Below are 143,846 nucleotides of genomic sequence, written 5' to 3'. Positions count from 1 at the left end.
TATCAAGATGATGAATGTCTTAATTCATGCAATTACTCGGTTGAAGAGAGTTTGGTCCAAGGGTCCTTGTTACCTCTGCAAATGTCAAGCTAAACAAGCATGTCCTCTGTTACTGTCTAAAACTAAACAGCTTCAGAGTCAGCCAGGCTTCCCAAGAGATAAAAAAAATGCCTTTTACTCATACGATGGGATGGATGAAGAACAAAGCAGTTCTTTTCGTAGTCACCGGCCCATCTCCCTTCTTCCACCGTCTCCTTCACACACTCACGTTAAATTCCTGATCACCAGGACAATTAGTTAAATTGCTAAATGTTACATTAGCCCAGTGTCTGCATGCAGCTTGCTTTTAACTCCATCCCTCTCCGCCACTTTGAGATTATAAACCACGGAAAGCAATTCCATTTCACAAGCAATTTTTTAAAAAGGACTCAACAAGGATTGCAAATGTGAACCAAACCGAGGCCAAAACCAGTCCAGAAAGTTCAGTGAGGGATAAGAGAACCCTTTGGAGCAACTATTTAACTGGCTGAGGTCACCACCCCAGAAGCAGCAAGGAAACTCAAGAAGAGCCTCTTATAGCTTTTATACCCAGATAGAAGCCAAGCGTTAGATATATCTGTATTCCTTAGATCAGGGGTCTTCAGACTTGGCCCTTTTATGTCTTGTGGACTTCAACTCCCAGAATTCCTCAGCCACCCTGGGAGTTGAAGTCCACAAGTCATAAAAGGGCCAAGTTTGAAGACCCCTGCCTTATATACTGTCTAGCGGTGGTCTGGTGCTGGAGAAGGCTCTTGAGAGTCTCTTGGACAGCAAGAAGATCCAGTCAATCCTAAAGGAAACCAACCCTGACTTTTCTTTGGAAGGTCAGATAGGAAGTTGAAGCTCAAATCCTTTGGCCAACGAGAAAAGAGGACTATGTGAGAAAAGGCCTTGATGTTGGGAAAGACAGAAGACAAAAGGAGAAGGAGACGGCAGATGATGGGACGATTAGATAGTGTCATTGACACAAGGAAGATGAATCTGGGCAAACTCTGGGAGACATTGGCATGCTAGAGTCCACAGGGTCACACGGAGTCATGAAGAGTCAGACATGACTTAGCAACTGAACAACAGCAACAAATGGCAGTCAGGATTTCTGCAATTTAGATGTAAGAGCCCTTATGAAGCATCTCGGGAGCTACCAATGAAGAGCATTAGCAGAACTTTGGAAAGAATCTGAGCGCTTCTTTGGGCCAAAGCAAACGTCTCGTCTCCTTCTCGTCTCTTTGCAACCTTCACAACTTTGGGGGACGTTATGGAAACAGGCTCTTGGGGCAGAGATAGGGGAGACTGAAATAATACTAGTGAGCACCCAGGATGAGATATAAGAAGCAAACCTTCCAGCTGCCCTTTTAACTTTTGCAACATGATGCCAAACTGGAAATAGCAACACAACCTTCAGCAGGCAGCAAGTCAAATTGTGTTCGGTTCATGTCAAACCACAGCTGAGGCTGGGTAGTAGCTTTTCTAGGACCATTGCTACAGAACGAGCGGCGATAGATGGGAAGTAGATAGCAGAGCGATTCTGAGACTCCCATCACAGCACTCGCAAGTGTTCCCTGCCTCCTTATAATGCAAGGGTCTTCAAACTTGGCAACTTTAAGACTTGTGGACTTCCACTCCCAGAATTCCTCAGCCAGCCAGGGTTGGCTGAGGAATTCTGAGAGTTGAAGTCCACAAGTCTTTAAAGTTGTCAGGTTTGAAGACCCCTGTTATAATGTATCGTCCAGTCTTCTCCAAATTCAACCCTCTCAAGATGGGTGGTCTTCAACCTGAGTTCTTGGCAATAAGCTGTTCTAGAGAATTCTGGGAATTGAAGTCCACATACCTTGAGAGCACTGAACTGAGGAAGGTTGTTCTGATATCGTTTTTATGGCCAACAATGCCTCTGGCCACACATACAGCCTATAGCACCTCTTGAAAAATAAAAAGAGGGGATGGATGAAGAAGGAAGGAAGGAAGGGATTGAATAATAGTGAGAGTAGGGAGGATAAAAAACAAGCTTTCCACTGTGCCTTGTCATAAACAAGTTTACTAATTGGCCATGTCCATCATGACAAACATTTTAAGGACAGACATGGCAACTACTAGGTGAGAACTCCCATGCCAGATGTACTTGCTGGCTCTCATGGTCTACCAATGGTGTACAACTCTCATAAGGGTGGACAATGGTCATTCTGTTAAGCTGGTTTATACAAGCCCTGCGTTGCAGCAAAATGCTTCCCACAGAAGGTACTACAGAAACATTGTCTGAGAAGGCAGACATAAGTTATCAAGGTTCAAGGAGCCTAAGTACATATCTGAGAAGAGAGAGATCTGATGGTCTGCCCGTGTAAAGGTCACCTGTAAGTGATATACTCCTTCGCGAAGGGCAGGGCTCAGCTGTACTTTGGTGCCTTGGCCTTACAGCAACTCTCTTAGCAAGCCTGGTTGGTCTGGCTAGGCTATCAAAATTACATATTAGGCAAGCGAGTGCCGAGACCTAACCTGTATGACCCCATATGGCAGGGGTCTTCAAACTTGGCCCTTTTATGACTTGTGGACTTCAACTCCCAGAATTCCTAAACCAGGTGCCTGGGTGAGGAATTCTGGGAGTTGAAGTCCACAAGTCATAAAAGGGCCAAGTTTGAAGACCCCTGCCATATGGGGCCTATGGGTCTGAGCCCCTTTTTTTCTCTCTTTGTCTTCTTGGTAACTCCCTGGTTCAGTTCAGATCCAGAAGAGCCGGGGAAATATTCACCTTCTCATATCCTGCCAAGTCACACTTTGCTTAACAAAGCAAACCATTAGCTGGATCTGCACGCACATTAAACCACAAAACAAACCAGTCACATAGCAGTGACTTGGTTGATCTGGAGGCCTTAGCAAAAAGAGCTTGAGGAGGTGAGACCAAAAGGTGCTTTTTCCTAATCCTGCTTCAAATAAAAAAAGAATGAATGGAATTGGCTTGATGGCTGCTCCTTCTCCTCCCCCATCCAGACAAAGGCATTGTGTGAGGCAAGAGGAATGGGAAAATATATGGGTATTATGATTATGCACGAGGCTGGGGGATGCTTGGTGGTCCTTACCTTCCAAGTGCTTGACTATCCCCCGGAGGCTGTTGCCATGGGCAGCAATGAGTACCCGGTTACCCTGTTTGATCTTGGGTGCAATCTCATCATTCCAGAAGGGCAAAGCCCGGGCAATGGTATCTTTCAAGCTCTCACAGGCTGGAAGTTCCCCAGCCTTCAGTCCTGCATACCTTCGTTCCTGTGTGGTTTGAAAGACAGAAGACAACGGTTAGAACTGAGAAGGGAGGATGAAAAAGCTTTGGGTCAACCTCAGAGGTTGAGAATGACTTCTCAGAAGAAGAGAGGGAGGATGAGTAAAGAAGAAATAAGGTGAAGGTAAAGGTTCCCCCGCACATGCATGCTATTTGTTTCCAACTCTAGGGGCCGGTGCTCATCTCCGTTTCAAAGCCGAAGAGCCAACGTTTGTCCGAGGACGTCTTCCATGGTCATGTGGCCGGCATGACTAGATGCCAAAGGCGCACGGAAAACTGTTACCTTCCCACCGGAGTGATCCCTATTTTTCTACTTGCATTTTTACGTGCTTTCGAACTGCTAGGTTGGCAGAAGCTGGGATGAGTAACAGGCACTCACTCTGTTACGCGGCACTTGGGATTCGACCCGCCAAACTACCGACTTTCTGATCGACAAGCTCAGCGTCCTAACCCACTGATTCTATTCTTTATTCTTGATCCTTCACTTCGTCATAGCTTGATGTTTTCTTTTTATTAATATTGGATCAAAGAAAGTGAAAGGAAGTATTCTTGTTTCTGCTGTTCTTACTTTTTTCATTCCTTTTTCTTTTTGCATCTTTTTGCTTTTCTTGATCTTTTCTTTTGGTTCTTGCTCATTTATCTTTTAGTTTGGTTTTGGGGTATGTTTTTGTTTTTTGAATATATATATATATATATATATATATATATATATATATGTATATGTATATGTATATATATATGTATATGTATATGTATATATATACCTAGCAAGGTAATCTAAATAGTTAACAAAGTATTTAACATATATATATATATATATATATATATATATACAACCCAAACACAAATTAAAAGGTAAATGAGCAAGAACAAAAGGAATATATATATATATATATATATGGAAAGGTTTCCCTGTCAGTCCTGTCTCTATATATGATATTTATCAATATATATTGGGGAGAGGGGGGGCGCGATGGCTCAGTGGTTAAGAAGCTGAGCTTGCTGACAGCCTGGATTTGAGACCTGAGCACTGTGCGATGGGGTGAGCTCCTGCCCACCTAGCAGTTCGAGAGCATGAAAATGTGAGTAGCTAAATAGGTCCCACTTCGATGGGATGGTAGCAGCGTTCCATGTTTCGTGATGCCCTGCCAGCTAAATGACCACGGAGGTTTCTTCAGACAACGCTGGCTCCCTTGGCTAAGAAACGGAAATGAGTACCACACCCTGTTCTCTCGGTGGACGAAATATGGATTACAGCCTTCCTTAACTAGATCATCCCAGCCAGCCATGTGTCAGGTTGGGGAACTCCAATGTACTTCGAGTCCTGGACTGTCCATCTTAGTCTGGTACTTGAAACTATGGGACACAGTAGGCATTTTTTAAGATATTGCTGAAAAATAGCACAATGAAATAGCAGCATAGGAGACAGCTGTACTTTCTGATTCTTAATGAGTTGGGAGTATGGTTAAACCCCCCCCCCCCCCGAATATGTGGAATGCATCTTTGGAAGGTGGGGAAAATACGTTTGCACTTGTGTGGGTGTTTTGATGAACTCAGGGGAACTAAATGCTCATGAATACCAAAAAAAAAAGCAAACTATTCATGACATTTTAGAATAATGTACTCCGGAGCATCCAAGAAACCGCTTGATAGCCTCCCCCTTTTTTATTATGACTAATAGCATTTGAATAATTTCCAGACAGTTCCTTCGTTAGTCTTCTGTGGCAAAAATAATAAATATTCTTAAAGGACTAATTGGCTAATCTTTAAAATGTAACAACTTAAAAATTAACAAATGCCTTGGCATAAGCGTTCACGTGCTAGGAAGAGAAAGCTGTATCTTCCATACTGAATTATTAAATAAAGTAAAACTAATTAAATTTAAATGACATGTACAAGATCCTCGATGTTTAATGCTACCTATTTTAAAAATAAGATTTTCATCTTCTATCTGCATTTTCCATTTTGTTTGCAATTACCTCTCAAGCTGGGGGCAAGAGCTATCAGGCTTTGCAAAGTAGCCTCTAAAGAGCTAATTAAGTAGCATCCTTAAATGCCTGTAGACTAACTTTACATGTTTCATTAAATTACACCATGGTTTAATTGTGTTATGGTTTAGAAAACATGGTTGATGGCTTAGAGTGATGAGTGAACTCAGAGCAATATGGCTCATTCAACTAACCACTGCAAATTATGCTAAAGTGTAGGGAAATTATGTCTTAATGCAACGAGGGAAACATTTCGTGTTGGCCAATAGCTTCCCACCTCCTTGTAGCTGGTCAAAATTCTGAACAAAGACCGGATTGGAAATCATTTCTGGGTCAACATTATAATTTAGGACTCTTTGTCAAAATTATTGCAGGTGTTGTTGTTGTTTTTTCCAATGGAGTGCCATACAATTCCCGGTAGCCTAGCCTAAGTTCATTTTTAAAAAAGTGGCTGTAGAGCTGTGGAGTATAAGAATCCTTGCCTTTACATCGATAGCTAAGAGTTCATTAAGATACTGTATTAAGAAAGTACTGCTGCGAAAGAGACTGGAGGAGGAGGAGGAGGAGGAGGAGGAGGAGGAGGAGGAGGAGGAGGAGAAGAAGAAGAAGAAGAAGAAGAAGAAGAAGAAGAAGAAGAAGAAGAAGAAGAAGAAGAAGAAGAAGAGGAGGAGGAGGAGGAGGAAGAGGAGGAGGAGGAGGAGGAGGAATCCCATGTTCAAGTTTCCTACTTCTTCATTCCTAATTTTAAAATATCAGGAAATGCTGACTTCTTTGCTAGAAGTATTGAAGGCAATCACCTCTTCCTACACTGGTGAGGAATCTGAATTAGATTACTCTGAATAGTGTCTTCTCCAGGTTTATTGACTACACCTCACCCAGCGTAACATCTTCTACAGCCTGCCAAGCCAAAACCAATCCAAGCATGTTAAAGGACACAGGACTACGCAAAACCTTAGACTTTAAAAAGGGACTTTCCTTCCCAGAGGCCCCTGTGTTTCTTGCACAGCCTTCTGCCCAGGTGGAAGACCTTTGCTGCAGGAACATAAGAAGGTTTTCCTCTCAATATGTTGTAACAGCCAATTGATGAGCTTTTTGCTACCTATAGTTCGGACATTCCTCCAAAAAACCCAAACCACAAGACAGCAAAACCAACTCTTCCACCCTTTCTATATATTTTATTTTTACATCTCACAGTATTAGAGTTCTGTGAGAATTAGACTATGGAAGAAAGAGAGCCAAGGTCACCCTCCCCTCAGGCTTCCTACAAATGAGGTACAGGTAGCCCTTGACTTACAATGGTTCATTTAGCGACGGCTGCAACAGCACTGGGAAAAGTGACTTTATCACTGTTTTTTCAGTTACAACCTTTGTACGTAGCAGCCCCAGGGTCACGTGATCACAATTCAGGTGCTTGGCCACGGGTTCATACTTATGACCGTTGTTGTGTCCCAAGGTCACGGGATCCCCTTTTGCGACCTTCTGACAAGCAAAGGCAATGGGGAAGCCAGATTCTCATAACAACCACGGTACTAATTTATCAACTGCAGTGATTCACCGTAGCCAGAAGGGTGGTAAAACGGGGCAAAATTCACCCTTACAAATGTCTTATTGAATAAGAGACATTTGGGGCTCAATTGTGACTGTAAGCTGAGGACTACCGGTATTTGAATACACATCTCCACAGTCCTAATTGGCCAATGTCCACCACCCATCGGTCCTCTGATCGGACGTTCTGCTGCCACTGACCTTGCTGATGACTTTATAAAAAGGGTGGCCTTCATCCATGGGGGGCGGTGGAATGTCATAAGATCTTCTCCAGATTTTGACCTGCTCCTCCCCATGCTTGGCTGCGGTCTCTGCCTTGTTGAGGCCCGTCAGACCCCCGTAGTGGCGTTCGTTCAGGCGCCAGGTACGAATCACGGGCACCCACATCTGGTCACAGCCGTCCATGATGTACCAGAGGGTGCGGATGGCTCTCTTCAGCACCGAGGTGTAGAAATAATCGAACTCATAGCCTGCTTCCTTGATGGCCTGGGCTCCGCGCTTGGCCTCCTCCTTCCCCTTTTCACTCAGTTCGGCGTCAAACCAGCCGCAGAAGCGGTTCTCCTGGTTCCAGGTGCTCTCGCCGTGGCGCACAATCACGAGCCGGTGGGTTGGCATCGTTCTGGAGGAAACAAACACTGTCGGCCTCAACAAGGAGCTAGCACCGAACGCCGAGTTTGGCTGCTGCCCCAAGCTACCCACAGCGAGGATGACAGTTTTGAGGCTATTTATACAGGTCTTCTGCTCTGCCCTGCCCATCTTGCCCCTCCTGATCAAGCAGCTCCATCTTCGGAGCCATTCACGCTGACGGAAGAGCAGCTCTCCCATTCTGGTTAAAAATAGCAAGAAGATAACTTCTTCTGGCTAGGCCAGAAATAGCAGAAGACTTGGCAGAGCTGAGAAGTTTCTGATCAGAGGCCTCTGGCTACAAACGAAAGGGAAGAACGGGATGGTGAGAACTTCTCAACCAACACCAACTCTGTGAGCAATTGGGAAGTCCCTTTTCTTAACTGCCATTTATCACCCAGGCTTAAGAGGACAGCAGAAAGGCCTCTCCTGGATCAACGGGGAGTTTGTGTCTTGTCTTTGTCTTCTTCCCTGTTCAGAAATCAGCAATCTCTGGATCAGAAGCACAATGGAACATTCAGTAAGCCCTCTTCTTGTCTATGGAGATTCTCAGTTACCCAGGCCATGGTTTTCCCAAAGGCAACTGGACTTTCTGAGCTTTTTTCCTTAAAAATGTTTCACTTCTCATCCAAAAAGTTTCTTCAGTTCTGAAAAAAAACACCTTCTTGGATGAGAAGCGAAATGTTTTCAAAGGAAAAAAAAATGAAGCAAAAAAGTCCAGTTGCCTTTTGAAAAAGCATTTTGGGGAAACCCTTTCCTTTTCTTGCAGCGAATCCATAATTCTTTCATGATCTTCCACATTAGAGAAGAATCCAAAGCCCAAATAGTTTTACGCAGAGTATCGAACGCAGGAACTTATTAGAAATCTTAACTGCTCTTCCTTTTCCTTACTGCTCTTTCCTTCGCTCTCTAAAATATTCTGGGAACAAGCTGGCATAGAAAAGACAATGAAATGGGTTCCCCAAACCCCTTCAGCTCACAACTAGGGCTGGTATAATTAGAACAGCTAAATTCACACAATACAGGAAACCTTGATCTGATCTAGGGATATTGCTTGTGCACATTTAAGGTTGGCTCTTATTAAAAATGCATCTAGGGCTGAGCTAAATACTAAAGACACAAGAGCCGGCCAAGGTTTTAATTCCCCCCCTTCTGTATAAATTGGCAGTCCTGCTCTATGGCTAATATGACACAGGAAGGCCACTGAGCCATTGAGCACTGCCACGGGGAGGAGAAATGGCCGGTGTAACTTGGCTTCTCTAGCCGCGAGTTAAATCACCATTACACTGTAGGAAGAAAGACCAAACCTGCAGTATCCATAAGCATCTGAAATTCCCCCATCTGGACCAGCAGGTGGCACTGTGGTTCAACGATCAGAAGTTTTTATTGAATTTGTCCCCAATCTAAAGGTAAAGGTAAAGGTTCCCCCACACATGCGTGCTAGTCGTTTCCAACTCTAGGGGCCGGTGCTCTTCAAAGCTGAAGAGCCAGCGCTTGTCTGAGGACGTCTCCGTGGTCATGTGGCTGGCATGACTAGACACCAAAGGTGCACGGAGCAGTTACATTCCCACCGTACTGGTCCCTATTTTTCTACTTGCATTTTTTATGTGCTTTCGAACTGCTAGGTTGGCAGAAGCTGGGACGAGTAACAGGTGCTCACTCTGTTACACGGCACTCGGGATTCGACCCGCCAAACTGCCGACCATTTGATCAACAAGCTCAGTGTCCTAACCCACTGAGCCACCACGTCCCCAATCTAGTGCCCTCTAAATGTGCTGGACTTCCGTTTTCTTTGCAAAAAAAATATATAATTGTCTAAGAATTATGGGAAACTGAGATCTAACCCATGGGAAAAAAGCATTCAGGTTTGAAGAAAGCTGCTTTCTTGGTGGCCACAAGGGGGTATGGACAATACTATGATCTTGACAGGAGAAATATCTTGTCAGGGGAAGTTAAGTAATGTTAGAATTTGGACTAAACTCCTTTTTCTGCAGGCTACCTTGCTGTCTGTCAAATGGGCTTGTCTTGTTCCCATGCCCTTCCCAGATGGTTACTATACATGTATATATACTATATATGTACAAACATGCGTCCCTCTCTTCAGTCTGTTTGCAAAAAGGAACTCCTACCTCCATTCCTAATTTCCTTTCTTTAGATTAAAGATAGGAGATTTAATGTGAAGAACAGAATGGGTAATTTTGGCTGACTCAGAGTGGAGGCGTCTTTCAGCCCAATCAATGCTTTTTAGGATAATTATCAGCGAAGGAAAGCAGTCTATAGTTTTACTTGACTGTAACCATTTTTCCCCATAGATGTATATAACTCTAGGTAGTCCTCAATTTACAACCATATGCTTCATACTAAAGTTACAATGGCACAGCAGGTGACTTATGGCTGATCCTCACACTTATGACCATCTCAGCATCCCCATGGTCATGTGATCAAAATCCAATGCTCAGCAACTGGCATGTATTTATGACAATTGCAGTGATCACCATCTGCAATCTCTTCAGCTGGCTTCCCATAAGGAAACTAGAGGCAAAAAAAAGTTCTAAAATCACTTAACCACCTTGCTTAGCAACAGAAATTCTTGTCTCAATTGTGGTCATAAGCTGGGGGCTCTTTGTAGCACAGTATTAATTTTTTCCACTCTTTCAAGTGCCTTCACACATCACTGCTAAATTAAAACATGCTTTGTTTCCCTTCTCCTAGCTGAGATTTAAATATAACTGATGGGCAAATGCTGTTGGCGGCACAGGAAACGCTGAGAAACTCGATTGGAGCCTGGAATGCTGACTTTTTTCAAAAGAATAATAGCCCCTTTGTGTGACATTTGGGCAAAATCACAGGCAGTGGGGATATTTAAACCTTGCTTGGATCATGGCTTGCTTTCAACCCTTCCCTGTGTCAAAACAATTGCAATGTGGCTTTGCAGGATGCATAAACAAGACTATAGCTTGGCCTCAAGTCTTTAAAGAACCAGAATATTCTTCTTATATTTGCTAAGGAAGGACAGATATAATCCCCAGAAAAACACTAACCTCTGTTAATTAATAACCAAGTAAAAACAAAAATTACATAGTTTGTAACAGACAACTATGGACCAAAAACTATTCATCTGATACAGGAGGAAGGAACTGAGAGAAATAAAAAACCAAGTTGGCAATATCCAGCTTAAATAACACTATAACATGTAAGCCGAAATTAAGTATTAATTCAGTATTAAGGCATTTTTTTCTTGTCCACAAAATATTTTCATGTAAGAAACTACTCCTTACCGGCTAAGCTCCAGAGACTATGACTGACTTTTCTTGAACCAATCACATCACAACATGCAAATGCCAACTAAACCAGGTCATAAACATTGCCAAGGGAGGGGGGGACTCCTTCATTATGGACCAAAGCCAAGGGCTACAAGCACCCACTTTTTCTGTGGCTGCAGAAGTCAGAAGCCCTTTGACGGTAGGTCAGACCAAGAAAAAGACGCCAGAAGAACTGCTGGAACTCTATTGTAACCATAGTCTGATCAAGGTAATTAAATCTTGATAGCTTGTCTAATTTTCTTCCCATTCTTACACCCAAGACGATCAAGGCAAAGCAATCTTGAGTTACTTTCTCACCTGCTCCTCTCTTTCAGGGCTAAGCTGATGTACATGTAAACCTTGCACTTTTCAAGGTTTCTCTACAACATGGGTGTCAAACTCTATCATGTCATGTGACATATCGCGATGTTTTTTTGCCTTTGCGGGGCCACAGTGGGTTTGGCCTGTGCATGACGTATGCAGCCCGCAGGCCACCACCCCTGCTCTACAATAACAGAACAGCAAGAGGAGGTAATGGAGCATGCCCCCATTGGCATGAGTCCTCAGTGGCTAGGGCCCATTTTCTCCAAACATATAAGGTTAGCCTTAGGGATCCTGCTCCATTTTACCTAAACCACTGAAGAGAAAGGTGGACAAGATCTCTTTCAAATCAATGGGATTTGAGGCTTTTCCATTCAACGGTTTCCTAGGATGTCAGTTGTAGCATTATCCATCATCAGCATCCACTTCCTGGTGGGAATATTTTTTTTTCTTTGTACCTTCTAATATTATTTGCACTGGATTTCAAAGCATACGTGTTTCTGTTGCAATTCTATGTTTATTGTTAGCATTTCATTGTTTGTACTGGTTTAAGTAGTAGACCATGTTGGAAACTTTTGGGGTTTAAGAGCAGGTAAAATCATGCATTTCAAAAAGAATCCTGCCTGCCAGGTAGCCTTCCAGCCAGCCCCCCTCTCAACCTTCGACAAACGCCCCTATGCTAATATCCTTAGAATGCAGTGTGGGAAGAATCCAGAGAAATAAATATTTTGGGAAATATTAAAAAGGAAGAAAATATTTTCCCAAAGGACTTTAAAGGCAGAAACCAACACACACACACCACAAGTCTCTCTGCCCCAAACAGAAAACAGGTTTGCAGAAATGCAGATGTGATAATCTTGGCAGAAACATTGGAGCCAGGAAGTTGGGATTAGAAAGAACGAACCCTAGAATCAACAATCCCTCACACCAAAAATCCAACAGTCATCAGCCACAACCCCAGGGAAGGAGGATATGACCTTTGGGACATAATAGGATTAACCCATCACCATGAGAATACAGAAAGTCACACTCAGACTCAGGTCAAAGTTCATGCCACAGGAACAACTCCAAACAAAAGCTCAAGAAGGTATAAAAGCCTGGCACTTGTTCCATGTGGTCAGTTGTTGTTGTTTTTTGCAGAGCCATCTTTCTGTCTGGATTTCCTCTTCAATAAAGTCCAAGCTTCTTTCTAAAGCAGCCTCCATGTTGTTTATTCCCAGCTTGGACTGGAGCCTGATGAAGATTTGTCTTTCGACAGCAGTGAGGAGTTGAATCAGGTGCTCTGCCTGGCCAGTGGTTAATACTGAGTAGGGATGGAAGCTAAAATCATGTTTCCTCAAAGGAATCTTGCAAAGTGCCAAAACATGCCTACGGATTTAATAAGACAACATTTGCATGAGTCTTCAAGGCCAGAAGTCCCCTACTTTTTGGGCACCAGGGACCGGTTCCGTGGAGAGGTTTTGTGTGTTGCCTGCATCACGCAGATGAGGCTTTGCTTGTTTATGTGGACTGGTTGCTGGCATGCCACGGCCCGGTACTGGTCCACAGACCGGGGGTTGGGGACCCCTGTTCAAGGCCATTTCTTGAAACAAGCAAATATATGCCAGGTGAGATAGATACATAGAATGCTAATCTAGTGTATTTGAATGGTTTTGCACATGGTGAATTCAGCCTGCATTAAACAAACCATGGCTTACATCACACAAACTAGGTCCATTTGTCCATCTAGTTCAACTTTCCTCAACCCGATACTCTCTGATTGTATTGTAACTCCAGCTCCCAGAATTCCCAGCCAGTCAGTGTGGGAAGCAAGAAACACATCTCATACCGTCTTGCAAAGTCGACAAGTCCATTTTGTGTTGAATTTTCACCACTAGCACCCAGCTTTCCTTCTCAGCGGGACGTTTTCTTACAGGAGTAAACTTCAAACCTTGTAATTCACGGCCCATTAAGATTGGGAGATTTGAGTTTAGACAGCCATCTTCCTGGAATCTTTCCAGAGGAAAACCCCGAGAATTACCTTGTTCTTCCCTAGCAGAACCCAGGAAAAAAATCGCATCGGTACCTTACCAGGGAGGAACCGATTTTACATCCAACGTCCGCTGGCCGGTGGCAAGTTCTCCAACGCTCCCCAAATAAGCGGGAAAGGGGGAGAATATAGATTAGATAGATAGATAGGTAGATAGGTAGATAGATAGATCAGCGTTTCCCAACCTTAGGAACTTGAAGATGCGTGGACTTCAACTCCCAGAATTCCCCAGCCAGCATAGCTGGCTGGGGAATTCTGGTAGTTGAAGTCCACGCATCTTCAAGTTCCTAAGGTTGGGAAACGCTGAGATAGATAGATAGATAGATAGATAGATAGATAGATAGATAGATAGATAGATAGATAGATAGATAGATAGATAGATAGATAGATGATAGATAGATAGAGATAGAGATAGAGAGATAGACACCCCTCCACAAACGGCGAGTCGAACGGTAGGTATCTCCTTGTCCACAAGCGCAAGGAAAGAGGTCGTTTTTGGGTACCAAACTGGCCAGCGCCGTCCTTGGCTTCCCGAGGCCGCTAGGGGGCGCGCCGGGAGCGATCGCACTGCAGGCGGGCGCTGCGGCGGGAAGCGAGCCTGGCTGGGGAAGGGCGCTGTAGCTTTCCACTGCCCCGCTTGGGCTGGCTTCTTCCCCCGGGGCGAGCTCGGCCTTCCCCGCCCACAGGGTGGAGTGAGTCAGCAGGGAGCCGGCTGCGGCTCCCCTGCCTACGGGGCTGGCTTTGCTCGCTGGCTGCAAGAAAGGGCGTGGGCCGCGGCCGCAAGAAGGAAAGAAGGGAGCGAGCGGGAAGGGCTTTTGGCCGCGCTTTGCAGAGCTCGCGCCGCTTTTGCAAACCGGGTTTCGGCTCGTCCGGCACGGACTCCCCAGGCAGGGCCGCCCCGAAAAGCCGCCCTCGGTTTGGGGGGATGGGTGGGGGCTCCGAGCAGAGCCGCGGAGAGGCGGGCGACGGACACCCCTGCCCTCCCCCCCCCTCTTTCCCTGGCTCTCGGCTGGTGTTGCATTGCGGCGCTTCCAGCTTTCGCGCGGGCGCGAACCTGCGGGGCTGCTGCCGAGCCAGGCGGGGCGAAACGGGGCCAAGCGCTTTGTTGGCGCAAGAGCATTCGAGGGATCCGGCCAGGAGAAACGGGGTGGTGGTGGGAAAGTCTACGGGGACCCGACCGGCCTGCGGGAATTCTTAAGAAATGCCTTAGCTGCGGATCCTTTCCCTTTGCAACAGGGGGAAAAAATCTGCTCTTCCCGGGAAGGGAAGGGCAGGAGAGTGTTTAGGGCCATGTATGGTCTGCTTCCATTTCCATTGCATCCCATTGAGGCTGGTATGATAGGACTCCAGTTCCTCTCGGCGTGGCCCCGCTTTGAATTTTTTTTTGAATGAACCTTTATTGTCAAAAGTACAACCGTGTATACGTTGAGATTGGCTGAGCCTCCCTTCGTGCCCCCCACCCCCAGCTCACAGTGCTGGCTGAGGATGATTGTTCCCTTCTTGTTTAGTTAATCGAATAAGCGGTTTGAAAAGTGGGGTGATGTGACTGGCACGCTGACCCACGTCTGGTGGACAAACTAGGGGGGAAGCCATGCCATCCTGCTTGGCTGGGTAGATTTGCTTCCCGCCTACGGTAATAGTTGTTCTCTTCTGGGATGCACGATAGCCCTCCTTGCTGTGTTCTTCCACTCCAGCAGTAGCCAAGATAAGCATAGAATTGCACTAGGGTCTTACTGGAAAACTCTTAGCTGCTGTCAATGTAGCTGTGATGATGCCGTAATGTGGAGCCTTCAGCCTTCCCTAGTTTTTTTTTTTCAAATTACAGTCTGATCCCTAAGAAGGGACATAAGGGTAGATTTCTCTCTCCTGGAGACCTTTATAAATGCTTTAAATGCAAAGTCCTTCCAAAGGTTGCAAGGCTGGATTGCCACATTTTGAGAATTCTGTGCTACCTTCATCACCCCAAAAGCCCTGTTATTTTTGTTACATTTATCGCCTGTCTCACCTGGAGCTACTACAGGCTGCTTACAACAATAAAAAGAAGAGTGTAAACAAAGTAAAATAGAACAATAAAAGAATGGAGTAGAACATGAAGATACATCAACGTAACAAAAAGATTAATTACTAGCCTGGAAGGACCCAGTGGCTGCATTGTTTTGGATTTTGGATTGACAGGTTTAAGCCTGCAAGAGCTGACCTGCCAGAGGATCGAATGAAGAAGTCTCAGATCTAAAGAGGGTCTACAACAACTTGTTGCAGCCAACTAATGCACTAATATTTGCACTAATATCAAACAAATAATCCAACAGTACCACTAAAGAAAGGATGCTAAAGGAGGAACAAAATTAAATGTGAATGACAAAAATTAAAATGTTTAAATTAGTTTAAATTGTTAAATTGTCCCTCAGTGAGTTGTCCCATGGAAGTTGGCCATGGCAAACTGGTTGCAGTAAGTTGTCCCATTCCACCAGAGGAATGCCAATTTTTTTTTCTTTTGCCTGCATCTGTATGAGAACTCAAGAATTGAAGGGCTGTATGTTCAAGAATTTCTGAACTGTGGGCTAAGGGTCTGTTACTTGGCTTTACCATTAGTTGATTAATCATCACTGCTGTTCAAATTTACTTGATTATTTAATGGATGATTGTTTTGTTTTATACTTTTAGAATTGTAAACTGCCCAGCCACTTGGTCGAGTTGGATGGCTATAGAAATTGAATAAAATTCTGAATTGGCATTTGAGACTGAAATACAGGATTTTTTTTGTCACTTACAGTATTAGAGTTGAGGGTTCATATGCAGCTAGTTCTCTAAAATAGCCTAGATAGTACCTTTAGGCAACTGCATTTTAATTTGTTTTAAAGGGTGATTTTTTTTCCAAACAGCGAATGGAATAGTAGGGATCTCCTCATAAACAAATGCAGAGAAAGATGTCACTTTTGGTACTAAATTTGCAAGTGTTGCCCTTAGCTTTGAAAGTCCTATAAGCCCCTATGAGCAACTAAAGAACAAAGTTTTGTGAATGTAATGTCACATTCCTAGAGTTAACATTTCTTGATCTTGCTTATAAAACTCAGTAAGCTACAGATCTTATCTAATGGCATTTGTTAATGGAAACAGTTTAAACAAATCTCACGGTATTCCTCTTGGTATGGGAAGATCTCAAATCTTCTGAACTTCCAGTCATGGACAGGAAAGAAATATTGAGCACCTTATCACAATGCAAGACAAAAAAAAATGAACTTCAACCTTCCATTTTTCAATGAAACTCTACATTGGCACATCTAAACAATCCATTAAGACCACTAGCAAAACCTCTGCCTATTAAGGGCATTACCATGTCTTATAAGATTACAATGGAAAATGTGAAATGTACTTATTTGCCAATTAGAGTGAGGAGCTTTTTTGAACTGAAAAAAATGCTGTTTAAGATCCTTTGGACATTTAACTGGGAACGCATCTGAACTTTGCACTATTCTTAGGACTGCATTGCTGGACATGCTGCCCTATCAGAGTTTATCCTGGCGTAGCAAAATTGGATGCCATCCAATAAATTTAACAAGGCACTGACAGGGCCAAGAGCACCTCAATGGAGCACAGCTAATTAACCAGTCCTATTAAGCTGACAGCCACTGTTATGAAACCAGCTTTTGGAAGTTACATGCCAAAGTTATCCAGATTTTATTCCATGGTGTACTTTATGACCACTCATCAGTTGTTGTTACTGCCAATGCCACACAGTCCTTAGAAAGACAAGATCTGATAACAATGTCAAGCAGGCAAAAAACTGCAGACTGGATGAGTCCCCAACATGGCAAATATGCAAGTGCTGGGTTAGTGACCCCTACTGTAGGGAGGTAGCCTGATAAGTTATTGCAGAATGACAAAATGGGGCAACCAGGGAAAGAAGTCAGCAGTATTTGCACCTACAGTCTCAGCACACACACAACAAATATCAGTATCATTTGAAGCCAATCACTTGCCAAGCTACTGATCTGAGATCCAGCAAATCCATTGATGGATACTTTGAGGAAGAGTTTGAACACATTTGCACTAGTAAAGTTTTTCATCTGCTTGCTGAATACATTAAACTTTTTGGGGACAGCACGGTTGCAACCTTAATTCTTTATTCTTCCTAAGCTATGCAGCTTAGCCAGCCTAATTACAGGAGTGAAGCCCATTTCATGAAGCCTTTCCCAACTCTTGAACCAGAATCTCGCACAGCCAATGTTTTAAATCAGTTCAAATCAATTTCACTTGCACTTTATCTCTTACTGCCCAGCTTGTAGTTCATCCCAAGCACCTGTATTTTTGTTATGCCCTCGGCATACAGCGAGCTTTGCCTGCAGGAAGAAAACACAAAACCAGCACCTGGTTTAACTTGTTTTATTTCATTTTGAAAACAAATTTGTCTTCAGTCCAGCTGGACTTGTGAGGGACAAGAAATCGAAACCCAATAGAAACGCAGCAGTAAGTCAGGAGCATAAAGATTCAGAGGGGACTAACCCCAACTACAGAAGGAATGGTCGATTTGTTAAGACAACAAGAATGTTATTACATATCTCCGCAATCAGAGATGATGATCTTCTTGCTCGGTTTGCCATTCTTTGAGCCAAAACTCTCTATTTTCCTCACAATGTCCATTCCCTCTCTGACTTGGCCAAAGACCACGTGTTTCCCATCCAACCTAGAGAAGTAGAGATGAATACTATGGTGAATACAACCTGCAATTCCACAAACAAATGTCCCGTCTCCATTCAGGGCATAGCAATAGCTATTTTGGCAGGAATTACACAGATTGGTTACTTGTGCAACTACAGACAAGGCTTTCTATTCCAAGACTGTTGCTTAAAGGTCAAGTGAACCAATTCAATCTCAAGCCAAGGATTACTTACCATTCAGTTTTCTCAGTGCAGATGAAGAACTGAGACCCATTTGTATTGGGACCAGCATTCGCCATAGATAAAATGCCAGGGCCTGTGTGCTTGAGAATGAAGTTCTCATCGGCAAACTTCTCGCCATAAATAGATTTACCGCCTGTTCCATTATGGCGGGTAAAGTCACCACCCTGCAGAAACACAACCCAAGTGCAGCTGAAACATCAATTTAGCCAGGCTTTCCCCCACATTTTTCATCACCTCCAGCCAAGATGACTAGGTGAAAAACCATTTCAGAGACTTTAAAACACAGTAGACTGCTTGCTACCACATTAATATACAATGGTTCTTTTAGTAATTGCAATAATTCTTAAGGCTTGTCAAGCAACTAAGAATATATACAATTACAACATGTGCTAAATTGATGGGAGCTATATACCTGACACATGAATCCAGGAATGACTCTGTGAAAGCATGATCCCTTGTAACCGAAACCTTTCTCTCCAGTGCTCAACACACGGAAATTTTCTAAAAAGAGATTGCAGCATTTGTTTAGACCTTTGACAACGTATAAAATTGAACATGTCAATAAATGTTTCTAACTTTACCAACCTGCTGTCTTTGGAACTGTGTCTGCAAACAGCTGTGGAATAAGTGAGACAATAGTTAATGCAATACATTGTTACACTAATGTGCATATATTTCTCCAACTAATCATGTAAAGTATTCTCTCCATTAAGTAATCTTAAATACTTTGCACTAAGGAACTGTGATCAATAGTACCAAAGCATATAATATTGGCACAATTCACTTAGTCAGATTGAGAAATACCTGCAAATGGTTTACTGGCCTACCACCAGAAAATAGGCCAGTGAGAAGAACATAATTAGTCTGCACATTCAAAAGTGCAAATCCAAATTGTATCCAACTATTTCTTTGATCTACCAGGCTTCAAGCAGGTACCAAGAAGAAACGATATGGTACTTGTGAAATTCTAATCAGATTATTAACCATAGAAATACAAACTTTTGCTCAGATAGGCAATTTTCCAAAGCACTGCAATTTAGCAATAGGTATTGCAAAACCTAAATGTCCTTCCCACTCTAAATCTTTGGAGGTGTTAAGTTTTCAGCATACAAAGATTTTATTCTGATTTTATTCGCTGGAAAGGAGCTTTCTTAACAGAGGGCAAATGTTGCATTCACAAGGGTTTTTCCTTTACAAGTTATCTAGAATTTGTCTCTTCATATATGGCTTTCTAATCATACAAATGTAAAGGGAACCCAACTAGAATTGCTCCAGCAACCGACTGAAGACTCTCCCCTTAATAAGGAAGCAAACCTTCCAAGCCATAGCACTCAACTCAAGCTCACCCATCTCTATTCATCCAGATATATGGAATTCTATATAGAGCTGGGTGAGTCTATGAATTACCTTCCGCCAGCTTTTATTTTTGTAGCTTGCTCTTGGGCTTTCCCCGTACAAAAATCTAGACACGAGATGGCTCCCGTGTCTCTCTCTCTCTCTCTCTCTCTCTCTCCCTGCCAATATCTAGATCTGCACCTACAGCGCTTCGGCGACGGCCTCCTGGCTCGTTTTGGACGGGGAGAGCGAAGGGAGAGCAAGCTTTACTCTTTTATAAAGGATCCCATGGGGAAAGAAGTGCCTTTTTTTCCCTTCTGCAACGGGAGGGGGGAGAAAAGCGATTAAGAGGCGAAAGGAGCCGCCCTCCCCTCCCGCATCGTGGGCGCCCCCTTCCCTCGCAGCGGGGAGGGTGGGGCGCGGGCAGGCGCAGCTGGGGCCGTGCAGGAGCAGGGAAGGAAATCCCAAACGGAAGAGGGGAAGCAGGATCGCCCTCCCCGCCCCCTCCCCACCCGGAAAGTCCCGCCGAGCTTCTTTTCCGGAGCGGGAGGGAAGGAAGGAAGGAAGAGGAAGGCGGCTGCAGCAAGAAGCGGGCGGACAGCTTCGTGCTTCCCTCGGGCCACGTGGAGGCGGCGGCGGCGGCGGCAGCGACGTGCGCGCTCCCGCTGGCTGGCGCGCGCGCCCTGCTTCCCTCCCCGCCACCACTCAGGTGCGCGCGCAGCCCCTCCGGCGCGCGGCAGCGAGGCGGTTGCCTGTCTTTCTCTCTCTCTCTCTCTCCCCCCCCCCGCCCCGCGCGCCCGTTCCTGCTTCCTCCCCTCCCGCTGCATTCAGCGAAATCCCAAAATGGCCCCCGCGCTCCCACCCAGACAGGAAATGGCGGCGCGTCCGCCTCAGACCGGGCTTTTCCCACCGAGACGGTCCTTTTTCTTTTTTCTCTCCCCCCCCCCCCCACGCCTCTGTACCTCGAAGGTGATGCGCCCGAGGGCCTGTCCGTCGGCGGCGACATCGAAAAACACGAGAGGGTTAGGCATAGCTGGGGGAGGGAACGCACCGCGTGAGCGAAATGTAAAAGTTTTAAATTACACACACACACAAAAAAAAAAGCGGCACCAGCCACAGATCGGGACCAGCGACCACGACTCCACACCAGCGAGCGCGGCGCAGCGGGAAGGAAAGCGCCTCTTCGCAGCCCTTATATAGGCGACGCCCCGCCCTCCGTTCGGACTTTCCCTCACGCGACCTTCCGCCAATCACAGTAAGGGCAGGTTGGCGAAGTGAAAGGAGCGCCGGCTAATCCGGAGCGCTCCTCGGCGGGCAAAGGCGGGCTCGGCGCGTCCCGCGCCTCGGTGTAGGGGCGTGGCCTTAACGAGAGGCGGGAACCGAAGAAAGGTAGGCATGTGGCGCATGCGCAGTATTAGGCTGCGTTGAGTAAAGGGAAAGGATGGCTGGAAGAGGGAGGGGCCGCAGGCGTTGAAGGGGGGGGCCTCTCCTTAAAATTATTTCATGAAGGAATTGCTTATTTGCCATTAATTTCATTATTATTTTTTTAAATTGAGCGTGCACCATTGGCTGTGAAACAGAAATCTGGCTTGGGCTGGGCCGGGAACACGAGTTGCAACCCAAATGGGGAGATGCCCTGCAGGAGAGGAGGCAGGCATGAAAAGCAAATTTTTAATTAGGAGAAGAGGGCGAGGAACCCACGAGGATTTGGGATCTGCAGTCAGGCCTTGGAAAGCAGCCTCTCTGGCCGAATCCAGGCCAAGGGAGCTGATTTGCTGCTGATTTTATTTGATACCACCCCTTTTTTGTTTTAGGGGTTTAAAGGAGTCTTTTTTAAAAAAAAATCCCATTAACGGCCTTGTGGAGTAGGGTTCAGTCGAGGAACTAGCCCCAATTGCAAAATTAATGATTAGTGCAAATTAATGGAGTCAGGATTTGATTCAGCTTGACTGCTAGGGCACACTGATACTGGCTGGCTTGGAGTCCATTGTTTGAGGTCGGGTGATATGCCTCCTTAATAAAATAATAAGTTCCCTAGAAAGGGGAAAATATTTTACCTGTTGCCCCAGGATACCTTGCAATGCTCCTGGAGTGAAGCAAACTTACAACTAACCCCCCCCACACACACCACCAATTATTTTCTTTAAAATGACAATAGGGCTGTAATATTAGCAAAATTCTTTTGTCACTGACCAAGTAATCTTACATTCATGTGCACTTGACAAAAGGATCAAGATGCTAAGGGAAAGTGTATTGCAGCCCCAAGGCATCGCTACCTTAGCTAATTATGTTCTATTATCACGGTGATCTTATGTGTGCCCAGTCCTCTTAATGTCCAAGAGGAAAAGTCAAGATAAATGAGTCCGGTTGCTAATATACCAGCTCCTATATTTAGTAGGCTTGTGTATAAGCAATCATCACAAAGAGAGTGAGATGGATCAAAGTCAGTGACACTAAACATCAACTTCCCTTCTAAAAGTTGGGCCTTCACAGATGCCCAATAATACTGATCCTAGACCTTGGCCCTGGAAGCTGCCTTGACAGATTTGCTAAAGTGCTTCACATTTTGTTCTTCCAGTGCAACCATTTATCCCGTTGACTGTTAATTTATTCAAGTTGCAGGAAAACAAGATACTGGAACAAAGTCTTGTGTATTTTTTTTTAACATGCGTGTATGGTCTTGCCAACTCAATGATAACTCTTTTTATTTAGCAACGACATAATAAAAAATTGTACCTGCTTTTGCTGCTGAATGGGTATGCCTTGCCTCCTTTTCATTGTGTGAATGTCTAGTGATCACTTACTTGGGTTTTTACATCGTGTGTCCCTTTCTATCTTAAGTCGAGGGCAGTCATGGCATGTGGTAAAAGCAGATCTGAGTAAGATCTGTGCCTATATTTTACTTCCTGGATTGTTCGTTGATTTCTATTTCTATATTGTTGCTGGGGTTATGGCTATTTGCTTTAGAATAAGACCTTTTCAACCAGAGTTTAAGAACAGTTTGCTTGTTGGGCTGCTTTCAAGTCAAGGCTGCAGAGTTTTATGGATCCTCTCTATTAAGGTCTGTCTAGTTGCAGGGGTAAGGCAACCTCTGCTCTTTTATGACTCATGGACTTCAACTCCCAGAATTCCTAAGTCAGCTAGAAAATAGTGACCGCGGTGGATGGGGTCAGTTGCAGCACTTCCCTTACCAGAAGGCAAATGGGTGAGCTTGCTTCCCATCACGATCTGCGCTGTGCTAGATTCAGAAGGCCAAAATTATCTGCTAAGCTTGTAAGCCGCCCTAAGTCTTCGGAGAAGGGCGGGATATAAATGGAATTAAAAATAAATAAAAAATTAAAAAAAATCTGGAGCACACACGAGTGTTCACAAAGCACCGATCAGGAATGCCACTCAAAGTAGCCGGGTTGTGAGGCTTCTTTTAGGAGAGGAGATGTATCCTTGCAGAACACAACCATTTGAGAGCACTTAGGGCACAGTACAAGGGTCATCAGACTTAAGTCGTGCTCTGTTCTGTGACTCCTGGCTTGACCTGTTAAGTCCACGCTGCTTGGGTTTGTGTTCCCCTCAAGATTTGAAGAAAATATAATCGCAATGGCCAGGGAAGCCTCTGTCTGCCCACAAAGCATTTTCCATCTCTAGCACAAACAGCATCAGCATTAATCTTCTCCATGTGCAGGCCCACGGTTACAAAACAAGGCCATTCATTGGTTGGCCCTGCTCCGGGCAGGTCTGTATTTAATTAGCTAAAGTGGTAAGATGTGTGAGAAATGCTAAAAGCTTTGTCAGCAGCCCCAAGACCCACCCTGGGACGCCTGGTAGAAGCTAAGTGGCGGGGGGTGCTTCCTGTGTATATCTTTATGGCTTTCCTTGAATAACACAAAATGGGGGTTTCAGTCTGGCATTTCATATAGAAAGGCTTCTTACAAGCATAAGATGATTGGAATCTGCTGGAGGGACTCAGTGTGCCGTTTAAATTCATTTGCTCCTTAAACTGTACGAGAAGAGGAACTTTTAAGAGTGTGAGGGGAAAAAACATAATACAGGGCATTTTGAATCTCCATCAATTGGACCATGGTTATCGGAAGCCTACAACAGTTTGTTTAGTGATCGTTCAAAGTTACAATGGCACTGGAAAAAGTGACTTGTGACCATTTTTCACTTACAACCCGTTGCAGCGTCCTCATGATCATGTGATCAAAAATTCAGATGCTGGGCAACTGGCTCCTATTTATGATGGTTGCCGTGTCCCAGGTCATGTGATCATCTTTTGTGACCTGACAAGCAAAGTCAATGGGGAATCTGGATTCACTTAACAACCATGTTACTAACTGAACAACGGGAGTGATTCACTTAACAACTGTGGCAAGAAGGGTTGTAAAATGGGGCAAAACTCACATAACAACTGTCTCCGCAACAAAAATTTGGGGGTCAGTTGTCTTAATTTGAGGACTACTGTGTTTCTCTGAAAATAAGACTGGGTCTTATATTAATTTTTGCTCCAAAAGACGCATTAGGGCATATTTGGTGGAGCAGTGGGCTAATGCCTCCTTAAGTAACACCAGCTGCCTGCAATTAGTGCAGGTTCGCCTCCCACCAGGCTCAAGGTTGACTCAGCCTTCCATCCTTCCGAGGTAGGTAAAATGAGGACCCAGATTGTTGGGGGCAATAAGCTGACTTTGTAATAATGCCGCTTGGGGGGGGGGGAACTGAAAGCCCTAATAAGCAGGCATATACATAGAATGAAGGCTACTGCTAAGCTTGTAAGCCGCCCTGAGTCTTCGGAGAAGGGCGGGATATAAATGGAATTATAATAAAAAATAAATAAATTTTCCAGTTAGATCTTATTTTCAGGAAAATACATTACTAAATGCATCCGTCTGGCTGACCATCTTAACTGGGACTAGTTTTGGGGTAGGGCTTATATTACGAGCATCCTGAAAAATCATGCTAGGGCTTATTTTCCAGTAGGGTCTTATTTTCAGGGAAACACGGAAACTGTACACAACATTCGTCTTCAGTAGCTTTTTATTGCTCATTCTCCCCTAACTAAATACATCTATTTCCCTTGCAGCCTGAGAAACTGTGTTTCATTAGTACAAACACTTGCTCTAGGTACAAAAGCCATCACATTCAGTTCTCTGCAGTTAAAAAGAATGATTTCCCATTGAGTGCGATCAACATTTGCTCAACAGACCCCCTTCTCAGCTACAGCAAGTACCAAATGATGGAGAACAAAATGATAACTGGTAGCGATGCATCCTCTCATCATCAGTTGACATGACAAAAAGCAATTTTCCCTGCAAGTTTGTACTGTCCTTAAAACCGGAAGGTATAATACAGAGTATTTATTTATATAACTCATTTGTCAGCCTGAAAATGGTTGCAGAAATAATCTTCATATCTGTCTGTCTGTCTGTCTGTCTGTCTGTCTGTCTGTCTATCTATCTATCTATCTATCTATCTATCTATCTATCTATCTATCTATCTATCTATCTATCTATCTATCTATCTCCACTTAGCCCATAGGAAATTACCACCCCCACCCCCCAAAAAAACCCCAGGCAAGAGCAGCAGGGGTTTCAGGCTGAGGAAATAAACTGGGAAAGTAAGCCAATTAAAAAAACTAAACTCAGAAAAATTATTGGTGCCCCCACCCCCGGAGTGAAAAATATTTTTAGTTTTTGCTCTGGAAGCCAACACCAAAGTTGAGCACCTTAAACCCCTCATTGGAGCAACTTCTCTCCTGCCTCCCTCCCCACCCCATGATTCCCACCGTTCCCAGGTAGGATTACAATTCTGACTGGCAGGAAACACAGCCTGGCTGGGTTTGTAGAGATGCCCTGAATAGATGCCGCCAAGGAAGTGGCCCCACTGCGATCACACCAATCACGTAGTCAAGCAAACACAGTGCCAGCGTGCTGGTTATGCTCATGTCCGACAGTGAAATTGCGAGTTCTTCCGGCAAGATGGATTTCTTGGAGGGATTCTAGAATAATCCTTGGGGATTAGACCTTGAGGCCCCACCTGTTCCCTCATCTTCCCTCCCCCCACCCCTTCCTTTTCTGTCCTGTACCTGCCACTGGAATCTGTGCAAGAGCCATCTGTTCCCGGGGCAGCCTTTGCCGCAGCCGTCAGACATGCTCAGCCGCCCTGCTATGCAAAGCACGAGCTCCTGATTTAATTCACCCAACAGATGCCAAGATTGTATTATGCTTCTTAGTTGCAGACCCAGGAAGTACTTCAACTTAATCGCTAGGGAGTACTTTTCAAGTGGGGCTATGTGAAAATTTCAGGAGCGTTCAACCTTCTGGAGCTAAAGTGGATTCCTTAAAGCTTTTGGAATGAATTTGAGCTCAGCTCCACCTTCGGAACACCTCAGAACACAGGGTGACTATCCAGAAGAAAACACCCACACCCTAATCCGAGTCTTGAAACGTCTAACCCCAGTTTCCACACTGGGCTAACTTTTAATGTGATTTGATTTAGCATGCAGCGTGAAAAATGACCGTTTGGGTTTCTAAATCACGCTTCAGCACTTAGTATGAGGTGCAAATCCTGTCAGCTACTGTTTTATACACAAGGGTTTACGTAAACAGTAGTTAGCTGAAATGTCTGAACTCAGCCATTGTGTGGACAATTAATCGCTTTAGACCAGACTGTCGTTCACTTGAATCTGCAGCACCTCAGGTTTTCAGGGCTAAGAAGGTCAGAAAACTGAATTAGTTGCATACTTGCAGGACACCGTTGCTCAAATAGCTCTGTCAGGGGATAACCTGCACCATGTCCAGTGGCAGCTACCAGGATGGCAAATTTGAAGACAAAATAAGAGGCTTGTGGGACAGCACACCTGGGTTGAAGAAATTGAACCTAATTTTCCACCTGAAGGCAGGACAAGCAATGAGATGGACGCTAATCAAGGAGAAAAGGCAGGGGAAATTTCCTGACAGAACAATTAATCAGTAGAACAGCTTCCCTTCGGAAGTTGTGGGTGCTCCGTCACTGGAGAGTTTCAAGGATAGCCATTTGTCTGAAATGGTCTAAATGTCTCTTGCTTGAACAGGGGGTTGGACTAGAAGACCTCCCTCCCAACTCTTGTTATTCTATTATTCATTCTTGTGCCTGCTGCTCCAGGAAGGTAGCATGAATAATTTATTCTATATTAATCATTTTGTATTAAGTAACAAGCTAAGACACCAAAGACTTTAGAAGGAAGTTGCAGTGTTGACAAGCATATAATGGACTGTGGTTTTGTCTGTTTCATTGTCTTCTCCAGGAACCTAATTGCTATGCAGTTATCATCCAGATGTGTTGGCCATAAATGGAGATTCTGAGAATTGCTGCCCAGCACATCCAGAGTGGGAATGAAGAATTGAGGGAGGCTGTTTTATGCTTTTATTTCTGCCAGTGAAATGTCACTGGAGTGAATAGCAGGAAGAGAGTGTTGTTTAGCCATTCATTAACCTATGTATTCCTTGTCAGAAGTTTGTGGATGCAGAGAATATGAGAAAATAATTCCTTATCATGCAGATTTGTTCACATGCCCTATGGGCATGCCTGTGTCTGTATTCTTGCATGCCTGTGTCATACAGGTAATAAATGAGCCCCAATCATCTCTTTCAAGAGAAAGAATGTCTTAGCATTAAAATCAATGGTAATAAGTGAAAATGGATTATTCTATGGGTAAAAATAGGCGAGTTTCTTTCAGTTTCACTCCTCCCCCCATCTTCATTACATTATGGCCGGATTCAAAATCAACAGTCTGTTGTGTTCTTCACCTGGAATAACCTTAGTGAGCTCTTATTTATTGTATCCCAGAGAAAAGGAATGCAATGTGCAGCAACATTTATGCAGATGTTTTTCTGACAGTTCAGAGCTGCAAAAGAAAAGAAAAATCTCTGGAGCTCTTAGGATAAAATTGAGCTCGGGACTTGCTTGTGCGCTGATAAAAGCAAGCAGTCCTTCATTAGAAACCCATGTTTATTGGGAGCTTCCCTGAGGTGGTAGAGGTGGTCAGCAGAATAAATACCTGGCAATGCAGAAAGAAGGGGGGGAAAAGAGCCTTATTCTGAATAATGTATTATAATCTAGTACATTATTAATGGGTGAAAACCAGTAGGCCTCCATAATTGAAGGCATGCGATTCCTAGCAATGATCTTACCTGGATATTGAACTCATGAGCTATGAGTTATCAGTCAAAATGATCTCTTCCTGCTTTCACTCACGGACTGTATGTCAAAGAAAGGAGAAATGCTGAACGGGGTATTTCTCTGGGCATGCGTTGGTGATAAGGGACGTCTGAAGGGCCCAGAGAGGACATTCAGAATCTGCAAGGCTACCTAATGTCAATTCTCCTCCACTCACTGATGAACCGCCTGGAAATTGGTAGAGGAAATTCTTATCATCCTCAGCAGTAATTTTCTACATGCCACGAGGGGGAGGCTCAGTCTAGATACCAATTTATTTCCAAGGCTTGCTCCTTTTTTTTTTAAGCTGGCATCTTGGCTGTCTCCCTTTCCCAGTAATCTGCAGAAGTTCAGCATACAGGACCTGACATCATTAACATCCCCAGACAAAATAATCTGGAGGAATGTATGGCCTTGCTGACAGTGATACGTTCTACTGTGCTTCCTACATTTTGTTAATACTATGTTGTGCAGTTTCTGTTCTGTCTCACATTTCCCTTTGGAGGACTAAGATTTAATTCTAAGCAATCAAGATCTCTTTAGTCCTTAACGATTTCTCCTCCTTGTTCTAAAAGCTTCCTTGAGCTTTGCAGTAAGGTGCTTTGTAAGCAAGAACTGCCTTTAGCTCATTTTCATTTCTTCCCAAAATTTGTCTTGGGGGGGGGGGTACAAAACAAGCATCTTTCAAATCTCACTTGCTGCTTAACGCTCCAGCAAAAATCTAGTCCTGCGTTCCCTTGCCAAAATTTTGGTTTTTGAAATTTCCTCAGTTTCCTGCGGACCATCTGGGATTCAGGAATTCAGGTCATCCGTTGCCTGCTTTCCCTATCTCCCTTTTACTTAGAAATAGCCTCGAGTACATTTAATTGTGGACTTTCTCCTGGATTACTGGGAACCTGCAGTCTACTGGACCAGTTGTAATTCCATCTATCCCAACTACTGCCTATAAAAAGTGGCAGAGACATTCCAAAATGTCAGACAAATATATTCCGCAACCTAATCTGCTGAACTGGAGCTGGGGGCGGGGATCAAACCTTGATACGGTGCTCTTCCAATGACCCTTCTCCCATTATGCAGGGCATTTTCAGACTCTTCCACACTGGCACCAGGGCAACTTCAAAATGTCTGACAGCTGATCTGTTTCGGTCTTGGAATGAGATTCAGCTTGCTAAAAGCTCTTCTCACCAGGGTGGCTATTTGGAATTGTTGTTGTTTTAACCAGTCACGTCCGACTCTTTATAGGCAGGTGTTCTCCATGCTACCCTGTCAAGCACAGATCCTTTCAGTTCTTGGATGTTCAACTTTGTGTCAGATTTGATGTTATCAAGCCAGTGTGCCCTTTGCTTGCCCCTTCTTCTTGATCCGCTAACCATTCCTAGCATCACTGCCTTCTCCAATGAACTCGCACACATGACAAGGCCAAAGTAAATCAGACATGCCCTTATGATTTTAACTCCTAGCGATGCATCTGGTTTATACAATTTAACACCTCTGTTAGTTACTCTGGCTGTCCATGGTATACACAATCATTTACACCAGCATCACAGTTGAAAGGCGTCGATTCTTTGATCAGCCATTCTTAAGCTTTTTGGACTACTCCAAAGGAAACCCGTAAGGTAGATTTCCTAGACTTGAAACGGACAGGTACATCCATTGAAACACGCCTGCCTGCAGGAAGGCTAGATCCAGATTCAGTCACACCTGTAATTAATGGCACTGTAGTTAGACATGACCAAATTCTCAGTAATTTTAATAGTTGTCTGTAGCTACATCAAGATGCAGGTCACTGGGCACTGCCATTACAATCGCTGGCCCAGTGCCATCAAGACACTTCTGATATTGCAAAAAATCTCTAATTGCAGCAAACGTTAGAAATTATTTTGAGGCCATCAAAATTTGGGCAATGCTACGTTTCCTTCTTTCTCTCTTTTTGAAAAATATTCTAACCTTCCATTTTTCTTGGCATACCAGGACAACTAACACTGCATTCATTTACTTTGATGGGCACAAAGACCTACAACTCAACTTAGGATAGAGATGCTTAACCTGAACATGCATGGCTCTGCCATTTTTGCACCTCCAATATGGTAGGCTAGCAGCTGATTTGAGGTGCTTCATATGGGCTGGTTCTAATGATGGTAAAAGAAGCATGTAGCCAAGTTTCCTTTCCTTCAAACACCCAGATTTGAATGAAAGTGGGCCAAGATTCACTGAATTCCAGCACAAAGACCTAGAAGAGATTAGATTTATGTTTTTACTGGAGGGCACGTACAAATGCCAGGTTCACTGCAAAGAGGAGAAACATCCCTCAATTTTAGAAAGGGAGAGATTTTTTTAATAGCTATTTATAGATTTTTTTCTTCTCTGCGGCCTTTCAGCCTCCACCATCTTTTTAACCTTCTAGCATGGCCCCAAAATGTTTCTCCCCTTCCAAAGCTGTATTCTCTGCAATGCCTTCAGTATTATTTTGCCTCTTGTGACAACAGACCATCTCCAATCAAACAAATGATTACAGTTATGCCTTAATTAAAATTGCGCTCCCAGTCATTCCTTGGTTTCTGTGACACTGCTGCCAATTTCAGTATGTTTTGGCCTTGGGGTGGTCATTCGACTTGTCTCTTCAAGAAACGAGTTCCTACATTCTTCAGGAGAGGAGGAGAAAATAAGTCACCATGTTATGTGACCTGCCCTGTCCCCCACATTTACCCTTTGAGGCCACAAGCAATCAAACTTGAAAAGTCAACAGCCCACAAAAGATATTTGGTGAGCCCCACCAAAAAGAATCCTTTAATATATAGCAATAATGAAACAAGATACACAAAAGTCAACAGAGCTGTCAGCACTTGGACACAGGGACTCCCTGGCTCAGGAAACCTGGCCACAAACAATGGCTTGATTCTTCACAGACAAGACCACATTTGGGACCTCTTCACCACTGTCCCAAATGCAACCGTAACCAAAGTAGGTTCCTGGGCAGGGTGGAAGGGGACGGAAGGCCAACACACACACATATTTTAAAACTTAAGTTTTTGGATTTGTCTCGTTGCCACTTAACTTTCGGGGGCTCGGGACCAAAATGAATAAAACCTCGGCATCCAGACCCTCCTTTGGTGGGATCCCCAGAGGTCAAATGCAAGGGACAGGCCCCAGCTATGGCTAAAAGCATCACGTCTCTGGATGGTGCCCTCTGTCCCACGTGGAATGGTCTATATTACAATCTAGGAAGCTTATGCACATTTATACAGAGGACCTTCGCCCCACGCCTGGGGAGCCTCACGAGACTATACAACAAGTGTGATGAGTTTTTAAAACATTCTCTTTCCCATCCTTCCCACCTTCGTTTCCTCCCACCCTCACTTCTATTTTTATTTTTGTTTGTTTGCTTTAGTGTTTCTACATTATGTACATTGTTGTGCTTGTAGATGGATCCCTCAACTGACGGAGGCAATCTGTCAGGCTGTGTCTGAGGAGCTTTTGGTTCTTTCAGTCAGAGATGCATCTCTTCACTTTTGCAGTCAACGGGAAGTCACAGGGGACTATTTGCTAGCTTGAATTCACCTGGGCGCCTTCTGCGGAGAACAGCCGCCTCTTTTTTTGAAGAGACAATGGGCGGGTTGCTGATCTGGATCTGGCGTTGCTCTCGCCATGATGCGGGAAGCCGCTGGATGAACTGCTGCTCTGTCCATCTCAGGGTTGTAGAGGACAGGAAGAACTACTGTAGCTCATGGGGAGGAGGGCTCCAGATGCAGGGACAGATAAGAGCAGGCAAGCTTTATCTGCTTTCTCTCGATGTGCTGGAGCTCTGCTGTTCCTTGGAGTTTGTTCTTTAAAATCCACGAGGAAAGTGGCTTTCCATGGCTTCATATGATCAGGCAAACTTGCTCATCTCAAGGTATCAAGAATGGCGCCCGTGAGGGGAGCTGTCAGTTCTACTAACATTTCCGAAGGGTATCCAGATGCATTTCCCTCTCGCCCGGCTGCAGGTTTGTGAGAGATATCTTGGGAATATTATTAGAAACAAGACAGTGCCTGGTACCTGATCTGGCCTGAGCAACATGATAAAAACCCATTTTTCAGGAATGGTCCCCATCAGCAGCAGCAGCACCATCTCTCCTGAGCTGAGAGGATTTCTCAAAACAAGTAAGCCAAGCATTCCTAGTCTTCCAGGGCAGCCCTTTTGTAGACAAGAGGCAATCCTAGCAAAAGGAGATGGCTGCCTGACCAAAGTCCCTCGAGCTGATTCAAAGCAGGGCTTCATGGCCACCACCAGGATACAAGGCGATGTCTCTCTCTTGATGACAGCCTGGTAAGCTACGGGATGAATTGTAAAAGTGAAAGTGTGTATATGACTGTGTCTGTGTGTGTGTGTGTGTGTGTGAGAGAGAGAGAGAGAGAGAGAGAGAATAAGAGAAGAGAGAGAGAGTGAGAGAAAGAGAGAGAGAGATTGCATACATGGTGGGTGGAGCATGATGCCCAGGTTCCATCTGGGGTGACTTCAATTGTTCTCAAACAATGAGAGCAGATCATCGTTGCTATTATTGGGAAGGTCGGGGGGCCCCAAGTAGGACAGCAGCTCATCTGGGTTTGTCAGCTCAGGAAGAAGCTGAAGACAAGATGGAGAGAATCAGGGTTATCTGCTAGCTCTGTTGTGGCAGAACATCACAAACGTGACCAGGCTGCAGGATCAAAAACAACATACAATCCAGAAAAATCATATGGGGCGGGGTGGGGGGGAGGACATGGGCATCCATGCAAGAGGCCTGGAGAAAGATGGGAGACCATCCACAAGAGCAGAAATCTGAGAGTGTCACCTTCTAACTTGCCAGGTTGAGATCGCTCGCCTTCGTGCTTCACCTTTTCTTAATGGAGACCTTTTTATGCAATTCTGGGGCTGAAGCCTTCAATGCCAATATAATCAATGTTTAAATCAAACTGCTGTTTTTCTGCCTTGATTGTCTGATATGGGTCTGTCTGCCAGTGAAGAGTGACAAAGGCAACACACTGCACTAGCAAACACATGGGATGGGACCTCTCTGTGCTGGAGTTACGCTAAATAATAAGGCAGCCAGTAACTACTCTGTATTAGCCTTGTAGCCTCCTGGCTAACAGACCATTGCCATGTGCTAAATAACAATAATCCGCTGGAACTCCCCGCTTCCAAAGGTTACTTGACATCTCCCTTTTCTGGCAAAAAGTAGACTATTAGTAGTATTACAACACCCCTGTGTTTCTCATCTGGTGACCTTATCACAAGGCTTGTGTGAAATATTTTCTTTTCGATTCTCGTATGTCTGATTTTAGTATTTGGCTTGCATTTTAAATTATATGCAATTGTGTTAAAAGCCTATGACAGAAAGACATAAATATTAGCTGTCTGTTTCAAATAGGCCATGCCCTAACCATGTCAACGTTGCCCTGAGCCTGCAGGGAAAGCTCTTTGCACCACCTGGAAGATAAGGTGGGCAAAGGAGCCCTTTCTGCTTCCCAAAGTACATCCTGAAAGGAGGGGAACTGAATTTTTCAAAGCTTCATTTTCTACGTGGGTGTGGCTTTAGGTGCTAAACAGATCTTGTAGAGACTTAAGTGCAGTGGTGGGATTCATCTGGTTTCCACTGGTTCGGCAGAAGGGTAGCTAATTTTTTGTTGGGTTCAGCAAATCAGCTGAAGCCCTAGCCCTTTTTTGCAAGGCCCAGAACAGACCACCGGAAGTACATGGATGCCACTTCTGGAAGTTCATTCTGAGCCTTGGAGGCCTGAGGGAGGCCTCCCAGGCCCAGAACAGACCATCGGAAGTGTGCGGACGCCACTTCTGGAAGTCTGTTCTGAGCCTTGGAGGCCTGAGGGAGGTCTCCCAGGTCCAGAACAGCCCACTGGAAGTGTGTGGACACCACTTCAGGAAGTCCGTTCTGGGCCTCGGAGGCCCAGGCCCAGAAAACACTTCCAAAAGCAATGTCCACGCAGAGAACTGGTTGTTCAGGTATTTGAATCCCACCACTGCTTAAGTGTGTATCTCATTCCTTACTCTGTTCACCCAGGTGGGTCCCAAAGGTGCTTTTTCAAGAGGCAGTTGGTTTTTTCTTTCTTTCTTTGAAGATGTTTCACTTCTCATGCAAGAAGTTTCTTCAGCTTTCGTCCAAGAAGCTTCTTGGATGAGAAGTGAAACGTCTTCAAAGAAAAACAAGAAAGTCCACTTGCCTCTTGAAAAAGCACCTTTGGGACAACCATGACCTGGATAGACTGAGAATCTCCACAGACACATCCCCCAGGTGGCCCAATTTTTGAGAAAGCTTCTGAAGATACCTATTTTGACTCCTGACCTTCCTGACAAGCCCCTAGGCCAGGGGTAGGCAACCTTGGCTCTTTTATGACTCGTGGACTTCAACTCCCAGAATTCCTGAGCCAGCATGGCTCAGCTTGGAAACCTCTCTCTTTCCCCTCAGCGTGGCTGGCTCAGGAATTCTGGGAGTTGAAGTCCACGAGTCATAAAAGAGCCAAGGTTGCCTACCCCTGCCCTAGGGTTTGCATAGTCTCCATTCAGCAATGAGGGAGCAGAGCAAATATGCTGGCAAGGCAGACACTAGTTTGGGCCCCTTCCCTCTACTTTATGTGCCACCGGGAGACCTTCTGATGTCCAGCTGCCTTGGGGTCCACCACATCACTTTGCTTCCTGTACATGGGCAGAGATCTGTGTGTATGTGTGTGGAAAGGGAGTTTGGGGCTTCCAGCACATCCAGAAAGAGAGAGGGGAAGGTGAGCTTGGGAAGGAGGGCTCCATGCTACTTACGTCAAGGGAAGGTTCAGGCCCATCCACGGGCCCAGGTGGCGCTCCCATGCCAGGACCAGGGTTAAAAGGGAGCTCCCCTCCATGTGTTGGGCCTCCAGTGCCTGGCTGTCCCGGTGCCTGGCGTGATGGTGGGGGAGGAGGAGGAGGGGGGTTCCGGTGATGGAGCTGCTGTTGCTGCTGTTGCTGCTGCTGCTGCTGCTGTGGCGGCTGCTGCTGCTGCTGTCCTGGCTGGTTGCTGAGGTTGGGGTTGTTTAGGCCCTGTTGCCCAGAATTGTGTGAAGAAGGATCCATCCTGCTTGATGGAGGCATCTGCAGTCGCAAAAGAAGAAAACAAAACCGCTGAGGGCGGGCAGAGCTGCAATCCCAGGAGAGCTTCACCATCCCACAGTGCAGACCCTTTCTCTGGTGTGGGTAACTTCATCTCCCAATATTCTCCCATCTCACCCTGCAGGCCGCCCAAGACGACCACGTTGTTGTGATTCAGGGTCAGCCTGTGGGTTCGGCAGTTGGGTCGGACGATTCAGAGGAGGAGGAGGGGGGGTGTTGGAGAGCTTGCTGAGAATAATATTGAGGCTCCACAGAGCCCTCAGCCAGGCCCCTCCCATCTGGTCACGACGCAGACCCAGCTGTGTGAGCCTGACAGCGTGGATGAAGATGACCCACAGCTGGCCCTGTTCAAGGACGCCCGACGCAGGAGGCAGTCAATCAGGAGTAAACAGAGGAAGGCAATGGGGCACCTCGGAAGGAGGCAGAGAGAAGCCACGCCTTGAACTGTTTAAAAGGGGAATGTGTGGGAGGGCTGGTTTGCTGAAGGCAACCGTTTGAATAGCTCCTGTTTCATGGTTCGTGTTTGCTCTCTTTGCTCTGTTTTATCTTTTTATGTTAATAAATTTGGCAGGCTTAGTTCCAGCCTCTTGCCTTCTTGTAAAAGGGGTTGTCCCTGCCTTTTCTGCAGGGCCGGTAGCAGGCTGGTACAGAACACGCATTCCCATGAACTACTAAGCTATATCTTTTGCCGAGTTGGCTTGGTATGTAAGCCAGGCTCAACAATCAACAACAGTGGATTTGGCTCCCTCATCACACAAGCCAAACACACATTCTCGGTTAGACCAAATAAGAATCCAGGGGCTGCCACAAAGGAGAGGAAGTCAACTTATTCTCCAAGTTGAAGGCAGGACAAGAAGAAAAGGATGGAAACTAATCAAGGAGAGAAGCAACCTAGAACTAAGGAGAAATTTCCTGACAGTTAGAACAATTAACCAGTGGAACGACTTGCCTCCAGAAGTTGTGAATGCTATAATGCTGAAAGTTTTTAAGAGATTGGACAACCATTTGTCTGAAATAGTATAGGCTTTTCTGAGCAGGGGGTTGAACGAGAAGACCTCCAAGGTCCCTTCTGTTATTTTGTATTCTGTAGACATGATGTTAGCAACAAGGATGGAGGCTGGTCATCCAGACAGAAAACAAGACTAAACGAACTAATTCTACTTTATTGTAAGACTACAGCAACAGAATCTAGCAAATATGAAGGTACAAATTTTCCACCCTTCACTTTTAACTGCTTGATCCACTTGGGTGGATCTCACCTAAGTTTCTTCCCCTGACCATTAATCCACTGAGGGATCCCTCCTCTCTTATCTGTTCCCTAGGCAGCATCTTTTCCCATTGTTCCTCAAGGTCATCCTCACATTCCATGCCATCCTGCAAGCCATCTAAACCTCCAACTGACTGACTTCAGGCTGTTCGGCATCCCTCCTGCACTCCAGAGATTTGTTTCTGCTTCCATTGCAGTGCCTTATTCTGACTGGGATATGCTTTCATCCATTACCTTAACAAGGTGCACACACAGACACACAGACACACACACACACACACACAGAAGGGGGGGTGTCGTCTAGGAAATGTTTGCCTAGCACTCCTTCCAGCATGAAACAGCGTCAATATTTCTTGTCACCTGAAAGAGGAACTGTCTGATTCCTCACGATATCTTGCAGAGGCGCGACATTTTTTGGCAGAAAGCACCTTCCCCTGGAGATATGCTGATGAGGACCCCCTGCTGATGAAACAAACAGCCCCCTCCTTTTCCTCCCTTCCTGCTCAGTGGGCTGCCTGAAATTAAATTCCTCTCAAAATTACACCGAGTAGGCGGAGGATTGCCAGTCGCTCAAACCTGCTATTCTTAAGGGAAGATTCAACACATTTTTTTTAGCACGAGGCTTCTTTTAGGCACTGAGTCACTTGGATCTCTGGGTGATCTTTTTTGGGGGGTGGGTGGGTTTCTTGGCTTGTCTCATTATTCATTTCTCCACCCTAGAATCCCACGCAGAGGAAATCCGGCGGTGACACAATTAGCAGAACTGGCCAAGAAAGACAGTTTGCGCCATGCAATATGTGCCTCTCCCACAGTTCTGCCTGATGGCATCGGGAATTAGCTCTGCTTAGCAAGAGCGGAAGTCACGCATCATGGCTGCCGACGCACCAGTGCTTCAAAGCTCACCCAGCGGTGCTGGGATGCAGTCATGCCCAGCCCCCCTGCAGAGTCCTGAGTCTGGACCAGCTCTCAGCCTTGGCATCTGCCAACATTTTGTTACCCAGCTGATAACTCAATTGGCACACCCTGCAGGGAGTAAAACCTAAACCCAATAAATCTTGCAAGTTCTTGGTTAAATCCTGGGCTGAGGTGGGCAGAAGAGACAAGGCTGCAGCTTAACGGGCAAGGCTCACTTTGCAGGCCAATGTTCACGGACTGGGGGTGGGGGGTGGTCCAGCTTACAGAATAACAGTGACGGAAGGGACTTTGGAGGTGGTCTAGTCCAACCCCCTGCTCCAACAGGAGACCCTCTACCATTCCGGATAAATGGTTGTCCAATCTCTTCTTAAAAACCTCCAGCGTTGGCAAGCTGTTCCCCTTGGTTAACTGTTCTCCCTGTCAGGAAGAGTAAGTTCTAGATTTCTCTTTGATACATTTCCATCCGTTATTTCTTGCCTTGCCCTCAGGTGCTCTGGAGAATAGGTTGTCCCACAGAATAGGCTGAAACTCCACTGACTGGCTGTCACTCATTGGGGACGATAAGTGAGAAGAGGAAGCAGCTTCAGGTTGCTTGTAAGGCACCTTTTTAGGCTTCTGTCAATCCTGGTGCCACCTACTGGCAGCTGGCTGGATTTTGGCTGCATTTTTCTTCCAAAATTGATGCAGGGCAGGGACTTCGTCATAAGGACGCCCGAGAGAGGAAAACCCTTAGTGCAGAGAAAAGGAAGACTTCGTGGTGATGTTCGAGCTGGGGCTCAGCCAACCAAAACCGTCTGGCACTTGATTCAGAGCAGACAAAGAAGGTGTGACAGGCTTCTATAGCACTCGTTGCTTTACACCAGGGCTCTTCAAACTTGGCCATTTTATGACTTGTGGACTTCAGCTCCCAGAATTCCTCAGCTAGTGTGCCTGGCGGAGGAAATTAATAACAACAACAACAACAACAACAATAATATTGTTGTTGTTTGAAGGGACCTTGGAGGTCATCTAGTCCAACCACTGGTGAATTGTTCTAACTGTCAGGAACCATTCTGGGAGTTGAAGTCCACGAGTCATAAAAGGGCCATGTTTGAAGAGCCCTGCTTTACACGCTAAAAGGAGAGACGATCAGCTCAGAAAGAAGGGATGCGCCCCGTGCTCAGGCCTCGAAGGTGACTCTTTTGTAAGGCATTGAAGAACAAACGTACAGGTAGTCCACAACGTAGTTCATTTAGTGACTATTCAAAGTTACATTAGCGCTGAAAAATGGGACTTAGGACCAGTTTTCTCAGTTACCACCTTTGCAGCATCCCCACGATCACGTGGATCAAAATTCAGACACTTGGCAACTGGCTCATATTTACGGCGGCTCCAGAGTCCCAAGGTCACGGGATCCCCTTTTGCGGCCTTCTGGCCAGCCAAGTCGATGGGGAGGCCAGATTCACTGAACTGCAGCGATTCACCTCACAACCGTTGGCGAGAAAGGTTGCAAAACGGGGCAAAACTCACTTAACAAAAGGTCTCAGTGAGCCAACAGAAATTCTGGACTACAACTCCCATGAGCAGCCATACTTGTAGATATGATGGGTGGCGCATATGACGGGACCCGCTTTTCAAGGGCCTGAGGTTGAGGGTGGATGCTCTGCAGAGTGAAGACTGTGGGAGAAGCTTAGAACTAAAATCAGATGCTCTTCCTTTCTGCAAAAATGGATCAGGGACGCGGTGGCCCAGTGGGTTAGGACGCTGAGCTTGTCGATCAGAAAGTCAGCAGTTTGGCGGGTCGACTCCTGAGTGCCGCGTAGCAGAGTGAGCGCCTGTTACTCGTCCCAGCTCCTGCAAACCTAGCAGTTCAAAAGCACGTAAAAATGCAAGTAGAAAAATAGGGACCACTACGGTGGGAAGGTAACAGCGTTCCGTGCATCTTTGGCGTTTAGTCATGCCGGCCACATGACCATGGAGACGTCCTCGGACAAACGCTGGCTCTTCGGCTTTGAAACAGAGATGAGCACCGGCCCCTAGAGTTGGAAACGACTAGCACGCATGTGCGGGGGAACCTTTACCTTAGGTAAGGCATTGCATTTCCCCCCACCCCCAACTTCTCTTTGTTCTTAAGTGTCTCGCATAGATAGCAGAGCAAGCTGTCTGATCATCCGTGCCTGGCTGACTCCCGAGAGAACTCTTTCTGTTGATGTTCTCCTGAGGATTCCACTCGTAAGGCTGGGGGGGGGGAACTGTTGTCATCACAAGGGAGAAATGTGCATTTGTTCAGCTGCCTTTACAATGCCTCCTGGGGTGGCTGGGGTGGGAAATCACCCAAAGAATCCTGTCCCGTTCTTGTGTTCACACGGCCTGCCAATAAACACATGACGGGAGTTTTATGGAAAAAGCGCCACTTCGTAGTCAGGAGCTATAGAAACGAGAGGGCTTGCCAAACTCATCGTGATGTTGCTTGTGAGGTTTTTATGAACGGTTTTAAAATGGGCCGGGAGAAAGCCTCCACACAGCCATCGTTTGGCTGCCAAACTTCCCCAGATTTAAGCAACTGCCCACAAAACCTTTCAAGGAAGCACAGGGCAAATTCAGTGGAATCCATCGAAATCTAACACCGGGATTCTTACCTATCATGACAAGGAATGGGAGAGGAATCGATGTACCTACCTGTTCAAGAAGACTAAGAGGAACTGACCGTTACAGAGCGAAGATCCCAAGAGGAACAACGGTTGTGGACCACCCCTCATCGCCCATCTATAAACACCACTTCCCAATTTTTTCCCCCCCAAGAAGAACTTCTGGCTGACCTGTCCAGGGATGGAAGGAACAGTTGCCTTTTCGGGGGTCAGCAGGCTGCCTGGAATGTCAGACTGGTAGGAGATGGGAGGAGGCCCGGGGTTGAATTCATTTAACGTCGGGGTGCCGGGGTTCACAGTGGGGAATGAATCTGGGTAAGTTCCAGAAAAGGTTGAATCTGAAACAAGAAGTAGTAGTCAGGCGGGGAAAAAATAATCTTTCAGAAAAGGCTTGTGGGATACTTATACCAATATTTTGAATGAAGGTTAGTTCTAACTCTCCGCAAGTCATCATATCATTATGGTATCCGAAGCACAACATCCAGATTCAGTCACAGCTTTGTGCCATACAGTATTAACTTTGTGAACTCTAAAGCTTCCTCCTTCCGTTACATATTCAAGATGGGCAGTGATTAATATTTATATGTTACGTATATGCAAGGGTGTAGGTCTATACGTATGTTGTAGTATATATACTATGTTTTAAATGTGTGTTATGTATGTGTACACTTTGAGAGCAAGCAATTAAATTTCATTTTTAATGTGTGCCATTGTGCCCACAGTAAAACATGGCAATAAAGGTTATCTGTCTGTGTGTCTGTCTGTCTGTCTACCTACCTATCTTCTCTGTGGATTATGTTTCAATTTTGAATGGAGGGCTAGAAATTGACCTTCAAAGGTGGCTGGACAAAATGAAATCAAATTAATTGACATTTTGTTAACGTTTTATTATACTTTATGAAAATTAGAAATGAATTTATCTAAGCTAAATTCTCTACATACATTAAAAAATGACAATAAAGGTTATCTATCTATCTATCTATCTATCTATCTATCTATCTATCTATCTATCTATCTACTATTGATGTCTCTCAAGATCTGGGCCTTCCCCCCCCCCCAGGACTCAGAGCTGACTCACTTTGGCTGGTGTAGTCGCTGGCACCACCCCCAGCAGAAGAGGACTGCAAAGATCCAAAAGGCGAGGGCCCCGGTCCCAGGGCCGCAATCATCTCCATAACGCTGGGCATCACCATGTGGGTAGGGCTCATGGTGCGGCAACGCTTCAGCACGGGCCCATCCTGTTCCTCCTTGATGTGGATGTCAGGCTTGATCGGGACCGGCTTCCAGCTGCACGTCGGGTCGATGGTGATCTCTTCATATTCGGAGCTGGGTAAATGGGATGTTTGCACATGACACTCAACCCTCGTCCACATACACTGTGGATTTATGCAACCACACAGATATTGACACGTCATAAAGCATGCTGGGTTGAGCAGGGGGCTGGGCTCAATGGCTTACATGGCCTCTTCCAACCCTAGAATTTTAGGCCCCTACACAGGACCTCTTGATCATGAGCTGGTAACCTTGAAGATGAAGATGAACCAGGTGTCAACCTTCATTATTTCCAGCCTTTTTCGGCTAGGAGGTCATTGTCTAGCCCACAAGGAGGAAAAGCAAAAATTAAAAAAGGAAAAACAAATGAACGATCCCAAAAGGTTCTAAAAAAAAATCTAAATGGTTTTAAGGTGATGGTTAACTGCTGCAAACTAGTGGTAAAAATACCTCACAAAAATTTGGGGGTTGATGTTGAGGGGCTTCCAGCTTATGTTTCTGGGGCTACGTGGATGGTCGCCCCTGTTCTTAGCAATGTTGTTTCGCTCGACATTATTTCGTTGGGAGAAACATATGACAGAACATAGTACACTGCTTGTTCTATTCTTCACTGAAAAAGAATGCTTGTAAGCTGATTACTGACTGCATTATTAGGCAAACAACAGCTCACAGGAGTGCTATTGTTACTCCACCCATGGAACAAGCTCTAGTGTGTTCCGTGGGGCTGTCATCAGATGGACTTCCTTGGAAAAGCGTTTCTTCTACGAACGCTGTGATCAGAAATGTAAGCCTGACAATGTTATGGGAATTCAAATGAGGGACTGTGACTCTAGAGGAAATAAAACAAGAGAGCCAGCAGCAACGAGTAATATTGTGTTGCATTTTGCTTTAATGGAAAGAGCTTGGTTTCTCTTCAAGCTGAGCCTCCCTCCTTGAGGCCACAGTAGTCCAGATATGATGGCACCCGTTGGGTGGATAAGTACAGGTAGTCCTCAATTCAAAACTGCTTAATATTACGACACTAGGAAAAACTCACAGCATCCTCATGGTCACATGATTAAAATTCAGACAGTTCCAACTAGCATGTATTTAAGATGGTTGCCATGTCCCGGGATCATGTAATCACCATTTTTATCATCTTCCCAGACGGCTTCCATGACAAGCAAAGTCGATGGGGGATGCCTTGTTTAGCAATGGAAATTCTAGTTCCCAACTGTGGTTGTTAAAAGTCAAAGTTGGGGAGGTTTGGGGAGAGGGGAGGGGGAGGGGAGGGGTTTTGTATTCAAAAATGTACTGTAAAACTTTTCAATTAAAAAAAAGGCACAAAGGGCAACTACATAGTCACCCCTTCCCCTCCAGAAATCCATAACAACCTCAAAACCACCTGGTGAAGGTGGCATCCCAGGCAGAGATTTGAACCCTGGCTGGCCTCTGTTATGGGTTGAGAGTGGCACTTGGTCTTCTTCTCAAAAGCCTGCTAAGATCTGCAGGTCTACCTCGTACCCCTCCGTCAGAACAACCAAGTACCCTTCACGGATACCATTTCTATTTCTCTTCTAATATCTTAAGATTCCGTCTAATCTCAAACGTCAGAGTGGAAGAAGCATCTGTAAACTCGGGTGGGTGGGTGATAGCCCTTGTTTGCCACTTGGTGGCATTAAAACAGCATCCCCACGGCTGATCCCCAGTTGCTTTGTGTAAAGGAATGAAAAAACAGCAAATCCCAAGAGACTCACTTTTGAATGTAAATCAGGATTCCCAACATGTACTGGTCCACTTCAAGCCCTTCCAACAAGGCTGTTTTACTGAGAGAAAGAAGAAGATATAAGGTGAGGGTTGGGGAGTGAACATACGCAATGCTCCGATGGGCTGTAGAAGGTTTTAAAAGTGAAGTAAAAGCAAAAGCTATAGCCAGCCAGACACCTGATTATAATTTTAAGAAGGGAAAGGATGTTGGGACAAACTCTGTCCCGTCTGGCCCTTGTTGGGAAGCAGAGCCCTGCCCAAGAATGAATGCTGGGCCTTGGTCCTGCTGTTGATTCACTGCCAGCCTTTAAGGGCTCCGTTTTGTGAACAGCTCTTGACTTTAGCTCAGTAACCAGTTGACAGTGAAGAGGAATGGAAGGAGAACTATTGCTTTTAGATCTTATTAGGAACTATCCAGCGCAGGAGTACCTGGCTGGCCACAATAAAAAGCTACAGAAAATTATCCACAGCCCTTTTTTTCCCTCAACCATGGGAACTTTAAGATGTGTGGACTTCAACTCCCAGAATTCCTCAGCCAGCAACCCCACACATCTTAAAAGTTCAACGCATCTTAAAGTTCCCAAGGATGGGGAACACTGGTCCAGAGGTTTTCTCTACTACACTGCTTTCCTAATGAAGGTCCTTTCTTAGATTTAATATCCCAAATGTCTTTGACGAATGCCACACCCCCCCCTCAAATATAAATACTCACTTGCAAACAGGACATCTCCACGTCCCCCTTTCACAGTTTAGCTGCAAATAGGATTCCAAGTCGAAGCACTGCACAGAAAAACAAACACACACACACACAAAAACAGGACTCAGTTGGGCAAAAGGCTTTAGAAACCAACTCCAAAGGCTTTGGGGAGAAGGGCAACTGTCTAATCTCAGGAAAGGATGATAACTCTACTATAGGGGTCTTTAAACTTGGCCCTTTTATGACTTGTGGACTTCAACTCCCAGAATTCCTCAGCCAGAATGCCTAGCTGAGGAATTCTGGGAGTTGAAATCCACAAGTCATAAAAGGGCCAAGTTTGAAGAGCCCTGCTCTACTGGACCCCATGCAAGCTTCCGCTGCTGCAAGAACCACTGATTGGGGGTTTCTTGTTCTCTTCCCTTCAACAGCTCTCGTCCCTTTGTCGGCAGCTGCAGGGCTGTGTTCCCACCTTCTCCGTTAGCCAGAGAGTAGGAAGATATGGAAGGTGAACAGACACTCACCTGTATGTGCCTGCAGTCGTGACCCCTGGCGGGAAGCTGGATTCTTCGAAAAGTAATGGGGCACTTCAGAGACACCTTAATGGCTGTCTGCTCCACACCATCTTCACCATTTGGACCCGGAGTCCCAGGGATTGTGCCGCTACTGAAGTTGCGTTTGACTAAGGATGGAGAGGGAAAATAGCAATAGCCCTTATATACAGCCCCACAGTGCTTTACAGCACTCTCTGAGCAGTTTACAGTGTCAGCTTAATTGCCCCCAACAATCTGGGCCCTCATTTTACCAACCTCGGAAGGATGGAAGGCTGAGTCAACCTTGAGCCGGTCAGGATTGAACTCCTGGCAGTGAGCAGAGTCAGCCTGCAATACTAACATTTTAACCACTGCACAATGCAGACCCGATGGACCAAAAGGCAGACTTGATAGACCAGCAGTTCTTTTTTTGCTGCCAGTATTTCTGTTTCTATATTTCTAAGCAACTCAATAGGCTGGGAAGGGTGATGGCCAGCAGAGTTGGAAAAGTTGAGATGGGGACACAGGAGGCCTTTTCTTATTCCTTTATCATTTTGACTTTTCCTGCCTCTATCAATTTGCCCATAGTCTCGCCCAATACATAGGATTCCAACCTCACCTAACAAAGACAAGAGCTTTTTACATCAGACGTTCTGTGAATCAGGGGATCTCCATAGTTAATTCCACCTCCCTGGCCCTTCTGACAATGCAATCCTCCTTAGAATCATTTGCTTAATGAGTGTTTTGAAGTTACAACAGCGCTTGGGACTGGTCCTCACACTTACAATCTTCACGGTGTCCTTGTGCCATGCTGTCAAAATTCAGACACTCAGCCGACAGTAGGTACCGAGGAGGCTTGCAGCGTCCCAGGGCCAGGATCACCATTTGCGACTTTCCCAGACCCAGTAAAGTCAAAGGGAGAAGTCAGATCTGCTTAGCAGCCATGCTGGTGGGCGAATCCTGGGAGCTGAAGTCCACAAGTTTTAAAGTTGCCAGTTTGGACATCCCTGCTCTACGCTCTTCTGTTCTGTTTTCAGAACAGCCTTTTCTAACCTGAGTGTTCAGAGTAGTTGGATTCCCATCGGGCCTCCTCCAATGACTTACAGGCAGCATGGAAACCTCTGCATTTCCCCCCTCCTCTCCTCCTCAGCTATGTGCTTGCGAAGCAGCTGCTCCCTTGCTATGGATCTCTGATCCCAGCAGAGTGGAACTCTAGGAGCAGAGGCCCCCAACCTTTTGGGGCACCAGGGACCAGTTCCGTGGAGAGAGGTTTTTCCTCAGACCGGAGGGTGCGCGGTTTTGTGTGTTGCCTGCATCCCGCGGATGGGGCTTGGCTTCTTTGTGCGGACCGGTTGCTGGCATGCCGCGGCCCGGTACTGGTCCACGGACCGGGGGTTGGGGACCCCTGCTCTAGAGGAATCCGGCTGATGGCTTTTACTCCCAAGAAGAACCAGGCCAGGCAGTTCTGTCTCTTGAGCCAGACTTTGCAGAGATGGGGAAAGATGATGCGGAAGAGCAGAGATGCTACTCACTTTTGGTGATGCAATGCTCGGCCGGCAGCAGCCGCTTCTTGATCAAGCCTTGCAAAACGGACCGCACCGAAGGCCTGTGCACCAATTGCAGGACAAAAAGGTGGGACTAAAATGAAGAAAGAAGAGAAGTCACCACAGGCAGGGCTAAACACACACTCGCAATTTGTATTACACGAGAAAGCAGCTCAGGGCTGCCCTCCCTCTTCAGCATGTCTTGCTTCCTGCCCTAAAACGGAGGGAGGGAGGGAGGGGGGGAGGAGGATGGGGTAATAGGGAAGTGAGTAGGTAGGAGGAGGGGGAAAAGACAAGGTGACAGGAAACAGGAGGTGTCAATCCGGAGCAAACCAGCTGATCAAGGATGGAGCTGTGAGAACGGAATGCGAAACTCAACCTAAGAGGCGCCAAACCCCAAAGCCGTTTCCAAAACATTGGAGGAATATGATTGGACACTGATGGGCTGGTGAAGGGAGGAAGGCCAGGGAGTTGGGAAAACTGTGGGCTTGGCATGGGAATATTGAGATCCAGCTTTGCTCACGCTATAGCTCAGGGGTCTTCAAACTTGGCCCTTTTATGACTTAGGGACTTCAACTCCCAGAATTCCTCAGCCAGGCACGCTGGCTGAGGAATTCTGGGATTTGAAGTCCACAAATCATAAAAGGGCCAAGTTTGAAGATCCCTGCTGTAGCTGCTTGACTATGCTGAACCTTTCACTTCAACAAAATGGAGTTCAAGAGCCTTTCTTTCCTAAATGTCCAAGTTGGGACAAGCCTGACACCCAGAGAAAAAAGCTCTTCTGAACCCAGAGAAATGGGTACTTTAACCCAGGAACCAATCAATGAAAATAGTATGAAAAAGGGAGGGAAATGGTACTGCATATAGCACACAACCGACTTATGAATTTCGCTGCTGCTGCAAGGAATGACAAAGGCAACTCAGTTGGCTTAAAATGGAGGAAACGTCCCCTTTATCCTGGACTTCCCGCACCTGTGTGGATTTAGAGGCAGAATTCATCCAATTATGGGTAGGCCAAGACCATCTCCCCCAATCTGGTGCCCTCTGAGTATGCTGGGACTGCAGTCTGTAGAATTCGGTATCCTAAAGCAGAGGTCCCCAACCTTTTGGGTACCAGGTACCAGTTCTGTGGAGAAAGGTTTTTCCACGGAGAGTGTGTGGGGCTTTGCTTGTTTGTGCAGACCAATTGCTGGCCTGTCTTAAAGGAATTTGGGAGTAGCCGTCTCCATCTAACCAATATATCTCAAGTTGGAAAAAGGTTATACAGGAATTTGGGGAATTAGAACAACTGGCACTGGGGGACTAGATGTCGATCTGTTATGAAGTAGCCAGGAGTATCAATACCCTTCACAGCCAAACAGAGGCTCAGAGAAGCTGCTAACGTCAGCCGAAAGACCACTCCCCAAACAAACAGAAGTTGAACTTACACAGCAGCAAGCGGTGACTGTGATCTGGATGGTGTTCCTGCCCGGCTGGCAGACCTGCTTTAGGTAGAGGGGCTTGTGTGAAGTCTTGTTGTCTCCCCGCTCGATGGTCAGGGGAGTGGCATTCACGCTGACCTGGACTGAGGCTGGCCAGTTGGTGTTCATTTGTCGGTCCTCGTGATGGTAGCATTTAAACTGCAGTTCTAAGTCAGGCCTGAGAAGCAGAGAAGAACCATGAAATGCCTTTTTAAAGAAAACACTCATGGTGCCTTGGAAAAGGCAGAGGATAAGAACTTTGCAATGGGAGAAAACTCTGGTACGGTCTCTTGTCCCAATCTCTTTTAACCATAAATCTGTGGACCTCAATTCCTGCTGAGAATTGTGTTGCTGGAGCACAATTCCCAGCAGCCCCAGAGAACACTCCAAAAGCAATGGGGCTGAGAGCTGTAGCGGATCAACAGCTGGAGGACCACAATTCCTCATCCCTATTGTAGATTCTTCATAGAGCAGGGTTTCCCAGGTATATGAACTTCAACTCCCAGAATTCCACAGCCAATATGGCCATTGCTTAGAATTCTGGGAGTTTGAAGTCCTCTCACCTTTCATTCACCAGGAGTGGGAAACATTATCCTACAGAGACAGGGAAAAAGTTTTCTTCCCAGCTGAGGGAAGTTCCTTCTTCATCGGTTAAGATTTATGAAATTGTTTGTTCGTACGGAGAAATAACACCTACAAACGCCTAGGGGAGAAAAGCTAGAGTGTTTTTCAGTGAAATTTTTTGGAAAGTCTCTCTCAAATAAACCTGTCAACTGTTTATCTGAACTAACTAAAATCAAGGGTCTTCAAACTTGGCCCTTTTGTGACTTGTGGACTTCAACTCCCAGAATTCCTCAGCCAGGCATGTTGGCTGAGGAATTCTGGGAGTTGAAGTCCACAAGTCATAAAAGGGCCAAGTCTGAAGAACCCTGAACTAAATTATCAGGATAATACCCAAACACCCCTATCAACTAATAACAGAAATGGAAGCAGTTAACAATTAGTTGATAGCTGCTTTTTTCCCCCTTTTAACTCTCTACTGCCTTTCCTCCCATTTCTCAACTGACAAAGCAAATCCTTGAATAACCTCACTGGCATTTTTTTCCCCTGCAGAATACTTTCATCTTTTCCCAGAACTTTATCTGCGAAAGAGCGTCTCACAGAGTTCAAGTGATTGCCAGATGCGGCCCGGAGAGTCAGAACAAAGCAAAACCCGTTGTTGCTTTTCACAAAAACAGCCAATTAAAATATTCCACCTGAAGATGGACTGGATGATTCTGCGAGCTCTCCTGTGCCAGTTCAGAAAGGATATTTGGACCAAGGCTGTAGAAACAACAGGGGGCAAATGTGCTATTATACAGGAAGGTGGAACTGAGATCATAAGTAAGTCCCAATCAAAGAATCCTTTCTGATCCTCAGGACTTTGGGGAGTTAGCATGCCAATAACCCAGTTTAGTTTCGCTGTTTTGCTTTGTTCCAATGTGGACTCAAGAGTAATGATGAGCAAGCTGCAGCTTATCCTTGTTCCCAGCTCACCACTACAAAAAGGGCCAACGCCGTATTGCCATTTCAGCTTTCGACCATCTTTCAAAAAGCTGCCTGGGCTTAATGATCAGGGCTTCGGAAACCAATTCTAAGTTAAGAGAAGGAACAAGGTGGTTTCATTTGCTTCGTAGCGTGAACTTGGAAAAAATCATCATCGGGACTCACCTGAGCATCAGAGTCTTGTAAACAGAGTCCCTGAGCTGGAAGACATGGTTGCTGACCGCCAAGTTGTGCTGGAGGCGGAAAGGCTCCAACACCACACCATCCCGTACAGGGAAGGTCAAACGCAACTCATCACAAGGGTTCCCTGCTGGGACAAGACAAGAGAAGGGGCTGATCACGAGAGGGAAGTGCATGGTTACAGGTGCAGGGATGATATGGGGCAGAGGAGCCAAGGCAGGTGTGGATGGGGCTAGGCTGAGCCAGCAACAGGGCAAATAGTAAGGGATGGTCTGGGTTGGGGGGCATGGCAGGGGCCAGCCAGGTGGGAAAGTGCTGCAGGTGGTGTGAAGAACAGGCCTGGTTTCTGCCTTGACTCCACCAGGGCTCTCCTTTCCATTCCTCCCCCTAAGTCTGTTGAATTCTGCAAGCATTTGGGGAACGGATTTTGGCACTCCAAAATCTTCTTTCCCTTCTTTCCCTATTCCCACTGCAAGTTAAGGAAGTCTCTCAAGATTCCCCCCCCCCCTCGGCACCAAACTGCCACTCCTTAACTGCCACGGAACTCCCCGACCCCCAAAATTCCATGGCTCTGCAAATGTTCCCAAATTCAAACCAAAGTCCAGAGCCCAGTCAATATGTAGAATCCAGAGGGGACGTTCCTCCAGGACTCAACCATTTTGAGCTGCAGGGGTGTGTGTGTGTGTGTGTGTGTGTGTGTGTGTGTGTGTGTGTGTGTGCATGCATTGAGGTGTACAGGCACACCTGTGTGAACTGCTGTGTCTCATTTTGGGGAAAGGTGCCTTGCTCATTAAAAAATAATGAGGGAGAAGTCCAGGGTGGATTTTTCTTGCTAAAGAAAATGAGTTTTGCAAAAATGGAGTGATACAGTCAAGAAAAGCTTTACCACTCGGATGCTATGTTGGTTTTTCCTACCTGATTGTGTGCTACCCGGAGTCTCACAACTGGGATGGTCTACAAATATTGTAAATGAATAAATCAACTAACCAGTGAGTTGTCATTACTAATTGATGTGCCATCCACTCTTTAGCTAAGAGAAGTCATAAATCAGTCGGAATGGAATGACTTTCTCAGTGTCTAAGACTTACCAGAGGGAGAAGGATGCAAAGAACCCATGTTGGGAGATGGAGAAGGATGCAAAGAATTAATATTGGGTTTGATGTCTGGAAGGAATGGTGACTTCACATCCTGTCCTGGGGACATGTAGGGAGGGATATTACTTCCAGGGGTCATCGGAGGTGTGGGGTTACCAGGTAAAGGAGAACTTGGGTAGCCAGGCATGGACCTTGCCGGCTGAAAAGAGAACAAAATCATAACTCAGCTGTTATTAAATCTTATGAAGCTTCAGCCCACCTTCTGTTAAAAGCAATCCCAAACTTTACACAATGGAGTACAAGTTGAAAGTCTTCTGAATATTGAACCAGGGGAAAAACGGCTGCATTTACATCCTACTGAATGCATATTTTCCAAACTAACATCCCTGAGATGTTTGAACTTGGGCACAAAGGAGTGGGGGGGGGGGAAATTGTCTGCTCCATGTGCTGAGGCTTTGCAGCTGTTAAGTTAGTAAACGTGGTAAGTGAATCAGGCTTCACCATTGAGTTTGCTTGTCAGAAGATCACAAAAGGTGGATCACATGATCCTGGGCACTGCAACGGTCATAAGTCTGAACCAGTTGCCAAGCATCTGAATTTTGATCATGTGACTGTAGGGATGCTGCAACTGTCATAAGTCGCTTTTTTCTGTCTCACTGTAACTCTGAACAGCCACTCAATGAACTTCTGTAGGTCAAAACCTCCCTGTACTAAGAATTATGCAATGAACAGTCACTCAATAAACTTTTGTAGGTCGAAAACTCCCTGTACGAAGAATTATGCAATAGGAAGAATTATAGGAAGACTATTCAAAGTAGGGTGTCCAATTTTGGCAACTTTGAGACTTGTGGACTACAACTCCCAGAATTCCCCAGCCAGAAGTTGAAGTCCACAGGCCTTAAAGCTGCCAAGGCTGGACACCCCTGCTTTAAAAGTATCAAACCCTCACATTCGTGCATGAGAGGACTCGTCGAATAATGTAACTCTCAATGCAAGATCAAGAAAGTATTTCTTCCTTGTGGGGACATTGGCATGATTTTCATAACAGCAAGCAGAATCCCATTTGTTTTTACATGGCTGTTCCCATTTTTTGCTAGTCCTCTGCCCCCTATGAATGGGCCAAGTGTTTTACAGAAGCAGCCATTTCCTTTTATATTTCTAGACCACTTTTGAAAAAATATTGCATGTCAACCTTCTCCAGCTGAACAGGCAGTGGGTAAACAAGGACATAAAGATGCGAGGCTTCCTGATTTACTGTAGATCACATTGTGATCTCTGTGTACCAAATACGAGTTCTATTTATGCTTCAATCGATGTCAAACTTCATGCCTTTTCTCCCACCTACTTTATAAAGAAGACCTAGAAATTATTCTCTTGTAGATGAGAAAGACAGCTTACACCTGTATCTTCTTTTGGAGACTGCAAGATCTGGTATCAGGCTGTGTGCTTTTGATCATGTGAAAACTATCTCATGCTGCATATATTTCAATTCACCACCACCACCACCAAATGTCCATTTTTTTTCCTAATTAAAAACAGTTGGAAAAAATACACCCAACTTCAGCCGCACAAATGGGAGGCTCTTGGAAATTAGAATACAGCATTATTTTCTTTGGAGTAAAAAGGGCAACTCTGACTCACAATAGGGAATAAGAGCTAACCCCTTGGGATGATACAAGGGCAAAGGAATTAAAAATGGACAAAAAATAACTTGCAAAAGATGCAGGAGAGAGCGACTCTTGTTAGCACATTACACCCTTTCTTTAAGTTGGCAGAAATTTTTCTCCGTTTCCCCCCCCCCCCTGCCCAATGGAATAAGAATGGAAAAGATGCCAGTCAAGAAAAGAACCTGGCAAGAGGTTGGTGGTAATTCTAAGCGAATATCAAAAAACACACAAAGTCAAAGCCTTGCTTACATGATGTACCATTTGCTTCAATTCTGTTTAAGAAACAAGAAAAATGACACAGTGAAGACCAGTATGTTGTGCTGTGTGTGTAAAAGGAAAGAGAAGTGGATGAATGAGGGAATGTGTGAAAGGTGTGTTCTGTGGATAACAACCAGGAAGAATTTTATTTTATTTATTTTTTATTTTATTTTTATTACATTTATATCCCGCCCTTCTCTGAAGACTCAAGGCGGCTTACAAGCTTAGCAGTAGCCTTCATTCTATGTATATGCCTGCTTGTTAGGGCTTTCACACACACCCCAAGCGGCATTTTGTGAATCTATGTAAAACACATGTATAAATCATCCTGGAATGAAGAGAAGAGCGACAAAGATGATCTGCAGCCCCCTCAAAGATGGGGATCTGGAGCTAATACATACAAGGAACGGTTGCTGGAATTGGGTATGTCTAGTTTAATGAAGAGAAGGATGGGGGGAGACATGATTGCAGTGTTCCAATATCTCAGGGGCTGCCACAAAGAAGAGGGAGTCAAGCTATTCTCCAAAGCGCCTGAGGGTAGGACAAGAAGCAACGGATGGAAACTGATCAAAAAGAGAAGCAACCTAGAACTAAGGAGAAATTTCCTGACAGTGAGAACAATTAATCAATGGTACCGCTTGCCTTCCGAAGTTGTGGAGATAACACCTAGCATCTGCAACATTACCAAATATCTTAGCAGCTTCATCAGAAGCAAACAGCAGAACTCACCCCATTCATAGTAGCTTGTCCATAGTTGCTGAAGTTGCTACCGTTGAAATTGGCATTCTGACCATTGAACTGATCAGTAGGCTGGAAAGAGAAAAGCCAAAAACATTTGCTGTTAAGAGTAATCGGGGCCCTGATGCTCAAGGCAGGAGTCATCCATCAATCCAGTTCGCATCCCACCTTGATTCTTCAGCAGCGCTTCTCAAATTTTTAAGATGTGTGGACTTCAACTCCCAGGATTCTCCAGCCAGCACGGGAGGTGAAGCCCAACACATCTTAAAGGTGCCAACGCTGCTCCAAAAAGATCCTGAGTAAGTCCCATATTCCTATGCCTCGTTTTACCCCAAGAACAAGTAATGACAAACCAAAGTGAGCTGAATTCTTGTGTTAATATATTAAGGTCTGGCCCCTCTAGTCATTTTTTGATCTATTTTCTTCAGCCCAGAAGAGAGCTTAACTTCATAGAGCTGCTGACTTAAAATCTCTCTCCAAGGAGTTTGCTATGCATGAGTTATTGTTAGGAGCCAACTCTACAAGTTGTGTATTCCTTAAATGTTAAGTGCTGGACACTGAACACCAAAACAAGTCCCTAACAATGTGAAGAGATTGGCGCATGCAACCAGCTAAACATCTCAGCACCTTGGAATTGCCTAATAATCATTACGGAACTTTCTCCCAGGCCTGATTTAATGCCCTTCCACCCCTATTATGTTTATGTAACTCTTAACTACAGCTAGTCCTCCATTTACAAACCACAACTGGGGCCAGAATTTCTATTGCTAAGCAAGACTATTAAGTGAGTTGTGCCCAATTTTAAAACCTTTTTGTCATGTTTTTTAAGCGAGTCACTGGAGTATTAAGTGAATCAAACTGTCGTTTAGGAAACCTGGCTTCCCCCATTGACTTTGTTTGCCAGAAGCCCGACTGGGAAGGTTGCAAACAGTGATCGCACAACAATGCAAATACACACGGATCGAATTTTGATCAGTGTCTGTGATGGCTTTTAACTGCGAAGAGCTGTTTTAAGTAACTTTTTTCAGTGCCAATTGTAACTTCAGTCGCTAAACGAATAGTTGCAAGTCAAGAACTACTATAGTATACACTATACTATAGTATTATTGTTCTTGTAGGGTATTTTATATTGCTGGCCTGAGACTGTAGTAAGGAAACATCCGTTCATCTACATTTATACCATACACCAATGGGTGTCTTAGTTGGGGTCACACAGTATGGAAAAGTAGGCTTGCCAACAGGCTGTTCTGCAGATGGACAGAACTTTTCTATGAGATGACTATGCCGACTATGGATTTGGGGAAGGGAAATTAAATCTATCTGAAAGAGAACCAGACTGAGGATGGTGGAACTAAATTGCAAGCCAAGGTTTACAAATGACAAAGATTAGATTCATTACAGTGCAATATATCAGACCCCCCCAAACCCCCCCCTGTGACATGGGGTTAAGTGAACTAACAGAAAAAGGATCTGGATCCAGTTTCTCAAGGCATAATTAGCTGCACTGGATTAAGTCTCAAGAAACAATGTTTCTCCCCCCCCCCTTTATTTGCTGGCTTACTCTATAACATTGAGAGAACATTTTCTTCTGGCCTATGAAAATTATTCAAACAACCTCCATTAACTCGGGTTGGGAAGAGTTGTTCTTATGACCGCTGGCTGAAGATGAGAATGGACAGAATATTTTAAAACCTTAAAACCGCTCTTTCCCCAACTGATTATTTTCGGGCTGGTGGGTTTTCCCGCTTTAGGATCCTCCACGATCATTGCCCAGAATTTTGGTAGCTGAAGTCCCCACATCTGAATAGCAGCCACTCTGGAGAAGGCTTTCCTTACAAAATCACAAGAATAATAGCGAAAAATCAGTGGAGATCCAGATCTCTCTCTCCCTCCCTTAGGGGGAGGCTCTCCTGAGGCATTCATCATTCCATTAGGAATCTGCTTTCTCTCCTTACAGGATGAGTGTCTGTAGGTCTCTTTCACCTTCACTGAGAATCTGGTGCAGCTGTTACCATAGCAACGGAGTACCTTATAGTATGGGCCGCTAGTACTGGAGGCAGAGAGATAATGGCTCATTCCCTGTTGCAGTGGCAAACGGTGACCGGGATAGGAGGGCGATGGAGCAGAAGGTTGAGGCACATTCGTGGCGTACTGTCCGGCTTGAGAGGGATACTGGCCACCTTGCATATATTGTTGTCCTGGATAACCCTGGAAGAGATCCGGGAAAAAAAGGCAGGTGAGTGATGGCCACATACAATGATGTTGCCTAAATCCGTCAGCTGCTTTTGAAGAAGTAAGTTGAGGAAGGGATTAACAAGAAGTACATCAAGACTTCCAGTGAGATTAGGCGTCTCCTGGGAAAATCAACTGGGGATGGTTTAAGGGTGTCTTACGCCCCTGCTACCCACAATCCATCAAACCCTGGAAAAATGTCCACCCCCCCCCAATCTTCCCAGGCCCTGGGAGCCTCAGAAAGATGCTGGGAGGGGGCAGGGGTGGTGGGGGCTGTAGGTGGCTTGCAAATGGCTCGCCTCTGTGCTGAAAGGTTATGGGGGACTCTGCTGGATGCCCCCCCCACACACACATCTTACTTGGGACCGTCTCCTGGCGTTAATTTCTTTTCTAGATTTGACTGACGGCGTGGTCCCTGACATCTTGTTTCAGCTATAATCAGTGTGATTAAACGACTTGGCAAGGGCACCGTTTCAGCCAGTTAAGAGACAAAGCAAGTTCCCTAATTGCAGGCATACAGATCACACTGAGAACGCTAATTGCTAGGCTCCATTTCATTCATTTTGAGCCTGGATGAAATCTGCAGGTCCAGGAAACTGGCAGTTATCAATATTTCAAGAGGGAGCCCAGAATGCCCAACATCCTTAATAATTCTAATACGGAGGTTTGCCCCCCCCCCCCAATGGGTGCTGTCTCTGAGGCTCCCGGGGCCTGTTTCTGCTCCTCTTTTCCTTAGACCAGGGGTGGGGAACCTTGGCTCTTTTATGACTTGTGGACTCCAACTCCCAGAATTCCTGAGCCAGCTATCCTGGGAGTTGAAGTCCACAAGTCATAAAAGAGCCAAGGTTCCCCACCCCTGCCTCAGACCGAGCCCTTGTTGTTGGATATAGGATGTAGACTAGTTTCTGCCAAGTCTGCATCTGTGACCTGGTCTCTAGGCAACACACCTACTACAAGTACTCAAAGGCTAGTACTCCCTGTTTACTACACCACTCTTCCTTAATTCTACTATAACACCTATTCCTTCACTACTTCTTTTTGTGAGTAACTCTTCTTGCCTTAGGCTGCTTCAGCTATTTTACTGCCTCAAACTAACTCTCTCTCTCTCTCTCTCTCTCTCTCTCTCTCTCTCTCTCTCTCTCTCTCTCTCTCTCTCTCTCTCTCTCACACACACACACACACACACACACACACACACACACACACACCCCTGTCCTCTCACACTCAGCATACTGGAATTATATGCCCAGACACCAAAAGTCATATTGGCTGGAAATTCTAGAATTACAGTTCCAGCACAATAGAACGACATTCAGATGGGGAAGGCTGACAATCCTTGGCCAAGGACTCAGGTTGTAACCTAAGGCTGCTCCAAAGCTTGATCTTCCAAAACCCTTCTGCCTTTGATACACACCTCGCTGGAATAAGTTCTCTTGACACTTTGCCGGGGCATCTGCTGGCCTTGTGGTGCAGTAGGGTAGCCGTGCTGAGGCATTCTCTGCCCGGCATACAAAGCGCTCATTGCAGGGGTCCTTGCCGTGTTCATGTTCATGGGTGACATCCCAGAGGCATTCAACATGTTGGCTGGATTCATCCCGGGTGGTACTGTTGGTCCCCGAGGCCCCGAATGAGGGAGGAACTGATTGTTGAAAGGCTGCCCGGCACCCATCTCCAGAAAAAGAAAAGGCAGAGGAACAAGTTAAATAGGGTTCCATACAAAGCCAGACCTTAGGGAAAATGGGTTTGTAGGATCAACTACTAGGCCATGCTTGATGTTATAGCGGTCACAATTCTAATGTTTCTATTCAATTCAGCTGGCATTTCAGCACGAGACAGTTAGACGAAATGTTCACTCCGAAGCACATGACTAAATGTCCATGGAGGTTCTCAGTCATCCATGTCACGGTGGTCTCAAGAGGTGCTTTTTTTTTCAGGAGGCAACTGGGCTTTCTTGTTTTTGCTTTGAAGACATTTCGCTTCTCATCCAAGAAGCTTCTTCAGCTGTAGCTAGATGGTGGGGAACGGAAGGAAGAAGCTGAAGAAGCTTCCTGGATGAGAAGCGAAACCTCTTCAAAGCAAAAACAAGGAAGTCCAGTTGCCTCCTGAAAAAAAAAGCACCTTTGGGAAGATATGAAAATGCACATCAACTGGAAGCCATAGCAATCTCATTTGCTGGTTCCTCACCTTGGCTTACAATTATTTCAACTTGTAAGCCCTTGTAAATTTGACGGTGCTCATTTCTCAGTAAACAGTTATCAGACCCCTCGCTCTGATGTGTAGATCTGGGACCAAAAAAGTTAATGACCCCTCCCTTCTTTGTGTATTCTGACTATCGGGATTTATTCATTTTTTTTTCTCCACGGGTTGTGCTAGCCTTGATGGGCCACTGTTTTGCCTTCCTGTTATGTGCACAGTCCGTGCCCTACAAGTCCAAAGAATGACACTGTGTCTGCTTGTACACAGAAGATCTCTGGCACTTTAGTAAAGGGAGAGAAAGGCCAAAGAAAAGCCAAGGAGAAATATTTTGAGACGTAGGGTAGTTGGCGGTCAAGACAAGCAATGAACTGGATGAGTTGATACTTGAACGATGCAGCCAGTTTCAGAGGTTCGCGGGGGACCATAAAGGAAGTTTGAAGGTCATCCTGGTCAACCGCTGTAGAATGCTGTGATCCCAGCTTCCTTTCAGATGGGCCAGGAAGACCCTGATTTCTAAGCATGAGAGGGATTATCATCTCTCGATTGAACACCTCCATAGGGATATGTCAAATGAAATTTCCTTCTAAATAATTCCAGTCTCCATGGCTTCTGCCCTGTGTCTATCTCTGCAGCAAAAGAGAAGAAATCTACCTCATAATTTGGCTTCTGAAGTTGTGAGTGCTCCATCATTGGAAGCTTTTAAGAAGAGCCTGGACAGCCACTGCTTGAGCAGCGGGTTGGACTAGAAGACCTCCAAGGTCCCTTCCAACTCTGTTATTTTGTTCATTGTTCATGGGGATAGGAATTCCTTTAGTTACTCCCAAAAACACACCGTCCGGCTGCCTTGTATTATTCACCACAATTTCATTCTTTGACTTCAGCCCATATTCTGGCCAGAGTCCAGGAAGAAGAGGAGAGGGTTTACCTTCTCCTGGTGTTCCAAGAGTGGACAACCTGTAACTTGTGGACTGCCTGCCTGTGATTCACCGACTTTCTGAGGTGAAACCATCTTTGGGTAGGTGCCACTGAACGCCTCACAACCCTAACCCCTCCGGCTCGTATCACCAAGTATAAACAGAGGGCACATTTCTCCCGTCGTGCATCTCTTCCACCATCTGGTTTAGTATTTTCCATCACTCTTGTACCACATTAAACAAAGATGCTAAGCTTACCGCTCCGTACTGACTCAACTCCTGGCTCTGCTTTTCTTGCAAGGCAGCAACTGTGGCTGTGGCCGTGGCCGTGGCTGTTGCAGCTGCAGCTGCTACAGCGGCTGCAGCGGCTGCTTGGGTGAAGTCTGCCGGGGCTCTCGCAGTATGAGAAGGAATGCCCATTCCCCCTGGGCCGTTTGGGCTGCCTGCATAACTAGAGAGAAGACAGGGTTATAGCCTGGTTGCATATGTTTTCTGTACGCTCTAATGATGGCCACTATCTACTGTTGGAAGTCTTTGGGATCTCATTTGCCCAAGACAGTGGTGTCGAATAGCTGGAACTCCAGGATGAATTAAGGCAGGGGTCCTCAACCTTGGCAACTTTAAGACTTGTGGACTTCAACTCCCAGAATTCTGGGAGTTGAAGTCCACAAGGCTTAAAGTTGCCAAGGTTGAGGGCCCCTGAATTAAGGGATCTCAGAACTGCTGCTAACTGGAGGAAAAACAAGTACAGAAATCATGACACTTAGGAAACATGAATGGAGCAGAGAGAAGGGCTGTGTCCTGTTTTTTTTTAAAGGCACTGGCTGGGAATATTTTAATCCCAAATATTGTTGGTCGTAAACTGCACCGCTCTCAGCTTCTGAGACTCCTGTCCAAATTACAATGGCAAACATCGGGAATAACTTCTTTCGTTGTTTCGTAATGCTGTTGGACAGGTATGCATGCACAGGCAGGTAAAAGATAACAGGAGATCAATGGAATATAATTAAGATGTGGGATGCTCAACATTAAAAAGGGAGACACAGAGAAAACAGGCATCTTTCTAGGCCACCGAATGCTGATTGCCAAACCCAATTCCTCAGACACTAATGGCAGCCTGGATTTCTACTCGATAAAATGTTTTGAAGGTATGGTAAGAACTTCCCCTGCACCTTGAACTTCCATGAAGTGCAAGGAGCTGAGATGCCCATTGAGGCAAGGAAGGAGGATGATGTACAAGTAAAACATCTGAGAGATTAGGCAACCAGACCTGTGACTATGAGGTGGCCATCACGCTTACCACAACCTTTCCCCCACTGGCTTGGCACCAAGCAGCAGAAAGGGGCTGACTCTTGGTGCAATTACTAACAAGCTCATCGCTTCCTATCTCTCTGGTGACTCTACTCCTCTCACGGCACATGGGGTTGATTCACTAATTATATGGAAATGTTAAAGAATGTTCTAACTATTTTAGGATTCCAGGGAAATAAGAAAATGAACTTTTTCCCAAGAGGAAGAGAATGGACAGAGGTGGGTGTCTGGGGAGATTCTCAAAATCGGTTCCCACTAACCCAAGGGTCTTCAAACTTGGCCCTTTTATGACTTGTGGACTTCAACTCCCAGAATTCCTCAGCCAGTGTGCCATGGTTGGCTTAGCCACACAAACTCTGGTTTACAAGTCGTAAGGGCAGAATTCACTCAGCACACTAAAATGTATGTTATGGCTTAGTTCAAAGTGTGGATTCATGAATTAATGAAGACAAGGATGAGGGGTGACATGATAGCAGTGTTCCAATATCTCAGGGGCTGCCACAAAGAAGAGGCAGTCAAGCTATTCTCCAAAGCACCTGAAGGCAGGACAAGAAGCAACGGATGGAAACTAATCAAGGAGAGAAGCAACCTAGAACTAAGGAGAAACTTCCTGACAGTTAGAACAATTAACCAGTGGAACAACCTGCCTCCAGAAGCGGTGAATGCTCCAACACTGGAAGTTTTTAAGAAGAGACTGGACAGCCATTTGTCTGAAATGGTATAGGGTTTCCTGCCTGAGCAGGGGGTTGGACTAGATGACCTCCAAGGTACCTTCCAACTATTATTATTATTATATAACTTTTATTCATTAAACATGAAACTCAGTCAACTGAACACTGAAATTGACTGGCACTAATGGTTGACACGGGTTGCTGCCAGCATCCTAGGTATAAACCAGGTATCTCCTTAAAATGTAAGATGTTCCGAGTAGCACAGTTTTTTGTAGCTTTGCTGGAGTTATTGCAGGAAGCTGCAATTTCTTGATGTATTATTATTGTTGTTGTTGTTGTTGTTGTTGTTGTTATTACTAAAATTCCCACTGGCATAAAGAAAGGGGATAGATTAAATAGTGTGCTACAATTAGAAGAAATATTTCTGCAACTCCTCCAAAGGGGTGTCAATTTGCTTAACCTTAGTACTGCCCTATGCTCTGCCTCTAAGCATTGTGAATTCATGATCTGTCAGAAATCATGCCAACAAGCCAGAGGAAAACAAATACAGTGCTACTTCATTACTCAACTCCTCTGAAAGTTGTCAAATTTGGTACTCGATGCATTTTGGTGCGAAAAGTGTGTCCCAGGACTCATCGTTTGTTTGGTATTTGGTGCACAAGCTAGAAGCTGCCGGTGTCAGCTACCTTGCTACCCTTCCCAGCCGAAACAAGGGGTCACAGGTTAGTCGCGTGGTTCATTTGGCACTCATCATTTTTAGTACTCATTGCACCTCCTGGAACTATTAATGGCAAGTACTGTCGGTTCCACTGTATGAGCAACTGCCTGGAATGGCCTGCGATCCAGGCATCCATGAGTCAAGTCTATGCTGTAACCAGGGTGTATTGAAAGTAATTTTTGAAGGCTGCACTACAGGTATGCTTGTCAAATTATGAAGGCTGGAACTTATTTCAAGAACACCACAAGACCTCTGTCTTCAGGGTAGGGCAGCTTTAATAGACAGGGTTAAGCAGCCATTGAGCATGTGTAGCGCAGAATGTTAAATTCCCAAAAGCAATCAGGAATTTCATTCTCTGGCTTTATTTTAAGCCAGGCAGCTTAGAAATGTAAAATGGGAAAACTCAAATAAGGAGCGGGTGGCTCCCATGGGCTGACCTCTTAAAGATATGAATGAGAGAAGCAGGGAGGAATTCCTTCCAAGCCCCAGACATGACAATCATTAAATGGGTGCATGGGTCAATGTTTAATCAGTTAGCTATATCAGCAATGGACTGCTGTATAATTTTGTTCAAAAATCAGCTGTGTTGTTGAGGAGGATTAATTCGTAGGGCAGGGGTAGGCAACCTCGGCTCTTTTATGACTCATGGACTTCAACTCCCAGAATTCCTGAGCCAGCATAGCTGGCTCAGGAATTCTGGGAGTTAAAGTCCATGAGTCATAAAAGAGCCGAGGTTGCCTACCCCTGTCCTAGGGCAGGCATAGCGCTGGCCCCTGATTTAACTAAACTGCTGATGTTGAAAAATGCTGATTGGAGCTAAGGTCTCCAGGCAGGAAGGAGGATGAGATATGAGAAACTTCTCAAAGTGATCCCTCTCATTTGTAGACATGCACAGAGGGCCTTCACTTTATTTGCTAGAGACTTTATCTTTTCAGATTACATTCACATTTTTTGCTTTCAAGCAGACCATCGCTTTTGAAGTGAGCGCCAAACAAAACACAAATGGGTAATCAACAGTTCGGCAAAAGCCACCATGGGCAGAGAGAAATGCAACCCATGAACCACTTTTCCTGGTTCAGTGCACAATCACTTGATTAGCTGATTGCACACTAGTAGTTCCAAGAACAACCAACCAGGTGAAATCCTAGCAGGACATCATGATATGGAAGCCATAGATATACTTGTGAGCAATTCACAGTTGTGTAACTCATCCAGGACAGGCTTGGGGGCTTGGTGTATTGGATGGCTTCTGCTCACCGTGGTTGTTTCAACAAATTAACAATTTGTTAATGATTTCTCGTTGAAAGGCACCACGTCTGCTGATCCAACTTGCTGGGACCTACCTTGTGGTGAAGCCTGGCCCTCCTGGGTATGAAGTACGACTGTACATCCCAGGTTGCACATAACCTTTGCCCGTTGAACCCTCAGGGAAAGGCTGCTGTCCCATAAATTGTGGTGAGTTCATGCCAGAGCCACTGCTGGACACGCTGGGCATCATGGGATTGCCAGCGGTGTTTCCTCCAGGACCCATGGGGTTTCCAAAAACCTGCAAAGGATCAAGGGGGGGGAGAGATTTGAACTAGATCAGCAATGCCAGGCTCTACTCTGTGGTCCAGCAAGATGTGAACAGGGATGAAGTAGGAGAACAAAATCTAGACAGTTAAAAGAATCAGGTATTTCCATGCATGCTCAAGTCCAGACATTTATTTTAGATCAGTTTAGTCCAGCCCTCTGCATAATGCATCGATCAACACCCAGATATATGAGGATGACCGACAATCCTTTTTCTTAAGAGAATGTCAGCAACTTGCTGTAAAAAGCATTAGAGATCAACTGGATTTCTCTTTCGCTTCTTTATAGATTAAGTAACTTTCAGGCTTGCAAGCCCTAAAAGTATGGTGTGTATGGAGGAAAGGGGAAACGGGAACTTTCTCTGAGCTTTTAAAAACCACATAAAATTTATAGGGCAGAAAATACTTAGGGATGGCCCATTCTAGCCAAATATCTGCTTCCAGTGTATCTTCCAAACACCCAGCTTTGTCATCTGCTCAGACTACTTAGTCCGGAGTAAATAAAACTGTCTGCTATTGTTAAGTTAAATATCAATGAATAAAGGAACCCAGAAAACAGCTAGGAAGATAATTAGGAAGGTTGTGCTTCCTGGCTTTTTTAGGAAGGGAAGGGGCAATTTTTACAAATGTTATTTCTCTGACTTCCTTCCATCTGCAATCAGATGAGACTCAGGTAATTCTGAGGTCCAATTCCACTGAAAGAGACCAAATGAAAGCAAACACGTTGTGAAGACTTTGTCTTCCCTGCAAGGCCTCAAAGCTGAAAGAGGTCTGTTGTGCTGCTTGTGAAAAGTCCAATATCGCCTCCTCATCAAATGAGACTTCGGTTAAGAACGTTTGGTAATTCCTGGTCAATCTAATATCTCACCAGCAGATGTCAGAAAAAGAGCCAGAGTAACATAAGTTAAGGTGCTGGGTTAAGCCCAATGAAGTCCATCCTCAACTCAGTAGCTGGATTTTAGCCCAGACGTTATCTCACGACTAGCCAACTTCACAGCTTTGTTGTAGGAAAAATGGAAGGAAGAGCTACTAAAATGCAGCTTTATGTTCCTGGAGGAAGAGTAGAATATACATTTAATGAATGAGGTTGAACCAACGTTCCACGCAGGGCTGCTCAGACACAAATCCCAAATGAATTGGAAGAAACCCATCTCCCAGCAAAGCAAGCTCACCCTGGCAATTGTAACTGCTTTTTAAGTGTCGAGGAGACCTACTGAACTTGGAATGCTTAAAAGGTAAAGGTAAAGGTTCCCCCGCACATGCGTGCTAGTCGTTTCCGACTCTAGGGGCCGGTGCTCATCTCCGTTTCAAAGCCGAAGAGCCAGCGCTTGTCCGAGGACGTCTCCGTGGTCATGTGGCCGGCATGACTGGACGCCAAAGGCGCACGGAACGCTGTTACCTTCCCACCGGAGAGGTCCCTATTTTTCTACTTGCATTTTTACGTGCTTTCGAACTGCTAGGTTGGCAGAAGCTGGGACGAGTAACAGGCGCTCACTCTGCTACGCAGCACTTGGGATTTGACCCGCCAAACTGCCGACCTTCTGATCGACAAGCTCAGCGTCCTAACCCACTGAGCCACTGCGTCCCTTTGGAATGCTTAGAATTTTGTTAATTTGAATTATAAAATTTGCAGGGTACATGGCCGAATTACACAAGGCTGGCTCATTTCACACATTGCCTGCTCCTTTAAGCTCCCTTCCATGAACAAATAATTTTTATCTCCTCATGTGCCACAAATGTTTTTGTGTTTATTTTGTGGACTGAGCATCTGCCTTCACCGAAATGAAACCCGTGTGAAAACTAATTAGCCTAAAATGCTAAATGCCTTTCTGTGTCGTCTTCCTTTACTGTAACAAATTAACATAGCTACTTCCTTTGGAAACTTTCACTTTGCATCGTAGGGCCTCCTTCCTTGCAAAACAGTTGAAGATTGAAATGTACCAGAAGAGATGAGTTTTAGAGAAACAAAAATAAGACATCTATCTATGTGGAAAGACTGGAACTAGACCTTTTTTTAAAAAAATTTTAACTGATTGTAATTGGGTTTTTAATCAGAGTTATAGGGGTTTTAGATTTTAATTAAAGATAATTTAATCTATTTTAATTGTTATTAATTTTTGTATTGTGATGTTGTTTTAATTGCCTTGTGAACTTGCGGGAGAAGGGCGGTATATACCGTAAGTTTAAATAATAATAATAATAATAATAATAATAATAATAATAATAATAATAATAATAATAATAATAAGGTAAAGGTAAAGGTTCCCCCGCACATGCGTGCTAGTCGTTTCCGACTCTAGGGGCCGGTGCTCATCTCCGTTTCAAAGCCAAAGAGCCAGCGCTTGTCCGAGGACGTCTCCGTGGTCATGTGGCCGGCATGACTGGACGCCAAAGGCGCACGGAACGCTGTTACCTTCCCACCGGAGTGGTCCCTATTTTTCTACTTGCATTTTTATGTGCTTTCGAACTGCTAGGTTGGCAGGAGAATAATAATAATAATAGAAGTATAAAAAATTAATAAATATAAATATAATATAATATAAGTAAAAAAAAAATCTGTTTTGTATCAGCAATTGGGATGGGGGTGGGGCTTGGCAGGGAAAGTCCCTGGTGTGATTCTTGGTAGATTTATCTGACACCTCTCTCTCTCTGCTGACCTGAAACCTCATGGATGCAACTGGAATAGGGGTGGCAGAAGAGTCCATTGGGAACTTCGTCATGTAATAAATCAGAGGTCCCCAACCTTTGGGGCACCAGGGACCAGTTCCGTGGAGAGAGGTTCTTCCGCGGACTGGAGGGGGCGTGGCTTTGTGTGCAGCCTGCATCCCGCGGATGGGGCTTTGCTTGTTTGTGCGGACCGGTACTGGTCCATGTAAATGACTCGTTTTGGGGTCACCTTTCAGCAGAGATGGGGAAGTCCTGCCCTCCTCTTTACCTGCCTGCCTGAAGGTCCCTTTTGAGAAAAAGGATGCAGGATGTTTATGGGGGGGGGGGGAAACCCTACACTGAAAAGAAAAAAGACTCAGTGAAGTTTTTCCTGCATTGTATTTCTGGGCAGCTGGCCTTAGTGATAATTGCTAGCTTGTTGTTGTATGGCTGCACAGAGTTGCATGAATAAAAGCTTGAATGGGGACTTTTAAGGGCAACTCAAATATAATTTTAAATGAAAATTGATTCTCTGGTCCACCCCCTGTAGAAAAGAATGGCTGGGGACATCTGCTCCGGGATCTTACCTTAGCAAAATTTGAAAGGAGGTTGACCGTGGGTGCCCTGTGTCCACTCCCCACCCACCCACCCACCCTCCTCTCTCTCTACCCCCTTACCCCCTTTTGAAGGCTGCAAAAGGTACCTGGCTTTGGGATGTGTTGCTGACGCCCCAAACAGTGGTTACCACCGAGAGAGATCCTGCAGGCTGATTGGTATTCTGTTGCCAAGGAACTGATTCGTAGGCATATGAACCATCACTAGATATGAAAACAAAACAACACACAGCCGGCCGATGTGCCATGTCAGTAATTAGGAACCTCTGGGGAAAAGAAGGGGCGCGGGGGAGGGGGGGAGAGAAAGGGGAGGCGTTCGCAACTGGATACGAGGAAACAGCAAGTGAACCATCCCGAGGAAATTTTTTTTAAAAAAAAAAAATGGGATTGCTAGCTAGTTATGGGTCACGAACAGAAGACGAAGCCTCCATTTTCAGCAAATTCTAGGCATAAGAAAGACAGCAAAACTGCAGGGGAAAGCAGGTGGGTTTTCCAGAAGCTCTGGGTACACTTACAGGCTTACTACACTGCAGCTTCTAAACCCCACAAGAGCAGAGGGACCTTAGGATTCATAAGTAAGGGTGGGGCAGATCCTAGGAGGTAAGGAGCCTCCCCCCCCCCCAACCTTATTTTGCCATTTGCCCATTTCATGGTCACCTTCTTTCAGTGGCTTTAGGTGTGCAGCTCAAACGAGCCATTCCCTCACCCCAAACTCCAAGGAACCACAACAGATTCTGGTTTATCCCTACTCTAGGACAGAGGTCCCCAACCCCCGGTCCATGGACCGGTACCAGACCATGGCATGCCAGCAACCGGTCCGCACAAACAAGCAAAGCCCATCCGCGGGATGCAGGTAGCACAGAAAACCAGGCACTCTCTGGTCCGTGGAAAAACGTTTCTCCACAGAACCGGTCCCTGGTGCCCAAATGGTTGGAGACTTCTGCTCTAGGACACTGCTAATCTCCTCAGAGGCCAACTCAAAGTGCACCTTGCAGGTAATCCTCAGCCTACAACTCTTCATTTAGCGGCGGTGTGATATTACAATGGCACTGAAAAAGTGACTTCAACCAGTCCTCATCTTTACAACCAACTGCAGCACTCTCGGAGTCATGGAATCAAAACTTAGGGAATTGCTTGGCAACCAACATGTATTAACAATAGTTGCAGCACCTCCATTTGCGAATTTCCCAGCTGGCTTCCAACAAGCAAGTCAAGGGGTGTGGGGGGGGGGGAGAGGAGTCAGATTTGACTTAACAACTGCACGGTTCGTGTGGCAAAAGGAGCTGTAAGATTGGGCCTGACTGCTTAGCAACAGCAATTCCAGTCTCAGTTATGGCTGATAAACTTGAGGACTACATATCTTGGACTTGGCTGCAAAAAGAGAGGGGCCTCCCCCCGCAATAACCCCTTCCTGATGTTAGGTGGTGACTTCCAAATGTGAAACAGGAACTGCTGCTAACTCAGGGGTGGGAAGCTCTGTACTGCAGCCAAGGGCTGAGTTGTATTGCTCTGTGCCCACCTTGCAAAGTTTGCCAAACGGCAAGCCTGCAGGATCAGGGGAAGAGAGGCATGTGCAAAGCCAAAAGAGGAGGCGAGCTGCATCATACTCACCCATGCGGGGTGGGAGGGAGCGATGGTTTCATTGGGTTCATGGGGGTCATTGGCTATAGGGAGGCGAAGGGGCTGGGTGCAGGATCCAAGGCCACACACGGAGACCGGTGGCTGCCTCTCAGATGTCACAGCGGCAGAGAGACTGGAGGGAAACAGGCAGAGAGCAAGACATTAGCAGCTGCACAGAAACACAGGAAGTTTCTTATTCGAAGCCAGACTGTCTGTCCCAGAATTATGCACAGAATTTCCCAACCTAGGGAAGCTTTCAGAGAGGGGGTGGGGGGGCTCCGGCTCCTGCAATTCCCACGCTGGTGGGAAATTCTGAAAGTTGAGGTCCATATCCATATTCCTGGAAGCTGTCCAGGTTGGAAAACACTGCTGTGTACCAGTGGGCACCATCTACCCAGGCTTCCAGGCAAGCAGTTGGGTCCATGTGGTAGCCAAACCCTGTCTTTCGATGTAGTCCAGAAGGTGAGCCTTCACCACCCCATCCAATTTATTTCCTCAACATGCTTTCAAAGAAGGCGGGACCGAGAAAGGTGGAGACCAGGCCAAAGTCCCCAAATGAAGATACTTGAGCTCCAAGGTCAACATCCTTGCTTATGATTCATGACTGACCCCTCCAGTGGCAACTTGTTCAAACCAAGGTGACTGGGTGGAGCTGACGGCCCAAGACCTATGCCGATATACAGAGCTCCTCTCTCAAAACATCTGCTCTCTTGGCCCTGGCGGTAGGGCCTCCCTCTCTGCTTCCCCTTGTGTCCTCAGATACCCTCTTCTCCTCCAACAGAGTCAAGGCCAGGAGTGGGTGGCAGAGCTGGCACCCGGTCAACCCAACGACTTTGAGCTCTTTTGTTCTGGGGCAGCAAAAGTCTCCCCACCCCTTTCCGAGATGCCATGTTTAATTTCTAGGCCGCGCAGGTAGAAGCCTAAGGCACACCTCTTGTGTCTTCTCTTCCAGGATGACTTGTCTATGGCTCTCCCCCTGAGGGGAAGTGGCCCCATTTGTTTAGCAGAGGCATTCGGCTCTGACTACGTCAACTTTATACAGCGGCCAGAAGGAACTTGGCGTACTGCCCAGTTACGGCAAAACAAGGTCCTGGCAGCAGCAAGCTGTCGAGCTGGCCTAGTTACACCAGATTAACTCTGTGTTGCCCACAGCTTACGGACAGACTCAAGAATGCACATCCATCAATCCACCTGAGCATCTACCTGGCTCGTGGAACCTGGAAGTGTCACCATATTCCTTGTTATCACATCGAACAGAAGAAGATACTATGCAGGTGAGGGCGTACGACACCATGAGAAGCAGTTTTGTCCTCACAGCAGCCCATATTTACAACCCGTTTTCCATAACTAGATGATGCTAAACTGTATCTCCAGCAGTGCTGGCTAAATAACACGGTCACCGACGAGGGAACTTGGGAGCAGAAACCTCCAGAGTTCTCCTTTCTATCGTTAAAAATAGCAGTTCAGTTCACACAACGTGCCCAGCCTTCATGGGCTTGGTTTGATGTGACTGTGATTTACCATGTGCAAGTTAAGGTTACAAATGTAGCGATTTGAGTGTAGACAAGGAATTGTAAACCACCCCTCAGTTAAGAGTACCCTGCGAAGGATAAAATAAAGAGATTTTAGGGGATATAGGAGCCCTTACTTTTACATAGGATAGCTAAAAGTTGTTTAAGATGTTAAAAAAAGAAAGAAACTATTGTTGGGAAAGAGACAGGAGGAGGAGGAGGAGGAGGAGGAGGAGGAGGAGGAGGAGGAGGAGGAGGAGGAGGAGGAAGAGGAGGAGGAGGAGGAGGAGGAAGATCATCTAAAGTAAACCCAATCGCCTTGACCAGAACTTAGGAAACAGGCATCTTTCTTCTGCTGTGGTTTTTTTCCCAATCCCCCAGATTGTCTATATATAGTGGGAATGACACCGTGTGTGTGTGTGTGTGTGTGTGTGTGTGTGTGTGCATATTAATTCTCTTTCCCCTAGGATATATATATATATTTTTAATTCGGTCACTTTATTTGCTTGCCTTGCTTTGCTCATCTTGAGAGGAAAGGATCAAAAACACCCTAATCCCGCAAAAAAGAGGGATCGTGATGTTGTGGAGCAGAAGGTGAAACAAATAGGATAGACACACATTCTGGATGAAAGGTTTCTCGCTGCTTTTAGAGCAAGCTGAGGGAGGGGGGCTGTAGGACCTTTTTGGTTGAGCGAGTCCCACTGACTCACTGATCAGCTCTGTAACCATACCTAGGGGTGCACAGAAGTCTGGTCAATGTGCCATAAAGCAGGGGTGGGCAACTCTGGGCCCTTTTACAATCTGGGGACTTTAATGCCCAGAATTCCTGAGCCAGCCATGCTGGCTCAGGAATTCTGGGAACTGAAGTCCACAAGTCTTAACGTTGCCAAGGTTGGCCACCCCACTTTAAAATAGTCTTCCTATAATTCTTCCTATTGCATACTTCAGGGAATAAAGGCTGGGTGGGGAAGACCCACAGAAAAAAAAGGAGGGGGGGGAAAGCCCCAGCACACCCCAGGCCTATTTCCCCCACTCCTTCCTGTCAATGAGGTTCACACATCTCAAGGACATTATTTTGAAAAATACGTGTTCCCGTATTTTATTCATCTTGCTGCCTCCTAATCAAAGCACCTTGAGCCTAAGAAAATAACATTTGGTGTTATTTTTATATATTTTATAAATATATATTTATATATATTTTATATATATATATCCTGCTCCTCTTCTTCCTGCAACATATCCTCTGCTCTATATTGCTGGGAGACTCTCAACAATGAACACACACACACAAACACACACACACACACACACACACTTTATTAACTGGGACAGCTCCTTCAGAAGGAAATCATGCTTAACCCCAAAATGAATTAGCTACTAAAAGATGGCAGAGTGTCAGACAGAAAAAAGGCTCTCACTTAGATATGTGAGATGAAAAAAAAAAACCAGGACTTAAATCTCATGTGTTTCCCCCCCCCCCAAAAAAAAACCCAGTGCCCTGCAGATATGCTGGCCTTTCAGTTCCTATAATTTCTAACCACCAAGGCTAGGAGAACTGTGGAGGGGAGGGGGCTGGGGAAAGTGGGACCCTTCCCCATAAAACATCTCATAGCAGCTTGGAGGAAAGTTTTGCTTGTGGGGAGGAAATCGGCAAGGGAAGAGTAGTAAAAATAGATTCATTTCTCAGCTAACCAAAACATACAATCTGACAGCTTCCAACTGTCAGTTCAAAACCCCATTTCCCTCAAACAAAGCCATTGCCTCATCTGGGACTAGCCACATGTCTTCCAACTGCTCTTCTTCAACGACAAAAAAAAAAGGCTGCTGTTTTCCGCGATGCAGTGTGGGATGGTGTGCCAAGAAGGGGAATACACAAACATGCATGCAATGTGTCAAAGGGGAGGGCAGAGAACACAACAAGGGCAGAGGCCACAAGCAGAGCGGGGCAATTAGGGGTTGCCCTGGTAGGATAAAAAGGGTGGAGTGCCAAGGTCCACAGGGAGACCCCTTCCCATTTTTCATAGGAGCTACATTCAGAGACCCCTTTCCCGTATAAAAAGGAATGAAAAAGAGGGGAGAGGGGTACTGAAGTTATAAAAAGGAGAAAAGAATATTTGTAACTCGGGATTGAACTGCGGAGCCCTTGGTTATCGTTGAGCTTGGCTGTCTGTTTGCAGACATTTGTTTTGTTACCCAACTAGGTAACATCATCAACGGACACTGATGGTGTTACCTAGCTGGGTAGTGAAATGTCTGCAAACAAACAACCAAACTCAGAGAGCAGCAAGGGCACCATATATGAACACTTATGCCGCAGTGGAAGAGAGGAGAAACTGGTCATTTCTGAGAATTTCCCCTCCCACGGGTTATACTCTGCAGTGGAGAGTTACCATCTTGGTGCCAGTCTGCGGTGTAGGACCACAATTATCACAAACCGGCACAAGAAAATCGTGGTAAATACCCCACTTTGGGGGCAAAGGATGCCAGCCCAACACTTCAGAATGTAAAAGTTTGAAGCGTTCTCTGAGTCTACCTTCTTTTTTCCCCAGAGTAGTAATGCTTTCGCCCCGGTTGAAGTTGTCAATTGTGATTTTAAATAAAACCAGCTCCTGTTCCTTAAACACCCCCCCACTAACTTCGAATGTTAATGGATGATCGCGTTTATCTCCTTGACATGGACAAGCTTTACCTAATGATGATTAAAAGCGACAAGCCACTCTTAAAAGCTGCAGAGACATTCTGAAAAAAGGACATCATGGGGTTGGCTGATAATCACAACTTATCCTTTGGGAGAAGATGGCTACAATAGTGGGGCTATCCTCATTACTTGTTTCATTAGTTGCAAACCTATGACACCATACAGGCAGCGGGATATCACATTTGGGCAAGATAGGATTTCCATTTTTCTTATTTTTGAGAGAGGCTGTTTTCTTTTTATGAACTAGTACTGCACATGCCGTAGGCCTTATGTTACAGATAGTCCTCTACTTACAGCCATCCATTTACTGACCATTCCAAGTTACAATAGCACTGGGAAAAGGGACTTACAACTTGTCCTTGCACAATCTCTACAGTTACACGAACAAAATTTGCGCCCTTGGCAAGTATTTATGAAGGTTGGGGCATCCCATGGTCAAGGGATTGCCATTTGCAACCTTCCCTGGGGGTCTTCCGGCAAGCAAAATCAATGGGGAGATGGGGAGGAGGAGTCACTCAAGGACCACTCAACTCACGTAATAACTGCTGTGATTCACTTAGCAACCATGGTAAACTAGGTCATAAAATTGGAACAAGACTCACTTAACCACTGTCACACTTAGCAATTCTCAACTGTGGTCACCTGTACCTTTTGTGGGGGCATTTCTCAGTCAAAATGGCAGTGGTTGCACTACAAATTTGGGGGAAATTATGCAGCTTATTTATTGCTCTGGGGCACCCAGGATAAAAAGTTTGTTGGCTGGAAAGCATATCGCACAGCAAACGTAACCAAAATGTCGCCCACCAGCATAAATATAATTGGAGTATCAAAGGAGTATGTTTTACCAAAGTTTCTTATGAAGCTAAACCTAAACTTTGAGTTGACCAAAGCTTTTTTTCTAAGAACTCTTCCAGTCATGATAAAGAAATAGTGCTTCTTTTGCAAAACAAATCAAGTGCATGCATCCCACAAGTGGTTTCAAAATGAATTGGCAGTCTTAAGCTAGCTGTGCAAGCAAGGGGGAGGGAGAAAGCGCGTGGGAGGGGGACATAAGTTGTTCTCTCCCCCCCAACAGCTGTTAAATAAATTAAACTTCTTTTTCTCCCTCCTGGCCCGAAGGAATCCCATCCAGGTCATTATCCAAAGGATATGCAGGTTAAAAGATATGCATACTTGAAAAAGAATTATTAATCTCTTTGCTACTCACATCTTATGAAAAGCAGAAACAGAAATTGATGAGAAAGTATCTGATACAGTACACAATTGTTTTTGTGTAAGCACCCACAATACACACACACACACACACACACACACACACATGTTCAGGCAGAACTTGTCAACATCTGCTAAATTCAGAGGATTTCTATAGCCCTTAAGTTAGTTCTAAGAAAGGCATTTAAAATGAAGCAAATGTGGGTTGAGATGGATACAGGTTATATTTTTCATGTCTATCTCCTAAACTAGGGGTGCCAAACTGGCAGACCATGGGCCGGATGCATCACGCACAGGCTACGTCCACCCCAGTTCCGCGAAGGCAAAAAACATCACGATACGTCATGTGACGCGATCGAGTCTGACACCCGTTGTCCTAAACTAAGTTGGTGGAGGCTGACCTAAACGTGAAGGGACCACAGGTCTGTATTTTGACAGCCTCATATTCAACCCCTCCACCTTCTATGAAAAAAATCTCCATGGTGTTACTACTTCTGTTGTTTTCCTTTATCCACAAGGAGATGCAACAAGAGGAAATATTTTTATAAAGGTTAAAAGGCTACCCTGCCATGTCTGCAAAAAAGCAGATGACCACTAGATGGCAGCAAACAGTTGCAATTTGCTGCTATCTAGAGGCCCTTTGGATTTTTTCCATTCAGATGGGGTAGTTCTAATATAATCTTGTAAGCAAGACAGCCCACTTTGTGTAAACACAGTGAACAAATGAACAAGAGTCCAGTTCTGCTCAGTTAACATTTTTCTTGGACTCTGTCAACCTTTTGGAGTAAGCCAGGTCAGGAAATAGGCACCACAAGAAATACAAGAACAGAACGCTACGGATAAAAGCTATAACAACAGAATCTTAAAAACCTGATAAGTGTTTCTCTCCCTCCCTCCAACTTATACTAAAGAGAATCAAGGTGGGGCAGTTCTGAGCTTCTTTCTTACACCTTCCTGTTTTCCAGGGCCAAGTTCATGTTTTCCCAACAGTTACCATATTTTTTTTCTTCAAAGACATCTCTGTACACCTCTACAGATTTGCTGTGCTAATTACTAAACCCGAAGTCTATTCTGGGTCTTTCCTAGACATCCAGGTTGGAGAATACTGGCTTATAGTGTGATATCTAAATCTGAGACTGGCAGCCTTTTAAAAATCTAAGGAATTGCAAATCTTAGAAACCTTTAACAAGTTTGTAAGCGGAGAAGTGATTTTCATTTAGGAAATCTGGTATAACAACATACGAAAACTATAGGTAATCCTTGATTTACAACCATTCGTTTAGTGGCTGAAGTTATAGTGGCACTGAAAAAAGTGACTTACAACTGGTCCTCACACTTATGTCCATGGCAGCATCCCCACGATCATGTAATCAAACTTCTGGTACTTGGCAAATGGCATGTACCTATGACAGTTACAGCATCCTGAGTTCATGTGATTACCATCTGCAACCTTCCCAGTTGGCTTCCAACAAGCCAAGTCAAGGGGGGAAGCCAAATTTGCTTAACAGCAATAGCACTTAGACTTATATACCGCTTCACAGTGCTTTATAGCCCTCTCTAAGTGGTTTATACAGCCAGCCTATTGCCCCCAACAATCTGGGTCCTCATTTTACCAACCTCAGAAGGATGAAAGGCTGAGTCAACCTTAACGACCATGTGATTCACTTAACAACTCTAGCAAAAAAGGTCATAAAATTGGGCGCAACTCATTTACTAACCACCTAGCTTAACAGTTGAAATTCTTTGCCAATTGTGGGTTGCATGTTGAAGGTTACCTGTAATACCTTCAAATCTGGAAGGATGAGTCAAAGGATCCACCTTCGTGGCCAAACCAAGACAAAAAGCAGGCTGGAGGCACGGAGCCTGTTCCATGGATAGGAAATCATTCTAACGGATCCTGGCTTATTGTTGCTCTTAAAAATGACATGTGGGGGTATGTACTTCCTCAGCAGCTCTCACTCACTTGCATTTGATCTGCAGTACAGAATAGAAGGCTGAAGTTCATTCTTCTCGTTTACACCTTGCACTGCCTGCAACTTTGCAGATTATACTGCAATTAAAAAGAACTGACACCATTTTAATCTACTACAAGATTTTACAAATCTAATTAAGGATCCACAATAGATTCCTTCTTCTCCTTTTCAGTGAAGACCGATATGGAGGCCTTTAAGTCTTCTGTTCTCACAAGGGGGGAGGGGACTTTGCCTTTGTCTTTCTGAAGACCACCAGCTTAATACTATTCCTAGATGAATAATAAAAATTGGCAAAAGAAAGCAAAGGTAGCACCAATAGTCATAGGCCCCTTGGGTGTAATCCCAAAACAACTGAAGCACCACTTGAACACCATCGGCATTGACAAATTCACCATCAGTCAATTGCAAAGGGCAGCTTTACTTGGAACAGCTTACAACTTGTGTCTGTACTTTAACACAATCAAAGAACAACATCTACCTATCTCAGGTCCTGGGGAAGGACTTGACAGGCTGATAAAAAATGTCAAATCCGGTCTAAACATCTGGCTATGTGACCAATGATAATTTAATCAATGTATAGGTTACCTGACTCTCAAGTGACTCTGGATAATAGTAGACCCTTTGCGACTTGATACTTCACTGATCCTGTCTGTGAACACAGCATGGGTAAATTATCTCACACAGAAAGAGTGGCATTCTGCACATGCTGGCAGACACTGTCTTCATGTAATGGGCAGAAGGAATGACTTGAGGGACAGGAAGAAGAGTTGCAACCAAGACAACAGTCAGATAAAAGAAATCAATGTATAGGTTACCTGACTCTCAAGTGACTCTGGATAATAGTAGAGGGCTGACCCTTTGCGACTTGATACTTCACTGATCCTGTTTGTGAACACAGCATGGGTAAATTATCTCACACAGAGAGAGTGGCATTCTGCACATGCTGGCAGGCACTGTCTTCATGTAATGGGCAGAAGGAATGACTTGAGGGACAGGAAGAAGAGTTGCAACCAAGACAACAGTCAGATAAAAGAAATCAATGTATAGGTTACCTGACTCTCAAGTGACTCTGGATAATAGTAGAGGGCTGACCCTTTGCGACTTGATACTTCACTGATCCTGTCTGTGAACACAGCATGGGTAAATTATCTCACACAGAGAGAGTGGCATTCTGCACATGCTGGCAGACACTGTCTTCATGTAATGGGCAGAAGGAATGACTTGAGGGACAGGAAGAAGAGTTGCAACCAAGACAACAGTCAGATAAAAGAAACCTGAGTCTGGAACAGAACTGTAATCCGAAAAAGGGCATCAGGCAAGACCCTCTCCAGTTCCCACAAGAAGAGGAGGGAACGGGGAAGCACATTCAGACTTGCAAGGTTCTATTACTCTGTTCTTTCTATTGGCGAGACACATATTAAGTGAGTTTTGCCCCAGTTTATGACCTTTCTTGCCTCAGTTGTTAAGTAAATCACTGCAGTTGTTAAGTTAGTAACACAGCTGTGAACTGAATCTGGCTTCCCCATTGATTCTGCTTGTCAGAAGGTGCCAAAAAGATGATCATATGATCCCGGGACACTGTGACCGTCACCAATGTGAGTCAGTTGCCAAGCGTCTTGAATTCTGATCACGGGACCTTGGGGAATGCTGCAAAGGTCCTAAGTGTGAATAACGGTCACTTTTTCGGTGCTGTTGTTAACTTCAAACGGTCACTAAGTTGAGGATTACCTGTAAAAGTAATATTAGCATGCATGACTTTAGTTTACCTGTCTGGTCTACCTTGCAGGGCTGACATTTCTTTAGGTTTCCCTTTGGCATCTCTCTCTGCTCAGTGAACGCAGATGCTAAAGCACAGCTCAAATTAACCCTGCATGTCTTGACAAGAGCTCCTTTTATTTAGATAACAGGAGTAGACCTTCCCAATCTTAATGCAAAGTAGCCGAAATGCAATCTCATGTTAACTCAAACAATAAGATGCTTTTCGCAATAGATAATGGCTTAGATTCCACCCCACCTCCCACTGTTCCCCCAGGAGGGGCAGAATCAACAGTGAGTTAATTGGGACAAACATATCTGAGACCGAAGTATAACACAGCCCTTAGCAGCTCCACATTCAGAGTCTGGCACCCTCTCCCATTAATTAAATTAAACGAAGCTTTATTTGTTCTTTGTTTTTCCTCTGTTTGGGTGTTTCTCTGGAGAGGAATAATCTAGGGTTTTATCAGGAAACAACCAATGCAGGCAGAAACAAGAATGTCAGTTTAGGGAACAAGGATGGTCCTTTCATAAACAACATTGTAGTGTAACACACTTGTGGGTGTGTCCAAGAGTGTATTATAAAAAGAACCCAAACTAATCCTCCCTTGAACATTTTTCTGTCTGAAAGTGTGAGACTGCAGGATGCCTCTGGTATCATTAACTAAGATCTAGTACGATTTTTAAAGTCTGGTTGATTTCTTGAGCAGGATTTTTTTTTAATATACAAGTGAGAAGGAAAGGAGATTGGCAAATCACTTCTAAAGGATGCACAATAAATCATTCAAGATCTTCTGACTTGCTTCAACCATACCAATGGGATATTTCTGCTGAATTTGCCCCCTGAATGCACTTTATCTATTATTTTGTGTTTTGATGTAACTTGTAACCGTAACTGCTCTCAGGATCATTGACCAAACGAAGGCAGTCCCAGGTAAGGTTCCACTTCATCCGGAGAAATGCGGAGAAACTCGGGAGCCTTCCCTGGAGAAAAACTGCAAATGTGGTACTAAAATGTATGGAAGCTTATTCCCCACAAAATCCATCAAAAGATGCTGCAGGACAAATGTTTATCTTCGCTTTTTCTCTCTGGCACAGATTCCTTGCAAGAGTTCAGCATTCCTGTGAGTTGGAGTACAATTCTTAAAGTACAGGTAGCCCTCCATTTACAACAGTTTAGTGACCATTTGAAGTTACAATGGCACTGCCAAAGTGACTCATGACCGTTTTTCATACTTATGACAGCTGCATTCCCCCCCCCAAGGCCATGTGATCAAAATTCAGGCACTTGGCATCTGACTCATATTTATGATGGTTGCCGACCTCCCAGGGGTCACGCGATCCCCTTTTATGAGCTTCTGAACAAGCAAGGTCAATGGGGAAGCCAGATTCACTTAACAGCCGTGTTACTAACTTCACAACTACAGTGATTTACTTAACAACTGTGGCAAGACAGCATGTGAAATGGGGCAAAACTTCAACAAATGTCTCGCTTAGCCACAGAAATTTGGGTCTCAATTGTGATGGTAGGTTGAGGACTGCCTGTATGTCAGAATCAGGCTCACAGCTGTTCACAAATCTGGCAGTCACCCACTGCTCTCTGAAATCACTGATTAATTGCCCCCTGCTGCCCCTGCCAAGAGCCTCACTATGAATCTTCTAAAATCCTTTTCTCTCCACCCGCCCCGGGAGAGCTGCCTTTTTCCATCTCTCTGGGCTGCAATCCTTTGTCATCTCCCTTTTTCCAGGAATGCCTATTGGGCTCGGAACATTCTTGCAAATCAAGATAATTCCAGAGGCTGTCACTTGACTCTGCAGCATGCCAGCTTCTTTTCTCAACAGCAAATTAATATTGAAAAGTCAAGCAGATTAGAAAGGCTGACAGATGGTTCAGGAGGTGCCCCTGAAGTGGTCACTTCAGTAGCCGTGGACAACTAACTGGTCGGTTGCCTCTTAGGCCAACAGCAGAAGAATAAGCGGAAATCTCAAGAAGCAGAGTTTTGACTCTGGAACTACATTTACAAATCGGGTTACTTTGAAGGACAGGAACTTTGGCATTTTATTTTGTGGAGAGACAAGAGCGAGAGAGAGAGAGAAGGCTGAGAGACAAAGAAAGCAGAGAGGGACACAGAGAGGAGGAGGAGGAGGAGGAGGAGGAGGAGGAGGAGGAGGAGGAGGAGGAGGAGGAGGAGGAGGAGGAGGAGGAAAATGTGCACCAGGTTCATCTTTCCTCTTCTCTCTGGCACAACTGTAAATGGTAGGGAGGGTGTGTGTGTGTGTGTGTGTGTGTGTGTGTGTGTGTGTGTGTGTGAGAGAGAGAGAGAGAGAGAGAGAGAGAGAGAGAGAGAGAGAGAGAGAGAGAGAGAGAGAGAGAGAGAGAGAGAGAGAGACTCTCTTTCTCTCTCCTCCTGCAATCTGGTTCCTGTGCAGAGAAAGCTGCGGTATAGCTCTCCACTGCTGTGGGTGACCCAGTGTCACAGCATTTCTACCCCCCCCCCTCCCTTCCAGGCTGAGCATCAGGCGGACAGTGGAACAGCACGTCCTGCTCGCTCAGCCTGCTCCAGCTGCAGGGAGCCAGGTAGTCAGCCAGCAACAGACCAAAGGAAGTGAGAGCTTTCCCCCCTCCCCCTCCTCCCCCTCCAGCCGGGGCAGCACCCAGGAGCAACAGCTACATCCAAACCAAGACAAGGTGGGCAGGAGAGGCCAGGAGCTGACCCTGACATTCCAGAGGACGAGAAGATAGTCCAAGAACAGCCAGAGAGTGTGTACATGGATTTCCTAGATCCGTGTTTCTCAACCTTGGCAATCAAAGCTGGCTAGGGGAATTCTGGGAGTGGGTCCTCAAGTTGCCAAGGTTGAGAAACACTGTCCCAGATTGTCCTCTTGGTCAGTCGTGGCTGAAGGTTTTCTCAAGTGCCCCGGGCTTAAAAATATAACCTTGACTTGGTTACAACTGTCTTTCTTTCAATCCTGCAAGGGAAGAAAAGGTTATTCTGCACCTGTTCCTGGGCCCCACCAAATTGCCAGCTTTACTAATTCATGCCTGGTCTGTTCAGAAGACACCCCCCCTCCCCTTAACTTTAATGCAATCTAAAGTGGGTTCACCTTTCTGTGTGAGCAATGAAGAGCACCAGGATGGTTCTTAGACCTGAGAACTATTTTTCAGGCCATGAGTCAAATCTACAGAAATCAAAAGTGTACGCCTGACCCTTAGTTTACTCCGCCCAATTCAGTTGGGGATTGGTATATGCCAGGGGTAGGCAACCTCGGCTCTTTTATGACTCGTGGACTTCAACTCCCAGAATTCCTGAGTCAGGAATAGGATCTCCAGGCTGAGATCCTATGTGCGTTTACTTGAACATCAATCAGTCTGCTGGCCTCTGTGACGCTGACTTCCAAGGAAGCTTAAGAGACTCATGCACACTCGCAGTTACATTTCTTGCTCCCCTTTGAAATGTTACCAACATCAAAACCAGAATACTTTTGCCCATTCACAGCCTTTTCTCTCTAGTTTTTAACGCCCCAAGTCGAGATTAGTCCTGGATGGCAATAAAGCCTTTCCGTTTTAGAGCAGGCTTATTAGTAGTATTTTATAAACAGCGACTCCCCAGGGGGGGAAAGCAAAATACAAATTTTCCTGTCTACCGATTTCAAGTGCATATTTTTGAATGTTTGGTTGTTTAGAGAAAAGAATATATAATCATACTGTACTTCAAATCATATGACTGAAGAGAACTATATGGTCAAATAACTGAATCAACAAGGATTGTATTCTATTTCTATTCCTACTCCATTCTGTATTTTCTATTCTGTTCTGTTCTGTTCCATTCCATATTCTATTCCATTCCATTCCAGTCTAGTCTACCCCACCCCATCCTACCCTACCCTATTCTGATTGCTAAGGACGCTCATTCATTGCTGAAGGCAGATATATAATTCTTATTACATTACAACAACGATGGAAATACATGGTGTTACTTTCTTTGGCCATTGATATTAAAGACATCTGATATTAAAGGAGGACGTCTCGCTCTTTCCCCAACTCAACACAAGACCTGCCATGCCAAGGATAATTACACCATCAGAATCAGGCTACTGGATGGATCAAGCTGTCTAGGAGCCAAGAGGTATCAAAAAACCCACCTACCATCCACCAGCTGCTGATAACCTGTTTCTTCATGAACCAACCATCCATGCTTGCCTGCGTTTCCACTATTGCTGGCAGCAAATTCCACCTCTGAATATAAGCAGCATGGAAATATTTTTCTTTCGGGTGATTCTGAATCGTTCAGCATTTAGCTTTAATGGATGTTCCAGCACAGATCCAAGGGAGAAAAACATGCTGGTATCCATCTACAGACCTTCCTCAGAGTATACTTCCTCCAGCCCCTGGAGAGAGAGACTACTGTCCAGCTTCTTCTTGTAAAACACTCCCAGCCTTCCCTTACTGAGGTCATTTGTCCCACCAGTTCTATACTTGGTGGATTCTATTCTAGTCTTCCTATTATTACTAATAGGAAGCAACTTCCAGCATTAGCTAAGAGCAATCTCCTGATTGACAGCTCTTCAGATACTTAAGAACAGTTATCAGACAGGATTACCAGTTTGCTTCTAAAATCCAAAATAATAGCACTTTGCAAGTATGTTTTTCAAAGCATTTCATTTACATGATCGTCGTCGTCATTTCTGCTATCGTCTTTGTGCAGAATTCCGCATTGTCTCCAGGAACTACAAAACTAATCTTGTAAAGCGACAATTTGACTGGGGCTTCCACAATACTAAGGATGCTTAAGCATAGTTTGCTGAATAAACCATACACCTGGCTGGGTTCACACGGCAGGCTCAGCCAAAACAAAGCAAATTGCTTAATGGTTTAGCAAACTGTGCGAACTAAGCTTCTATCCACCATACTGCAAGGGAAGTGGAGCAGGGGGGGGGGCTGGGAAAATGGCAACCTGCCATCACAATTATTTAGTGAATCTGTAACAACAGCTAAAATCCAAACTATGACTTTTGAGACCTGGAAACAGACATGAAAAAGAAAAGCAGGCCGCTTATAGCTTCCACAGGCCATCTACTAATAGTGCTTCTATACTTGGCAACTGTATAAAATGTGTGGACTTCAGTTCCCAGAATTCCCTAGCCAGCTATTCTGGGAGTTGGAAGTCCACACATCTTACAGTTGCCAAGTTTGAGAAACACTGTCTTAGGGTCATACAATACTTCAAATACGAAATAAAAAGCAATATTCAGGGTCAACGAGTCATTTGTGCAAGTGACTGAACAGCTTTATGACAGCAATCCCATCACCCCAGAAAAGAGTAATTTGCTTGACCATGTTTCTGACAGATTCAACGAGTACATCAACATACTCTCCAAAGCACTTTTCTCCATTGCAGTCCAAAGCATGGTGCAATCACAGCATTTATCCATTGCAAGTGGCAACTGGTTGTTTTTTTTAAAGAAGGCCTTCTAAATAAGTCCACAGTAAGTTATAACCCCTGTCATGCAATTGCAAAAATTGTGGCCTCAGAGGACAAGAGGAATTCTTAAATACATAGCTATCCACCACCTCAAAGTCTTTTACCTGGAGACATTGGGGATTAAGTAAATAAGAGCAACAGCAGAAATATTGCCTCAAGTGTCAATAACTCCAAAAATGAGGAGGAGGAGGAGGAGGAGGAGGAGGAGGAGGAGGAGGAGGAGAAGGAGGAGAAGATTTTTTACTTCTGCAAGTGAAATAGATGTTGTACTATCCCTAGTTGTGTGGATTTTCCCTATGGAACAGATGTAGAAATAAATGGGTGAGGTTCTTGTTGCTACCTAGACAAAGCTGCAAAAAGAATGCTTCCTAATGGATTCTAATGAAAAAAAAAGTCTTTGGGAGGATCAGTGGAAAAAAGCCGAACGCTATTATTGGCCTGTCTGGTCGATAAAAACACTTCTTTTGTTAGCTGTCATTGAATAAACAGTGCAAGAAAAATTACCTAGTTTAAAGTTTGTGCTTCATGTACTACTTGATTCTTGGCAACTGTTAGTTCCAGGATGGAGAATTTTAAGACATAAAACATTTAGGGAAAAAAGAAGACATTCTTTTCATGGGATCTTAAAACTGTTTCCAAGAAAACTGAGGAAACTATACAAGACAGACAGTCAGCAAGGAAATATCTGGACAACCGGAATTAATGCAGAAGAAATAAATTTTGGGGCAGATGCAATTTCTCAGCCCCGTTGTGATAAGCCTGCCTCCACCTAAATTCCTTTTCCACATCAAAAACCTTCTGCCGATACAACTACAACTGCTTTAGTTTATCTAACTGTTGCCTGTCATTGTAAGGTAGCTGTCATCTCCCCCAAATTCCAGCTTTTTGGCACCACCATATGTGTGTTTTTCTCTCTCTCTTTATCCACCCATCCAAGTCAATGATCCCAATCTGAGTTAACTTTTGGATTTTGTCAATATGAGTCATTTTTTGGATTCATTCATTAATGAAATAAAGTCTAGAGCCCAAACAGGCCACAGGTTACCCAATCCTTTTCAGATCTTTCCATCTTTCAGATCACAGTTCTCTAGCTAGTATGATCAATGCTCACGGACTATAGAAGGTCCAGTCCAGGTTACAAGCTCCTACTACTTCTCCTACCCAAACGTTGTTATGGTTTAACTCAGGGGTAGGCAACCTTGGCTCTTTTATGACTGGTGGACTTCAACTCCCAGAATTCCTGAGCCAGCCATGCTGAAGGGAAAAGGAGAGGTTTCCAAGCTGAGCCATGCTGGCTCAGGAATTCTGGGAGTTGAAGTCCACCAGTCATAAAAGAGCCAAGGTTGCCTACCCCGGTTTAACTGTTACAGTTGCAACCCATGCACACTTACATACTTGGAAGTCAATTATATTCAATTGAGTGTGAAATACTCTAATTTTATAAGATACTGCTTTACTCCAGGTAAGGTCATTTGTCCTGGTCTATCTAAAAGATTCCTTTTGATTCCAAGATATATCAGAAGACTTCCAGAACCAAACACATATTTCCCCCCCCCACATCAATACCACCGATTTGGATGACCTGCAGCTGGTAAGTCTTCCATCTGATATATTATTGCTCCCAGGCATCCATTCTGCCATTTCATAAACTTCCATGGCTCAGATGCAAAAACAGAACTGAAGCCAGAAGTCCCTTGCAACCTAGTGGGGTCTGCTTCTAATTAAATTTATCCTTTGATTTTAAGTAGAAGGAAAGGCAAGATAAAAGTTTTATAGGAGTTGAGAAAAAGATCTATCAGATCCTACATCCCAGAAATGACCTTCCGGTTTGTACCAAAAATCACATAAATCTAGGCACGCCCCAATGTCTCACCAGACACCCTATCCTTACCAGGACCCACATTATGGTTACTCACCTTTTATAAGGTGCAAACCAAAATTCTAATACAATTGAAAAAGAAATGTGGGAAGAGACCACCTAATTCTGGACTAGAGGCAATTCATCCCACAGGAAGATATTTAGAGTCCTTATTTCACTTTCTCACCTGCTAAAAGAAATACCAGTGGCAAGCCAGGCAGGAAAAGCAGAAGCTGTATGATCCTGAGCCTCTGAAACTCACCAAGCCAAAAGCTGAATTGTCTGTTCAGGGGGTGGATAATAGATCTCAACCTAGGGAATGAGGAGATTTGTGTTTGTTTTCAGGAAAAGCCCCAGATGATACCCTACTGTTCCCCAGGGTCAGTCCCAATATTTCTCCTTCTGGATAAACACCTAGATAAAAGATTCCTTGCCTGCTATAAGCTTCCGTCTCCTCTTAGATTTTTGCCTTTTCTGAAATCCTTTGCCAATGTACTCTTCAGGTCACTCAAAAGTACAAATACATGTAAGTATTAATTTAATGCAATGTAAGAATTACCTCCTCCTCCTCCTCCTCCTCCTGTTCTGACTCATCTAATTAACAGGTTGTTTAGGTGGGTTACACACAAGAAAAAAAGCAAAGGGCTCTGTTTTATAGGCTGAGTTCCCACACTGCATTGGGCACAGTTGGCTTAACTGTGGATTACTGGATTAAAATGCAGCAAAGCATTTTGTGCATGATGCTGTCAAAACAGAACCCACTCATATCAGTTTGCAGACTAAGATCCCAGGTTCACCGAAGAAGCTAACGACAAGCAGCAGCAAGAGGCTAGGTTCGCATATCATGTGAATTTTCCAAATCACAATAAGCAAATCACTTACAAAACATGCTAGAGTGAAAAACATTCACCACCACCACCACCAACAACAACAACAACACACACACACACACACAATAACTTACTATGTAAGATCCCAGTCACTGTTCTGGGTTAGAATCCCCTTAAAATTCACCTTCTGATTATAACAATTGGATCGATTTATTTTAACATGTTTATGTTGGGAAAAGAGAGAATTTTAAACATTTGCATGATAAGGTTGGATATCATGTGCAGCAAACCACTTTCTGAGCATAACAGAGGAGCTGAAGTGATCTTAACCCAGAAATCTCAGGTGACACATGCTAAGCTCAATCCAATGTGGCAATTCCACGGCCTAGCTGAAGTCATGGGCAGAGGATGATGGGTCTCCCATGCAATTTTTTAATACTATCCATCATAAATCTACAGGTGACCAGGTAAAACCTCCAATAGAGGAGTTTCCGCTCCTCTTTAATAGGAGGGTTTCAGAATATGCTCTTGAGCTCTCTCTCTCTCCCCTCAGTGCTGGGAACACCATCCAGCTGGGTTTCTCACAATTCCAACTTTATTGAAAATCGTATATCCTTTTTAAAAACTTTTTCTCCCTATGCTAATCGTAAGGGTGCCCTGGCCTAAGGGAGTTGGGATTCGTAGTTATTTATGACCTTGGAGACAATAAACAAGCATTGCAAAAATAGACTGATCTAGTCAAACTGAGAGCTGTCCAGCTCATTTGGCTATTCTGTTTTTAAAATTGTCCTGGAACACTCAAGATTTCTATGTGCTTTGAGATGATAGCAATTTTTGTGCTAACTAGGACCGTTTCCCCAATCTGACTTTTGGAAAATAAAAATAAAATTGCCAATGAGGTCCCCAAATTTTTTTAGTCCTGCAGTTGTGCAAAAGTACTGGGCTCTTCCCAGAAATAAAAGAGGTAACATTAAGGGATTTCATTGCCATTTCTTAGGTAGGATGACACAACTTTTAGGAAAATGTGAATCAAGATCTATCTGTTTTGGTTGTAACTAAACAAAGCAAAACAAACCCACATGGGCTTCTAAATCTGGACTGGGTTATGGCGTGCAGCTAAACTTTAATTGCCTGCTCTCTGGATTTTGGCACCGGTCAAATAAGCAGAAGGAGGGATGTCTTTGATTTGTGATTTCTCTCCCCTCCCTTCTGTGTGTTTGGGGAGGCCACTTGTTGGATGGAATGGCTCCCATTTGAACAAAGAGACCCCTCTGAGGTCCTGTAAGATCTTCCACAAAGCTTTCCTACAGAGCAGTACAAAGCCATTCCAGGCCTTTGGGGGTTAATTGGATCTGTTCCAACTGGCAAGGGCCGGGTGTGAGAGGCTGAGTTTGGGAAAAACTGTTGGACTTGGGTATGCAGAGTTTTCTAGGAAAGAGGAGGAGGGCTTTGCAACAGCAAAGAAGAAATGGGAGGCAGACTAACCCATCTTTTGCATGGGAGGATCCCAGAAATGATTAAAGCACAGCAAGAAAAAATATTTACTCGAGAGTCCCATAAAATCTCAGAGGCCATATCCTAAGAAAACAAGGAACTAAAAAACAGGGTCTGTCCCATAAATAATGCCCCCCTTAAAAAAAAAACCTCCAGACCCCTGATTCCTGAAGTAAAAACATTCCTTACTCTATATTCTTCCAATAAAAGAGCAGCCATCTAGCCATGTTTACTTAACAGCAAGCTTGGCTGCAAACTCAAGTGAAATTTAGGGCCAGGTAGACTTGCCTAAACTCAGATTGCTGTTGCCATGAGACGTTGACTAGTTCCCAGCAATGGCAAATCACCTTTGCGCGTCTTTGTACCTCTCAAGAAAAGGGAGAACCGTATCCGAGATCACCCAACTCTAGTTCTCCTAAAATTCAAGTGTCAACTAACTACTCCTCGACTTAAGATCACAACTGAGCCTAACATTTCTGTTGCTAAGTGAGACATTTGTTCAGTGAGTTTTGCTTCATTTTATGACTTTTTTGCCACAGTTGTTAAATGAATCACTGCGGTTGTTAAGTTAGTAACATGGCTGTTAAGTGGATCCAGCTTCCCCGTTGACTTTGCTTGTCAGAAGGTCCAAATAGGTGATCCCATGACGCTGCAACCATCATAAATAGAAGTCAGTTGCCAAGCGCCTAAAATGATCATGGAGACGCTGCAACGGCCATAAGTGTGAAAAACGGTCATAAATGCCTTCTTTCAGTGCCTTTGTAACTCTGAATGATCACTGTTGTAAGTTGAGGACCCCCCTGTGCTTGCCACAGAATCAACTCTTATGGGTTCTCTTTATGAATAACGCCAGCTGGGGAGAAAAAGAAAAGCCAAGGCTTGGGATGTGCTCGTTGCTCAAAACTGCTGCATAAAGCATGACTCAAAAGGGAAGTGGTAACTAGACTAACTACACCTCCCAGTATCCCTCACCATTGGTCATGTCAGATGGAACTGCTGAGAATTGTAGTTCTGCAACATCAGGAGGGCCACTGGCTCCCTGTCACTGACCTGAATGTTTGATTCCTTCCTGTAGACCCAGATCATTGCATATTTCCTTCCTCTTAAGTTTGAAATTCCTAGGAAGTGTTGACTGAAACGTAACGGAACCATATATTTCTGTAGACCTCACCCAGACAAAAGCACTGCCTAGCACAGGGGTCGGCAACCTCGGCTCTTTTATGACTCGTGGACTTCAACTCCCAGAATTCCTGAGCCAGCATAGCTGGCTCAGGAATTCTGGGAGTTGAAGTCCACGAGTCATAAAAGAGCCGAGGTTGCCTACCCCTGGCCTAGCAGAACAATGCTGGATTTCATTTGTGAAACTAAAATGTGCTTTCCAAAGTGTGGAAGAAAATAAGCTCCTCCCAACATTTCTACCAGTTAGATCTCACCTTGAGAACAATGACCAGAACTGGGGACCAAAAGTCCAGAAGTTTTTTTTAAAAACAACAACAACAACAACACAACGGGACAGGAAAAAAAGAGAGTTTGAGAAACTGGATATATTTAGCTTCGAAAAGAAAGGTTAAGGGAGATATAATAATACACTTCAGGCATCCAAAAGGGCGGCTTGTAAAACAGCCAAGATTCTTCTCTATTGTCCCTGATTGCTACCCACAGAATAACAGCCTTAAGTCACAAGAAGATTCTGGCTGAATATTAGAATAAATTACCTAATAATAAGAGCAGTTTCATTACCGAACCAATTATGAAAGGAGATGCTGGACATCTCTGGAAAGTGCTTTTACTATATTTGGCTTCTTCCACCGAGCAAAGAATCAGATCTGATAAGTTTAAATGCCCACCCATTTCACTCTGCAGTGCCAGTGTTGGGTTAATGCTGGCTGATGTGGGCACCCTCTCATCAGAAAGCCACTTCTTGCCCTGAATCCTTGGTTGTTTGGATCCCCCTGCTAATCCAGCCTTCAAGTGGGAAGGCTGAGGAGGTCCAGCAATGCAGATTTTAGCAGCAAACATCAAGGCTGTGGTGGGTCCAGCTGCACTCCCCCCCTCCCACCCGCCTGCCTAGCGCCAACGCACTGTGTGTGACACAGCAAGTACTCACGCTTATTCTCTGAACGTTGAGTGCCTCTCTCTCTCTGTGAATATGTTCTGAGCAAAAAGAAAAACAGACTGTTCTGTCCCAGAATTGCAGCCTGGAACTACCGCACTGGCTGGGGGGTGATGGGACTCCTTAGGCACCAGGTTGTAACCAGGAGCAAAGAATGTGCTCCTCAATTTAATCAAAAACCCCTCCCCCGCTTCTTTTCCAAGCTAAATCCAAACAAGGAAAACCAAACATTGTGCTTGATTTCTGCCTACTTTTACAAAAGGGCATGTAAACAGATTCCAGGCTAGGAGGACTTTTTCTTCCTGGTCTGGTGAAAAATAAACACCACCCATTATGTTGTTGTAGAGCAGAGAACACCTCCAAATAATTTTTTAAAAAACACAAAACAAAAAACCCTCTCTTCCCTAGGACAAAATGGCCTTGGATCCGAACAACACTTACTCTCCTCGCACCCTGTTACCTACTCCAAGCAGCAATTTGCATTTACTCCTCTTAAGCCAGCTCCCCCACGTGGGCTCTTGTAGAGTTAGGGTGGTTTCCTGTTCTTGTCTCCGTTTCCAGACCTGCTGCGACTTCCTCTGCTGGAAGGTGGGTTTTTGCTAACCTCAAGAGGGGCAATGTGAAGGCTTGGCAGAGTAAAGGCTGAAGGAAAAGCAACTCTCCTTTGTTTTTTAAGAGCCCATTTCTCTCTACATCTTCCCAGTCCATTTCTGCTAGAAAACCATCATCTGAGCAGATGAGTCTACATCTTCATAATGCACCACCTTCCAATTTTTATGGCTCAGGCTTGAAGCACCGTGTGAGACTGGATGCCATCATCTCCCGCACGGGGACAGGTGACAGATAGCTTTGCGTGCAAGGCAGCCGACTGTGTTTGTTGTGTTTTTTTTCACTGAGCCATGGCTAAAGAAACCATAGCCGGTGAAATCAAACCCTTGACTTGCTATGGGCTTAACAAACGCTCTAAACTGAAAAAGATGTTGAGGCTTGCATCTCTTGGCCTCCCCTGAAGTTCTTCAAGAACTTATTACAAAGCCATGCTTGAAGAATTGTGGATTGATGTTGTTGTTAGCTGCGAAGTCGTGTCCGACCCATCGCGACCCTATGGACATTCAAAGTGTTTCCCAACTGTGGCAACTTTAAGACATGTAGACTTCAACTCCCAGGATTCCCCAGCCAGCCACGGGAACTTGGGAGGTCCACTTCTTTTACAGTTGTCAAACTTGGGAAACATGGAAGTAAAGACAGTCCACGGGATTTCTGCAACTAAGTTCTAGGGAAGACAAAAGTTACTTGAGAAGGCTTCCCATTTTTTTTTAACAAGTTAAAACAGTGTAGACGTGAAGGTTCCCTCATATATTTTACGGCAACCTTTGGTGCCTGACAGGCTGCATTGTATACCCAGAGAATTTTGCAATCTTTCGTCTAAAATGGTTGCGAGCACTCTTTAGCAGGGAGAGGGACGTGCATTTCGAGAAAAGAAATGACAAGCTGACGGGAGCTTGTGCCCTTCTATCCTTTTACACAGATTCCCTTTTGACTAGCCACCCCTGCAGTCAAATGGATATTCCATGTGCAGGCAAAACAGGGCCCTGGCATCTCTCTCTTGCAAGAAAACAGATTTAGTGGGGGAACTGACTAAAAGTACGAGGAGGAAAGGGTTAACAGCCAGGAAGTGCCTTGGAGGCACCACTTCCTGCGCCAGGCTCTGGTGGTCCTCCACCCTCCAGAGCAAAGCTGTGGGGGCAGCACTGTGCATGTCTGGGAATGAATGATTGCGCAGGCGAGGAAAATAACATTTTTTCAAGAAGGGCTCATAGTAATGGGTGTGATCCAATAACCCTGAGGGATCAAGGAACCCTTGCTCCCTTGCTGGCATTGTGCCATGCTTCTCTTAAAGAGTACGGAGAATTTGGTAGGGAAGAGAGTTGGGATCAGCAAAAAAAAGGGGGGGAGGGGGGAGTCCCTGGAAGAATCCCAGGCAGAGATTAAGCTTTCTGCTGACTCGGTGCCTCGATGCACTGGACTGTAACCCCACCCCCGCCATCATCCTTGCTCGGTATGGCCTCTGGAGGTGGAAGACTGCAGTCTGCACAGCAGAAGGGCATCAGCTTGGAAAGGCAGAGTTAAATCAGAGCGCTAATTGCTGAATTCATGTAAAATTGCACGGCAGATGTACTGAGACTGCAAACATCCAGGTTAGCTAGGAAACCTGGAATTGTGGTAAAAGTACAAGAGGCGGACATACAAGGAATAGAAAGAATCCAGCATTTTGATTTAAGGTCGTCTTATAGTCCTGCTGCAACTGCTTGTGTCTTTCTTTCTTTCTTTCTTTCTTTCTTTCTTTCTTTCTTTCTTTCTTTCTTTCTTTCTTTCTTTCTTTCTTTCTTTTACAGAGATGCAAGGAGGTATATCCTTGCCTCTTTCCTGCCAGACCAGCCTAATCTGTGACAAACAAGTTCTGGCTGAGAATGAAGCATTACATGTTCATCTCCACCTTCTCCCGCAGGAGCTCCGAGTGGCATAAATGATTCACCCTCCTCTTTTTCCCTTGCGCTCAGAACAACAACACCATCCACAAGGTAGATCAGGTTGGGTGAGAACAGACCAGCAACAGCCTATGCAAATATTGTAAGTCACCCTGCGAGCTGGGTGGCTTAGCGGGAGCAGAACTCCCGGTTTCTCCACTCTTAATCTGGCAGTCTACTTGGAACATCACCCTGGCTCTGCAGCTTGGAGAAAGGAGACGGGTCTTGTTCCCCAAAGAATGAGCATGGAGAATTGGGGGGGCGGGCTGGACTGAAAGATGTCCATGCTTCCAAACGTCCAATGAGTCCTTCCTCTGTCTCACGGCTGGTTCTACTTCCTAAGCGGTGGGGCTGGTCTCAACAGGCTTGTCAACAGTAGAGCCTTATCTAGCAAGCAATGATGACGCCAGTGTGTGTGGCCAGGCAACAGCTGAGGCCAAGTCACCTGATCCCAGGAACAAGGGGTCACCCTCATCTTGGGACAGACGCATTCAGTTCCAGCTGAGGGCACAGCTGGCAGTTTGCCAGGGCCAGCAAGAAGGGTGCCCAGTGGCTTCTCTGCACAAAGAACAGGTTGCAAAAGTTCTCCCTGCATTTTGCACGGAGATGCCAGCTTCTGGCACCTGCAAGCCCCAACATGCATTGCATTCTACTCAGTTAGTAAGCTGTACTTTTGAGGAAAGGGGCCGTACACAAAATGAGTGGCATCTGGAAAGTCCTTGTCCTCCAAAAAAAAAAGAGTAAAGGACTGGCAGGAGACAATCACCGATAATAATAATAATAAAAAAATGAATTAGAAGCCTAATTATGTTTCTGTGGCTCAGCAATCAATCTCAACTCTGTTCAGGCACTTGCCTAAATCTGCTACGTCTTGAGGCAGGATGGAAGATAGGATCCTGCATTCTACTTGTTCTTCAAACAGGTAAGTGATACCAGAGGTTTCCTGGTAACAGGTAACCCCAGATCTATACCCGATAGGTACTGAGATGTTAAACACCTAAAAAAATCAGTGTGTGTAAGAGATTGTTCTTCCTTCTGCCTTCTGTTATTCCATCCCTAGCTCTCTGTAGCAATAGCACATAAACTTCACAGTATATACTGCTTCACAGCGCTTTACAGCCCTCTCCCAGCGGTTTACAAAGACAGCCTCTTGCCCCCAATAATCTGGGTCTTCATTTTACCGACCTTGGAAGAATGGGAGGCTGAGTCAACCTTGAGCCAATGAGAATGAACGCCAGGCAATCAGCAGAATTAGCCCTCCATACTGCCTTCTAATCACTGTGCCACCACTGGGCTCTTATGTGGTTGTCATGTATGTGTTGTCGGGATCCACTACCACCATCACCATCACCCTGCAGAACTCAAGGGAGACCCCACTTTCCTTAGGCCGTTATTCAGTTGGGTCCCTGAGAAAATACTAAATTGCCTATAACTCTGTGTGCAACCTTGCAACCTCAACCTCCTGCAACTACTACAGCACAAGAAGGAAATGCCAGCGTACCATCCCATTTTAAAAAGCTGAAAGGATGGGAGAGAGGGGGCAGAGGGTATTTTGGGGGGAGTGCGGAGGGTGATGTATTCCCTCCCTTGACAAAAGTGCTTAAACTTCCTTGGAAATAACAGGTAAAATTTAATCATCCCCCACCCCCGCTTGTGCTTTAACATAGTGGCATTGTGGGAAATTTGACCTAAATGGCAGCATATAAATATCCTGGTAACTTTCCAATAGGCAAGATGCCAGCTCCTATCTTGGTATTCTGTGATCGTATGTGAAGAAATGCAGGGAAGCACCCAAACTACAGCTTATTATTTCTCATGGACCTCAAAACAAAAAGTTTAGCTTAGCACCTTTCCCTAACCTCTGTGGTCTATTGGGTCCCCTGACCTAAGGCAGGGGTAGGCAACCTTGGCTCTTTTATGACTCATGGACTTCAACTCCCAGAATTCCTGAGCCAGCCCACGAGCCAAGGTTGCCTACCCCTGACCTAAGGCTTCATTTCTACATCTGCTGTGAGCGTGCCTAAGACTTCTAGACTACTTTAATGTCAGTGCCTCAGGCTGTAAAGTAGGCATGTTTCACAGCAATCTGTCCGCAGGTGTGTTGGGAGGACAAACCATACCAAGACTGTCATAGAAGTTCAACCTGTTAAGATCTGCCAGTGACCCAAGTTGTATAACACGTTGAGATTTGCCAGCGGCCCAAGTCGCAATAGCCTCAGTGGCCAGCTACTGCTCATAATGTTCTGTTTACATTGTTCTATTGTCTATCTCAATCTCTTAATACGGGGAGGTGTTCCAAGTTTATTATGTAAAAGATCATTACAATGGCCTCAATTCTCACCCCATGTACATAACTAGTAATACACAGGTGGAAAGCTCTCAATATAGCACAGAAAAAGGAAGAAAGGGAATAATATAGACACAGGCTATTCTTCCTTCACACCTCTTCCAATATTATAACTCTCATCAACAGGAAAACATGGGGTTGTTTTTTCTCTCTGATATTTAGGTTCATTTTATGACATGATGATGGGGGGGGTGCACTCAGGAAGATATTTCCCTTCCCCAGTTTTATTGTTTCCATTGGTAAGATGTGATAGGGTCATGGGTAAGACGGTCCTGATGAGGTCAATATTTTACGGTTAATATGCCAAATCCTAGGAAAATATTAACTTTCAGGACTAGGTTCTCAAGGGTAATTGTCTGGCGTTCATTAGCTCACAATCTGTGGACTGTAACCACTTGGGTGACCTGCCATGCATACATTATTACATGTAATAAAACATGGGGTAGAGGATCTGTAAAAAATGTCTTCCCCCCCCCCCTTCCCAACCAATAGCTCTCCTTCCATAGGTTTTATATGCCTGTATTTCCGAGAAAGGGGGAATTTCAATGCTGAACATGAAACTCCAACTCTGCATGGACTTTATGTAAGCCCAGAGAGCACATGCACATATGTGTGAGTTAGCTCTATGTTGCTAAAGCCCCACATGAATGGACATCAAATTAAGTGAAGAGCTTATAAGAGCAGGAATTCCATCTGCAGCAAATGATATTAGCCTCAGAAAAATGTACCGCTTATACTATTGGAGAATGGAAGTAGAGATAAGGAGCTATATCTTTTACGTGTAAAGAAAGAACTTCTTTTCCAGAATCTAGTTTAGTTTCAACATCAGATTAATAGTGCACCTTCTTCTACCAAACCTATTGGGCTGGATGAACTAACTGACCACCTGTAGTCAACCTGTCAAGCAAATAGTGTTCAAAATATATTTTAATGTTTTAAAGCCCAATGCATCTCCCAGGATGGTTTTGTGGGGAAAATAGGAAGAGGAGAGAACATTATGTATGCTTGCTGTCTTGAGGGGTTTTTTTTAGAAAGTTACAAAGGCGAGATAAAAACTAAATAAATAATAAAGAGGACATATTATTCTAGACTTGCACTGTGTTTCTAATGCTTTTTCTGTAAGTATATATTTTCTATAGTATATATTTTATATGCACCTCAGGACAATTCCTCTTCACTCAAGACAGAAGGCCGGACGGACATGTCTGACTTAATTACTCTCTTGTATTTACTGACTGCTCTTTAGAAGGCCAGATCCTGAAGCTAAAACTCAAATAATTTGGCCACCTAATGAGAAGGAAGGACTCACTGCAGAAGAGCCTAATGCTGGGAAAGATCGAGGGCAATAGAAGAAGGGGACGACAGAGAAGGAGGTGGCTGGATGGAGTCACTGGAGCGGTAGGCGTGAGCCTAAGTGGACTCCAGAAGATGGTAGAGGACAGGAAGGCCTGGAGGAACATTGTCCATAGGGTCGCGATGGGTCGGACATGACTTCGCAACTAACAACAACATTTACTTTTAATTGATAACAGCAATCAAGGACTCACAAGAGAGAGAACTTATATATGTATCACATTATCTCCCATTTTAACAAGTCTCCATTATCTCCATTATATGGTAATCAGATTAGAGTCATGGCTTCTGACCAGGGACAAGTTAGCTCTGGAAGACTTTGAAAGAAATAGAAAAGGTAGGTAGGTGTACAGTTGTTCAGATTATGAAATGCTGATCACCTGTAAAATTAGCAAATTAGACATGGCAATTGCTCAGTAGACACACTTTGCTGGAGCTAGGATTGCTTCTGGCAGAGTTTTCAGAGGGATGGGCCCAAAGAGTGAAACTGGCAGAAAGCAACAAGGAACTCGCTAGTAACAGATTGCTGGTGACTAGAAGTTGGCCAGACTGCTAACGTTATTTGCTAGGTATATTCGTGTGAAGTTAGGATGGTATTCACAGATGTAGCTGTAAATCAGTCCCAGGCTAGTTGTAACTGGGATTCTGCCTGTAAGCTAGAAAAGTGAGATTGCTTATTCAAATCACAGTTTGATTGAAATTTATCTAATTTTTCCCAACTGCAATTACCCTTCCATGCCTACATGCTTCCAAACTTTGATGTGATTTTTTTTCTAAACAAAGAAACAAAAAAAGTGGACTTTAGAAGAGTAGACCAAAATGAAGATGCTGCTGAAGATTACACATGTGCATTACATGAGGAGAAATAGCTTGTAAAAATAGGTGCATTGAGACAATTGTGCACTAAAACTGTATGCAATGGGAAGAACATATATGAAAATTCGTGGTGGCTTTTTCATGGATGCTTTAAGAAAGAAAGCATTTCAAACTCATGCAAGAAATGGGATGCAGCAAACTCAAGCTTGGGTATGAAATTGAGTGAAACTGAATTTCATAGGTTCTGCTCATTCGTATTGGAGTTCTATTTATTCTGAGTATTTCTTTGCTGGAAGAATGAGATAGAAACATAAGGAAAGAAAGACTAGCCTGCTTGAACAAAAAGTCCTAAATAAAACTGCTGCTGTGAAATACGGCAATATATGTTGCTTACTCTCTGTGTAAAATGCTTAATTTAAAAAGCATATCTAAATATGTAGCACTTGGGACATGGAAGAAACCTGATGGATAGCAAAAGGCATATGTGAAGAACAGCTGGCTTTTTATCTGCTCAAAGCCAGTGTTTCTCCAAAATCCCAACTTGTCTTTTCTTGCTGCAATCTGAGATAGTTGCACTAGGCCAGGGGTCGGCAACCTTGGCTCTTTTATGACTCGCGGACTTCAACTCCCAGAATTCCCGAGCCAGCATAGCTGGCTCGGGAATTCTGGGAGTTGAAGTCCGCGAGTCATAAAAGAGCCAAGGTTGCCGACCCCTGCACTAGGCTCTATCTAACCTTTATCTGGAAGCTGGAATTCCTTACTCCCAAATCAACTTCCCTCTTCCCCCCACTCTTCAAGCTGCTTAATTACTTTTGCAGTTAAAAAAACAGATGGGGGGGTCATCACTTGCCCTAATAACATTATTAAGTTATTCCCGTTCTTTATTTTTCTGCAAGCATTTATGTAATCAGCACAAAGCAGTAATTAATTATGAATCATCACCAGGTTAAAAAAAAATCACACCAAACACACATACTGAATGAACAAATCAGGGGGTGTGCAAAATAGTCAGCAGCCTAGTCTGTTTATAAAAAAAAATCTGCCAGTGATAATCCTTGGCAATCAATCTAGGCATTGTAGGCCAGTGTGCATTCACATGTTTTTCAATTGTTCTGCCCCATTGTCCAAAACAAGCTTCAACCTGCCCCAGCTGGAACTAGCAAGTCATGGGAGCCAAGAAGTCCTTGATCTCTCCATGATGGCTGTCAGAACAAGAGGTGGATTGGCAGGAATTACAAAAAGAGGCTGGGTGTAACTTGGACACCTTAGAACCAATCTACTGGGAAGGGTTTTGTACGGTACAGAAGTAGAGGAAAGTAATTAATCTCAGAAGACACAGAAACCATAAGCTGCTTAATATGAACTCAAAGTTCATATTATGATATGCTATGGCTCAGCTCTAGACTGTTGACTAAGCTGGCTGAGTTCGTATAAACCATCAACTATGACTTATTGACTGCAAGAACTGAGTTCATTATGCAATATGTGTGTGAGCCCAGATTTTCTTTTGTTTTGCCCATCGAGTTTCTAACTTTTCTAGGAGCAAGTTTTAATGACACAGTTGTTCCCATTTTCTCTTCCCTAATGGGAAAACTTTTAGGCAGTTGTGGGATTCAAATATGTGAACTGGTTTCTCTGTGTGGATGCTGCTTCCGGAAGTCCATTCTGGTCCTGGGCAACAAAAAATTATCTACCCTGCCAAACTGGTGCGGTCTGGCTGAATGCCGCCACTGACTTTAGGGAGGAGCAGCATTTGGGGAATTTTTCCAAGCAAAATATCTCCTTTGTCATTGAGTTATCTTTCTTCCCCTTTGACTTCAGGAGAATATGGAATTATTCGTCAGCCCTAAGGTTCCTGGATTCCCAGCACAGACTCTGCAGCCTTTTATTTACCCTTGGTGTCCATCTGGTTCCATGTTCAATTTGACATGATTGTAATTTCTGGAGATATTTTAAATTAAAAAAAGAGAAAGAAATCAAATGGAAGCTCTCTTAGCAAATCATCAGCCTCAACCATAACTTTTATTTCCCATCATCTTTCCCACTGAGCATACAGTATATATACCAGCGGCATTTTAAGAGAATAGAAATGACAGAGAAAAACCCTGTGCTTTTTTTTTGGGGGGGAGAAACAAGCCCACCTGAATATTCTCCCCCCTCTGAAAAGAAAAGAAAGCAACTGAAAGGTAAAACAGGGTGGCAGCATGCCTCCAGGAAAACGAGAGAGAGTAAGATTTGCTCTTTGGTAAATCAGTGTTTTGTCACTGGCAATGCTCTTCGAAAGAATTCATGCGTGAATTCAACATTTCAAATATACCCACTAGCACAAAACCACTTGGGACTTCCCCCCACCCCCATGTTGTCAGTTTGTGTTGTGGGATCACTGGCTGAAGGAATGGGGCCCCTCTAGGAGGAGTAAAGAGACATTCCAACCTGAAGTGGGTTGGGGAGGGGAGAAGAAAATGGTTGACGTCAAACCCTTAAGTCTACATCTGCCGTTTCCCCAAGGGAAGGAAGACAGTCTGGCGAAGCCTTGTAATCTAGGGGATCAACAATAAAACATCCACTTGGACCTGTTCAAGTGGTTCTAGTTGTCTAGTACCTGACAATTTCTTTCCCAGAGAAATTCCTCAGGAGCTGCTATTCCAAATGGATGGAATTTGAGGCTCACCTTGATAGGTGATGGGGAACAGAAGATGGTACATCCTACAGCCTTGCATAGGTATCTTCTGGCCAGCTCAGTGGAAAAACTAGAAAAACTAGACAAGAGATTTGGTGTGATTCATTAGACTCCTTTACATTACTCCACAATGGACATTTAGGTACACATTACAATGTACATTGGAGGTGGGTGGAGTTACTACCACAATTCTCAACCTGCCAGAAGCTGACATTTAATTCTTCCGCTCTCTTATGGACACAGGACATGTTTGTTTGTTTTTTCTCAGCTAGGTGGGTTTATTTTTTTCCTCTATTCCCACAGTAACTACTATTACAATTAATCCTCCTTCTTGGTCCTGTGCTTTAATGATGTATGAAATAATTACTCCCCTTGAGCCTTAGTTTTAGACAAACTACACTAGTTCTGAATCCTAGAAACTGAGCCATGTGCACCACATCACTCTTTCAGACTGGATGGCCATAGTTTCCAAGAGTAAAATTTGTTCCTTCTCTTTCTCTAATGGGAAAGGTTAAGTTTGCAAAAGGCCACCACTAACCTGAGTGCATTCCAACCAACAACTTACAAACATTGAATCAGAAACATCATTTCTTGCAATAAATCCCAAAATAAGATTTGACAAAAAATATGCATTAACTAAACAAGGATTATAGGGCTGGGCTTTACTAAATAGTCTGTGCAAAGCAGGAGCAACAACAGCAAATATGTTTTCACTTTTTCCAACTACTACCCCTCTTATTGTTGATTTTCTGCAATCTCTTCATTGATAGAAAATCTGCATTCTCCAATTCTTACTGCAATATTTATTTTTGACTATGCAACCTACTGGTGAGAGTAGTTTACAAACAATAAGAGTAAGACAAATATTGACAATTAACTGTGCAGATAAGTCATATTTAACAATAGGGTCTGAACCATGAACTCTGCAATTTATGTTGCTAAAGTGAGTCCATACAAAAGAATGGACTAATTCTCAAAATAATTCAGTAAACGAATTATTTAAATCAGGGGTCTTCAAACTTGGCCCTTTTATGACTCGTGGACTTCATCTCCCAGAAATCCTCAGCCAGGCATGCTGGCTGAGGAATTCTGGGAGTTGAAGTCTACAAGTCATAAAAGGGCCAGGTTTAAAGACCCCTGATTTATCCAGAACAAATATAGGACTAAAAAGTTTCATGTAGCATTTGAATAAGTCTTCCTTTCCTTTTTCTTTTTTTCCTTTTTTTTTCTATATATACTTAATATTAATAGTGTTTGTAGTTATCCTATATGAGCCAGAGAGTGATAGATTTTAGAGTTTATGGTTGTTAGCATATGGATGTTTATGATTTTTGTTTTGTTTTTATACCTTGTACTTAGCTCTGGGAAGTGGGGGGGGAGAGGGCTAGTGAGGGAGGGGGAGGGGAGGGGGGATTGTTAAAGATAAAATGTATGCTAAAACTTTTCAATAAAAAAAAGACCCCTGATTTAAATTTACAACTTCTAGTAATGTTGGTGTTACATTTAAAAAAATGACAATACCAGCAACTGGTGGACTTGCAGGGTTCAAGAAGGCCTCTGATCTCACAAGTAGGAATCAAATAGTTTTGGATTTCTGGGATCTTTTGATCGGCTACCCGCTAGCCACAATACCCTCCCGGACAAACTGCTCTCAAGCACTGGTTAGTCACAGATGCAAAGCCAAGCTTTTGACAGGGATAAGGCAGAACATTTATTATACAGGCAGTCCTCGACCACAGTTGAGCTCAAAATTTATGTTACTAAGTGGGGCAGTTAATTTTGCCCCATTTTACGAGCTTTCCTGCCACAGTTGTTAAGTGAATCACTGCAATTGTTAAGTTAGTTAACATGGTTATAAAGTGAACCTGGCTTCCTCACTGACTTTGCTTGTCAGAAGGTCGCAAAAAGTGATCACATGACCCCGGGACACTGTGACCGTCATAAAAAGGAGTTAGCTGCCAAGCATCTGAATTCTGATCACGTGACCCTGGGGATGTTACAACGTTCATGTGAACAATGGTCATTAGTCACTTTTTTCAGTGCTGCCGAAAAACCTAAAATGGTCACTAAGTGAATGGTGTCAGCTCAAGGACTGCCTGTGTGTTCCTTGCTCCCACTTTTGCTACCTGTTCGTTTCTGAGTGAAACTGAAAAGGCCACTTTGCCATGCTAAAACCCCTAAGTGGCCTTCCTCCGGATTATTCTGCCTCACACCTAGATCTTCTGAGTAGTTCACACAATTTACTGAGCCAAAGTACAGTTTTGTTAGGATTCAGCCTAGCCCAGGGGTAGGCAACCTTGGCTCTCTTATGACTTGTGGACTTCAACTCCCAGAATTCCTGAGCCAGCCATGCTGAGGGGAAAGGGAGCTGAGCCATGCTGGCTCAGGAATTCTGGGAGTTGAAGTCCACAAGTCATAAAAGAGTCAAGGTTGCCTACCCTTGGCCTAGCCAGTTGTGTGAACAGAGCCAGGGTGAATTGGCATCCCAGTTATAGTTTAGCGCTGTGTCTTTCTGCCTGTTGTCTTTCTCCCAGACTGAAGATAAATCTTACAGTTTTTCCAGAGTCTTCCTAAGAAAGTTGGGTCGGGGAAGAAGAATCTGAAGTAAAGAAAAGACCAGGAGTCTAACTTTGAGCTCACACACAGCCAGATAGTTTACCAAAAACCTATTTGCGTCACTAGCATTTCCAGGTGGTAAATGGCTGCTGTACTGCTCCGTTCTCTCTGAACATACGCAAACTGCCTTTCCGTCATCAAAGAAAAGCAGCCCTTAAGTGATAAGCAAGACTCAATCCTGCCTCCCCTGACAGCTTTCTGTTTTATAAAATGCTTTTCCAGGGAATATGCCTCAAATGCACAGATTGGCGCTGAATCTATCAACTACCCACCCACCCATCTGGCTGCACTCTTTAATGCAAAAGGATGCAAAAGGAACCGGCTTATGGGATGCTCTAGCCTAGTTGCAGGTTATCCCTGTCAGTCACTGTCACCTGCAGAGTCAGAGTGTGTGTGTGTGTGTGTGTGTGTGTGTGTGTCCCCTCCTCCTCTCTCTCCCCTCCAAGAGCTGCAATGCCTTTCAAGTGGGGAGGGGAGGAGATGACACAGACCAGTGGGTTAAAGCTAATCAGCCCCGGGAATGCCAAGAATGAGCAATCCCCTTTTCTCCCCCCACAGAAGCTGACATGATTATCGGCACCTCGCCTCCGAATTGAGAGAAGGAGGGACTTGAGACTTCCCACCTTCGCTGCAAGGAAGATGCAAGAACCCGGGAGCCATGACTTGCACATTGCAGGTCGATGCATAATGCATGGGCCAAACTGCAGCCAGTCAAGTTGTGAGGATGGCTGGGGAGGAAAAGCACCAATCCACTCAACACCCAGAATGTACCATTCGGTCACTGAAACAGATGCTGGGAAGAGCAGAAGCCTTTAAGATGGCAGTTAAACTGTGCACAAAAGGATATGCGTGCTTTTATGCTAGCCTATCTCAACCTGGCTGTGCTGGGTGATAGGATTGATTGATTGATTGATTGACTGACCAATCAATTTCTATAGCCACCCATCTGAGTCAATGACTGAATTATGAAGTACAGGTTGTCCCCACCGTACAACCACAATTGAGCCCAAACTTTGTGTTGCTAAATGAAACATTTGTTAAATGAATGTTGTCCGATTTTATGACCTTTCTTGCCACAGTTGTTAATTGAATCACTGCAGTTATTTAGTAATATGGTTGTTAAGTGAATCTGGCTTGCCCACTGACTTCGCTTGTCAGATGGTCGCGAAAGGAGATCACATGACACCAGGACACGGCAACAGACATAAATACGAGTCAGTTGCCAAGCGTCTGGATTTCGATCACGTGACCACGGGGATGCTGCAACGGTCATAAGTGTGAAAATCGGTCGTAAGTCACTTTTTTCAGTGCCGATGTAACTTCAAACTGTCACTTCAAACGAACTGTTGTAAATCAAGGACTACCTGTACAGTATCTCTGGAACACCCAGCGAAGCGTAGCGCTGCCACGGCTTTGGCTGATCTTGAAGCCTAAGCAGACCTAGGCAAGTACTTACAAAAGTTGCCCTGAGCATTTGCTTCTAAGTGTACCAGAAGGTGAACATGGTTAAATATCCAGGGAGTAACCGTATTAACTACCCTGAATGACTTTGGTTTACATCCCTCTGAAAATGGGAATGAAGTCGATTTAGTTCCGACCAGAACTCCAGGCTCTGCTCTGTCCTGGCCCGGCCTCCTTTGGAGAAGTTGGCCTTCAGCACTTTACTCAACATTGTGTGCTTATTTATAACCAGGTTTGTTCAAGAGCTGCTGTGAATCTGGTGAGATGGACAAAACTTCACAGGAGAGGCTTCCAAGCAGCCTCTTGACCAGGGGCCTTCAAACTTGGCCCTTTTATGACCTGTGGACTTCAACTCCCAGAATTCCTCAGCCAGGCACGCTGGCTGAGGAATTCTGGGAGTTGAAGTCCAGAAGTCATAAAAGGGCCAAGTTCGAAGACCCCTGCTCTTGACAATGGGGCAATTCACCAGCTGCTATGGTGCTGCAGTGACATACAGGCAGTCCTCAACTTACAGCACTTTGTTTCGTGACCAAAGTTAAGCAGCACTGAAAAACTGACTTATGCATTTTACGACCATTGCAGCATCCCCATGGACACGTGATCAAAATTCAGGCACTTAGTAACGGGTTCTTATCTATGATGGATTGCAGTGTCCCGGAGGTCACGTGGTCTCCTTTTGCGACCTTCTGAACAAGCAAAGTCAACGGGGAAGCCAGATTCTCTTAACAACCGTGTTACTAACTGAGCAGCTGCAGGGATTTCCCTGAAAAACTGTGGTAAGAAAGGTTGTAAAAACAGGGCAAAGCTCACTCAACATATGTCTCACTTAGCAACAGAAAATCTGGGCTCAATTGTGGTCGTACGTTGAGGACTAGCTGCACACCTCAGACCTTCCCATCTTTCCTGCAAGCAGGGCAGGAGGCTAAAAGGAGCAGAATCCACAGCTCTGGGTCTTGGCTGCAAAGTCTAATCTGGTTAGCAGGGCCCTTCCCCCAACGCGAGGAATTTGGAGCTGCTCTGACCCAGATTTTCAAAAACCTCCCAGTCCACAACTGATCTGATGATACTCCATAACTTCTCCCCGCCCATCTTTGGCCTCTCATCTCAACTCCTTCCCTCCCCTTTTTTCCCCAGAATATCAGCAGCTCTCCCAGAACCAGTTTCCTAATTGTTCTCACTGTAAACCGTGGGTGCTTTTTAAAAAAAAAGGGGGGGGAAGAGCAAAGTTACTAAGCTGAAAACAAGACTATACCATCTCTAGAAAGCTGGGAGTACTTGATAGATAACCAGCCTCTGTTCTCGCAGCGTACTTTCTTCCTACTTAGAAAGGAGGAGAGTGAAGTTAATTCCCACATCACGAAAGAAAAAAAACACGTCTATTTCCTCCTGACTTGCAGCAGGTCCCATAATAATTAGCCAATCTCATTTGCATGTCACAATTCCCTTCCAATCCGGGTGGTATGTCTGTGAGTATGCAGGGACCAAGAGGAGGGAGTGACTGTGTGCTCTAAGTGTGTGTCAGGGTGGGGGGAAACCCAGCCCTGGTCCACTCCTCAGTTGACTTAATACCACCACATGTCAGAAAACAAATGAAAAGTCCACCCAAAAGGGTGTGTGAGATCCTGTGAATTCACTTGAAAGTGCCTCTAAAAGCCCCCAAAACTCATCAACTCGGAACCTACCAATGGGAGGACTTCAAACTTCCCCGCCGCATACATTGCAACCCATGAAGGACAGATTTGAAGAAGTTGTGGGTGGGGGAAAATAACTTCCTGAGATACAAATGTTTGCCTGGGAATCCCCCAAGGAACGGGGTACAGTGCTATTCTTCCAAGTAAAACCCCAACCCTTGGGGAGGGGGGGGAGGGAGGAGAGAGAGAATCTTGTAACATTTTGAAGTACTTGCCCTTTCAAAGAAGGTAGGCAGATCAACAGCTCTTGTCCAAATCATACATTCAGCACAGCTTTCCCAATTTCTAGTCAAGTCACAGTCGCTTTTCAAAATACTGATTTCTCAGTACCGGAAATGCCCCCATCTAATCCCCACTGTGATGTCCTATGTACACAACAGTAAGAAGAAGAGAGGGTCCAGCTATTCTCCAAAGCACCAGAAGGCAGAACAAGAAGCCATGGATGGAAAGTAATCAAGGAGAGAACCAACCTAGGAGGAGAAATTTCCTTGAGAGTGAAAACAATTAAATCAGTGGAATGGCTTGTTTCCAGAATTGGTGGGTCTTCCATCACATGGTTATAAGAAGAGCTTGGGCTCTTCTTATAACCATCATTTGTCCAGAACGGTATATGGTCTCCTGTTTGAGCAGGGGTTGGAATCAGAACAGGGGTCTCCAATCTTGACAACTTTTAAGACTTGTGGACTTCAACTCCCAGAATTCTGGGGAAGTCCCACATGTCTTAAAGTTGCCAAGGTTGAGGACCCCTGGATTAGAAGACCTCCAAGGTTCCTTTCAACTCTGTTATTCTGTTATAAGATGAAGCCACTCCACTAACTTCAAGATATAGAAAATGCCATGTTTTCAAAGCTTTTCTATCTACAATGTTTCCAAAGTTTTCTAACAACTCTGGCAGCATTGGGGGTTTTCCTCTATTTAGCACAGAATATCTGAGATAACTTTTTTGGTAAAGTTCAAAGCTGTTTAGAAAAACAAAACCACAACTGAAAACCAGATTCAAAAAAAACACACAACCCAACAAAACACATCAAGGGCAAGCTATGTATACGCACAGAGGCAAAAAGGCATAGGTCCTAATGAATCAACAGAAGATGACTTGGCTTTCCTGGTGTATCTAAAGTTTGACATAAAGTCTAAACAATTAGTTTCTTCCCCCCCCACCGCCGATTAGTCATACAGATAAGGATGGCTCCCATTAGTTAGAAATTCTTGTTAATCATTAGTAGTAGTGGAAGTAATGATTCTTATTTTGGCCAATCCATCTCTTTCAGACCATGTTTTGAAGAACACCTCCTCCATGTTCTGTAGAAAGCTTAGTAAGGAAAAACTGCGGGGAAAACTCCAGAGGGAGTTGCAAACCTCTTCTTGTTCACTCAAGGTTTGACTCCTATACGAAGACGGCATCGAATATGCCAAGCCCTTTAAGCAACAGCTTTGCATGTAGAAAAAAATTCAACAGCTCCCATGGAGATGTAATGGACACAGAAGAGAATAACTTCCAGGATTAAATCAGGAGTTTTCTCAGCTCGAATAGCTAAGGAATCCCCCAGAGGATGTTCTTCTCCCAAGTCCCACCTGTTATGGATCTCCTTCCTAAATTCCAAATCCCTATTCAGCCATAACCCGCAATACTGGGTTCAAACAATACACTAAGCTGTGACTCACTAGCCCCCAAGTCAAATAAACCACATTATAGCTTACTGCAAAGTGTGAACTCAGTCCTCATCTGCCTGGCACAATATTGTCAATCTAATGTCACAGGGCTGTTCTGAGGCGAAAATGGGAACAACGAGATCCTTGAAGGTAGAAGACACGTTACATAAAGAAGGAGAACTGCAAGTTCTTTGGAGAGATGAGATGAATATTTCAGGGTGATGATGTCTCAGCTGAGCTAGGTTACTCAGCCACAGCAAGATAACTCGCTCTTTCCTCCTGTCTCACTCAGTCAGTGCAAATCCACACAATTATCTGGCAAAGAAAAGAGCTTAAAAACCAGCATGAGTCACGACTTCATGTCAGGTAGTTCTTAAGTGAATCAGAAGCATTCTAGTTCCCCCGGAACCAGAACAAAAAGTTTCAGCATGACACATTTTAAAGAAGGAAGAGGGCAGTTGTCCAGGAGAGGCTGATAATTAAGACTCACTAAGAAGAAGCATCTGGAGATGATGCCTCTATTTGAGTACAGGCCTCATAATGCCACAAGGACAAAAGACAGCCAAGATGTCAACAAAAGACTTTTCTTCTCATGTTAGCAAATGGGGGAATGAGGGAGGCTGACTGGTCCTTAGGGAAGGAAAACCTAAGAAATTAAGATTAACACAAGGGAACAATCTCTCTTTGCCAGAGTGTCTAGCATTTAAGTAGGAGCCTTGCAGAAGCCTACAGCGTCAATATGTATTGGACCTGCTTTGTTACCAGTTCAAACTCTGTGTGTACATGAGCTAATAGTACAGGGCGGAAAAAGGGACAGAAAGGGGTGTCCAAAACGATTAGAAGCAGAAAAGCTCCTTGCTAAGAAAGACAACAGTGCCTGGGACTTTTTAGGCTGAGGGCAAAGGCAGGCAAGGTGAGAGAGGACAGAGACATATAAGATCATGTATGGCTTAGAAAATGCAGACAAAGGGAGTTTTCTCTCTTTTCTGGCTACATAATCACTCGGGATCAGCCAAGTGAATCTAAAATCCAGAAGATTTGGATGTGGTAAAAGAAAAGAAAAAAGGCTCTTTGTTTTTTGGGCAAGACCACAGAACGGAATCCACCACCAAGAAGGGAGAGACGGGTCACCTATTTAGACGGCTTTAAAAGGGACAATCCTGGTGGATTATCTACGTTGCGCACTGAGAGCTGTTTATTCTCTCCTTCGGAATGGCAGGCAAACAACTGAAAAGGGGCACCAGCTGCCGGGAAAGCAGCAATAGCAGAAGTGTGCTGCTAACCACTGGTTCTGCACAGATGTAAGGTGGAAAGGGAAGATAAAAAATAGCCTGGAAACTTAATCTTTTCGGTAGGACTTGGCTGGCCAGAGTGAAACGCAGAACGCGAGACTGTTGGCTTGCTCAAGCAGCACCTCTCTTACCTTGCTCAAGAACCTTATTTCCTCTTTTGGCCCCGGATTCATGCCAGACCGGATTCATGCCAGACCGATGGGTAGAGGGGAAATACCAAGGGCTAGTTCTCTCCCCTCTCCCCACAGTCAGTTCTACATATTTGCTTCCTCCTTACCCTAAGGCCCTTTGCCTTCTGCAGTGGGAGGCATTCCAGCAGCCTCCAAAGGCCATGCCCTCCTCCATTAAGGCCTGCAGGGTTTTTTTGGCCCCAGGCTGAATGGAAGTATCAGGCAGAAATATTTGCTTGCTTTCAAGCACTGATATTGCAAAATCATCATCATCATCATCTTCAAATCGAATGATCTAGTGATTACATGAAACATCCACACAGATTCCTTGGCAGCCATATACAGGCAGTCCTCGGCTATTTAGTGACTGCTGGAAGTTACAAGAGCGCCGGGAAAAGTGACATGACCATTTTTCACATGATTACATTTCAGGCGCTTGGCAACCGGCATGTATTTACGACAGTTGCACTCTGATCACCGTTTGGCTTCCAACAAGCAAAGTCAATGGGGGAAGTCAGATTCGCTTAACGACTGCATGATTCACTTAAGAACTGCAGCGATTTGCTTAACAACTGAGCATTGCACTAGTGTCAGAAGCGTGGAGGAGCTTTCGGGTTGAAAGGATTAGCCAGTTACATCACCGTTGCCCGGGGGGGCGGGGATATGCCCAGTTAGGGCTCAGGAGCTCAACCCCAACGCCATGGCAGCACTCGGGTCTCAAACGTGGGCTTCTTGTTTCTCAAGCCACTGTTCTAACCACGCGAGCCATCGGGCTCCTAAAAAAAGTCATAAAATGAGGCAAAACTCAGGTAACAACTGCCTTCTTGCTCAGCAGTGGAAAACCTTGAGCTCAATGTCAAGTCAAGGACAACCTGTAGAACTGACTGGCCATCAGGATGTTTTCTCAACTTCCTACTTTAGCTTCCGACATTATGTAGTATTCCACTGAGGTCTCCCACCATCAGAACCACTAGGAAATCAACTCCGCAGAAAGACCAGAACCACACTTTGTGGAGATTGGCTATAGTATACTAATGAGACCCAGTTTGGTGTAGGGATCTGGATAAGGCGTCGGATTAGGAACCAAGAGACCTGCCTTAGGCACACCAATTAGTTGGGTGACCTTGAGCCAGTCGCTCAAGGAGGCAATGGCAAACCACTTGTGAAATCTTGCCGAGAAAAAAAACCCAGGGACTTTTCCAGGCAATCTCCAAAAATCAGACACAACTGGAAAGAAGGAAAACCAACCACACAGACTCTTGCAAGTCTCATTTTGTGCTGCTCTGCCTTCTCTCTCAGTGAATAAGTGTCTGCCTGAACGGCTTCCAAATATTGCTTCACTTTCTTTGACTAGGGCAACGGCTCCCAACCTTTTCTATACTCCGCACCCCTAGAACGCTTCTGATATATTCTCGCAACCCTTACAAGATAGCGGCAATAAATTATGCACATACACTATAATTTTGAAAAGCCAAGTTTTCACACACCCCTCACACACCCGGTTGGGAACCCCTGGCCTAGGGAACAGTTCTTGCATATTTCTGTCAAGGTTGCCTCCTTTACTCCCTACATTCATCTAAGCATTAGCTAGGCGAAACCCTGATTACTTTTGGAGTCCAGATTAGGCAAAGGGTAGCATTCTGTATTTGTATTCATTGTTAAGATGAACCCCGTTCAGCCCCAACAAAAGAATTCTAAAGAATTGCACAGAATTGCTGTGTGTGAGAGAGAGATAGGTGGTTTCCAAATTTGATAATATAAATAAATGAAACGTGTCCTTGTTATAGCCCATCAAATATTCCTCTTTGGTCATAAACCAACATACACGCCAAAATGCATCTTGTTTCATTTTCTTTTGGCATGACAAGTGAAACCACTACCGGGTCAATAATCTTTTCCTGCAACAACAGAAGTCTTCTGCTGGTTGGGCTTTGATTTGGTTGCCAAGTGCATAAAGAAACAGATTCTCCCTCTTCTACTGAAACCATAGTACAGGGTTTCTCAACCACGGCAACCTCAAGGTGTGTAGACTTCAACTCCCAGAATTCCCCAATGGATAGCTGATGTGGTGTCGCAATGGCAACTATCTTCTGCAGCTGGTACAATGGCAAGGGCGTTTGTCCCAAAAGAAGATCACAAGTTAAACTAAGTGAACTCTAGATCATCCACTCACTTATGTAACGTTGGGAGGGAACTTGTGAAGGGTGGGAGGGAAGGCACACACTTGTAAGAGTACCCACCCATAAATCATACAGGTGCCGATAAGATGACAGGGAAGTCAACAGTGAGTTGCAGACATTCTCTGAAAACTCTTTGCTTTTATTCCTGTCCAGTGCTGTGTTACATGCTTGTTATTCACTGTGTTACCTAGCAAAGCATCTCTGCTAGCTCACTGCGAACCAGGAACCTTTCTGCCCAAAGTCCTGAATGCAAACAGACCTCATCGAGCAAGCACCTATCTGGATGGGTGAAGACCAATGAAACCGATATCAAATGTTGAGATTGGAAGAGATGCTATGGAAAGCCCCAAGCAGCAATAGTGGCACCAGCCCTCCCCACCCCAAGAAAAGGGAGAGTGGACATGTTTCATTCTCAGTAAACAACAAAACACCTTTCTAATTATTATGAATCGGCAATTTCTTACAGATGCTTCAGATGTAACCCGTGATTCTCTCCATCTAAAGCAGAAGTACAGGTCCCTCCTGAAGTTGCAACTTATTTATCGTTCTTGTGATAAGATGGGGATGCAATAAATCACACGGATAGTTATTATAGTTACGGTAAGTTGCTTTTAACTTAAATCAACTTCACTTCTACCCATCTTTTTCTTTTTGTTCCAGCCTATTTTGAAGAGTATATCCATCAGTACGATGCCCAGAGCCCATGAACCACACACATCTCCCCTCTCAAACTCCCCAGGCTACTGAACTAACGCACCTCTATGACTGTGGTTTAATATGCTGCCTACATATAAAAGTAAGTCAGAATAGCGACCAATTTTGATTTAACACTCACTCATAAGCTATCAATGGTCCTGGAGATCATTGGCTCCTGCCCATCTTTTTAGAACTCTGGGAGGAGCTGCGGTAACCAGGAATTCAAAACTGAGTTTGTGTGCTGTCTACATTGGGGGTCTTGGCAAGCCATAAATAGCAATACCAGATTTGTTCTTGATTTAACAGTTCCCTGGTTAGTAGGGAGCAGAGAGTTCAATCTGCACAATGTACTAAATGCTGAATTCATAATTAATGTAGACATTCCTACTAGCTTAAGGAAGTAAACAGTTAGGTGGATAAACCCTAAATTGGAATTCTCAAAAATTCTGCCTCATTGTATGCAAACTTGAGCAGACTTATGGCAGTGTCAATTCGAAGTGCATCTTCTAGATACATTCATGTTCCCTCCACAAAGAGGACCCAAGTTGTGCTACCAAGTGCCAGGATGACAATTTCTGATTTTTGAGAAGTCGAAAGAGGTATAAGGCATATATATGACTTTTCTATAAATGGCCTCACAGATTTGTAAAGTGCCAAACAACATCAGAACGGACACGGAGAAATATAAAATTTAGAAGACCTGGGAGGGAAGCAAAAGCAAGCTTGTTTGAACAAAGTACAAAGACTACCTTTTACTGACCACATCCTTGTGAAAAAGAAATCCTAGGAGCTGCAAGAGATTAGAAGGCTGGAGAAAGCTGTGCTACGTCATACTCTAGGCAAGACAATCACTCCTTTCCACCACCAACACCACCCATGTTAATTAATCTGCAATAAAGATCCTCTTCCGATGTCTAACATCATGGAAAGTAAGACCATGTCTACAAAGGAGAGTGTGTATTTGTGCCTTCAAGTCAGCGCGGACTCTTGGCGACTGTCTGGACAAGTCCCTGCAATTTTTTTGGCAAGATTTCCGAAGTGGTTTTTGCCTTTCTTCTTTCTGGGCTTTGAGAGAAACAGACTGGCCCAAGGTCACCCAACTGGCTTTGTGCCTAAGGCAGGGCTGGGACTCAGGGTGTCCTGGATCCTAGCCTGGTGGTGCCTTAACCGCTACTCCAAACTGGCCCTCTTTGAGAGTAGAAGGGAATAATCCTTTTAAATAAACCCCCACTTTGGCAGATGAGATTGCTAGCTATGCCATGGGTCCCCACAGTTCTGCCTTTAAGCAGCAATTTGGTTAGGGTTGACTAGCAATTCCATTCAGTAGTGAAAAAAAGCTACAGGGCCAACACAAGAGTTTGGAAAAGACACAGCAGCACAACCTATGTTCCTCTCACAGTATCTGTCCTGTCTTTTCTCTCAGGTCAGGATTAATAGGCTTCGTTTTCTTCCCATGTACCACCAGTGTTATCCTCCCCACAACAATCTTATGAAATAAGTCAAGCTAAAATGGGCAACTGAGTAAAAATGTTCAGTAAGTTTCATGCCTGGACAGGAATGACAAGCTGGGCATCTCCATAAGTTGTTGCGCAACATTTTTTGGCAAGGGTATTGTCTCTTTTCAAATGTACAGACTGACGATATGGACCTTACTTTTGCCTGATGAGTGGGCTAACACAGCATGAATGACAGGCCATATAAATAGATGGCTATGAATAGTTAAAAGTGTGTGTGATGGGAACTGCATTATGAAATTAGCTTCAGGAGGACAGAATATTAAATAAAGAAATAGCAAAGAGTATTCAACAGCCAGTTATGCCTGGATTGGAATGTTTGTCAAGAGGGAAAAAATGGGCTTTTTTTGCTCATGATTTGCTTAGCCATTACTACTAGCAGTAGTAGTAGAAGACCACCACCAAATCCCTAAGGACTCTTGGTGGATAAGCAAGAGATTAAGAAGGTTTCTTGCCTCTTATATGTTTACAATCAGCAAAAGAAGATGTATAAGAACTCATAAATAAATGCATATACGTACCAATGAAAAACAAAGAACACACATGGTCCTCAAGTTACAGCTGGTGGCTTAGGGACAGAAGTCACAACCCATTGGAAAAAGGGCATTTACAACACAGTTTTACGACAGTTGTGTTGAAAACCAGAATTTACTTAGAAGGCTCCAATATAGTCATATGTCAAGGACTACCTGTAATATTAAATTAACCAAACTTTAACCAAAGCTAGACGGGATCAAGACCCAAAGTCACTCAATTTTAAGCAGCTTCTAAACTGCAATCAGGTGTGAGTCAACAAGATATTCTCTGGGACAGAGGTCCCCAACCTTTTGGGCACCAGGGACTGGTTACATGGAGAAAGGCTTTTCCGCGGACCAGAGGGTGCGTGTTGTTATGTGCTGCCCGCATCTCGCGGATGGGGCTTTGCTTGTTTGTGTTGACCGGTTGCTGGCATGCTGCAGCCCGGTACCAGTCCACGGACCGGGGGTTGGGGACCCCTGCTCTAGGAGGCCAGTCCAAAGTAACAAGGATACCACTGAAACGCAGTGCCACTGAGCTTCAGATACCTTACCCACTCTGGGTAAATCAGACTGGCCAGAATGATTCCACTGGGAAAATGTGATCTAATGCATCACCATGAGGCCTCCCAAATTTCATACAGCCATGCTCACATAGGGTACCTTCACAACAATCCCAAGTGACAGAGATCCACAATTGCTAAGTCAACATCAAAAAAACCACACTGTATTTTAGCGCATATGTGACCCAAGCCATAAAGAAACATAAGGGAATGTACAGTCTCCAACCCATTTCCTTCAGAAAGGCCTTGCTCATGTTCTCATCCCCATTGGCAGCTTGGTCCATGGTAAATGATGACATGTTCATCATGAGGCAAGTGTTGCAGCCATGTTCTTGCAAGTACTAGATCACATCTTTGTCTGGTGACATCAGGATGCATTTGTCAACATTTCTACATTATCAGTTTTGAATGAACACCGCCCATCCAACTGTACTTCTAAAATAGGCAAGTTATTTAAAATGTGTCCCCCAACCCATCTCTTCCTTAAGACTTTACAGGGATGAAAACAGGCAGAGTAACATCCTCTAGCATCCAGCCTTTATTTTTCCAGTGCTTTGTCCACCTTTTTCTTTCTCCAAAGGACACTCCAAATAAACAGGCCCTGGCAGCTTTCTTTACTTATTTCAGCCTAACATTCCTTAATGAATTGTTTTATGCAAAAGAAGAAAGAAGATACCATGAGAAAGCATTGGAGGAAAGGGAAGATATACAGTACTCCAAGAAAAAAAAAAGATGTCTCAGTTGGAAGCACTCAAAATATTTCACTGTTTATATAGCATCATCATCACGGAGTATAAAATTTGCCGCCTTTGTGATGAACAGCTTACAGTCCTACGTTCAACAAAAACAGAAGCATGTACACTGCAGTTCCCATAACAATCTAGGAACAGGCCTTGGAAAGCCATTTGAAGAGCATCAAGATTTGCAATGACCACAGGTCATCCCAGAGAATGTGAAAGAGAATGAGGTTTGAGGACAGGTTCAAAAGCATAAGCCAGCTGGCCTAAAACAGGCACTCTGAGAAGTAGTTTCAGCCATCAGGGCTAGTAAAAGAGAAAGATCAGAATTTTTTAGGGGAGCAAAAAGGGACTGAGCAGAAATACATAGTGAAATTGGCCTCAGTTCACAGGCCAATCTCACCTATGTATTTGAAATTGTAAACCTCCACTTGGCTAAAGTGATTTTCAAAAATGAAGAACAAAAAAAAAGCTACTTAAAATAATGGTTCTCAAAAGCAGGGGTCCTCAACCTCGGCAACTTTAAGACTTGTGGACTTCAACTCCCAGAATTCCTGGCTAAGGAATTCTGGGAGTTGGAGTCCACAAGTCTTAAAGTTGCCAAGGTCGAGGAGCCCTGCTCAAAAGTCTTCACCGAGATGGCTGTGCTTGAAAGGAGGTTCGCAAACTCTCCTACAGGCAGAAGAAGAAAAGCTGACTGCCAGATCAGGCCTAGGAGGTCCCCTAATTAAGATAACGAAAGGCATTCCGCTCAGCTGCCAGCGCTGTTTACTGGCCTTCCTTTTATGCCCTTAACAGAAGCTTGATCTGCCAAGCAGGCTTGTTTACTTACTTGCTCAATTTCATAAGAGCTGCTGTTAAGAAGAGACACGGAAATCAAGCCAGGTCATTCTCCAAGTCTTCTGAGAATCCTGCATCCTGCTTCTCTGACTCAGTTCTGCTAGACACAAACTAATTATTCCAAAGAGCTCCTAAAAAGAAAAGCAGCAGATCATTCTGCATCTGCTCTGTCACATGATCAACAAACCATACATGGTCAGATGAGCAATCCAGCACTTGACAGCTTTCTACTTTCCCTTCTTCACTCACAGAGAGAGGGGGGGAGGGAGGGGGGGAGAGAGGGAGAGAGCGAAAGGGAGAGAGAGAGGGAGGGGGAGAGATGGAGAGGGAGGGAGAGGGAGAGCGAAAGGGAGAGAGAGAGGAAGGAAGAAATGGAAAGGGAGGGAGGGAGAGGGGGAGGGGAAGAGGGAGAGAGGGAGGGAGGGACAGAGGGAGGGAGAGAGCGAAAGGGAGAGAGAGAGGGAGATGAAAAGGGAGGGAGAGGGAGAGAGAGAGGGAGGGAGAGCGAAAGGGAGAGAGGGAGGGAGGGAGAGGGAGAGAGGGACGAGGGAGGGAGAGAGAGAAAGGGAGAGAGAGGGGGAGGGAGGGAAAGATGGAAAGGGAGAGGGAGAGAGACAGGGAGAGCAAGAGAGAGAGAGAGGGAGGGAGGGAGGAAGAGGGAGAGAGGAGAGAGAGGGGGACTGGGAGAGGGAGGGAGGGAGGGAGAGAGGGAGGGAAGGAGAGAGAGAGGACCAGCCCTTGAGAAGGTGATTTCCAAGTACCATCTCCCTATGGTAAACTGAAGTTGCATAATCCAATAAACAGATGCATGGTTTAAATGCTGTTGACAGTTTACCTTGGCTCTAAGCCTATACAAGTTGGAGAGGCTACACTTTTATTTCCGAAGACTGAGATCAAATCCTCCAACAAACATTTCCCCTGACTTTTAACCAAATAGATAGTCTCCGGTGCTTTGCAAATTAATCCACGCGCCTGCTTTAATAACAGCTATTTTTGATCACAACATCCCCCTGTTTGTCTTGCAAAGGCTTTTAAGCAAACTTATCTGTGCCTGTAAAAGCACACTTACAAGAAAATAAGTATAGTTGAATACGATGGCTAATAAACTACTGGATAAATATGCTTAGGATCTTCTTACAAGTTAAGGAGTACGGAACAACACCTAAGAACAAGAAGAACAAGAAAGACATTGTGCTTCCTCTCACAGTGTCGTCTACTGAATTATATAATAGAAAGTGTTAAGAAAATGATTAAAAACTTTTAAACAACAACGTAACACTAGATACCCATAATGGAAAACATGCTTCAGGTTGCAGACGGTTCTTTTACTTTTGAGGTCAGTAAAAAGGCAAAATAGTCAAGGAAGCCCACAAACCCAACTGCTTCATATATTCCAGAATTTATTCTTGGATTGTTATCATAGCTTGTTCAGAGACTAAAAAATAAGGCCCTGGATTCAAGCCTATTTAGCTGCCCCCACTGCTTGATGAAGGCAAGAACCAACTAAACAGCAATTAATTGCTTGTTTATAATACCCTTTATGCTTGAATTATATCAAACCATGATCAAGCATAGGGTTTCAGACCTTAAGTTAAAAAGTATTAATGCAGGCAACAAACATTCCAGACTATAAGTTTTATTTATTATATCCTTGCAAGGTTGGCTCTTTAAAGATTCGTTAAATTTAAGATATATATATTTCCAAAGCTGAAGAGAATTCTAGAGGCTTTTCATTAACTGATCATATCACATTATAAACGTATTTGACAAAATATAACTTTCATCAGCTAGTAACTTGCCATCCCGGAATCATGGGATTTGTCATCCAACACATTTATAGGAATTCTAGTTAGGAAAGTTGATTCAATATCACCACAAACCACGGACAGTATTGGATGCAGATTTAGTCAACAAATCCAATAAAACGAGTTATGACACTCTTAATTTTTACTGATTTTAACAGACCCACTCCACGTAGGACTAAGGTTGGCTTTATATATCATATCAAACTATAATGTGGGTTGATTTTGAATTAATATAACACAACCCAGTCCCAATGTATGCTATATCCAGCAATATGGTTAACCAAATCACGGCTTAGTTATTGTGTGACCTATCTTGCACGGTTCACAAGTTTTAGATTTTTGACGTACCACCACAAGTGAGCACAAAATTTCTGTTGTAAAGTAAGACATTTGTTAAGTGATGTTTTCTCCTTTTTACGAGCTTTCTTGCACAAGTTGTTAAGTGAATCACTGCAGTTGCTAAGTTAGTGACACAGTTGTTAAGTGAATCTGGCTTTCCCCATTGACTTTGCTTGTCAGAAGGTCGCAAAAGAGGATCACATGACCTGGGACACTGCGACCGCCATAAATATGAACCAGGTGCCAAGCATCTGAATTTTGATCACATGATCATGGGGATGCTGCAAAGGTTGTAACTGTGAAAAATGGTCCTAAGTCACTTTACTTGATTTAATTTTAGTCACTACTGCTTTGTTAATAACGGACTAGAGCAGGGGCAGGCAACCTTGGCTCTTTTATGACTCGTGGATTTCAACTCCCAGAATTCCTGAGCCAGCCATGCTGAGGAGAAAAGGAGAGGTTTCCAAGCTGAGCCATGCTGGCTCAGGAATTCTGGGAGTTGAAGTCCACAAGTCATAAAAGAGCCAAGGTTGCCTAACCCTGGCTTAGCCAGTTTATCTGTGTAAGGCCTAGTTCAGGGGTCTTCAGACTTGGCCCTTTTATGACTCATGGACTTCAACTCCCAGAATTCCTGAGCCAGCCATGCTGAGGGGAAAGGGAGAGGTTTCCAAGATGAGCCATGTTGAAGTCCACGAGTCATAAAAGAGCCAAGGTTGCCTAACCCTGGCTTAGGGTCACCAGATCTAGGCTGTTAACAGCCAAATACTCACTACATGCCATGGCATCAAAGAAACTCAGAAAATTTTGCAACCTACATCTGGGATATCTAATTAGTTAAAAGAACTAACAGAAAGAAAAACTATCACCGTATCCAGGCAGTATTGCAGGCAGATAAATTCAGGTAGTCCTCAACTTAAAACAACTCATTTACTGATTGCCCAAAGTTACAACAGCACTGGAAAAAAGTGACTTATGACTGTTTTTCACACTTGTGACCGTTGCAGCACCTCCACCGTCACATGATCAAAGTTCAGACGCTTGGCGACTGGCTCACATTTATGACGGTTGCAGTTTCCTAGGGTCACGTGATCACCTTTTGCAACCTCCTTCCAAGCAAAGTCAGAGGGGAAGCCAAATTCACTTAACAACCATGTTATTAACTTAATAACCGCGACGATTCGCTTGACAACTGCGGCAAGAAAGGTCACAAAATGGGGCAAAACTCAGTTAACTGTTTCGCTCAATTGCGGCCGTAAGTCGAGGACTATCTCCATTTGCATGACACCGTGGTGGCCGTCTACTCCAACCTTCCCCAATCCTCCCAACAAAACAAACAAGAGCACTAACTCTCGAGTAGAATTGGCTACTCCAACAAGCTTCTGCCCGCTACCATAATCATTTAGACAATAATGCCTTTGTAGTCTCTATGATGCTGGCACAGTTCCCTAGTCCTCATTTACTGAATAAGGGTTTACTTATTTATTGAGGAGTATCTGTAAGTTGCATCAATTCACGCCAATTGTAAGTGGGTCAGAATACAGGTTATTCATTTTGTGATTGTTCAAAGTTGCAACAGGGGTGAAAAAGGTGACCCTGTGATCGGCTTTTCACCCTTGTGACTGTTGCAGCATCTCTGTTTTCACGTGATCTAAATTCAGAGGCTTGGCGACGGCTTCCTATTTATGACGGCTGCAGTGTCCTGGGACCAGACGGTCAGCTTCTTGGACCTTCTGAATGAGCAACGTCAACAGGGGAAGAAGCCAGATTCACTCAACAACCGTGTTACTAACAACTGCAGTGATTCACTTAATGACTGTGGCAAAAAAGGTCACAAAACGGGGCAAGGCTCACTTAATAAGCTGTCTTGCTTAGCAGCGGAAATCTTGTACTCAGTTCATATATAAGCACTATCAAAAATGGAACAGTTAAAATAAGAATACCAACAACAATCAGCTTCGTGTAATAACCCAAACAAATTTAAAGACCAAAATCTTACTGAAATTATACCAAATTAAACTTGCTTCCTCAACATCAGCCAGACTGGGGCTCTGCATCCTTCTGCGGGTTGGGAGATATTATATGGGGACTTCTGAAGGCCTCTTGCCTGCTTACAGGCACCACAAGCAGCTTCCCTGGATGTCCAAACGGAATGGACAAATACTTTTTGGGTAGTGTTTCCTGTATAATCCAGTGCTGTGTTGCAATGGCAGACTTTGCATAACACAAGACATTATGCAAACCAAGCAAAGCACCTCACTTTGAGCATGACAAAGGGGCCCATTTTCTTTGTTGTTTTAATCCCAGTGGACTCACTGGGGTTATTTCTCTAGAAGCAGAATTCTGAGTGGACTCATCCAGAAAGAAGTGCCTGGTAGGTCTGCATTAGGCTTGAGAAATGAACATGGTAAAAGAAAGCATTACACCCAAAGAAAACAGCCAAAGACAGGGCAGGACAAGCTTTGCCCAACCTACAAAACCAGCCCGCTGAGTGTTCCTAGCTTTGCAATGTCCCTGTTCAAATGTTCACCAAAGGACAGGAGTAAGTTCATCTTTGTACGAGAGAGAGAGAGAGAGAGAGAGAGAGAGAGAGAGAGAGAGAGAGAGAGAGAGAGAGAGAGAGAGAGAGAGTGTCACATCAGCCTGGCAATAAGCCATGTCCTATGTCCCACTGCTATCTCAGCCAAGATTGGTGAGTAACAAAAGAAACACAGAGCTTTTGTAACCATCCTACCTGGTTAAGACATAAATTTCTGCCTTGCTTTCATATTCTGCTGAGCGAAGGAACTATTACCCTGTGGAAGAGCGTATGGATTCAATTCCTGATTATCTTCCAAGAGGAACAGAAAAGGCCACACATTTGAATGACAGTTGCTTCACACATTCAAAGAAATCTTGCTGGGGTCACAAAAAGAGACTTGATGAGATTGTGGAGATGGCCGCACTTGATCCTTTGAAGCCTGCAAGTGATTTGTATTCTAAGGATTGTTTTTTTAAGCACAGGCCTAAGGTATCCATTTGTATCTCTGTGGCCGAAAAAGTAGCCCAAAAAAAGGGGGGGGGAGGCAAGTTTAAAAACAAATAAATTTGCTGCCAGGTAAGTAGGATTCAATGACATGAGTTCACACACAACACTCAGATGTAAGACTTGGTGAATAAAACAGAATTTATGAAAATGATTTGGCTTTGGCTGATATGCTAACCCAGTCAATACTGAGTTAAAAAGGGCCACATAGATGACCTTGGAAAATGAAATGTGGACAGAATAGTGGATAGTAAGTATTTTCAGCATTCATTTTAGTTTCTCTATTCCAGCACTACGGCTTTTATTTTATTTTGAGTTCAGTATTTTTCCCCCCCTGAGGGATGTTTAACACATGCAGCAAGGTGGGCTCCTAAAGGTGGTAAAATGAATTTAAAAGAGTAAGGAGCTCTCCCTCTCTATTTTATATAACCTGGGAGGCTTCCTTTCTTTCTCTCTCTCTCTCCGGTATTTTACTGGATGCTGGAAAGCTCCAGGACAAAAACAGACTAGCAGCATCTCTAGAAGCAGAAGCGGGAGCAGTAATAACAAAGCAAGTTAGCAATCTCTCCACATGCAGCCTTCAGCCACCCTGACCAATAAAAGATAACATTTAAAGATTTTAAAAGTTCAGAAACATGGCCTAAGGAGCCAAAAGACCACAACGGATATGCAAAACAGAAGAAAGATGCAATCAAAAAAGTACACCAAGAACTTTCCCTCCCCCCCCCCCACACACACACACGCACTCTGAATGGATCTCAAGATAGCATTCAAGTAGCCGGAACAGATTAAATTGAGCAAATAATGGAACAGAAGGAGGCAATGGCTTTATCTTGGGCCGCTCTCTTACCCTGGATCCCTGGCTTGGAGGTGGGGGGGGGGGGGGGAGAGAAGAACTGCAGGGACTCTGAAAGGGGGTGTCTTTTCAGCTTGAAAAACCTCCAGCTTTCAGGCACCAGAGATGACCAAAACTTTGCCGAAGTCTTCACAAGCCCTATACCCTTCACCGACTTGAAAGCCTTAATGCAACCTGATAAGAGCTGCTGGGTAACACTTGACTTGCATCCCTTCCAGCAGAGTGTTTCTCCCAGGTTAGGCAGACTCTGCTTTTCTGCAGTTCTCTGACAATTGCAATTCTCCCAACAACAGACATAATTCCCACCCACCCCGGGGCAGGGGTGGTGGTGGTGGGAAAGGGCAGGATGGCCGCCAGCATCCAAGCATCTTTTCTCCGCGAAAGAGAGAAGATGCAAACCCCACACCACTCTCCTGCGCTCCCCCCCCCAAATGCCGCCTGTTCCCAGAAGAAAACCAAGATGCTAGCCACCAAAGGGGTCGTCGGTGCGTGGCCCGCCAGCAGGTGCCTTCTGCAGCCACCCCACCCACATCCCAAGCCCGCTGGGGAAGGGAGGAGGAGAAGGGCCCCGTCTTTCGAAGGCCGGGCCAACTTCCCGACCCATGCCCGCCCCAAGGTGGCAGCTCCGGTTGCCATGGAGATTCACTTTCTCTCTCTCTCTTCCCTCCCTCCCACCCACCCACCCCCCTCCCTCCCCACCCATCCCCGCCGCCTATTTCGGGGCGCACACACACACACACACACCTTGGCTTCCGAGCCCCCAAGCCCCCCACGTGGAAGATCCGGAGCAGCACCCAAACAATCCCCACAACGCAGCCAGGAGGGGTCGGGAGAAGCAGCGGCCAAAGCCGGAGCGGGCGCGCTCTGTTCTGCGCCTGGGGGGGGGCGCTCCGCTCCCGGCCCACCCCCGCCTCCCCTCCCCTCCCCCGGGAAGCCCGAAGGGGCAAAACCAAAGAAAGGCGGCTGGTGGGGAGGAAGGCGAGGGGGAGAGAGGGAAGGAGAAGAGCCGCAATCCGGAGGATGGGAAGGGGGGGGGAGAGAGAGAGAGGGGGGTCCTCCTGCCCAACCGGAGAAGACCCCCCCTCCGCCGGTTCCAAATCCGCCCAGCCCTTCCCCACCGCATCTCCCCCCTCCTTTCCCTGGGGGGGGGAACCCACCCGGCCGTGCCCCCAATCTCGCCCACCCTCCATCCCACCCCCCCGCGGCCTCGAGTCCCAAGGACAGGACCCCCTCCCTCCCTCCCTCCCTCCGTTTTCCAAGGAAGCGCCCGGGCCCCGTCCGGCAGCCCCGTCCAGAGGGAGCCCGGACAATTACCTCGCTCGGAGCGGGGGCCGCTCTGCCTGGCGGCGCGAGGAGGAAGCTCGGGGGGGGGAGCCGAGCCGCGCTCTCTCTCTCTCTCTCTCTCTCGCTGGCTGGCTGGCTCTGCCGTCTCCTGGCTCGGCTGGGCTTTTCCCTACAGCCGCTTCTGCCCGGCTTCCATGGTGGGGGGCCGCCCGCCTTGGGCTGCGAGGCACGGGAGAGGAGGGCGACGGGCCGGGCGGACTGAACAAAGCCCCCCGTGCAGGCGGCGGCTGCTGGCGGCTGGCGGCGGCTGGCTACTGCTGCTGCTGCTGCTGCTGCGGCTGAAGCGCCAGCCCTACGAGCGCCGCCGCGCAGCAGCAGCAGCCCCCCACCTCCATCCTGCCTGCGCCTTCACCTCGCCGCGCCAATTGCACAATAGAGCCGGGCCAGCCTCATCAATATTCATCGCCCTCCCCTCCCCTCCCCTCCCCTCCCCGCCGCTCAGGCTAGAGCAATGGAGCTCCTATCGCGCCGCCTGGCCGGCAGAAGCAGCTGCAGGAGGAGGGCGGGGGGGGGGGCGGCGGAGGGAGCGCTTGCCTTGGCCGCGCTTCCCTGCACCTCTCGCGGCGGCCTTGCAGGTGAGGTGCGCGCGGCGAAGGCGGCGGCGGCGGGAGGTGCTGGGCAGGCGAGGAGCGGGCAGCCCTGGCGGGTCTCGCCTCCCTTCGGGCCGCGCCGAGGGAAAGAGAGCAGACAAAGGGCGACCGGAGCCCGGCTGTTGCTGCCTGCCCGCCCGCCCGCCCCCTTCTGCAGCCGCCGCTCCGCCAAGGGCCAGGCTGGGCGTGGAAGCCCCGGGCGCGCCGGTTCCGCCCTTCGGCCGCTTGGGGCTTCCCGGGAGCGCGTGGCCAGCCCCGGCCGCTGTCCTAGGCTGGGGCGGCTGTCTCGCGTCCCAGGCGGGCCGGCCGGGAAGAGAAGGGTCGGGGCGGCCGCCTCCGGCTCCGGCCGAGCTCGGCTGGCTTGGTGCAAAAGCGACCGAAGCGGAGAGATGTAAAGCTGGCGGTGCCAAGCTCGCTGGATGCGCCCAGGCGGCCCAGGCCGGCCAGGCCTCGCGCCCCTGAGAGGAGAAGCCGCCCGCCGAAGTGGATCGGAGCGGCCGGCTTTGCAGAGATGCTGGAAGGGGAGGAAGCCGAGGTCCCGGATCGGGCGTGCCTTTCCAACCAGGCGTCCCCTGTACGGGATCCCCCGTAATCTGCCCATTCGTGTAGAGCAGGGTGTCCAACCTTGGCAACTTTTAAGACCTGTTGGACTTCAACTCCCAGAATCCCCCAGCCAGAATTCTACCGTAGGTCTTAAAAGTTGCCCTGCTTGGACACCCGTCGAGGATGAAGGCTGGGGTCTAGCCCGCACTTCCCAGCCCTAACTTCCGAACACTGAGGACAATTAACCAGCGGAACAGCTTGCCCCCAGAAAGCGTGGGCGCTCCGTCGCTGGAGATTTTTAAGAAGAGACTAGAGAGCCACTGGTCTGAAATGGTATAGGTTCTCCTGCTTGAGAGGGGGGGCTGGACTAGAAGACCTCCGAGGTCCCTTCCAGCTCTATTCTGTTCAAAATAAACTGATTCATGCAAAAGGGGCCTGGAAAGGATTGCAGTATGTGCGTGACAAACTGGGACAAGATACTTCATCCGAAGTACCACTGAAGATGTTACCTAGCCTGTTAGCAAAATGTTCGGAAGCTGAACGCCAAACTCAAGAGAACAAACCGCCACCAGCATCTACCACCTGAGCTACAATTATGTTCTACCATTTCAGGATTGCAAGTTAACGTTTAACGACTGAAACTCCCTGAAATTACCTAAGGGTCAGAATCGGGCAGATCCGGAAGACTTGCATTGGTGGCTTAATTTTTAAATGCAGGTTGTAATTTGGTTTTATGAAGAACCAGGTTCTCACGTTGCAATAAACTCTGATGCAGTTGATCCTAAGGGAACAAAACTTTCCAAAACTGGGAGAATATTAGAAGTGCACAAAAGACAGTAGGATCCATACCACTGGAAATTACCATTGTAAATACTTTTTTCCCACTTTTGTCTCCATTACACAAAGGGGGGAAAAAGTCATCAGGTACCCCTTTTTCTGACTAACCCAATTTATTAAAAAGCACCAGCTTTTGGGAGTTTCATTGGATGAATTTGATGAAGTGAGGTGTAGCACATGAAAGCTGATGCTTTTAATAAAATGTGTTCGTTGGGGGAAATGCCAGTCGTCTGGTTTTTATTTATTTTGCTTTCTGTAGATTGACATAACTCTCCTACATATTGGGATAGTGATTTTTCAGAAACTATTCAGTAAGCCAAAGGCTCCTCAAAAGCCAGTTTCCAACAGCGGCTGAAGTCTGCATTTCCACACTTCTTCAAGAAGCCAAATTCTACTGAATTAAAATAGTAGCACCGTGAAGATGCCTAGAAGTTTTTTGGGTGCTTTCCTATCCAGGAATGGAGACCTAATCTGACCAATGTAAGGTCTTACAGGTAGCTCTCGACTTAGAACAGTCTGTTTAGTGACCATTCAAGTTACAACAGCACTGAGAAAAGCGATTTATGGCCATTTTTCACAGCTACAACCGTTGCAACATCCCCATGATCACCAGATCAGACTTCAGGCATTGGCAACTGACTCATACTTATGACCGTTGCAGGGTCCTGGGGTTCATGGGATCTCCCCTTTGCCACCTTCGGACAAGGAAAGTCAATGGGGAAGCCAGATTAACTTAACAACCGTGTTACTAACTTAACTTCTGCAGTGACTCGCTTAACAAATGTGGCAAGAAAGGTAATAAAATGGGACAAAACTCACTTAACAACCGTCTCATTTAGCAACGGAAATTTTGGGCTCGTAGGTTGAGGACTACTACTATTCCCAGTCAATAATGTTGTCTAGCAGGAGAATGTGGTCCGACGGTTTCCCTAACGAGTTGCTATCCAGCTGTACCAGACTTCAAGTCCCATAATCCCGCAGGCAGTTGCAGTCATAAAATGACACCCAATCTACCTATACTTATAAGAGTTCTTTGGATTAGGAGTATGGGAAAGAACCATGCGGGATTAAGCATCTTTTCTTGGAAATTATTTAGAAAAACATTCTAAAATTTACGATGGGAACAGTCTCCCTCTGGAAAAGAACCAAGCAATTTTTTTAAAAAGCAACTAGGCAAGTGATATGAGCCTGGAGGTTGGGGTGGCTGGGAGTGGCCCTGTTTAGTCGCGTCACCAGCCTAATTTAGCAGGTGCCCATGAAGCTCACATAACTGCATTCCACTCTGCCCTCCCAAGTGGCAAAACGTCTGGAGAAACTTAGTACTTCACCCCCAGTGAAAGTAAATTTATTGGAATAATGAGCAGAGAGAAATAGCCACTGAAATGGGAAAACTCCCGGGAGAGAAAAGGCTTGGCTACCATGCGACAAATGAGATACCACACCACAACCAGCATGCAAATGATGTGTTTTTTCTTTTTTTCTATCTCTATTTTTGTACTCAGACTCTTAAATCCATTTTTCCCCCCAAGCTTGGCAAGTTCAACTCACAGTCAAAATCCACACATCTTAAAAGTATGTTTGGCTAGGGAATTCTGGGAGTCCACACATCTTAAAAGTTGCCAAGTGTGAAAAACGCTGCTCTAAACCTTGGTGCAAGGCTTGGCCCATCCAGCTCAGCTTGCTGGTGAAGTAGATTCAACCACTCTTGACAAAAAAATCAGGCAAGAATCAATTTAGTGACTTCTTTTCCAAGCAAGCTGCAGTAACTGTCAGATAAGCAATAACCTGGCTATTCATTTCTTAAACTGAACCAGGATTTATTTATTTTTCTTCAGAAGCAAAGTACTAGTTAGCACTATTCCAGTAGCTTAGTGGTTAGATGCAGTGATACATCTGTGGAGCAGATTTAATTTCTCCTCCAGATGAAGCTCTAGTTCAGCAAGGGAATTAATGCATATTTTATCATCCTGAGAAAAAAGACTTCTTAAAGATGATTAAATACCAAATCTAAAAGTATCTCGTTGCTGGTGCACAACTAGAGAAACTACAGGTAGCCCTCAATTTGCAACCATCCTTGAGCCCAAAATTTCTGTTCTTAAGCGAGAAATTTGTTAAGTGAGTTTCGCCCCGTTTTATGACCTTTCTCGCCATAGTTGTTATGTGAATTGCTGCAGCTAAGTTAGTAAGGAGCATTGTTAAGGGAATCTGGCTACCCCACCCCTTGACTTTGCTTGTCAGAAGGTTTGCAAAAGATGGATCGGACGACCCCGGGATGCTGCAACCCTCATAAATATGAATCAGTGGCCAAGCATCAGAATTTTGATCACGCGGCCCTGGGGAGGCTGCAGCGGTCATAAGTGTGAAAAAATGGTCATAAGTCGCTTTTCCAGTGTCTCTGTAATTTCGAATGGTCAGTAAACCAAGGGTTGCAAGTTGAGGGCTACCTGTAATTATGCAGAAAGAGAAAGAGGGGAGGAGGAAAGGAAGTCCATCTGACTGAAATGGACAGGGGAAGACCATGGCAATCCTGAGAAGCTGTAAGCCAAGGATGCAGCTAAGGCAGGCCTCTACATTCCCTCAGCCTGGGGCACAGAAACTGAGTACACAATGGGGGTGAGGCTTGCTGATTGATACTTATCTCCAAGCTCCAGGATTTAATCTCTCAGGACATGCAGGGAGGGGTTTTGGAGACCAAAGACCTTTGGGGAAGGGTCCTTTGTAAGGGAGAGCTATCAGAAAAGGGAGATGATGCAATTTACTTGCCCAAGGAAAGACAAGGAGTAGATAGCCCACCCAGCCCCCACTGGTAGATTGCTGGGTCATATGCCCTAGACCAGGGGTAGGCAACCTCGGCTCTTTTATGACTCGTGGACTTCAACTCCCAGAATTCCTGAGTCAGTTGAAGTCCACGAGTCATAAAAGAGCCGAGGTTGCCTACCCCTGACCTTGACCTCTTGCCGAACAATATTCTCCCATCCTAACCTATATTCCTGAAATACTGTGAAGAAAGCTTGGGATGAATAAGTCTTTTCTTCTTTCAGGGTATTTGATCAATTCCTGGTCTTTAGAATTCTTTCCAAACTGATTTGTGCACCAGGCTAGGATTGTTGACTGATCTTAAAACCACCAAAGGAGGGTGGGGGAAAACAGATTTTGCATCGGAAAAGAGAATTAACTGGTACCATGTTGGATGGCAGGTAGCCCTTGACTTACAACCACAGTGGAGCTCAAATTTTCTCTTGACTAAGTGAGTTTTGCCCCATTTTACGCCCGCCCTTGCTACAGTTGTCAAGTGAATCATAGCAGTTGTTAAATTAGTAACACGGTTGTTAAGCGAATCTGGTTGATTTTGCTTCCCAGAAGGTTGCAAAAGGGGATCACATGACCACAGGACACTGCAACTGTCATAAATAGGAGTCAGTTGCCAAACGTCTGAATTTTGATCACTTGACCGTGGAGATTGTGCAATAGTTATAAGTGTGAAAAACTGTTGTAAGTCACTTTTTTCGGTACCATTGTATCTTTGGACAGTCACTAAATGAACCGTTGTAAGTCAAGGACCGCCTGTATTCAGATTAGCACTTGTCTGCCCAAGTGCCCATCCATTCAGACTTGTCAGGCCAGAGACTTAGGAAGAAAGAGGAAGGCTATGATTTAGCCTAAAAAAGGATCCTCAGTTGAGCAAACAGCATAAAAAGCAGGACTGAATCTTTTCCAAATGTTGTCATGGGTTTGGGTGGGATATATGTGCGACAACCAAAAGTCAAAATTCTAAGAATGCATTAAAAATTAGGGCACCTTTTGTAATTTATGCATGCTTTGGGAGAGACCGGGGGGAAAAAAAGAGCAAGAAATATCTGTTGTCTTTTTGTAGAAGCAATTTTTACAGTGGGAATCCAACTGCGAACACCCCTTCCAGGGTGGAGCTGATGGGAATTATAATCAAGAATTCTGGAGCCTGTTAGATTGGTGAAAGTTAAACAGATGAAAGGAAAGAAGAGCAGAGTCAAAAGAAAATGTTTCCCCCCAGGATAAATGTGATGCCTATCGCAAAACGCCACACTTGCAGCCCTTTTCTTCCATTGAGCGTGTGGATTACCTCATCCTGTCCTTTCCACCACACTATTAGGTAGACACACAGTGGCATTGTGTGGCATGCTTACCACTAATTAACTGAGCCCTGATTTACTCCAGCCAATAGTTCACACAACACACCAAAACGTAAAGTAACCACCTCACCTGAGTTTTACGTTTACAATCAAGATCGGTTTAGAGTTTAGAGTTCAGCATGCTGTGGAATACATTTATTTAATTTGCATGCTGGACCTTTTTAATTATTATTGTAGTTGGCCTGCGGAGCTTAGGACTGCCCCCAACCTCCGCTCATTCCGCCGGGACCTGAAGACCTGGCTCTTTGAGCTCTCTGGCCCAGGCTGAGAATTTTTTAATTTTAATTTTAACTGGGTTTTAATTTTCTCAGGGTTCTATTTAATCTTTTTTAATTTGTTTTAACATTTGTATTGACTTTCTTTTAAATGCCCTGTAAACCGCCCTGAGTCCTTCGGGAAAGGGTGGTATATAAATCTAAATAAATAAATAAAATAAAATAAATAAATAATAAACCCTTTCCCGAGTAGGGCTGAAACTGTTTTTAAGAAGCTTGCTTCCAGCTTCTAGCATTTAAGACATTCAGTTCAAGTTATCATGTCATCATTTTAGCCATTGTCTATCCGCTGCAGGATGAAGGCTTCTTCTGCATGTTTCCAACCCATTCGGTCCTGAGCTTTCATTTGCCAACTGGGCCCACAATACTTGCTGAGGGTGTCGACCCATCTCTCTTTCGTGGATGCTTTTTATCAAGTGGGATCTGTTCTAGGGCTGCCTGGGTCCACCTGCCATCCATTCTTCTTGCTATGTGACCAGCCCATTTCCATTGCAATTCTTTTACTCTTTTGATGATGTTATATACTTTTGTTTGTTCTCTAATCCAGGGGCCCCCAACCTTGGCAACTTTAAGACCTATGGACTACAACTCCCAGAATTCCCCAGCCAGCAGATCTTTCTATCTTGTCTTGTATAGCCAGCTGCACCAACAGGCTGAAAAACAGCTTTTATCCCTGGGCTGTTAGGCTTTTGAATGAGAAATAACTTTTGTGAATTTTATGCAGAATTGACTTGGGAGGCCGGTGTGTGGTGTAGTTGGTTCACATGGTGTAGTAAGATGGAGGGTTTGTTGTCACTGTGTGTTGGGGGGGGGGACCACGAAGGGAGGCTCAGCTAATCTCAACGTATACACAGTTGTACTTTGACAATAAAGGTTCATTTCGTAATGCCGAGCATGTGTATAAAACATACGAAGAATGGCTGCAGGATTTGGGTTTGGCTAGTTTAAAGAAAAGAAATAGGAGACATGCTTAGCAGTATGCCAGTATTTGAGGGGCTGCCACAAAGAAGGGGGGTCATGTTATTCACCAAAGCACCAGAGGGAAGGACGAGAAACAATGGTTGGAAACTGATCAAAGAGAGAAGCAACCTGGAATTAAGGAGAAACGTCCTGACAGTGAGGACAATTAACCAGTGGAACAGCGTGCCACCAGAAACTGTGGGCGCTCCATCCCTGGAGATTTTTAAGAAGAGGCTAGACAGTCACTTGTCTGAGATAGTATAGGTTCTCCTGCTTAAGTGGGGGGCTGGACTAGAAGACCTCCAAGGTTCCTTCCAGCTTTATTCTCTATTCTACATACTCTTGACGATATTGCATATTTTTGTTTGTATGTGTGGGTCTTTCTATCTTGTCTTGTGATGCCGAGCATGTATCTTTCCACGGTTCTTTGCACCACTCATAGCTTGTGCTACCTGCTCTAATATATGTCGGTGAAACATGGACACTAGCCTCACAATCAATACAAAAGCTAACGTGCATATATATTTTCATCATACCGTTCCTTTCCAGAATAGGCAAAGTTTAGCAAAGTGCAGAAAGGGAGTAAGAAATATGCCAAAGCAATTCAAGACCTAAAGAAGAGTAAGAAACATAACTAAATCTAGTTTGCAGCAATCCATTCATTACAGTATCCATCTCCGTATTTTTTTTATTGTTGCAAACTATCCACCATTTGCTGTCTTTGGCTCTTTAAACCTATCTCTGTTTTATCTCTTTTATTGAGGATGTCATCAGCTCCAGCCACCTGACCTTTTTTTTTAAGTCTTCCTCTCAACCTGTTCACTCATCCACTGCATGTTTATTCTGCAATTCAGTCCTCTGCATTTTTTGTAGCTGACCAAATCCCTTCAATGTATTTTTTCTGCTTCAGCATATTTTTTCCCGACCAAATTGCTTTCAGCATATTCAATCACTTTTATATTCAACTTTTATTCACACCCAGGCCATTCATTCTTGGCTATCTTCTGGTTTTACTGCACACGTTTCTTAAGTTCTGCGTTCCCATTTTCTGGGTTTGCTAGTCTTAACTCCACCTTGCTCTCTGTGACTAATGGTCTCTGCAATTTTTTCTTTTTCTCATATACACTGTATACAATATTCTGGCATTCTAATTTTTGCATTAATCATTTTCTTCTACAGCTCTTTATCATTTCATTAAGCAGCCCCTTTACATTTTTCCTGTTGGTGTAACTCTGCAATTTCTGTGTCACACTCTTAATACTCTGTTTCAAGTAACTTCTCTTTTCTTACATCCTTGTTTCTTTCTGTAAATTGTCTGTCTGCTAATACTTTTTCAGATAGCATTCATACCATGTCTTCATGCAATCATTCTACTTTGACTCCAGTTTCTTTCACATTTTTTCTCTTTCTTCCACATTTTTCCCCAAGATCTTTTCTTGAGATTACAAAAATAATCAGTCCACATTCAGGATGTCTCATCATCCTTCTATCCTTCACTAATTATTTCAGTCATTCAACATAAACAGTCATAACCATCATGCTTTTAGACTGATATGCATTTCTCCACTGTGTGTATTCGTTAACAGGTTTACGTTTAAATCATCTGTTCAGAAATAATGTGTTAAGCAGATCCTTGCACATTTTTCTTGGGTCTCCCAATAGCCCAAGTAACTTTTTAAAATACTACCTTTGTTGTTCCAATCTAGCCATTCAAATCACCAAGCAAAATACTTTTCCCCTTGACTGCTTTAATTTATAGTGTGCCATAATTGTTCAATTCATGTTCACCATTCACTGAAGTGTAAGATGCAACTGTCACCAACAAATAGATTCCTACTTTCATATACATCCGTGGCAACCTCGAAACAGCAAATTCTTACTTTCTGACATTAATTTTAGCCCTTTCATTCATAATGAAACCTGCACTTTCATTTCCTGTCATGTATTCATAAACTTCACAAGATCAGACCCATCTTCATTTAGATCAGTTATAATGTTCCCTTTCACTTGGATTCACAGAGAGAGAGTATATCAGTTTTTCTTTCATTTGTTAATTCATGCAGTTTTCCATTTATTATTCCAAGTCATGGTCTTCTATTTGCCATGGACCACTAGACTTGACAGGAGCCTATTGTGGTTTTGATCACTTGGTGCTTTCACACAATGCTTTTTAGTAACACAAAGAAGGTGTGGGCTAGATTACAAGCCTGAGTTGTATTTGTGTCAGATGGAGCATTCTCTGCTAACGACAGGGACCCTGTGGATCAGGTTCAGTTCATTTTAATCCATATATTTCACAAATGTCACCCAAAGATGAATTTTACAGCTCATGCGATTCTATGCAAGCTAATGTACCATTGCTCAGAGCTCATTAAATTGAAGGTACATGAAGTTTACTGATTCATACAGGTAGCCCTCAACTTGTGACCAAAAAGGAGCTTGTCCATTACAGTTGTAAGTTGTGACAGTCATAAAGCAGGTCATTACATGATTTACTTTTTAAGCAAACACATTGTTCGCTATGATGAGTTTTTGCTGAAAGCCAAATGCAATGATCAAATATGAATGTAAGTTAAACAGTAACAGAGAGTCAAATCTAATAATAGCAGCAAATTCACACCCTAATTTCCCTCTTGCGGGACCTTGGTAGGAGGGAACTTCCTAAAGACAGAGAGGTAACAGCAATCAGTTGAGGTCCATGTTCCCATGCAGAAGTGAAAATATGTCGTGTATTGTTGCTGATCCCTGCTTCTCTTTGATATAGTTATCTCTTAAGTCCTTTCCAGAGGCTCTGGCTGTGACATCTGCAAGAAAGTGCATTGCTTCCTGCGTGTACCTTGCCTTTCCCTTAGGATAGTGATGCCCAGCGGGCACAGAGGGGAATTGTCAACATCCAGCTCGAGAATTCAAATAAAACTCAGGTTCATTCCATCTCTGAAATCTTACTGTTTATTGAGTACACTGCATGGTAATGTCAAAGCAAAATGAACTCTGAGGTTCCAACACTAATTCATAGACTGAAACAATAAGTTTCCCAGCCAAACCTCCAACGTCTTAACGTAGTCCGTATAAACAAGTTCACTTTGTTATGGGAGCAGTCTGCTTCAAATCCACACCTGTTATGGTGTCCTTGAAAAGGTTTCAGGCTCTCACAGTCTTCAGTGGAATTGTAAAAGTTTTGTTTCTCTATCTAACCCACTCGAAAATAACACCTCCCCCCACCTTATTCTAAAAGCAAGTTGAAACGCAGAGGCACGTAGCTACCAAAGTTTCATCCTTGACAGGAATGTCAAATGTACCCCTGAGCATGTTTAAGAGATTAGTCCATGGAGCCTTTCACCCAACTCTTGAAAATCTGAAGCCAGCAGTGTACAAAATTGTGTTTCTCCAGCTGGTGCCTTCCTATGTAAAGCCCACAATCTCCAGGAGAACCGCCTTGGAGTTGTAAACTTCTGGGCACGGCTGAACTGAAACTTTACAGGCCAGATTGCAGCTCAGCTTCACAGTTTGGGGGCCACCACGGAAAAGGGGTGAAACTGCCCCTTCAAAAGAGAGAACCTGGAACAGACTTTCCGGTTCGTCTGGATTTCCAAGCCACACTGACAACTTAATGTGTGACCAATCTTTTCTTTCTTAGATTCCAGAAAAACTGGTTGTAGAACAGAGAGCGTTTCCCCCCCCCACCCCTTTCAAACAAGGATGGTCTTTTCTTCTTCCTTCCAAACAGTGGAAAACCCCAGGCATGTAAAGCCCCAGTTCCAAAGAAAAGGCATTGCTTTGCCAATGAATCTCCCCCCCAGGCAAAAGTGGAAGGAATGTGAAGACTCTGGGTGCTATCTCAAAAAGGCAGCATGGCCTTGCAACTGCATGCTGCACATTCTTCCTTTGAAACCATGCCCGCCCACCGGTTTTCCAAGCAACGCTAGCAGAGGCCCACTCAAAGGAAATGATGGTCCAACAGACCATCTTGACTGCAAATGAGTGAACGAGTTGCAGTCTCCTGTTTGGCGGCTGGTCACATCCATTGCACTCCTCTTGTTTATCTTAGAGATCTTTGAATCAGAGGGCTTCTGTCATTTCAACCTGTTCAGAAGAACCCCAAATCTCCGTACTGTTCCAGTTCATTCCAGTCTTAGTGTTAATTGACAGCTTTACGTAAACATAAAGGTTTGCAAGCAAGTGACCATTACTCCATTCTCCCCAAAGAAAATAAATATAAATGCATTTTTATAAATACAAATAAAAGGTATGCTAATTGGCAAGTTATCCGGAAGGCATGTTTTCCACTCAAGACCTGAGCATCTATAAACATCAGCTTTGGCCCACAAAAAAACAGACAATAGACAGAGAACTGGTCCTAGACACACACCCTCCATACTCTACCTTTGTGCGGTGAATACAAACGTCTAAGAAAATGTACGAATGAGCAGCTGAAGAAAATGTTGACAGAATGGACCTCGGGAATAAGAGGAACATCTTTCTGCAACTGCTTTCTGCTACTGCTAAGCTTGTAAGCCGCCCTGAGTCTTCGGAGAAGGGCGGGATATAAATGGAATTAAAATAAATAAAAAATAAAAATAACTTATAGTATACAACTTAGCAAAAAAATTCCCACTCCCAATAGTTTCATAGAGAGTGAAAGAAAAGTCTTCCTTTCTGCTTCTTAAATAAAAACACAAGAGATTTGTACAGAACTCTAGTTCTTTTTCTTGAAAGCAATTTCTGAGCTGAGCATGCACTCATGTTTCACAATGATTTGGTCACCTTCTCAAGTTTGCGCTTCTTATTAACAAAACCAGTCCTGCAAATGCCTAAATTCTGTGCTGCAGATGCACTCATTTTCGTATAATGCGCTACGACTCTGCTGACAAAAAAACCCTGAATCTTGGCTATGTTCATGGAACATATTTAAATGTCACACTGACTGTGCTTCATCCTAACACACTAAATCTAACTCAAACAAACCGCAACAGGGTTTTGAGTAATGTGTGAGTACTCCCCATGTCAGGAATTCGGTGGCGTGGGAGGAATTTATTACTCTCCTTGTGACATTATTTTCTAACTTCTGGTTGAACAGTTGTGATTCCCAATGTTTTTCTAAGGCAATCCAGCTTTTCTGGGTGCTAGGATCTCTTGGTCCAGGTTCCTTAATCCTTTTAGATGCAAGGAGCAGTAAATGTTTGTTTCTGCCAAGAAGCCACACCTTGTTCAAATCTGAGACACCTTGCCGCTCATGAAATGAGTGGCATAGAATATGCGTTGCATAAATTAACCACTCATAAGACGCAGAACAAAACACTGACCTAGTTTACATATTGTGTGGGATAAAGGATCAGATCCAGTGAGTTTGATTCGAATGTGCAAAACGATGAATCGTGTCAACCCTCACTGGTATGACCAATGATAGAAGAATGTGGGAGTCATTGTCACTTCTTGAAGACTTCAGATTGTCTGTCTCTTCCTAAGTGGCAAGTCTTCCCATCATAAGTGAGGAAATGTAGAGAGATCTGCATGGTAGAAACTACTCCTGGCCCTCCCATGATTTCCATCACCTGTTTCCTACTAGATCAGATTATAGCCTGGCATTCCAAATCCATACTGGCAGTAGATTTCAGCCATAGAAAGAGCTGAAGTATTAGGTCCCCATGGATTCAACCTCTCTGCAAATGACAATGTTCTGCTATGGACTTTTCCTTGCTTCCTTGGTTTCACTGGGCCCCTCTGCCAGTCTGACTGAAAGCTGTGTTAAAGGTAGTCCCCGGGGAACGGCCCACAACATGGAGGATCTCCCAGTTCAGAGTCTTTAAATTTCTCTTGCAAAAACCCCCAGCTGAAGGATTGTTCTATAGAGGTCCCATAAAACCAAGAGAGGGTCAGTAAAGGAGGTCACTAAAATCAAGGTACTGTCGATAGATTTAAATTGATTGACCACCCCATGGGGGTGACCCAGGATACTGGAGGTAAGAGCAGAACCAAGGAAAGAGGAGAAAAGATGGCATTGCTACCGTTTGATCCGGAGTGAGCGAGTGAGTGGGGAGAAAGACGCCGAGAGTGTTTGAGTGGCAAGAGGGAAAAAGCAAGTAATTTGGCACCTACGTGGTCTTGGGAGAAATTTGTTGTGACCGAGAAATAAACTGCGTTGCACTGACCTGGTTCACACACTGCTGTGTGAAAGCTGTTCTTAACTATGGTTTCCCACATCAGTCACTCTTGAGCAACATGCTGATTTACAAGCCACTGCTAGATCCACGCATGGCTTTAAGCCAAAATTATTCCAGCTTTGGGAGGAAAGCCAAACCAGTTACTTACTGCTCAGGTGTGAAAAACATCACCTTTCTACGGGTAGTCCTCAACGTACGACCGCAATGGAGCCCCAAGTTTCTATCGTTAAGTGAGACCTTGGTTAAGTGAATTTCGCCCCATTTTACGACCTTTCTTGCCTCAGCTGGTAAGCGAATCATTGCAGTTGTTCAGTTAGTTACCCGGTTGCTAAGTGAATCTGGTTTCCCCCGTTGACTTTGCTTGTCAGGAGATCGCAAAAGGGGGGGAAAATCACGTGACCCCCCGGGACACTGCAACCGTCATAAGTACATGCCAGTTGCCAAGCGTCCATATTTTAATCACGTGACTCTGGGGAGGCTGCAACACTTTGTAAGTGTGAAAAGCAGTCTTAGGTCACTTTTTTTCAGTGCCGTTGTAACTTTGAACGGTTACTAAATATAACCGTTGTAAGTTGAGGGCTACCTGTATTTCCAGCCCCTGAGTCTCTCCCTCTCCTCTTTGGCGAAGAGGAGGAGAATCTGCGGTCTGCGGGGGGGAAAAAAAAGAGTTGAACCTCTGCACATGTCCTCTTCCACGGCAGAGGTCTCGGGCATTGGAAGGGAGGCTGCAGCTTTCACCTTGGCTGACTTTTCTCTTCCCCCTATGTCAGAGCAATGTTACTCAGCAGCAATTCTCCTTGACGTGCTTTCTTCGGTCAGAACATCCTGGCAGTTCACGTGGGTGGGACGAGAGAGAGAGAGAGAGAGAGAGAGAGAGGGGGGGGGGAGAGGGAAATAGACAGAGAGCTAGATAGATAGAGACTGATATATATATATATATATGAGAGAGAGGGGGGAGAGGGAGAGAGACACAGAGAGAGATTTTGAGAGAGAGAGGGAGAGGGACAGAGACAGAGACAGACAGAGAGATTTTGAGAGAGAGAGAGAGGGAGACTGGGAGAGAGAGAGAGGGAGAGGGAGAAGGAGAAGGAGAGAGACAGAGACAGAGAGAGATTTTGAGAGGATGAGAGAGAGGGAGACAGAGAGAGAGAGAGAGAGACAGAGAGACAGAGAGAGAGAGGGGGGGGGAGGAAGGCTTGCAGGCAGGCTCCAGGCACCCTTCGGAGGAAGTGCTCAACTCTCTGCCCAGGGTCTCCCAAGGACTCCAGCTGCAATTCCCATAATCCAGAGTCAGACTCCCTAGAGGGGGGAGAAAAAAAAACATCAAAACTTAATTTCTGGGAGAAGGGTCACAGCATCCTTCCATGTTTTCTCAAATCAGTAACTGACCAAAACATCCTTGCTAAAAACTGCTGATGACCAGCCTAATGGAACTCACAAATGCTGGGTGAAGCTGCCCTGCAGCTGATGGGTCTTCTCCCTCCTTTGCTGAAGAAATCGTAGCGATGCTAAGTATAAACCAAGGATAGGTCATTGCTGAGCATCTAAGGGCTGCAATATTTTTTTTTATGCACGTGTTTAATTTCTATCCTGCCTTTCCTCCTGGCATTCAAGGCAGCATGCATAGCCTTTCTTCTTTTGATGTTTGTTTTCACCCTTACAACCTTATGAGGTAGGAGAGAGAGAGAGAGAGAGAGAGAGAGAGAGAGAGACAGCGAGAGAGAGAGAGAGAGAGAGAGAGAGAGAGAGAGAGAGAGAGAGAGAGAGAGACAGACAGACACAGACACAGAGACAGAGACAGAGACACAGAGAGAGAGAGAGAGCGCACAACTGCCCAAAAATTACTCAGTGAGTTTCCTTGACACTGCTGCCCTCCTGCTCTCCCCTCCACATATCATCAAATAAAAACCAACTATATTCTTGCTGAGCTGTAAAATGCTGGGTGTTTAGAAACCAATAGAAATTTCCTGAAAGTTAGAACAATTAATCATTGAGAACCGCTTGCCTCCAGACGTTGTGGGTGCTCCATCACTGGAGGTTTTTAAGAAGAGATTGGACAACCATTTGTCTGAAAAGGCAGAGGGGTTTTCTGCTTGAGCAGGGGGTTGGACTAGGAGACCTCCAAGGTCCCTTCCAACTCCTGTTATTCCGTCTGTATTCTTGCAGCTGTTCTTGCATGCAACAGACTGGTTTTTATGGCGGACCGCTGGGGGGATAAATAAAAATTCTCTGCGAAGCTTCTGAAAAGGCGATGTGAATGCAGATTCTACAGGGAGGAGAAATGAGCCTCTTCTCCCCAGCTTAACAGGGACAATCCTTGGTCAGCAGAGCCTGGAGCACTGCGTGGCAGGAAGGAGAAAGAAAACGTAGCTGGCTGCCCTCTGCATGTGTCCTCGGGCGTAAAGTCACCCTGGGTTCAAGGGAATGTGATGCAATTAGGAAACTTTAGACCTTGGGGTTAGGTGTGCTTCCCTCGAGATGGCAATTTGCATTTACTTCACTGGTTTAAGTCTGTAGCAAGCCTGACTTGCTGCATTTGGGGGTCCCTTTTAATTACTCCATCAAAAGGGGCTTGATGGCACCACAGCCCCAGTAAAGACGTTATTATTAGGGTTATATCCTGCCCTGTTTTGTACAAATCCGGGCAGAATATGCTCACAACAATAACCCTGAGTGGTTGGTCACCCAGCTTGCTTTCATGCTTAAGGGAGGACTTGAACTCCTGGCCTCCTGCTTTCTAGTCCACTATAACTTTAACACTTTAACACTTTAACCACTATAACACTTTAACCACTATAACACTTTAACCACTATAGCAGTCTGGCTAGCATATTGCAATGCTCCAAGGTGACAGCTTTTCCTGCCCAGTAGTATTCCAAAGAGTGAGCTCTAAATTCAACCATCCCCAATCTCGTATTACAACCTGGGCAGTAAAAAAGAAGAAGGAAGGAAGTTTCTAAAAGGATCCATTGTGTTAAGGAAATACAGAGGAGGAACTTTTAGCAGCATCCGCATCACGGCGTAATGAAGAACAAACGATAAGAGGTGCCTGAGGACAGCACAAAACCGTACTTGCGTTCAGACAATATGCAAATCTTGGCATTTGCGTGATTACTTCGTCACATGCATTTCTTCAGCTCCGCCCCCTTGGACTGCCCCGAGAGGTTTTACCTCTTTCTCGGTCAACCTTGCAAGATTGTTCAGACAAAAAGCACGCCCAGCTTCATTGCTTTACTCTTATCCTGCTTTTATTATTTTTATACCTAATGCCCCTTCCTCCTCCTATTTTCCCCTCAACAACAGCCCTGTGAAGTGGGATGGTCTGAGAGAGAGTGACTGGCCCAAAGTCACCCAGCTGGTTTCAAGCCTAAGGCAAAACTAGAACTCACAGAACCCTGGCTTCTAGCCTGGTGCAGGTGAACAAATGCTACTTTATTGAAAGGTTACCTTAACAGAATGTTGCAAGTCTGAAGGTGCATTACTTCCCCATCCCTTTACGGTCCAAGAAACTAGGGAGGGCCCTTCTGAAATGTTGGCCATGTGCATTTTCCTGGTGTGGGCCAAGCTGCCTCCCATCTGACAGTTCCCGTGTCAGGACTAAAACTGGACTGTGCAATGCATATTAAAAAAAGGGGGGGAAATGTTCAATTGCGTGGTTGAGGGCTGCCATCTTGACATTTTTTTACTCTCCCTATGACACCATTGGATGCTGGATAAGGTGGAATTTGGGCCCTTGATGGCAGGCACTTATTCTAACAAGGCTTTTTTTGGAGCAAAAGTGTCCCCATGCGCTGGAGTGTGTTGGACTCGCCTTTTGTTCCCCCCCTAAGGCTGAGTTGGGGGAATTCTGGGAATTGAAGTCCACACCTCTTAAACTGGCCAAGGTTGGGAAATGCTGCCCTAAGGGAATGGGCGAAAGGTAATCCAAAGGGATGATGCTGACTGTGATCACTTAAAAGAATCAGCACAGTTTCCCCCCCCCCCCACTTTGAAGTAGTGTAGCAATAAAGGAGAATATTTGTAGCGGAGGGTTGAACTCAGGGGTCCTTGGTGCTCTCTGAGCTTGGTGGTTTTCTTGCAGACACTTCATTACCCAAACTAGGTAACATCGTCAGTGCTAGAAGGGAGTGGGGTTTGTGAGGAGGAGGAGGAGGAGGAGGAGGAGGAGGAGGAAGACTCTGTTGTCCGTGGTGCTCTCTGAGCTTCGTGGTTTTCTTGCAGACATTTCATTACCCAAACTAAGTAACATCGTCAGTGCACTGGTACAAGAGAGTCTAGTTAAGTCAGGCACGTCCAACCTTTTCGCTTGCCCGGATCCCATTGAGTGATCCCATTGCTATAAAATATATGCAATAGCACTTAGATTTATATACCTGTTTCACAGTGCTTTTATGCATATTGACCCCACCCCCACCCCCTCCTTCCAAAACCATTATTTGTACTTTTTGGACATCAAAATGTTGTCTCTTTGCTGGGAGGCGTCCCCCCTTTTTAAAATAACAATGACAGTGTCATCACGCAGAACAATGCTCAAAAGGAAGGGCGGATTTCCCCCCAAGATAATTCACCTTTTAAAAAGAGAAGGTTATTTTAAGTTCACAGAAAATGCAGAAAAAAATCAGCAGAGGAGTGGCTTGCTTGCTGTCTATTCTTCCTCCCCCCTCTCCCCCCCCCGGGATTATTTTAGATTCAGGTCCCTCTTTTTTTCAAGTCGCCTTTGCCAGCGTGTTCATCATCTGAGACATTAATAAGCAACATTGAGCTACAATAATTCCACACTGAGTCAGGAGGGTTGTTGGGGGATCAGCTTCGTGGGCCTCTGTTTTACATATTGATCATTTCCCCACTAGGAACTTAAAGGGTTTTGAACTGTTGTGGCAAAATAATTGTCATTTCTTTGAAAACAGTAACCACTGTGCCTGAATGACGCTGTTAAGTCCCTAGGGGGAAGGAGTCATACTCTCTTAACACACAAAGGGTGTATTGCACCACTTTCATAGGCTTGTTGTGAAGATAAGAGATCACATATATCCATGGCAACAACTAGTTTTAACTGGATTAGTATCAATTATATGCTTTTGACCCACACATGTGGCCCATCTGCTCTAAACTGCTGCACCCCAATACTGTGCACAGTCTCTTAATCTAAATAGCCATGCCTTTAACTTTTCACAATCTTCAAAAATTTGATAGAAATTAGCTTTCCTCAAAAGTGGGTTTTCTAAGGCCAGCCTAGGAAAAATATGGAAGCCTGCTTGTTTTCTGAATGTCATGCAGCTGTTAAGACATAAGATCCTCTGTTAGAAAGGGGGGGAAAATGAATAGTATCAGATGAAAGCAAAAACAAACTTCAGCCTCTATTGCTTGCTCAGATTTGAACCTTCTTGCTGCTTGATTTGGCATTTCTTGCTGAAAACGTATTACTCTTGCTAACCCTCACCAGAAAGTAAAGCTAGGAGTAACTAAATGAAAATATATTCAAGTAACAATAAGTGTAAATAAAAAGAAAGCTTAGTGATATAAAGCAAGGATGAATGAAAATTGGTTCAAGAAAGAAAAATAGTAAAGAATAGTTAAAAAAAAAGTTGGTCACTGGGAAGCTTAATCTTCTCAGATTTTGGATTCCTGCTGGAACTTCTCCTCTACTGGAATGTGACACATTCCCTGAGGCTCCATCACAAAGAGTCTGAAAGCTCGGAAGACTGAGCCTCTGGTCCCAGGGACCAACCGGATTACATCCTGCAACATTCTCCCGGGACACATGTATTTGCCTTCATCCCTGAAAAATAGTAAAATTTATATTTTTGAAGAAATGCACAGATTACTTTAAGCAACCTGAAAAGGAATTTTGAAGATTAGCCAATGTATTTGGTGCATAAATTGATACAGATTGCAGCCAACTTCATTAGCTGATAAAATGCAAATCTTGAATTACATCCACAGTTAAGACTTAAGAGGACTGTAAATAGTGAGGTGAGAAAAAAAAACAATATAAATGCCACAGATGATGATAAGAGCCATATTAAAATCTCTTATGGTTTTCCTGCTGTGAAACTGGAAGAGGAGTCTAAAACTCTTATACATTAGCTGTGCATGCTAATATATGCGGTGGGATCCAGTAGGAGTTAGTTCTGAGTACACCCACATATTACTGGCTGAATGTACTTAACACAACTCCTTGTTGTTGCTATGGCCCATCAAGTCAACCCTGATTCCTGGAGATTACAGGGACAAGTCTGTGCAGTTTTCTTAGCAACGTTGTTTAGAAATGGCTTCCCACTGCCTTCTTCCTAGGAATGAGAAAGAGTAAGTGGCCCAAAGTCACCCAGCCAGCTTCCATGCCTAAGGCAGGACTAACAATCTCCCAGTTTCTAATCCCCCATCTTATCCACTACTATACCAAACTGGCTGTCTTATTTAACAAAGCTAGGCAGCCTCATTGTGCAAATCTCATGTGCAGGATGGGATTATGGGTTCACTATCTTAGATGAAACCCTGATAATTATATTAAGTGAGTAAACCATAATTAAGTTAAGCATGGGTAAGTATATTGTACAAACGCAGCTGCTCTTCTGAGATTTCTCTTTTGAGTTCCCAGGGAATTTTTTTTAAGTGGCAAGTAAAGTAATAGCCTCTATTAAGAGTGTTTCGAAAGTACTTGCCAGTATCTGAAATGGCCGCAACCTGTACGCCTATGGAGATTCTCAGTCATCCAGGTCATGGATGTCCCAAAGGTGTGTTTTTTTTCCAAAAGACAACTGGACTTCCTTGGTTTTTCCTTTCTTTGTCTCGCTTCTCATCCAAGAAGCTCCTTCAGTCCTTCAGAAGAAGCTCCTTGGATGAGAAGTGAGAGGTCTTCAAAGAAAAACAAAGAAAGTCCAGGTGCTTTTGAAGAAGCGCCTTTGAGCCCCCACCTGACGTTCTCCAGATATTTTTCATTGGGTTGATAGGCTTATTTATTGCATGTCCTCCAGGAATTCAAGGTAATTTATCCGGGTGGAACTTACTCCCTTCATTTTTATACTTTCCAGCCCAATAGAACCATAGATTAAGTTACATAAAAGGTTCAGGATTCTATCTATCAGCATAATAACCCTATAAATATGAACTGAACAAGACCAATTTAAATCTATGGAGAGGAAGAAAAAGGGAGTTAAGTTTAAAAATAGACCAGATCTGGCTGAGGGTTGTGGAGGAAAACTAATCTCCCTCAGTTTCCCCAATGTATTATCCCAGCTGGATAGTTACTCAGAGGTTGCTAGTTGTCTAGTGAGATCCCGCCTACCCTTAGTCCTATATCCCAGGATGTAGACCAGGGCTCTTCAAACTTGGCCCTTTTATGACTTGTGGACTTCAACTCCCAGAATTCCTCAGCCAGAGTGTAGACCAAGCCAACAAACATACATAGAGACAATATGGAAAGCAGAAACATGCCTAGATAGTGTTACTATTTGTTCTCCTGAAGAAAATAGAGAAGACACTGCAACATATTTGTTACACTGATGAAAATATAAATGCCACTGCAACAAATATGCTGAAGCAAATATAGATGCCACTGCAACATATTTGTTACTCTGAAGAAAATATAGATGCCACTGCTGCATATGTTACTTTGAAGGAAAATATACATGCCATTGCTGCTACAAATATTACTCTGAAGAAGATGTAGGTGCCGTTGCTAGTAAATGGGTTGGATAGAGTCCCCAAAGCTTGCTCTCTACTGGTTATCCCAATGTGGCAACTAATGGGATAGGTGGGAGTGAGATTGCTCCCTGAGGAGTGCCCACGGCTGAGGGTGGCCTTGAATGTGGTTCTTCCTGCTAATAGGACCGTATCTCAAATGTCCATTATTCTTTATTGGTTTGTTATTAAGTGATGCCCATTCCCTTTACTGTGGTGATACAGGACTCTCCAGCTTGCTTAATTGTCCAGCACGTGATAACTTCTTGTCCAGAAGTGATTTAAAATTCTCCACTTCCCATGCTTACTAAAGCCACCTTTTCCACAGTAGGTTGACCTGGGCGATACACCACTTGTTAACACGGCTGCTCTTGTAGTTGGTAGGAGGAATCCCTTCTGCAGTGAAAGCAAGTCACATTCCCCCGGAGGTGGGAAGCAAGAGAGGCCATTAGTTACACAAGCAATGGGTCTTAATTGCCACCCCTGATTCTTCTCACCTCCTACAGCTCTGCATTAACTTGTTCCACTTGAGAAAGTGGGGGGGGGAAATCCACTCTGAGGGGCTGAATCAAAGCCTAGCCCACATGTAGGCAAAGGCAAGGGCTCTTAGTCATCTTGAAGTTACCTTCTGAAGGAACAGCCTTCCAAAGCTTCTTCCCCCATATGCTGACGGCTGTTTTAGCTGCCTCCAGGAGTGACAGCAGGAACTCAGCTGGCTCCATCTGGTGCCAAGTCACTAGCCCACAAGAAATGAGAGCTGCTAGCTTTGGCTTCTTTAAAGAAGGAGACATATTTAATGGAGGAAGAGAAGGAGGAGGGATCTCTTAGTGGGTTGCAATTATCACAGCCATGTAGGATCTCTAGGAGCTTCTAAAAAAACACCAATTTCTCCGAAATGGAAAGAAAAGCTTTAGCTTCCTGTTTTGTTCGGCAGCTTCTGAGAGGGTTCTGCTTGCCAGCATCAGAAAGAGGACGCCAAGCTTGTCCTTTTTCACAGATGCCCCAATTCCCCAGAGAACTCCATTTAATAATGTGCATATACTCCAACTCTTAGTGCAGTTTGAAGTAAGAATAGTAGCTTACTATTCTTGTAGGAGGAGAGTCGTGTAGTCTATGATAAAGTCCAGTCTTTGTTCTCATTTGTTTTATGAAAAACACAAGTTGGTCCCTTGCAATAATATTTGTCGATCAAAAAAAGGAGCTTCCAGATTCCTTCTGAATTTTAGCTGCATATTCAAGCAAGAATGGTGGGCTCATTGCTTTCTGGAAATTGCTGTATTACAATCTGCAGTAGCCTCAGCTTGTAGAATAAGTGATGAAAAATGCTGGGAGATGCCAAGCTACCTGCAGAGATCCTCAGGGTCCTTACCCTGTCCTTATTTTTTTATTCACAATGTGTGTATGCACAGACATACAAATATGCATTCTCTCTCAGTGGGAAGATTCTCTATTCAGTGTAGTTCCATAGAGGCAATGTTGGGAGTTGGGTTTGACCGAGAGAGGCTGACTCCAGCCTACATAGTCATCTATAATATACAGTCTACTAGGGACTTCACCTTGATTTTCCAGAGTGAAATCCAACACCTAAACCATGCTGGTGCAAGTGAGGAACACTATCTGCCTGGGCTGACCGGGGATAATGGGAACCAAAGTCCACCATATCTGGCATTCATCAAGTCAGGAAAAGCTTTTTCCTCAACAGATAGTTAGGGCTTGACAGTATGGTGCTGGTGGAAGATTCAAGAGGTGAGGTGCTCTAAGCCAGGGGTGTCCTACCTTGGCAAACATTAAGATTTGTGGTCTTCAAGTCCCAAGATTCCCCAGCCGGCCATTCTAGGAGTTGAAGTCCACAAGTCTTAAAGTTGCCACGGTAGGACACCCCTGCTTTAAGCTTAGAAATGGATAGGAATTGGCTTACCTTTGCTTTTTCCATAAGTGCTGTGGCAAATCCTTTTTCGTCAAGATTAACTTGAAAAGAAGAGCCTTCTCCAACACATTGGACAAAAGGA

The 143,846-nt window shown here is 44.8% G+C and overlaps 3 protein-coding genes and 1 long non-coding RNA gene across 7 annotated transcripts in view; all 4 read right to left on the bottom strand.

Moving 5' to 3' along the window:
- The window catches only part of PGAM2 (phosphoglycerate mutase 2), an 8,852-nt gene extending 1,304 nt beyond the window's left edge, over positions 1–7,548 (bottom strand). The window contains exons 1-2 of the mRNA XM_083368685.1: positions 7,036–7,548; positions 3,108–3,288 (exon numbers count right to left, since the gene is read on the bottom strand). Of these exons, the coding sequence (XP_083224811.1) occupies positions 3,108–3,288; positions 7,036–7,449 (595 nt within the window). The 5' untranslated portion in view covers positions 7,450–7,548. The remainder of the gene's footprint in view (positions 1–3,107; positions 3,289–7,035) is intronic.
- Positions 7,549–17,477: 9,929 nt separating this feature from the next.
- On the bottom strand, positions 17,478–20,561 carry PPIA (peptidylprolyl isomerase A). Its single transcript, XM_083368116.1, has 5 exons — positions 20,309–20,561; positions 18,597–18,627; positions 18,424–18,512; positions 18,003–18,175; positions 17,478–17,794 (listed from the first exon to the last, which is right to left on the bottom strand). Exons 1-5 carry the CDS (start codon positions 20,375–20,377, stop codon positions 17,662–17,664), a joined length of 495 nt encoding a protein of 164 aa, XP_083224242.1. The 5' UTR covers positions 20,378–20,561; the 3' UTR covers positions 17,478–17,661.
- Positions 20,562–30,278: 9,717 nt separating this feature from the next.
- ZMIZ2 (zinc finger MIZ-type containing 2) lies at positions 30,279–120,977 on the bottom strand. Of its 4 annotated transcripts, XM_083368766.1 has the most exons (20): positions 120,593–120,977; positions 66,669–66,810; positions 65,147–65,261; positions 61,570–61,772; positions 57,785–57,977; positions 55,831–56,085; positions 54,213–54,392; positions 52,176–52,256; positions 49,516–49,720; positions 48,413–48,557; positions 46,670–46,880; positions 45,231–45,336; positions 43,690–43,847; positions 43,184–43,251; positions 42,462–42,530; positions 40,532–40,779; positions 39,625–39,791; positions 34,318–34,626; positions 31,986–32,136; positions 30,279–31,844 (listed from the first exon to the last, which is right to left on the bottom strand). In XM_083368766.1, exons 2-19 carry the CDS (start codon positions 66,716–66,718, stop codon positions 32,029–32,031), a joined length of 2,871 nt encoding a protein of 956 aa, XP_083224892.1. In that variant the 5' UTR covers positions 66,719–66,810; positions 120,593–120,977; the 3' UTR covers positions 30,279–31,844; positions 31,986–32,028. The 4 variants fall into 4 exon arrangements, with proteins under 4 accessions (XP_083224892.1, XP_083224890.1, XP_083224893.1 ...); XM_083368764.1 differs by having other exon boundaries at positions 30,279–32,136; XM_083368767.1 differs by having other exon boundaries at positions 30,279–32,136; positions 48,413–48,554.
- A 9,956-nt stretch (positions 120,978–130,933) lies between these two features.
- LOC310644042 lies at positions 130,934–132,919 on the bottom strand. The gene is made up of 2 exons (XR_014493219.1): positions 132,579–132,919; positions 130,934–132,482 (listed from the first exon to the last, which is right to left on the bottom strand). It is a non-coding gene; the product is annotated as an uncharacterized lncRNA (long non-coding RNA).
- Positions 132,920–143,846: the final 10,927 nt, after the last annotated feature.

Source organism: Vipera ursinii, assembly GCF_947247035.1.
Source record: "Vipera ursinii genome assembly, chromosome: 8".
NCBI lineage: Eukaryota > Metazoa > Chordata > Lepidosauria > Squamata > Viperidae > Vipera > Vipera ursinii.
This window is presented reverse-complemented; position numbering and strand designations above follow the sequence as displayed.

Coding starts and splice junctions, on each gene's coding strand:
- PPIA (XM_083368116.1), bottom strand. CDS start 20,377: ATGCCTAACCCTCTCGTGTTTTTCGATGTCGCCGCCGACGGACAGGCC. Junction 18,628..20,308: donor TCGGGCGCATCACCTTCGAG/GTACAGAGGCGT, acceptor CTTATTCCACAG/CTGTTTGCAGACACAGTTCC. Junction 17,795..18,002: donor TGCACTGAGAAAACTGAATG/GTAAGTAATCCT, acceptor CTACTTCTCTAG/GTTGGATGGGAAACACGTGG.
- ZMIZ2 (XM_083368764.1), bottom strand. CDS start 66,718: ATGACCCCCATGAACCCAATGAAACCATCGCTCCCTCCCACCCCGCAT. Junction 48,558..49,515: donor TTTGCATCCTTCTCCCTCTG/GTAAGTCTTAGA, acceptor GTCTTGTCCCAG/CAGGGAACCCTTGTGATGAG. Junction 42,531..43,183: donor TGGAGATGTCCTGTTTGCAA/GTGAGTATTTAT, acceptor TCTTTCTCTCAG/TAAAACAGCCTTGTTGGAAG.